The 144179-nt window shown below is 44.7% G+C and overlaps 1 long non-coding RNA gene across 1 annotated transcript; it reads right to left on the reverse strand.

The window, feature by feature from the left end:
* Positions 1 to 34558: 34558 nt before the first annotated feature.
* LOC146866614 (uncharacterized) lies at positions 34559 to 116101 on the reverse strand. The gene is made up of 3 exons (XR_014976821.1): positions 116078 to 116101; positions 40420 to 40480; positions 34559 to 34623 (listed from the first exon to the last, which is right to left on the reverse strand). It is a non-coding gene; the product is annotated as an uncharacterized LOC146866614 (long non-coding RNA).
* Between the last annotated feature and the right edge of the window lie 28078 nt (positions 116102 to 144179).

The following is a 144179-nucleotide window of genomic DNA, read 5'->3' on the forward strand; positions in this document are numbered from 1 at the left end:
AAGACTGATGTTTTCTTTGGGGGGGAGGGAGCATGTCTCCATTGCCAAGGAGCTGCTCAATACCAAATGAACTCTTGCTGTCCAGTGGGTGGATCCATGCTGAGGGATCGCTCCATTGGGAAAGGTAACACTAGAAAGGGGGCATTTCTTTTTTTTTGACGGTATCTCTCCTCACTAATTGGTGCTCAGTGGCAGTGTTATGCCTCCCGAACATTAAACAACCTGAAAGTAGTCAGCTCATAATGGTGCCAACTGCTTTGTTTCAATTGTGTGACGTCAGCCACTTTGTGCTTCGAGACGCACACAAACAAAACAAAAACTGGGGATTCGAGGGAAGCACTTCCCTTGCATCCCAAATTTCATTTTTCAAAAGGAAAAAACGCTTCTGCAGCTTGCATTAGAATGATTTTCTGCTTTAGTGTGGTGGATGACTGAGCAAGCACGAAGCACTTTCCTGCACGCCACACCTTTTTGCCACGCTGCAGCCCAGGGGGACTACATCTACCAGCGGTCCTCGTGCCAAGAGTCGCCCACGTGATCTTTTAGCGCCAGGGGGACGCCTAAAACCGGCCAAGGGTTCCCGGCCAAGGGTTCCCGCTGCTCGGAGCCCGATCAAGCACGAAGCACTTTCCTGCACGCCGCACCTTATTGCCATTACTCAGCACAGAGGGACTACACCTACCAGCGGTCCTCATGCCAGAAGGCACCCACGTGATCTTTTAGCGCCAGGGGACACTTAAAACCGGCTAAGGGCTCCCGCAGTGCCGGACGCGCGTGGGCGTGCCTCGACCGCGCCCAGGCCAAGGGCCTGTCCGAGCTCGAAGGAAGCCGGATGGGCCATATTATTAACATCTTGACTCTGGGACGACTTATCCTCTTTCTTGCTGTGGAAGGTACTGTGTTAATTACTGATATCGTCATTATTACCTGGGACCACTAAAATGAGTAAGCGCAAGTCCAGCGCGGGACTTGGGGTTGTGAGGACACTTGATGCTTTCCTTGTAAGGGCAGAATCAGCACTCACTCATGAGATTGAGCTCACTGAGCGTAGATTATTGCTAGAGCCACAGTCTCTTATTTTCCGTTCAATTAGCAAATCCATACCTGGCCACCAGTAAGAGGAACGTAGGTATTCTTTGGTTTTAGAAATACCAAGATGCCCATCATGGGCCAAAGAAATTAACTAATCTCTAAGAGAGGTAGGAGGAACCAATCTTGCCCCTCTGACAAGAAAGCCATCCTGATCAGCAAGTTGATCCTTAACGTGCCAAAACTTATCCACTTCCTCAACCTTGCTCTTCACATTCCAACCCTCTTTTACACAAACTTTGACTTTTGTTAAAACATCGTCTTCACTAACCACCCTCAACCACCTTTCTTTCTCTATAATTTCCCCTTCAATGAAGCAAACCATTTCTCCATCCTCTTCTTCTAGACCTGAATTGTCACACGCAACCAACCTTGACAATGCATCAGCTACCTTGTTTTGTATGCCTGGAATGTACCTGATGTCAAAATTATAGTCCTGTAAAGCGACTACCCACTTTGTAATTCTACTGGAGATCGCATCTATACCCTTATTTTTGAATATCTCACATAAGGGCTTGTGGTCTGTCCTGACCTCAAAGGTACCACCCCAAAGCAAATTTCGTAGTTTCTTTATAGACCAGTGGACTGCTAGAGCTTCCCTCTCTATGACTGAATACCGCACCTCAGCACCTCTTAAACTCCTTGACAAAAATAAAATCACATTGTCCTCTCCATTATTCTTTTGCATCAATACCGCACCCAAACCTTTTACACTTGCATCCGTCACTAACACCGATTTCTTACCCAGGTCAAAACTGCTGAGTTTGGGCGCTAGATTTAATTCCTTTTTGAGCAAACAAAATACCTTTTCACACTTATCATCCCAAACAAACTCACGTCCTTTATGCAGTAATGTCCTCATTGAGACACAGAGGGAAGCAAAATTCTTTACAAATTTACTATAAAATTCGGCCATGCCTAAAAAACTCAACAGCTCCTCTTTATTGCTTGGGGATGGCATATTTTGAATGGCAATTACCAGACTTTCCTTAGGTGATACACCCCCGTCTCCAATAGTGTGACCTAGATAATCTATCGATCTCCTTTTGAACTTGCACTTTTCTACTTTAACTGTCAATCCCAACTGATCCAATCTCTTCAAAACCTGTAATACTCTCTCATCGTGTTCGTTATCATCTGTACCAAAAACCAAAATATCATCTTGATATACCCTGACACCAGGTTGTCCCTTCAAAACAGATTCCAGTGCCCTCTGAAACACTGAAGCCGCCGAGACCAACCCAAATGGTAGCCTCAAGAAACGAAAAGTCCCAAACGGCGTGATAAACGCCGTCAAATCTTTTGAACCCTCATCCAGTTTGATTTGATGATATGTAGACCTGAGATCTATTGTACTGAAAACTTTCGCCCCTTTTAACAACATCAACATGTCTGCTATCTTAGGTAACGGATATTTGTCGATCACCACACACTTGTTTAGCTCTCTAAGGTCCACACATAAACGAAGAGAGCCATCACCCTTCTTCGCAGCTACGACCGGAGCAAGCCATTGTGTTGCTTCAATTTCTTCAATAATTCCCTCTCCTCTCAATTTTTCCAACTCAGTTTGAACCATTTCCCTGACAGCCACCGGAATACTCCTTACTTTGCAAGATACTGGATTGGCGCCTTCCACAAGCCGAATATGATGTGTGTAACCTTTAAGACAGCCTAAACTACTACTGAAAACTTTGGGAAAGCATTCTGTTAGCATACACGTAAATTGATTTTCAAAACTCGTGTCCACCTTGGCCACAGATGCCGATCTAAAATTTTCTTTTAATAAAATAGGTGGAGACGAATTTGGATCTAGCATGACACCAAGGTCTCTCTGGTGAAACCAGCTTAAAATGCTGTCCCCTTTTTGTGATACATAAACTTTCCCACTGGCAAGTCTATTTTTATATTCAATTAGACCCCAAAAGTACCCACACAACTTGATAGGTTCACCTCCATAGGCAAAGGATCTAATGTCCGGTGAGTAAATTCTGACATTATTTTTGATTTCTTTTACATAAAACTCTTTCGAAATTATGGTGATTTTAGCACCAGAGTCAAAAAGCACTTTTGTAGCCTTGCCCTCAACACATATTTCATCCGTCGGGCAGCTTTTCTTTTCCTCAGTCTGAACTGCTTGAATTTGAATCTGTCCACAGTCGACCTCACTAGAAGAATCACAAGTATCCTCCACATCAAAATATATTTCAGAAACCTTTCCCTTGAAATTTCTCTCTTTACATGCCACTGTAAAATGCCCTTTTCTTTTGCACTTACCACATGTGGCTCTCCAACTGGGGAATTGTTTATCATTCGCTAAATGACCTAGTTTACCACAACGAAAACATGTCGCTTTAGAAGCATCGAACTTTACTCCAGTTCCACTAGAGGTACCTTTATTAAAGTGATCCCCTTTTTCATTGTTAGTTTTAGGATTTGCTTTTATTGCTTGTACCGAATTTGTTTCTTTCTTTTCTCCATCCTTCTTTATTACCTCTACACACTTCAAAGAATGCTCAATCCTTTTTGCAATAATTAAGACATCTTCTAAGTTTGGCTCGTCCTTCTGCCAAAGTTCCTCCCTAACACGTTCAATGTTACAGCCTAACATAAACTGATCTCTAATACGTTCATCTAGTGTAGCACCAAACTTGCACGAAGAAGCTTACTTCCTTAGAGCAGTAATGTAATTTTCTATGCTTTCATCTTCCATTTGTGATCTCCTACCGAAATGATACCTTTCAAGTATCGTACTCACCTTCGGTAGGTAGTGTTTATCAAGCATAGCTATGCATATCTCATACTCATTCAAACTCCTATCCACTAGATCCGGAAGGTGGTCAAATACCTCCTGACCTTCCGACCCCAAACAATGAACAATAATGCAGTCTTTCTTTCGGCACTCAAAGAGGCTCCACACACCCTGGCATATCTTTCAAAGACTTTTCGCCATTTCTGCCATTTAATGGGTGGATCTCCCGGGGTGGACAGGAAGAAAGGGGGTGCTGTTACGTTCTGCATGTTTAAAACTAGCCCTCAGATGTGATAACTTCAAATTATTACCTGAGTCTCACCTTCCCCAAAAAAATTTGAGTCCCTCTACTCTTTCACCCTACTAATTCTATCAATAGAATCCGGGATTAATAAGCAAAACAAATAGCTTTTCATATAGTTCAAACAATATAAACAAATTATGCACAGTAGAACTCTGACAGTCTTAAAGTACCATTTGACCGCTGTAATATAATCTTCACAGTGTGTGTATCACTGAGTTGACACACCTACGAAAGTATCTTCACAGTGTGCGTATCACTGAAGTGACACGCACGCAAAACTGTAGTTGACACACCTACAATAGTATCTTGACAGTGTGCGTATCACTGAAGTGACACGCAAGCAAAACTGTATTAGTTACTTGTCCCTGTTATGTCAGTTACTTCTTGCGGCATGCGAGGGAATGGGCGCGCTGAGCAATCACCGCAGAACAGGCCACTGAATCGAGTTTGGGCAAAAAAAAGAATTATTATTACCTCCAATGCAATCTCCAAGTATGCGAAGGTGATTGGAAGTGATCCGCTACGGACACCCAGTAGCGAGCTTGATTCGCGCTGTTAAGTCGCTTGCCTGAGTGCTCCAGGCAGAAGAGCTCGCACGAAGGCAGTGCGTTCCACCCTTGCGTTCCACGCTGAAGACGGCTCCCTCAGCAGTGCACCAATGCGCGATGACGCTGCTTCACGCGTCCGAGACAGCGCTGACGCTTGATGTCAGAAGCTTCTGCTCCGTAGCTAGGATACGGCGCTGACACACGATGACGCTTGATGACGCTTAGACGGACGTCGCTAGTTCCAGGTGCAGAGCGGTAGCTATGGAAGCAGCTCGAGGAACGCAACGCGGTAAGGAGACTCCGTTTTGAAGTTGTTGAAAAACTTTTAAAAATAAACACGGAAGCGTCACTCTCACGCCAAAACAGGATAAACACGAACCTTTGGCAAAAGTAAAATCCTTGATGGGCGATACAAAAATAATAAAGCCCAACCTTCATTCGTTAGGCACCCATCACGCTTGAAATCCACAATGCAGCAACTACGAAGGTTGTTAACAAGAGCCAAAGAGCCAAAGTTAGTTCGTTTGAACTACAGAATCAAAGTCTGTTTTCTATTGAATAAAATGAGGAACGATGCTTTTCTCACCAAGAATGCAAGTAGTGTTGAGGTCCTTTTTCTCCTTTTAGCTTTTCCTCCTTAAAACGAGCTTGTCAATCCCATCCTTCTGTCGCCAAAATGTAGAATCCAACTCAAAGACGAAGTGTGTTTGTTGAATAAGAGGTTTAATCCAGGATAAAAGACCCCATCCACAAACAGCTTGTACATCGTTCAGGCTCTGGTCTCAACTGACTCTTCCCTGAGCCAAACATTCCAATCACCTAGCAACATCTCAGGCTTCCATGAGATGCTGCTAGATACTACACATCTCCCTTCTTCACAGACAATAAACAACAATGCCTACAACACCAGTAAAAGTTACATCAGACATAGAACCAACAACACATAATAAATAAATTAGCATACACAGTCTTCCAGATGCTTCAGTGCAGAAATCATCCTTGAAGATCTCCGTGCATGTGACAAGGATTCATCTTGTACAATTTTCCCTTGCGATGGAAAAACTGGGTTTCTTGGAACCTCTTTAAGTCCCGCAACAAAGTCCTTTCTCACCACAACCACCCTATTCAAGTTCCACACCCGGTGATCCGCCGTTTTCACCGCATTGTTAAACAACCTAATAACCTGAATAGGTTTTAAGAAAGCTCCTTTACTTTTCCCCATATGGGGATTCTTTATCAGTACCCAATCCCCCACTTTCACTATTGTTGTTCTCACAGACTTTTTCACATCATGCGAACTCTTCCTCTCTTCAATTTTCTTCTTTTCAAACAACCTCCAGTCATCTTTCTCGTTATCCCTAAAACGATTAGGCTGTAGATCATTTACTCAGGCTCTGGTCTCAACTGACTCTTCCCTGAGCCAAACATTCCAATCACCTAGCAACATCTCAGGCTTCCATGAGATGCTGCTAGATACTACACAAGGTTTTGTATAAAAAGAAACTTGCTCGTATGCAATCCTCTCGAATAACCTGTAACATTATAATCAACCTGTTTGTGAGTACTAATTTTGCATTACATTTTACATATTATATCTAGGGGAAGCGTTTCTATGTATTCTACTAACAAGTAACCCGAGTGTCCTTAAAATGACTGTCAAAAACGCGGGAACTCTTCTGCGCATACGTCTACTACATCTACATAGTATGACGTCTCCTGTAGCTTGGTAGGAAATCTTTGCAGCTGCGCAAAAGCTTTTAATATGGCTGCTCGAAAACCTCGCATTAACGCATGTGCTGTGCTGAAACTAACCTATGCAAGTTTTACTAAGCCATTAATGCAAAAGATATATTAAGTAAATGGGGTTAGAGTAGAAGTAAGTGGTATACAGTGTATTCATTTAATTTTGTATTCTAACATGTTCTTTTCTGACTTTATTAATAGCTCGTATTCAGGCCTTGGAGGGTGACCAACGTCCCTGTCCCCTTACAGCAACTACGCATACGTGATACCGCCTTGTTCGGAGACCAATAGAGACATTGAACGGCTGCCAACCCATGTGCCCAGCAAGGACATGGGAAGATCAACTTCTGACCCTACGAGAGGAAGAAGAGGAAACATTGTATTACAGATTTATCGATCCACATATGAAATGCTTGTGGGAATAAATCTTGTAGGTATTAAAATTAAGGGGTGGGGAATTAGACAACTGAACCTGTCCTGAATCCTGGATACTCTGATGTCTAGGTCCTTACACCATTCTAGGTAAATATAGCTCTGTGGGGTTATGCTACGTATTTGCTCTCTATTCTTTCTCTCCTCAGATACTGTCATCACAAGAATTTAATTAATGTGAATTGAATTATAAGCTAACTGTACTACTTTTACCTGATGGAGGATGTTGGAAGGCGGACCCCGAGGAGTCGGCGAGACCACCGAGGGGGGCCCTCCCACGGTACGAAGTAGCCGAGCGCTGCCGAGAAGTCTCCTGAGAGATCCTTCTCCTATCACGTACTAGCCCAGTAACACCACCACACAGGACTCAAGGAGGTTGTCTCAAGACAAGCAATTCTTTATCAGCAATAAAAAGGTTACGAGGTCAATATTTACACGATGGGATCGCGGGATCCACCAAAAGTCTCAGTGTCTCTTTGGAAGGGTAGGGGTAGCGGGACAGTCTTTGGCAGGAGTGCGGTACGAGGGTACCTGGGGCCCAGTTCTTATCCTCAAGCTGGAGGACCTCCGGATCTCGGAGGGGTCGAGCCGCGACGGCGTCAGCAGGGCTCTGGCGTACAGTTTGTGGATAGCCGCGATCCAATCAGCAGGGCTCTCAAGATGGTTTCTGCTCAGCTCGAGCCGCGACGTCGTCAGCAGGGCTCCGAGGGAGGTTTCAGCGAGGTTGGGCCGCGACAGCGTCAGCAGGGCTCCGATGTTCCAGGTGGCTTCAAAGTGTTCACAAGAAGGAGCCGCGACGCAGTCAGCAGGGCTCGTGATGGTTCCGACAAGAGTTCTTCTCCGTAGGGTCAGCCGCGATTCAATCAGCAGGGCTCTCGACTCCGGGATACAACTGCCGATCTGTGGCGGGGTCGCCCCAGATATAGGTCTGGAGCCCTTTGATGTCCGGACCCATGCGCCCGGGGGGGGGGCGGAGAGGCCGGGTGGAGGTGGCCAGACGCCCAGCAGGAGAGGCGCCAGGCCCAAGGGAGTTGCAGGGCGATCACACCTCGAGAGGGGAGGACAGTTGGGGGTCCCATCGATACTGTCCTCCGCCGGGGGCGATGAATGGTTCCTGCGGCACCCCCTGGCCAGTCCGTGGTGCCGGGATGTCGGGGCTTCGCTGGGGTCGAGGCCGGGTTGAGCGGGGTCGCGCTGGCTGGTGCCCAGAGTCACGTGGATGCCAACAAGATGGCGGAGCCACGAGGGGTATGCGACCGCGTGCAGCTCAGGATGAAGGGCCTTGGTGCAGTTCAGACGGGTGGCCCGTGAAGGCCGGGTCGGGGAACGGGCACAATCCGTGGGGTTAAGGACCACGCCACGAGGCCGGGTCCAACAGAGGATTTTGGTGTATCAACTTCTATCTTGATTTGACTCACAAAATGGTCTGTGGTTCTTTGAATAAAAGGTAAATGTAATATTATTATTATTTCCTCCCTATTCTAATCTGCTACTAGATCTTTCGACAACGTACATTTACTTAGGAGACAGGGATGGTAAGAATACTGGTGTAAAGGTTCTCTAAGGTAAATCAAAATTGATGACCAGCGGATATTTGCTAGCTCATGGAGTGTATGTATGAATGCATATGGGGCCAAATGAGAGTTATGTGTATGAATGTGTAGAGTTGGTAAACTCCACTGCATCAGTTTTTCTTGGTAGCAGGGGCATGGTTAGTTAGGCGAGGATTGTATTTGAAATTTTGAATTATTGATTTATGTTTTAACCAAAACCCGTTATGTATTGTTTTATGTTGTCTGGAAATTCCCAGGAATATTGAATAGCGGGTGGTAAATGGAAGCCACACTGCAGTGAGGTTATTGGTCTGGATCAAGAAATTGCTGAAAGTTACGCAGGACTAGAAGCACTAAGTTAGGGAAAGTTTTTCTTGTATGTTAGTGAGAATAATTGGTAGCGAGGAGTTCACTGGTGAAAGTTTGGTATTATATCACCTAGAAAGGGTAATACTGAAGGAGTAGCAGGTTCTCTGATGCTTGTGTGAAGAGTAAGCGGAAAGGTTTTACTCATAGTGTGTGAAGAGTAAGCAGAAGGGTTTTACTTGCAGTTAAAGAAATTCTAATATTCTTTAAATTAGTGGGTCAGACACAATAGCGAATGTTTATACGTTGTTAATTAATGAAGATTGTGTGAATTTTGTGAGAAAATAAGTTTCGCATTACCTTGTAAAGGAGGGGTCAGTTGATGGTGCTGCACTGATGTCACTGAGAGCCACACTGGGATTGGTTGAAACAGCGGGCGTGTAGTGGATGCGAAATTGTAAAGGAGGGGTCAGTAGTAATGAGTAATACTGACGTCACAGAAAAAGCAGAGCAGGCATTGGTTGAGCGAGCAAAAAGAGTAGAAGTTGATTGGTCTTCAGAATAGAAAACGCGCTGGTATTGGAGAATTTTTAGAATTAAAGCAAGCGTCTGATTGGGCGACAAAATAGAAATCCCAAGAATAATAATAGATAGTGGAATTTGCATGTATGATCCAACATTAACAGGGACTCGTCCAGACAGAGGATTTATAGGGTTTGCTTACGTACAGTACCTTAACAAGCATAAGCACGCAATGTACGGAGAAAAATGAAAAATGTCATTTATGCAAAAGGTCAAGAATTATTTTAAAAAGGACAAACCCATTAAGAGTAGAGAAGGGATTCTCATTCCTCCTCCAGAATATGCCTGCATCATACATGATGGTGTAAAGAAGCTATCATGCCTGTGTATGGTTAGAAAATTGGGTGGAATACACAAAAGATGATGGAATATTAGCGTTTCCTGAGTACCGAAGCTTTAATGGAAGAATATTTTACAATTTAAGAACACGGATGAATGAATTAGAACCCAGACCTAGATGGACTCATTATGAGGCTTTAGAAGAATGGGGAATGGAAGCCTTTGAACGTGATAGACCACGAAGTAACAGGACCTTAAGCAAATATTACCCGAAATTTCCCCGAGAGACTAGAGATAGTCAAAGGAAACAGTAGAGACAGGCCATAGTGGCAGAAGGTTTATATCCGGTGTTAACATCAGAAGAGCAGACGGGAGGTAAATGTACGGAGAAAAACAAACATTTAACCATGATAGATAGTGGAGAAGCAGAAGAAGGGTATTTAGAAGACGTATTGATGAAAATTCCTCCACCTTATAATGAAGGATTTTATAGAATTACCCCTTGTGCCCCAATGGTAAGAACACCTTTGGCTCCACAAATAGTAGATGACACTGCCAACAGGGTACCTCAAGAAAAAGAAAGGGAAGCAATAAATAAGAATAAAGATGAACTGATCCAGAAAATTATTCAGATGACTATACATCCTGATGCATTAACCATACCAGTAACCATAGGTCCAGTAGTCCCATTGTATAGTGAAAAGTCAAACTGTTCTAAAGTTCCTGTAATGCCTACCCCAAGCATAGAACCTAGAAAGGAAAAGATGAAAGTAGATGACCAAGCAAGTGACTGTGAATCAGTAATATCATTAATGGATTTGCCCATAAGAGAGCCAATAATGGAAACCCAGAAGATAAATTTGCCCAGTTGTTCGAAGGAAGTTAGACTAGAAACCTCAACAGGAACTAGAAGTGCCACAATAGTAACCCCAGAAGATATAGAGAGATGGTCACAAGAAAGAGAAACCAAAGTCACAGCCAAAAATATTAGACATTTTTAAATTACGAGTAGAATTGGAAGAAATGGTTGCTGGAAATGTGGGTCTAGACAGATTAAACACATACAGTGAGGAAGAGTTACTGTTTATTTGCAGAAGCATTACACAAAACACAAAAACATTACATGAAAAACTGACAAATCTGGCATCTGAAATGGGAATTGACATAGGGAATTTTCTGATAAGGATTTGGAAAACATGAATGTGTCTGGAAGAAAATTACAGATCAGGGAGTTATTATTTCCGTTACAAAAATGGGGAGATCTTGAAAGATGGAAAGTTAGGTGGGCAGAGAAAAAGGAAGAAGCACAGGTAAATCGAACCACATCTGAATATGCCATGAGAGAAACAGAAAAGGCTGAGGGGTTGTATCCGATGAGGGAAGTACCCGGAGGGGGGGACGTACATGTACCATGGACTACACAGGATATTTTGTCATTTGCAAATGATTTCCCAAAATTAAGAGAGAAACCAGTGGAGTGGTACAGACAAGTTGAGAGGTTTGTGAAAGTTTCAAAGGTTTTGTTAAAAGATTTGGATAGCCTGTTTGACATAGTAGTACCTGCGGATTTTTGGACAGAGTGTAAAATTACTATAGATTGTCCTAGTGAGGAATATCCATGAGATTCAAAAACAGGAGTCCCGTCAGAAGATGTAATGAAACAAGATCATCAAGTGACCACTTTTCTTAAGAGTAAAATTCCCCCCGAAAGAAACTGATTGGGTCAAAATAGACAGAACAACCCAAGAAAAGAATGAGTCTGTACATGCCTACTACGAACATCTTTTACAGGTGTTCAAACAGTATAGTGGGTTTGAAAGTTTAGAAAACAAGGACATGACTCATGTTGTGTATTGATTTGTGACAGGGTTAAGATTGGATATATCACAAATGATTAAGCAGCACATGCTGTGTTGGCAATCAAAACCCATTGATGAAATTTAAAAATACGCCAAATATTGTGGGGGATGAAATTGATAACAAAATAAAAAGCCTAAGAAGAAAAAGTAATGTGGGCTCAAGTAAAATTAGCTGAACAGCAAGAGCTTCAATTGAATAAACAGTGAGAAAATCAAGGAAGAGCACAAGGTCAAGGTGACAATAATGGGTCCCCTATATCACGTATTTGGCTTTGCTTAGTTGCTCATTGATGCCGCAGACCATTTAAGTCATATCTTGTTTGCAATAGTGGACGCATTAATGTTAATTATTGTGTACCAACGTGCATTACATGTATGGTTACTCTGAAAGCATGCTTGTAGTTCATATAGTCATGTATGAATTTGAAAAGCTGGTGCTTTGAAAAAAGCAGAATAGCTTCTGGCTTTAACATGAGAATGCTCACGTTATTTCCCCCATCTTATATATTAATAATGAGATTTATTTTCTCAAAATAAATGGTTTAGAGCATACACACCTGTTCACAGCCCACTCAGTGAGAGAGACAGGCTTTACCATTCCACGACACCAATGGGTAGAGTGGCTTCTTGGAGAGCTGTACCAAGGTCATCTTCTCATAGATGTCCTTCCACGGAGACACAATTCAGCCTCATCTGAACAACAGGCCTTAGAATCAAAAAAATAGGTTAAGATTAGGCATGAAAAAGTGTCTCAACTATACTGAAATACTGAACCCTCACAACAACAAACCTTTGTTGTTAACGATTAGGCCTGTGGGTATCCTTAAAAAATGCACCATATAATATGTTGTCTACTTTGATAATGTCTATTTTCAGTGCTTTATTTTTGTAGAGCGTGCACTACCTAATATTCTAGATCTGAGTTCACAGAGTTGTGCCGTGCTCCAAGGAATCGCTCCTTGAACCGGAGCATGGTAAATATTAATGTGATGGCATCCCCATACGCGGTGGGGTATGTCTCCCGGGCACAGAACTGTAGTACTTCTATGAAGTTTCAACAATTTCGTAAAATGTTCAAATGAAACGTGCTACTCATAAGTTGTTTTCTGTTTTCATGCTATATTGTTACATCACAACACGTTGTTTCAAATAGTTGAACTGTAAATTCCCAGATACATCATGGTTGGTTTACATTTTACATGAATCCCAATGCATTTCGGCCTGTTTTGGCCTTCATCTGGGGATTTAAATGTGTCTAATGTTAATTGGAGCAGTGAGACCACTGAGGTGCAAAGCTAAAGTGGAAAATAAAAGGTGAGCGATTTAGTAAAGCCATTCGGCTGCTTTTAACTGATCTCGAGTGCTGATTAATACGCATGTGATGCGTTGTGGTGTGTGCTTACTTAAACTTCAGATATCCTTAAGGTTTATTGTCCCTATTTACTTACAAGGTGCGAGATAGCGGAGTTAAAGTTTCAAGTGCATTCGAAGATTATGCGCCGTGAACTATATCGGTGGCAATTAAAAAACGGTGCAAAGATGTTACACAGTATGCTTATCGGCGATTTTAAATAATCGCAGTGTTACTGCGTTGCGATATTGGTGAAAGGATGTTACACATAGCGTCTGCCGGCAGTTCTAACTCATCACAAAGTAAACTCCTAATTTTTGATCTCATAAGAATTATCACCGTATAACGGGCTCTTACACTTACCGGTAAACCTTAAGTGATGCACTCGTATCCGGCGTTCGTCTTGATGTGTGGGTTCGTGCGTGACTATACGTTAGTAGGATATTTAACGAATCAGTGTTAACCGCGGACTACACATGCGTCAAAATTAGTGAAGATAAAAATAGGACCGAGTGTTCAAACAGACGTGTTGTTAAGCGTGATGTTAATAAAGTTACGTGATATGTAATTTGGGCAAGAACAATGTGAGTGCCTAGCGGTTGAACTGTATACAATGTTGCGTACCCGGTTGTTGTTTTCTTTTAAGGCATGATAAATGAAAAATATATTGAAAATAAATATGAGAAATGACACTAGTGACGATATGTACAATGTTTCACACTCTGTTACAAGATCTCTTAAGGTATAGTAAACAAGAATAAACAATGCTTTAAAATAAATGTAGGTAAAGTCTAAAAGGTGAAAAAAAGACTTGTTCAAAGGTAACATAAATACTCAATTCTGTCATTCATCCCGTTAGGCTTTAAAGAGTTCACATGGTTAATCCAATGGTTCTTGTTGCAGTAGTGTATTGTGGTTGTCTCTTCCTTCGCTCTTCTCTATTACTTCCAATACACAAAACTTCAATTGGCTGATGTTATGGCCTGCTTCAATAAAATGGCTTGCTACTGTGGATTTCATGTGTTTAGTTCTGATGTTGCTTTTATGTTCATTCACTTGTGTCTTTATTTTCCTCTGTTTGTCCAACATAGGATTTTCCGCAAGGACATTTAAGCATATAAATTACATTTGCGGTATCACACGTGGCATTCACTTTTAGTTTGATTATATGTCCCTTCATGGGATGTGTTATATATGGACCTTTTATGATGTTATTTCAATTGTTGCAGTTCCAACATGGGATTGTCCCCTTGTAGGTATGTTGTCTGGTTGATTATGTTGGATTTTTTATTATCTCGCATACGTTTTTGCTTCTGGTGTATGCAAAGATAGGTTCCTGATCAAAAATGTGGTTGAAGTCTTGTTTCAATTTCAGAATTGGCCAATGCTTTCTGATGATTCTTTTATATGAACCACTCATCATAGAGAATTTAGAAACCACCGTGGTTTTCTTGATTAGGTTTGGTTTGAGTCCAGAGTAATTCATCCCTCGTTTTAGTTTTGCATTGGTCCTTAGCTTGCATGAGTGGTTGTTCCGGGTATCCTCGTTTCTTAAATCTGTTCATCATCCTGTTTGTTTGTTCCTCTTCCTTTGCTGGGTTAGAGACTATTCTTTTTACCCTCAACAATTGTGTGTACGGTAAATGGCGTTTGAGTGGTGGTGGATGGAAACTTTCACATGATAAAGTGTTATTCCTGTCCGTCTCTTTCCGATATAGGTTTGTTTCAAAGCCTGTTGGTGTTTTTGTGATCTGTAGATCCAAGTAAGATATGGTGTGTTCCTGTATTTCAAACGTGAATTGGATTCTCGCATCTGTTTGGTTCAGTTGGATTATTTGTTCCACGAGTGCTGCCGCTGTACCTTGCCATATTAGAAAAATATCGTCGATGAATCTTAGATATAGTTTTGTTTGAGACTTCCATGGTTGTGAAGATAATATATTTTGTTCTCCGAACTGATTCATGAAGATATTTGCGTACGAGGGTGCGGCGCAATTGCCCATTGAAGTCCTGGTTTCTTGTTGATACCAGTCATTTTGCCATTTAAAATAGCTGTGTAGTAAGGTGAATTCTAAAAGTTCCATGAGAAGAAATTTAATTTCTTCTTCGTATTCAGTGTGCAACAGAGGCTGCTCAACCACTTCTATTCACAGTTGGCGAGGGATCGACTTATATAGAGATTTTACATCTATTGTACATAATAGTGTTTCTTCATCCATAGTTTTGATGGCGTTGAGCTTGTTTAGATAATCTGTTGTATCTTTTATGTATGTTTTCATCTTCAAACGCAAATATTGATCTAGAAATTTGCCAACCGGTTCATGTAGACTGCCCCGAGTTGACACAATCGGGCGGCATGGAGGTCTTGTGGGATGTTTATGAATTTTTGGCACCATATACAAGGTGGGACTCTTGAGGTTTGTTTGTATTAGGTATCTTTTTGCTTTGTCATTGATGATCCCTTTTTCAAAAGCTTTTTGAACGATGGTGTGAGAAGGTGGCCTGATATATGCTGTCCACTAGTTCTAGTGGGCGCCCTGTATCAGTCCAAACAACCCCTTATGGTGATAAGTTAAAGACAACCTTATGTGAAAGCTATCCTAGTGGTAGCTCTGGAGAGCAGCCTTCAGGCTAAGTCTTGAAGGAATGTAAAGCAGCTGGTTTTAGCAGGCTATAATCTCTTGAATGATCAAATGAAAAGACAACCACACCAGGTATATATTCAAAATATATGTATTTAAGATAATACACACTCCTCTAGTCTCTTTATGAGACTGGAGTTCGAAGTACTTCAGTTACAGGTGTTAAAGCATCAGTAAAATCACAAATACACGTTTGGGCCCTAGGGGCATACCAAACCATATACTAAAAAAGTGGTATAAGTACCACAACTGAAATAGGCAGTGTGCCTATTACCGCTAGAATCGCTGGGACCCCAAGGAACCACCCAAGGTAGTGACACAGGGGACCCACGGGAGCCGAATGCAGTGTGGAAACACAACCGCGGGTTCCTATTGCTTTCTAAGGGGAATGTCGCGGTTGGAATTTTAAAGATTAGGGACACTTCAAATCGAACTAGGACCAAACCCTTTTGGACTTAGACAGTTCTAGGGCTAGCCCCCTCAAGAGTATCAGAGTACTTGAGTTACCTCACCCAGGGAAGCCGGGTGCATAGGCGTCTTTTGGTGTCGGGTCGCGTTGTCGATTCCAATGGAAGCCTGCAAAGAACTGCTGCTGCCGTGAAGAAGAGAAGTGTCCGGAGAGATCCAAGCCTGGATCTAGGATGTAAGGAACCTGAAAGCAGAGGGGACAGAGTCTGGGTCACTTGCCAGTGACCTAGGGCAGGATGGACCAATGCCCACAGATGTCGGGTGCTTCAGGTGAGTTGACTGGTGTCTTGACTCTTCAGCCACGAGGTCCAGGAGGCGTCAACAAAGTCCACGAGCCGGATTCGAGCTGTCCCACGAAGTCTGTTGAGTGCTGCGGTGTCGGCGACCAGAAAGGACCCAACAAGCTTTGGCAACGGCGAGTCTCAGGAAATCAGAGAAAGGACTGCAGTGCAGACCAGCAAGGACTGATGGACTCACCCAGCAAGGGTAAGTAAGAGCAAGTCTGGAGCAACCAGAAAAGCTCAAGTAGAAGTGGAGTTGCCTTCGTGAGGACCTGCTAGCCAACGGGCCAGTGATCGTGAAGGAGCCTCGTGTAGTCGCACTTGGAGCTGGCCCACGGGTCATTCATGGAGTGGAGGCCAACAATCTTCGGTGCAGGAGGTGCTCAAGGCTGGGGCTACTCGGAGCCCAAAGCTTTGCTGTGGACTCAGGGTAGCCTCGGGGAAGTCTGGAAATCCACCTCTGGGGATGCAGAGACTTCGGCGTCCGGCTGGAGTTTCAGTAATGCAGACCGGTCAGTTGCTTCTTTGGTGCCTGCCAAGCAGGGGAGTCACTCCTTGACCCCAAGGGAGATTTCTTCCATCTTCTAGTCGTGATAGAAAGTCAAAGGTCCAAGATATATGTTTCAGAGGTTCGTCCAGGGTAATCTAAAGTCCTAGGGACTGGATTCCTATACTTATACTAAGTTTAGGGGATGGACTAATTCTAAGGCTCCACCTATGGGTGGGCCTGGGGTGGGGGTGGTTACACCCCTTCCCCTTTGTCCAGTTTCATGCCAGAGCAGGGGCTGAGTGCCCCTGCAACCGGTTTGAACTGGGCTATGCACAGGGACACCTTGTGTGCCCCAGGCAGTGTCTCAAAAGCATTCTCTGAATGCACCCACCCTGCCCCAATACACATCTGCCTGTCTGGGGAGGTGGTTACACCTCCCTGTGACAGGAAACCTATTGTCCAGGCCTCCCCTGTCGGAGTTTCCCCCAGCAGCAGGAGGCCAGACCCGTGTCTGTGGCAGTGGCATCCATTTTGTGATGCCAGGGCTTTGGAAAGATTTAACCGGGTTTAGCCAGTGTGAACATATCTCTCCCTCTAGAAGGGTAGAATTCTACCCCCGCTGCCAGAACTGGTGGGGGGGGTAGTATTCCAGAGCGTTTGACACCAAACACAACATGTGTTGATGGAACCATCCCAAAGTTAGCATTTACCGCGAGGTTATAATGCACTTAATAGTATTTGGTATGGCTGTATCACAGCACAGGCATAAGGGAGTATTTCCGAATGCTGCAGAGGGGCTCAGCTCATGCTTTGGCACCCTCTCACATAAAACCAAGCACTCTGCCTTCAGGATTGTCAAGGCCTGCCATAGGAGTGGCTTATAGGTTTATATGTGTCTGTATAATGTAGTGATATAGGTAGCCTATACCACAGTAAGGGGTGCAAGCACACCCTTACCCAGGTTGTAGTAGCATACCTGTGGTGTCATTTTGGAGTGCTTCCCAGGGGTGGCATAATACATGCTGCAGCCCCTGGTAGGCATTTGAGGTACCTATGCCCTAGGTACATAGTATACCATATACTAGGGGCTTATAAGGCACTCCGGAATCCAATTAGATATGTACCTAATGTACATGGAAACCATTTTAGAGAGGAAGCAGCTAGGCTGTGGTCCTGATTAGCAGGGCCACAACCAGACTAAGGTCGAAAAACAGTGAAACACCAGCAAAAAGTGAGGGTACCCATGTGAAGCAGATCCTACTCTCCTACAGATGGTTTGCAAGATATCTTTGAATTGATATGTTGGATTCATTTCCAGTTTCATGCATGCATCTTGATCAAGTAAGTGGGTTTCCACCTGTGCATTCTAGTAACTGGTATTTAAAATAACCAGTGCACCTCCTTTGTCGGCTTTTTGACATGCAATTGTGGTGTTTTCGGCGATTGCCTTTAGTGCTCTGAATTCTTTAGCTGTGAGATTTTTGTATTTGGTTTTTCGCTGAAAGTTTAGTTTGGTTATATCCTGTTTTACTAATAGTTCAACACACAAGATGATGGACGGAATGTTGCACATTGGCAAAACATTCACCCCCAGTCACAGATCTGGGTTTAATCCATCGTTATTTTGCTCACCACGCCTCCCCAGTTCAGACATGGCCATATGCAAATCAGTCTTGACCCTGTGCCTCATGGGAACAGTCCAGCCCGAACTGCCAAGTCTTGTCTTCCCTGGACCGGAATCAAGCATCCTAGGACCGGTTTCGGGGTTTCACCCCTCTTCAGCCAGGATAGCTTGACTCCAGTGGCGTATTGAGCACGGGACTCACGTCTGGGCATACCCTTCCACATAGGGCAAACAGCAAAACACACAAGATGATGGACGGAATGATGCACATTGGCGAAACATTCACCCCCAGTCACAGATCTGGGCTTAATCCATCGTTATTTTGCTCACCACGCCACCCCAGTTCAGACATGGCCATATGCAAATCAGTCTTGACCCTGGGCCTCATGGGAACAGTCCAGCGAGAACTGCCAAGTCATGTCTTCCTTGGACTGGAATCAAGCATCCTAGAAACGGCTGGGTTCAAACTGGAACGGAACAGTGAGCAAAAAAACTATGGATTTAGGCCCAGATCTCTGTACTGGGGTGAATGTATGAAATTGTTCTGCATTCTGTCCATCAACTGTTGTTTTTCATTTGTCACCCCGAGTGAGAAGGGTATGCCCAGACATCGGTCCCTTGCTCTCCATGCCACTGGAATCAAGCTATCCTGGCTGAAGAGGGGGTGAACCCCAAAACCGGTCCTAGGATGCTTGTTTCCAGCCCAGGAAGGACCTGGCTTGGCAGTTCGGGCTGGACTGTTCCCATGGGGCACAGGGTCAAGACTGATTTGCATATGGCTGGGTTCAAACTGGAACGGCATGGTGAGCAAAAAAACGATGGATTTAGGCCCAGATCACTGTACAGGGTTGAATGTATGACATTGTTCTGCATTCTGTCCATCAACTGTTGTTATTACAAATTACTAATAGTTCAAACATATCCAGGCTTTATGGCTTACTGGGGCCATGTATGTACTTCTGAGTTTTAATCCTTTTAAAATGTCCTCTTGCTTGTCAGTGTGTTCAGGGACTACGTTGTCAAAAAAGTGTTGCAATCTCAACTTCCTCATAAGTTTAAAAAAACTAATGTTGAGTTCCAATGCATTGGTGTGGGCAGTTGGTACGAACAATGTTCCTTTTTGTAGGGTTTTTAATTCGAATTCACTAAAATGATAATCTGAGATGTTGATTACTAGGTTGTCTGTTGTGTCCCTTTCTTGCCCTTGTCCTTCTTCGCTGTGATGGTACGTGTCTGCGGTGGTTCTTTGTCTTGGTCCTTTTCTTTTGGCCCGCCTGGGTCGTCCCGGTCGGCAGTGCCTAACTCTAAAAAAGATGCTCCGCTTGTGGTGGGTGCTTTAGATCCGATCACCGATTTTGCGAATTTCGTTGTGTTTCTGGGTTGGTTTGATGAGTCGCTCTCAGATGAAGAGGTATCTGTGTTCTGAGTATAGGGTTTGTTCTGTCTCCGTTTGGCATATATTTCTGCCCACGTGTAGACTTCCCCCATTTTATAATCTATCGTGTCCCTGCAGTATTTCCACATCTTCCTTTCATTTACCTCTTGGGTGTGTTTTAGTAGCTGGTTATTGATATCCCCCAAGGTTTTTGTGAGTTCCTCTGGAGTCATAGTGTTGTCAAGTTTTGATTTTACAGTTGGTAATTCCTTTGCTAATTCTTCAAGTATATTTGAAAGTTCCACGATTATTAATAAGATTAAATCCAATGAACACTTATTCAGTATTGCGTACCATCGGTCCTGAAACTTTTGTACATTTTTGTAACGGAATGGTTTTAAAGTAATTCTCAATCCTCTGGGGATCCTTTGCGCTCTGTGATTTTTTATCATAGTACTGGCGTGTAGTCGTTAGTTGACTTCCTTTTTGGATAAATATAACAACTGTTTAATGTTCTGTTCCTTAGTGCGATTGATTGTAAATTCAGTGGTCTCCTCTAGTATTAGTGCATAAATCTTTATGGCTTCTTCTTCGGCAAAGGCGAAAGTCTCTGCTCATGATTCTGTCAAATTTGATATATCTTCAAACATGATTGTTGATGGTGTGCTACGTGCTGTGTTCAGTATTGAAATAGAATATACTTTATTTTTGAAGAATGTGCATTACCTAATATTCTAGATCTGAGTTCTCCGACTTGTGCCGTGCTCCAAGGAATCGCTCCCTGAACCGGAGCGTGGTAAATATTAATGTGGTGGCATCCCCATACGCGTAACACTGTGATTATTTAAAAATCGCCGATAAACACACTGTGTAACATCTTTGCACCGTTTTTTAATTGCCACCAATATAGTTCACGGCGCATAATCTTCAAATGCACTTGAAACTTTCACTCCGCTATCTCGCACCTTGTAAGTAAATAGGGACAATAAACCTTAAGGATATCTGAAGTTTAAGTAAGCACACACCACAACGCATCACATGCATTTTAATCAGCACTCGAGATCAGTTAAAAGCAGCCGCCCGGCACACGAATAGTTTTACTAAATCACTCGCCTTTTATTTTCCACTTTAGCTTTGCACCTCAGTGGTCTCACTGCTCCAATTAACATTAGACACATTTAAATCCACAGATGAGGGCCAAAACAGGCCGAAATGCATTGGGATTCATGTAAAATGTAAACCAACAATGATGTATCTGGGAATTTACAGTTCAACTATTTGAAAGAAGAAAGTGTTTTGATGTAACAATACAGCATGAAAACAAAAAACAACTTATGAGTTGTACGTTTCATTTGAACATTTTACGAAATTGTTTTAACTTCATAGAAGTACTACAGCCCTGTGCCCGGGAGGCATACCCCACACGTATGGGGATGCCACCACATTAATATTTTCAGTGCTTTCACATTTGCAACAATAATATTGATTCCTACAATTATCTTATTAGCTTTGGTCAGAAATTGGTTTTGGTTGATTGGGGTATGCGTCCTGGTCAAGCAGCAACTACAATTCTAGTCAGGATAAGCGGCAGGCAAACCCTAAATTAACCTGTGCTCATCCTCTGGTAGCTTGGCACAATGCAGTGAGACTTAACTTTAGAGGCTGTTCGTAATTTTAGTGCAACACTTCAAACAGTAAAATCAGTGAAAACACCAGACAAAACAATTCCCCACCAAGTTTGAAAAATAACTGATTTTCACAAACAAGTCCAAAATGATAAAAATACAATTAGTGGAACTGTAAGTGTTGAATTTCAAGGTTTTTAAGTAAAATAGCACCAAGAAAAAAAAGCTCTACTGGGGCTATCTGGTTTCGCTGGACTGGGAAAAAAAGTCATAAGTTCAGGCAACCCCATGGAGTGCGGGCCTGTTATATGAAGCCAGTTAATCCCGCTGAACAGAGTACCTTAAATCCTGGTTGCGGAGCGTTGTGTGGATCCATATTGAAAATGCGTCATGCAGCAGAGGTAATGCATCGGCTCCGAGATGCGACAAGGCTAAGGTGTGAGGTCCTGATATGTGTCGACGTAAAGGATCCTGTCGAAGGAGCTTGGGATGCAAAGTCCGGTGTCAAGGATGTGGAGAACAGCAGAGCCGATGCATCGATTCCAATAAGCAGTGAACCAGCGATGTTTCAGGTTTTAGCATCTTTGTCAAGGCTGTTGTCGACAAGGGATGCAAAGGGCTTGCACCGGATAAAGCACTGCGCAGCAGCCATTCAGAACACAGTGACAAGTCAAGTTTATTTGCATTGTTAACAAAAACCATTCCACTACAGATTTAAAAGAATCATATCTAAAACATTCAATTGCAAAAACAAAAAATTCATTTAAACAAGGAAGCATCCGTTTTTAATATCCCCATGATTTAGGCAACCTTAAAAAGACATTTCTAAGGCACTCATCTAGAATAAAGAACAAAACACATTAAACGTTTTCAGAAAAATTAAATCAATTGCTGAGGGATAACGATGTTTGAACTTATTGTTTATAAAAACGCCCGCAGGCCCTGTTTGCTCTTTGAGCACTTACCCTGAGTTTTACAAGGGCCAAATGTGTCATAATGAGAGCCCCTAGTTTCAAAAGTGAAGTACAAGTTGCTAGTGCAGATGGATACCTCTTAGACCAGGTTGTAAGACGCAAGTATCATGTGCAAAAAATCTCTGTCTAAAGTAACCTGTCCATGCCCCATCGTGTTCCCACATGAAAATGTTGGGTAATTTCAAAGGTCAACCTCTTGACGCGGAATTTTAAAGAGCAAGTATACCCTTAAAGAGGCTGCACGAGCCCCTTATTTCAAAACAGTAAAGTGCAATTTGCTAGTGTAGATTTAAAAAATAATTAAAAAAAAAAATTAGAAAAAAAAAAAAAAAACAGACCAGGTTTTATAGTGCAAGTATCATTTGCAAAAGGCCTCCATTTAAGTTACAATATAACAAAGTAGATTTAAGTTAACCTGTCCTTTCCCTATGGTAGTCACACAGAACGTTTTTGGACTGTTTCAAAAGTCAACCTCTTGTAGCGAGATCGTAAAGAGCTGGTTTACCCCTTAAACCAGGTTGAAAGGTGTGAATATCATGTGCAAAAGAGCTCTGTTAAAGTAACTTATCCTTGGCCCTTCATGATCCTACAAGACGTTTTTGGACAATTTCAAAAGGCACCCTCCTGCAGTGGGATAAAATATACCGGTGACTTACTCAAAAAAGATTCTGGGATGACACTGGTCCAGTTCTTTTAAGAGCAGTTTTAGGCTAGGGGAATTGAGCTGCCACTAAGCGAAGCGATAACTGCTTGCCAAGAGGAATTAATTTGTAACTTTTATGAAGATTGGTTTGACATCCTTTTCCTTTGGGCCAGGGGAGCCGGGCAAAACAGAAGATGTGCACTAGCGTCTCTTTGTTATTTCCACATAAGCAGTAGCGTCGGGTTCGTGACTGTTTTTTCCACAAAGCAATAAGGTCTTTAGCGTCTATGATCCCTAGATGATATAACAGAATTTGCTGTTTAATGGCCAGGAGAAAATGCGCTAAAAGGTACTCCTGTGGTCTCGGGATTTTAGGTCAGTTAGTCACTGGCTAGGCATGTCCTCTTCCTGGGCATTTGTGTCTATTAGCAGAGGCAGGAATCTGGTTGAGGAGTTTGATGCTTGATTAAAGGCTGCTTTTGCTACACTGGTGGCCCAAAGTTCTTGGATACCCAACTCCTTGATGGCCTGGTTAAAGTAATCTCCCCAAGAATCTTTTTGTTTGCTGCGCTGTTCCTCAATTTCAGCATAAGGTATTGAAAGTGCCACTCTCAGAGGCGCGGAGTCTCCAGCACAGTTTGGCAATAGCGCTCTTACTTTGAAATTATTGATTTTTTAAACTAAACTCAAGTCGTACCTGGGCTGGTGAGACACCTTTAGGTATGCAAAACAGTGTTTTATACACTCTTGTTTGGACCTTATTGAGTGTAGATATTTCCTATCAGTGCATGATTTCCGTGCCATAAGCCACAGTTGGCATGAACTGTGCTGACATAACGCTAGTAAATGGCTGAATGGCGGCAGTTTTGTACTTGGGTTAACCTGCTCTTGAGCCTGCTGGCTCTCACCCAGTCATGTATGCTGCCCCAGTTCTCGAACAGACGATGGCCTCCTACTTTGTTGTGATTGTGAGTGGCTGCAGTGGTAGCTGGTGATATTTGAAAGTGGTAAGGCGTAAAATGAACGCTGTACTGCACTTAGGCAAGCCTGAACAAGCTACGTTTACTACCTAAAAAATAGTGGATAAATGGAGCATTTTCAAGCAAATTTGAGGAAGCAGGAAGGTTAATAATGCAATACACCCAGCAATGCCACAGCCACCTCCTTATGACCCCTATCACCCTCCCATCTCTCTCCTTTGCTTCTCTCCACCTCTCTCAAGGTCCGGAAGAGCAGCAGGACTTTAATCAGGTCGTCTGGAATTATGCAACAGGAAGTACCAAATTATGCAGCAGGTTTGACTACATTTTACAGTGTAATGCAGGGTAGTAGGGATATACTTAAAAAGAGATTACACCACTTAAAATAGTGAAGAATAAATGTTAACCCCCGACCTTGTCAGCTCAGGAGAGGGCAATAAAACAGGGATCTGCGCGGGGCCTCTTTCATACTCCCTCCTATAGTTCTTGCTCTAGTTTTCGATCACTTTTTCGTCTCTATTTGGCTTACCTCTTGTCCACTTTTTATTTTCTTTGCATGTGCACGTGGAGGTTCTTTTGGTGCTAGTGAGTTTATGTGTTTTGTTGTGTGTAGTTGGTGAGCGTGACGAGTGCACGCTGTTCTGTGGTGTTTTGCATACAAAAATATATGCCTAAAACTTGCTTCATTATTAACTATTGTTAAAACAATTCATACAATGCATGCTTCTCATCATTTTAAATGTCTTCTTTTAGAAAGATCACGCACTCAGTGCTCACCCAAAACTGCTCATTTAAATTAAATCGGTTAAAAAAATCTCGCAATGTGCACTTTACAAATTACGGCCTCCAAAAGCCCAAATTAATAAATCCAATGTGGACATATATTCAGAAAGTTGAAATACGCTCGAATTCTCTCCATGCCCTAATAGCACATCACGTTAAAAGAAGTACACTGCTGCCTTTCCAAGGTAAATATTCCAGTAATTCCATTTCAGTCACGTAGTGCCAATCTGTCCTTTGCATGTAACTTCAAAGTTAAAGAAAAATAACTAAGTAAGCGGACAAGAATAAGCTGACTTCTATGAAGGGTAAAGGCGCGAAGTCAGGGCCGTCCCGCGGCCGCCAGGCCTACACCAATCATGGACATTCAAAGAAATAAATGAGTAAAAACCATGCACACTGGCCGCCGGCTCTGACTATCCTGGGTTACCCATATACTGCTGCAGAAGCAAGTCATGTCAAGCAAAGACAGATGTGACAGCAGCTGCAAGTTAGTACCGCCAAGCCGAAAGGGCCAACAAATATTAGCTACAGTTTTTTTAAACACTATCCAAAGCAGGCTTAACTAGACATGTTTTTAATAGATTTTAAAGAGTAGCGCTTACTGTGGAAGGGTGCAGCTTTGAAGCGATGAAAATTATAAATACCAATGGAATTCCACTTTAGCGACACTCCGTTTATCCAATTACCATTACAATCCCATTTATCGGCAATCCGTGTATCCAAGCGCCATTATAATCCCACTGTAGCGGCACTCAGTTTATCTAAATGCTACTAAAATCCCGCTTGGAAGGATGCAACGCAATAGGGACACCAAGGCGGATTGGAGACTGTCAGAACTGCATGTTGCACACAGTCTCCACAGCAGGTTAATTTGCCCTTTAATTTATCGCACCAGACCAATGCTGGAGCGATGCTTTGGTGCGCTACCCGTATTGTTATGCATTATACGGGTATAACTCTCAGCGTCAACAGACCACACAAAGACAGAGGGGCTGTCTCGTGCACATTACAGCCTGAAAGGGAAGTTACGACGCTGGACCATATGTGTGGGCCAAATAAACTCTTTTTCCATCTTAAGGTGTCCCAGACCCTCTCATTTCACAGAAAACCCAACTCTCACTCTCCCTCCCAGCTTCTGAACGCGCTCGGCAAACGGCGCCTAAAGGCGATTCTGTACACGCGAGGTGCGCTACAGTATGCAGAATAAACGCTCTTGCACTCGAGTAAGGGAAAGACACCAAACGTCTCTCCCCTATGCATCTGTGGGGTGACAAGGAGGACTGTTTGACAGACGCGGCTCGCGCTCCAATACTCGCGGGGGGTGTTGGGGGTCACGCGCGGTGGAGATTAAACTATAGCAGCATTATTTATTGAGCAATTTAAGCAAACTAAACTTACTGGGCCCGCGCCGCCTCTGCGAGTCCTCTGAGTCCTGGGTGCATTGTGTGACTGAGTGAGACGAGAGTCAGCGACTGACGGCAACGCTCAGTGGGAGAGGGGGGAGAGGTGGGGGCAGGGGGGGAGAGGTGGGGGCAGGGGGGGAGGGGGGGGGCAGGGAGGGGGGGGGGGGCAACGCCCAAGCGCCCTAATGGACGAGGGCTCCACTGTGTTGGCTGGGATTGAAAGAGTGGGCCTAGGATATTTTGCTTCCTGTTGTGAGAGAGAAACAACTTGGGTACTTGATGAACTTAGTGGAGTGTTTAGTCCAATGATCAGAAAGGCTTAATTTTTCACTTCACTGCTCTGTGAACTTGAGGGACTTTGAATGGCTGCTGGCCACTGAGTATTTCCCAGGGCTAAAACAATGGATTTGATTTCTTTGTATCTTCCTTCTACAGCTTTGGACATAACTGCTGATCTATGTTGAGCTGCAAGATACGGTTTTACTTTTCTTGCAGAATTTTCTTTGCTTTTTATTTTTCCTTTTTGTTAGGGCTGATTCTTTTCTCCCCTTTTCCCGATTCTTGGTTACTAGAACTACTGATTCCACCATGGGTGCTCTTACTGCCTTCACCTGCTGCAACTGGCAGTGAGGAACCTTTGTGGCTAATAACCCTTTGCCTCCCGTGGAGCCCGGGACTGATGGCAGCCACCGGCTCCAAGAAGTTCCCTTTTGCGTGAGGGCTATTGGCATCATCTTTTAAAACCCTCACTCTTTCGAGTGGTCTTACTGATGGAGACCTTACGTCCAACAATATTTTGTTGAAAATTGTTGGGATAACCTGGAGTTTGTCCCCTGTGTTTGCACACTGACATGTGATTTGCTGAGTGTAATTGTGCTTTTGAGCGCTCTCTGTATCAGCTTGTTGAGGGCTTGCAGTTTCTTATTATGCCCACTATGTCTACTACCATAATGTTTATGAGATCTACCTGAAGTTCCTGTTTGTCTGTTTGATGACTACTGCTACCAATATTGCATCCATGGTCGATAGGAGAGCCGAGATATCAACGAGAGATGTGTAGTTCCTACAGGGTGGGAAGTCGAAGGGGAATAAAGTATTCCAGGAGAGCCCCCATGTATCAGCTGAGTCCACATAGTGGACTGGTTCAGGAGCACCTTCTGCTGATGATTTTATATTTATACCAAACAACAGACGTCTTACTGCCATAGGAAAAAAGTGGTGGCAGCAACTTGTTGTGACCTTTTAACTGGAGTTAAGGGCTTGAAAGATTAACTTGGCCTTAGTCGGAGTAACTACTGCTGCAGACTGCAAACGGGCTTAAACTGACAGTTCTTGCATCCATTTATTGTTCATCCTCTTTTCCAAAGGGAATGGTATGGCACTAGAGACTTTTTAAATTGCATTGTGGGGACATTGTGCAAAGTTGATGGGGTATCTGTGAGTTCAATCAAAGGTAGGACCTGCTGTTTGGTTTCTTTGAGGTAGCCCTTAGGATTGACTGAAATGGGCCCTAGGCTAAGAGAGGATGGAAAGATTCAGGGATGAGAATGACGCCTGTTTAGCAGTTTTAATGCACATCCATCTGTATAAAGAGGGGGTTTGACGGAGCTGGACTTTAGTCCGAATCATTCACATTTTATGTGAATCCTTCGTTTCTGAGAACAATGTCTCCCTCTGCTTTCCTTACTAGGTTGACTGGCACTTTAGGTATGCTAACCAACACCATGCTCTCTTTCACTGGATTTTTTGAGTTAGAAAGTCTGTTATTTTGTACTGCGGTTTTTCCCTTTTTCGGTCTCGCTGAGCCCAGTGCATGCGCTGGCTCGGAGAGACATTTTGTACGTGAGTTTTCAAAGTGCTGCTGGCTGGCCTAGCGCTTGCGTTCACGCGACCATGCATGCGCGAACCGCTAGCCTTCAGCAGCACTTTGAAAACTCGTGCGTCATCGCGGTCACTTTCAGAGCGATCGCGATGACGCGCGCTTTCAATGCTTGTTTTTCTTTTAGCGCACGTGCGGCCAATGCTTGTTCCTTTTGCAGACAAGCTTGAGTTTCTGTGTGTGTATGCCTGTCACAGCTGGTCCGTGTGTTTGCCAAACTGATGACGTCCTTGGTTTGTTCTGTGTTTGAGGTAGACACGTTCCTTTGTATTTCCCAAAGCTGCTTTTGCCCTGTGTGAAGAAAGTGTTTACCGCTGCTATAGATCCCCCTCCCCTTTCGCTAACATTTTGAATCTTACTCCTTCTCTAAATAGAACCTTGCACGGTTAATTTTTTTTTTTAATGCAGTGTTATATAGCGCGAACTTTACCCAAATGTGTCCGAGCGTTTTACAAAACAACCAGGTAAGTTACATAATATTTTCTCTATGTGAGGTACTCTTGCAGCCCTATTGGCCACGTAGTACCAGCTTTCTGGAAAACCTTTCTTCCATCTAAAATCCGAATACATTGGCTTTGTTAGTGCTTGCTCGTTTTTTTTCCATCTCCAAGCCTAACGGGTGTTGAGAGCAGAGAATGTATTGCCGCCGCCTTTGCCCCTGTTCCTGGGACTAAGCCAGGGAAGCCAGTAGATTGCCGAGTTAGGAAAACAAGGAGCTTTGTCACTAAGATTATTAGTCACGGCTGGTGTGTCCTGTTCATTATTCTGACCGGACATGAGCCACCGGCCTTCATTGTGAACGCTGAGCTGGAAGTGAGCAGCCTGGTTTGCCGTTACAGACATGTTTCCTAGAAATACAAATGATACATTGATTAAAGTTAGTGCTGTTATGCTTAACATTAGTTACACGAGGAGTTACATTTTTACTTTCTGGCGTTGCTGTCGCTGGGATGGCAGGTGCCGTGCTGCTGGAGCCCCAGGGGTGTGGGGTGCCTTCTGCACACCAATCACAGCAGTCGTTGCATATGCAACCCTGGTTCTCCACTGTTTAAAGGAATGGTTCACCGAGCATAAAAGTGTGCAAGCGTGAGCATGCAAATATATATCTGTAATGTTTTCTGGCTCCTGATATAAAAGGGCGTTGGTTATCCGTTTAAGACGATTTTTCTAGTACATTATTGTAACTTTTATTTGCAATATTCACTCAACCTACATTGTTTTTCGTTTCCTGCTATATTAAAGACACCTGTTAGCATAAATCTTATACTTAAAGGTTAAAAGTTTCAAGTGGAGTGCAGCATTTTATACGCATCTCTGTTGCATGTTGAAACGACAGAAAATGTCAGAACTGCCACAAAGTCTGAAAGGGCTAATTTACTCACACAGAGACTCCACTCACTCTCACATACACACTCCCAAATACATTCACTCTCAAATACACTGTCTCTCTCACACACACACTGTCTCTCTCACACACACACACTGTCTCTCTCACACACACACTCTCTCTCACACACACACTGTCTCTCACACACACACACTGTCTCTCACATACACTCACTTTCTCTCACACACTCACTCTGGTGCTGGATGGGTATGATACTCTGATTTCAACTCTTGACCATTTTTATGGAGTTCCTGGTAAACCTGTTTCAAGGTTTAGGAACCTCTGCTCACACCAGGTACTTCGGGTTTCGAAGTGCAGGCTTAATACTCAGAACCATATGTTAGCGATCCAATGTTTAAGTGCGCTTCACAGAGGCTCATAAATGTTCTGGGGTCGGTTGAGGCAAGAGTCATTACTAGATGTTTACTTGTCAGGTATCACCTCGTCAGTTGTTGCAGTATCTCATCCATCAGAAAATGACACTGTTTCTGATAGCTGATGATGCTCAGGAACGATATTTTGGCATGCTTACTTTATTGCTTTTTGTAGGGCGTTAGCATTCATTAGTAGCATTTTACTGTGACTGCGATGTAACATGTATTTTGCATCCACTGCCCCATCCTTTAAAGTGATTGCACTGAGTCACACATAGTGTAGTTAATAGCCACTGCAAAGAAATTGTTCACAAGTTGCTTTACACAAAGTGTTATTTTTAGCTTTTGCCTACACAGAGCTTGCAAAATCTCTTGTGGCAGCAATAACAAAATAAGCATTGGCATAGCCAATAGGTCACGCCTTTGGGACCTTATAAGTGTTTAGTTATCCAGCACAATATCCTTGGTGCAACAACATCAAGTGTTGCATGGCTAAACACTTATAAGGTCCCAAAGGCGAGACCTATTGGCTAGGCCAATGCTTGTTTGGAGTCTGTTTTCAGGGTGAGTAGTCAAAAACTATGACTTCTGAGATCTGGGTATTGCGTTGAATCCTGGTCAGGCATTCTTGTTCTGGTTCTCTTAGGTGCCTTTTTCTTCCCCTGGCCTGGGTCCCCCCTCGTTTTACCTGACCGCATTGATTAGTCACTGGTTTCCTGTTTAGACCCTTATGGGGTGCCCATTCAATATGAGGGCTATTTTGGCCAATCTGACAAATGGCTTAGCTTTAGGTCCAAGTGTTACGACTGGCGGGACGGGGCAACACGGTGGGGGCTGTTTTGCCCTGGGGACACCTTCTTCCCGGGAGTTGCCTGTGGACCCAGGAAGGCCTTACAGAGTGCGGCTTACCCTCAGTGGCACGAGCACCCCAGTGTTTGTCCTTCTGCCCGCCGCCTAGCAGCTCCAGCCTGATCTTCATCTGCTATGGAAGCACGGGGAGCAGGGCTTTTTTGCTGGGATTTTATACTTGTCACACGCTGCCACATGCGGTCTGCCCTCGATTTCCTCAGCAACCCTATTACTGCCTTGTTCTGCTGCTTTGCAGAGGGCGTGGTAGCTATGCTTCAACTCCTGCTTCTGCCCAGCTCTGTTGCTCTACCGATGGTCTGCTGCTTTGTGTAGAGAGGCTGAGGGCTTGAGAGCAGGCTCGGGCTGCTGAAGGCAGAGTAATGCAGTTGCGTCTGTGAAAGTACTTAACAATAAACGAAGGATGTTGTTGGGAGGGCAGTAGATGGAGGCTCTCTAATCACCTCCATCTCCCAACTTGAAGCTACCATTTTAGTTTTAAGCTCCAAGATCTCGACTTTTCCTTACACCTCAATTCCTTGGGAAAACACTCACCCTCCCACGAGATGCACCTCGCCCCCACACCCCATACTAGCTAGGCATAGCCTGTCGTCTGCAAATTCACACAAGCACTCGAACGCCACCCTTCCTCCACTTTCACTTCCCAGTAACCCTGTTATCTACACTATTCCGAACATCTCCTCTGTCAGAACCACTCATCCACCTAAACCCTCCCGAGCGCCCTCTTATAAGTACAATATCCCCATCACCCCTCACAGCCCAAGTGCCCCCGTCACCAAAACAGTCGCGACAGAGCTGCGCTGTATGCTCCACAACTGCAGATCTGCAACAAAACACAAACTTGAAATCTCGGATACCATCAACTTGCACAATATTGACATGCTCTTCCTCACAGAGACCTGGTTCAACAATACCTCTCACTCTATGTTTGATCTCCTTGTACCCACAGGCTATTCTATACTTAGAAATGACAGAATTGACAAAGTTGGGGGAGGTGTTGCAGTCATCTTTAGAAACTCCCTTCAACTTAAGGCTCTTCCTAACAGCTCCTTCCACACTTTTGAATGCCTATCTCTTGAGCTTCAATTGCACCACCGCTCACCTCTCAGATTCCATGTTATCTACCACCCGCCTGGTAGCAGCACTTCGTTTATGGAGGAACTCACGGACTGCATCAGTGACCAATACTCGCAAAGTGACAATCAGATCTTCGTGGGTGACTTCAATGTCCACTGGGGCTCGCCTCAAGACACCTATGCGAATTTGCTGGCCACCTTCCTCTCTGCAAACGATCTTATCCAACACTGCACTGAAACAACACACTCTAAGGGCTCAACCCTGGACCTTGTTATTTCTAAAGCAGGCTTGCTGACCATCGCTACCCCTATTCATGTAGACTGGTCTGACCACCTCCTCATCCCATTCTCTCTTCACCTATCACACTCTATAACGCTTGGCCAGCCTAAGAGGGCTCTTTCCTGGTTCCGTGACACTAAAAATATTGACCTCGGTACCCTCTGTGATTTTGCTTTGCTATCACTTCCAAGGCTAGACCCGGACCTAGATGTTAACAAACTCACCTCCCAATGCCTTACAGTCCTTGCAGTCGAAATCAATAATGTCGCTCCTCTCCAAAGCAAAAAGAAAAGGCCCACTCCCTCAGCACCTTGGTTCACCAAATCCCTCTACGAAGAAAGGAAGTACCTAAGAGTCCTTGAGAAACAATGGAGACAAGTGCCCTCCACCGAAAATTTGGCCACGCTTCGTTCAGCAAGATCCAAGTACCACAAGCACATCTTCCTTGGAAAAGCGTCGCACTTCAAATCCCTCCTTGACTCAGCCAAAAATAGACCTAAAAAACTATTCGACCTCATCAAGAACCCAAACAGCTCTCCCCCAACCTCCAAATTGGAGGATTCCACAAAGAAAGCAGCGGATTTCGCTACATTCTTTGACGAAAAGGTGAAATCACTTGTAGATCAGGTCATTCATCCTACCCCTACAGAGGAGCGTAAATCCCTAACCATTTGGCAAAACTTTGACCCCATCTCTGATGATGCCCTCCTCAAATGCATCCTCGATACAAAGCCCTCTAACCATTCTCTTGATCCCATCCCTAGTGCCATTGCCATTGACTTCTATACCCATTCTCTTTCCTATTGGACCACTCTGGTCAATCTCTCCCTCAGTCAAGGCTCCCTTCCTGTTTCCTTCAAAACTGGGCAGGTCACCCCTCTGCTTAAAAAACCCACCGCTGATGCGAATGACCTCAACAACTACCGTCCCATCACTAACCTACCCTTTCTTGCGAAAATCACAGAAAAATGTGTAGCGAAACAACTCTCTCGCCATATCAAGGACAATGATCTTCTCGACAATTGCCAGTCCGGCTTCATTCAAAACTGCAGCACTAAAACAGCCCTGCTGCTAGTGATTGATGACGCGCTGCGGATACTCGATTCAGGTGAGTCTTGTATTCTAATTCTTCTTGACCTTTCTGCAGCCTTTGACACTGTCAATCACAACACTCTCCTTAACACTCTTCAACAGAGAATGGGCATGGAGGGCACTGTGCTTAAATGGTTTGCTTCCTTCCTCTCTGATAGATCCCAAATGATCAAAATAGCGAACAGTCTTTCATCTCCTTTAGCGGTCGGTCAAGGTGTTCCTCAAGGCTCTATACTTGCACCCACACTGTTCAATCTATATTTAGAACCGTTGGGAAATCTCCTGAGTAAATCCGGGATCCACTATCATCTATATGCGGACGACACTCAAATCTACCTTAAGGTGGCCTCCACTCACGATCTCTCCTTCCTAAGCTCTACTCTCGACTCCATTCAAAACTGGATGTTAACTCATCAACTAGTCCTGAATCCCTCCAAAACTGAATTCCTCCTCCTCTCCTCCTCACTTTCTCCTCCCCCAGTGCAATCATGGATGGATCAGATTAATCTACTGAACAATAAACCCATCATTGTCGAGAGCGCAAAATCCCTTGGTGTCATACTCGACGAAAAACTCAATCTACTCTCCCACATCAATTCCATTGCAAAGTCTGCTCGATACCAACTGCGCCTTCTTTGGGGGATTCGTCGCTTATTCCTGGAGCACGACCTTAAAACCCTGGTCCTATCGCTGGTTCTCTCCCGATTGGACTACTGCAATTCTCTTCTTACTGGCCTCCCCAAATCCCACCTGTCGCCCCTGAAGTCTGTTCTCCATTCAGCAGCTCGTTTCATATATGGGGCCAAAAGAAGCGACCACATCACACCCATTTTATCCACCCTCCGTTGGCTTCCCATAGAGGCAAGATCTATCTACAAGACTGCCTGTATCACCCACAAAGCCTTGCTCTCCTCCTCCCCTCGCTACCTGGCGAATAAACTGAAACTCTCTGGAGGCTCCAGACAATCACATAATGCAGAAAATTTACTGCTTGAACCTCCCACTTTCTAGAAGGAAAGATCGATGGCCCAATCCTTTTCAGGCAACGCGGTGAGAATCTGGAACTCACTTCCGCCTCAGCTCCGGACCACCACCTCTTCCCAGGCCTTCAAAACTGACCTCAAAACTGTCAGGATCCCTAGCTCCAGTCCCAAAAAGGCTCGCAATTGGTTACACACTAGTGATCATTCAGGGTTGAAAATCAGGCATCAGTGGTCGAGTTGTTGGCATGTCCGCAACTCCAAGATGGCCGCTAAGGTGCTGGGGTCTGCGGTCTAGTTGATTACAAAATTCTGGAGCGAGCTGACGTGACGCGCGCACACCTGAAGCATTGCGCACTTCACTGAAGCGTTTCCACAGAGAAGACAGATTTTTGGAGCGTCCGTAGTTTAAAGCGTTATTACCCTTAGTGCTCGAGTTTAAGAGAGTTTATCAAGCGACCTTGCTGCTCTAGTCATAGAACCACTATAGATATCAGAGGTGAGAGAAAGAAGACATTCAGAATTTCCGAGCAGAAATACTTACCGACACCCTGACAGAGCTTCGTTGTTCTTCGCCTTCGAGTCAAGCGGAGAAGCAGCTAAACCTGAAAAAAGGAAGAGGAAGAAAGCTAAGTGAATTACTGAGAGAATTTCAAGAGTAATAAGAGATGTTAAGTAATTGTAAGAATACAATGTCGTTAAGGTAGTTTCTTACCATTGACAGCAGATTTAAAGGTTCAGGAACCAGTAAAGAAATTAAGAGAAGATTAATGTTTTTTGGTTGTGTGAAGTTCTAAGAGATACAACATCAATAAGACATTAAAGACAGTTAAAAAGAAGGATAAAAAATAATACCTGAGGAGAAAAATCCAGAATAGAACTTGCACTGAGAATTCCTGTGGAGAGAAGCCGAACCAAGAAAAATAAAGAGACAAGAAAGAAACAATCTAAAAAGACAATAGATAAAACTATAAGAAAGAAGCAACGACGTGTAAAAGAGAAAAACCCAATTAATTCACACCTGGTAGGTTAAAGAGTAGGAGGGGGACACAATAAGAAACAAGGAATAAATAGGTAATAACCAATAAAATGTTTTACAGATTATGAAGACCAACTCTAACCAGGGAGAGAAGAAAGCAGCATAGAGCCAAGGAGAGGGGCACAGAGTTTAGGATCTTGGGTAGGTAGCATATCAAAGGAAAATGTAGAAGTATGAAGTAGGATAGAGTAGAGGAGGGAAAACATATAATTGTTGTGTGCTTAGTTTTTTCTAGGGAGACTTCAGCTAGCCAGATCAAAGGCGGAAGAAGGTTTCCGGATAGAAAAAATCAGAAGGCCCAGAACCAGTCTCTTCTTATTGTTTATTATTTTATCAACTTTCCCCCTTCCCCCTCACTGATCAGTTAGCGCCAAGTATTCCTTTGGGGCTGAGTGGTTGGTAGTGGGAGTTGGGAAGCAAGCAACTTCTGTTCCTGTGCAAGACTACAGTAACCAGCGAAAAGCTGAAGGTGAGCCCTGACAGAGTGAAGTGCCCACGTCCTAAATCTTGCACCCGAACAGAAAAGAAATGGTTGAAGGAATAAATTTACAGACCTTAGGGTCGGTCCTAGAGGCGATACAAAAGGAATTGGTAGCGGTTAAAGAAGAGAATCAAAGTCTAAGGCAGGAGGTCATAAATTCAAGGAAAGAGACGGCAGAACTAGCACAGAGAGTTAGGCAACCATACACTGCTGGAAGGGAGGGTCCAACCACATCTATGGGAGACACAAATAAGCTAACAACACAGGTAAAACATTCCTTGTCACCAGCAATACCTTTGGCAGCACCCGAGAGATTCAGTGGGGACCCACAAAAGGCGCAGGTGTTTATTACACAATGCTCACTTCATTTCATGTGTCACCCTTCTATCTTTCCTGATGCGCAATCTAAGGTGGCCTTCATTTTGTCATACTTGAGTGGTGATGCTGCGGCATGGTCGATGCCAATAGTCTCACGAGATGATCCATTGTTGCAGAATTTTGACGAGTTCAAAAAAGAATTCCTGAGAATCTTTGACCGAAGGCGGATCTCTCAAGCGGTAGATAATGAACTATTGGAGCTGAAGCAGGGAAATAGAGACTTAGTGGCTTACCTAGCTCAGTTCAACAAGCTTGTAATGGAAACGGACTGGCCGGAAAGCAAGCGGACTGCAGTTTTCTATCGAGGCCTGCGGGATGAACTAAAAGATGGTTTGGCTCAGATACCCAACCGTCCAACTGAAATCTCCGCCCTTATAGATCTGGTTCTAGAGTTGGATTTCAGGCAAGGGGAGCGAAGAGGAGAGAGAAGACGAGAGTATCGAAGTACGGTTCCACGTTTCGACAGAGCAAAGACTGAAGTTGGAAAGAGCACAGAAGGTTTCTCAGGATCAGAACCTATGCAAATAGGAACTATTCGGGGGCCGCTTACTAAAGAAGAGAAAGAGAAAAGGCGAGTCAGCAACTTATGTATGTACTGTGGATCTAGTGGGCATTTTGTGCGAAATTGTCCAAAGAAGCCAAAGGGGTCATTTAAGCCGAAGGAAAACTCGCAGCACCACCTGTAGAAGGAGTTGTGCAGGTGGATGCGAATCAGAAATCAACTCCCCAGGAACATCGGTTGGCGAATACATTACAGTTGTCATCACCGCATTTGATTTTATCCATGACAATATGATTCCGTCAAGAAATAATGCAAGGAGTAGCGGTTATGGTGGACTCAGGAGCCACAGGCAATTTCTGCGAGCTGAAGTTCGCGGCTAAGATTGGACTGCAAGCAATCGCCAAGGCAAAAGGTGAACCAGTTAGAGCAATTGATGGTACCAATCTATCCTCAGGGCCTATAATCAGTCATACTGAATTGGTAGAGTTGATTCAAGAAAATGGGCATAGAGAAGCAATACACTTTAATCTAATCGATGCCCCTCAGTTTCAACTCATATTGGGGCTTCCATGGCTCACAGAGCATAATCCCTCTATAAATTGGAATGACAGGACAATTGAAATGAATTCAGCGTATTGTAAAGAACACTGTTTTGGAACTTTAAAGGAGACGAGTAAACAGAACCTGGCTCACGCCTTATGTTCAGCCGAAGTCTCAGTGTGCGTAATCAATACGCAATCAATACCACCGGAATATCAAGATTTCGAAGATGTTTTCAACGAACAGGAAGCCGAACAACTGCCGCCTCATCGTGTCTACGACTGCAAGATAGACCTAGAGCCAGGGGCAAACTTGCCTTGCAGTCGGGTGTACGCATTAACGGAACAAGAGAATCATCACCTGAGAGAGTATATCGACAAGTACCTAGCAAATGGATTTATACGTCCTTCCCAATCCCCAGTATCTTCACCACTGTTTTTCGTGCCTAAAAAAGAGCAGGGCGAGCTGAGGACGTGTATCGATTATAGAGCCATCAATCGCATAACAAAAAAGAACAGGTATCCTCTTCCACTTATCTCCGTCTTATTGGACCAGATTAAAGGAGCGCGGATATTTACGAAGCTGGATTTAAGGGGAGCTTACCACCTTATTCGAATTAGAGAGGGTGATGAGTGGAAGACGGCTTTCAGGACACGTTTGGGGCTATTTGAGTACCAGGTGATGCCCTATGGTTTGTGTAATGCTCCCGCAGCGTTCCAGCACTTTATAAATGATGTACTCAGTGAATTCATTGATCAATGCGCAATCGTGTATATTGATGACATACTGATCTACTCAGTAGATACGCAGGAGCATCAAACACAAGTTCGAGGAGTCCTACAGAAACTGCGAAAGAACAGATTATTTGTCAAGTTGGAAAAATGTGCCTTTGGAGTTTCGCAGGTGGAATTTCTGGGCTTTGTGATCTCGCCAACAGGAATCCATATGGACAGACGGAAGATTCAGGCTGTACTTGAATGGAAGTCACCCACCAGTGTCAAAGAAGTCCAAGCGTTTATTGGATTTGCAAACTTCTATCGGAGGTTTATTGGAGAATTTTCTCGACGAATCCTACCTCTGACGTGATTACTGAAGAAGGGGATACGATTCGAGTGGTCAGAAGAAGCAGAGCAAGCCTTTAAGGAATTAAAGAGTGAGTTCACCACTGCGCCCATCCTCCTACATGCCGATCCGATGGAGCCCTTTTATGTAGAGACAGATGCCTCTGACTTTGCGGTTGGTGGAGTGCTTTCTCAAAGGAATAAAAAAACTGGCCAATTACACCCGGTGGCCTATCGATCTAGGAAGTTGACGCCAGCCGAAATTAACTATAAGAGTTGTTGGCTATAAAAGACGCTTTCAAGGAGTGGAGACACTACCTAATGGGAGCTCACCATGTAGTAACAGTTTACACGGACCATCGCAATTTGAAATTCCTGAAGTCTGCCAGAACTTTGACACCTCGCCAACTTCGTTGGTCACTTTATTTTGCCGATTATGACTTTGTGATAACTTATCGGCCTGGTACGCAAAATGGGAAGGCGGACGCCTTGTCCAGGATGGGAACTGGAGAAGAAAAGAACCCACTTAGTGCTCAAGCGATCATACCAGATACTAAAATTATTGGCGCCACAGACATACTGAACTTCAAGGAGAGGGTGATCCAAGCTTTGACCCCCGAAGAAATGCTGACTTGGGCGCAGCAAGAGCATGGAAGAGAAGTTCGAGATGAATTACCTTACAAAGAAGGTGCTTTGTATTTGCCAACTATAGCATTGCAGAACCAAGCCTTACAGGAATGTCATGATCATCTGTTGGCAGGGCACAAGGGAGAGTTCAAGACGGCAGATCTAATCAAAAGAAAATATTGGTGGCCACAGATGAATAAGGATATAGAACAATATGTGAAAACCTGTGAGATATGCGCTCAGGGAAAATCAGAACGGCACGCTCCCCAGGGGCTGTTGCAACCTCTGCCCATCCCTCCTCATCCTTGGCACACAATCACCTTAGATTTAATTACAGATTTACCATCATGCCATGGAATAAACACAATTTTGGTAGTAGTAGATGCATACACGAAAATGACACATTTCTTGGCCTTAAAGGGAATTCCTACAGCGAAACAGTTAGCAAGTCATTTTAACACACAGGTTGTAAGGTTGCATGGAATACCCAAGGTCATAATATCAGACCGGGGCACTCAATTTGTCTCACATTTCTGGAGGGCTTTTATGAAAGGGCTAGGAGTAGAAACTCGCTTTTCCACCAGTTTCCATCCGGAGACGGATGGGCAGACGGAACGAGTGAACCAGGAATTGGAGCAATATTTACGATTGTTTTCCTTGAAACAGGATGGAGAATGGCCTGACTACTTGTGGACAGCAGAATTTGCTCACAACAACGCGAAGAATGTGTCCACTGGGTATTCACCGTTCTATTTAAATTACGGAAGACATCCCAATTCCGCAGTACAAGATGTTGAGCTCTCAGTCCCAGCAGTCAAGGACTTGGTAGTTCATTTAAATTCCGTACATGAATTAGCATCAAACAACCTAGAACAGGCTAAGGAAAAGTATAAGAAGTACGCAGACAAGAAAAGAAAGAAACCTCCTCCTTTAGAAATTGGAGACGAAGTCTGGTTGAATACCAAAAATCTAAGACTAAAAGGGAACCGAAAATTTCAGCCCCGATTTATTGGTCCTTACCCCATTGCAGAGCAGATTAATCCGGTGACCTATAAGTTGACTTTGCCCTCCAAATTAAAAATTCACCCAGTGTTTCATGTTTCCCTATTGAAGAAGGTAGTTCCAAATTTGAGAAAAGAGCCGATTCCGCACCCAATTCAGTTAGATACAGGAGTGGAGTTTGAGGTAAAAGAAATTTTAGACTCAAAACTAGTCAGAGGAAGACTGTATTATCTGGTTGATTGGAAAGGCTATGGTCCAGAGGAGCGATCTTGGGAATTAGATTCAGATGTACATGCTCCTAGACTAATAAGACTTTTTTATCAACGCTATCCAACCAAACCCAGGGTGGGAGGACCATCTTTGGTGGGGGGTACTGTCAGGATCCCTAGCTCCAGTCCCAAAAAGGCTCGCAATTGGTTACACACTAGTGATCATTCAGGGTTAAAAACCAGGCATCAGTGGTCGAGTTGTTGGCATGTCCTCAACTCCAAGATGGCCGCTAAGGTGCTGGGGTCTGCGGTCTAGTTGATTACAAAATTCTGGAGCGAGCTGACGTGACGCGCGCACACCTGAAGCATTGCGCACTTCACTGAAGCGTTTCCACAGAGAAGACAGATTTTTGGAGCGTCCGTAGTTTAAAGCGTTATTACCCTTAGTGCTCGAGTTTAAGAGAGTTTATCAAGCGACCTTGCTGCTCTAGTCATAGAACCACTATAGATATCCGAGGTGAGAGAAAGAAGACATTCGGAATTTCCGAGCAGAAATACTTACCGACACCCTGACAGAGCTTCGTTGTTCTTCGCCTTCGAGTCAAGCGGAGAAGCAGCTAAACCTGAAAAAAGGAAGAGGAAGAAAGCTAAGTGAATTACTGAGAGAATTTCAAGAGTAATAAGAGATGTTAAGTAATTGTAAGAATACAATGTCGTTAAGGTAGTTTCTTACCATTGACAGCAGATTTAAAGGTTCAGGAACCAGTAAAGAAATTAAGAGAAGATTAATGTTTTTGGGTTGTGTGAAGTTCTAAGAGATACAACATCAATAAGACATTAAAGACAGTTAAAAAGAAGGATAAAAAATAATACCTGAGGAGAAAAATCCAGAATAGAACTTGCACTGAGAATTCCTGTGGAGAGAAGCCGAACCAAGAAAAATAAAGAGACAAGAAAGAAACAATCTAAAAAGACAATAGATAAAACTATAAGAAAGAAGCAACGACGTGTAAAAGAGAAAAACCCAATTAATCCACACCTGGTAGGTTAAAGAGTAGGAGGGGGACACAATAAGAAACAAGGAATAAATAGGTAATAACCAATAAAATGTTTTACAGATTATGAAGACCAACTCTAACCAGGGAGAGAAGAAAGCAGCATAGAGCCAAGGAGAGGGGCACAGAGTTTAGGATCTTGGGTAGGTAGCATATCAAAGGAAAATGTAGAAGTATGAAGTAGGATAGAGTAGAGGAGGGAAAACATATAATTGTTGTGTGCTTAGTTTTTTCTAGGGAGACTTCAGCTAGCCAGATCAAAGGCGGAAGAAGGTTTCCGGATAGAAAAAATCAGAAGGTCCAGAACCAGTCTCTTCTTATTGTTTATTATTTTATCCACTTTCCCCCTTCCCCCTCACTGATCAGTTAGCGCCAAGTATTCCTTTGGGGCTGAGTGGTTGGTAGTGGGAGTTGGGAAGCAAGCAACTTCTGTTCCTGTGCAAGCCTACAGTAACCAGCGAGAAGCTGAAGGTGAGCCCTGACAAAAGCTCTCCTTCTTCAAAGACACTTCAAAATGTAATTCACGCCCTCTATTTTCTGAAGGAAGTCCTTCCATTATAGGAATTTCTGTTCTCCATGCCTATAGAAGTGCCTTCCCAGTGTGTTTTTGTGTTTTGAGTGTCTGCCACTTAGTGCAGTATTAGACCTCTACTTGTACTTTGTACTGTTTTGTAACATGCACACGTCACCCTTCCTTTTGTAATGTATCGTTTGCTACCTCTTGTATTTTGTTTGCTTTTGATACACGCACAACGGCCACCACTGCCTCATGTAACGTAACTTTTGTTTTAGTGTTTTGAGTGTCTGCCATTTATTGCATTTTTTTTACCTATGTGTACTCTGTATGCTCTTGTAACCTGCACACGTCACTTTTTCCTTTTGTTACGTATCGTTTGCTACCTCTTGTATTTTGTTTGCTCTTGATACTTGCACAATTGTCACTATTGCCTCATGTAACGTAACGTTTGATTGTGTAACATGCTCACTTGTAATTTGTCTCCTAATGTATCATTACTGTTCCTATTGTGAAGCGCTCTGACACCTTCGGGTAAAGTCTGCGCTATATAAAAACTCATTAAATAAATAAAAATAAATAGCATGCATGCCAACCGCTTCCACACCACCGTCAAGGAAACCGCAGCCTAATGCCTGCCCACACACTATTCTCAATGCACCGCAAACCAAAGAGGCTGCAAAGGGTTCTCCTTGCCCAGGACCAGAGGGCTGCTTGCTGCCCACTCTACCTCCTTTTGCTTGGCTGTGAGCACTCGAGGAAAGGGGAGGATGGCGGAGAGCAGCAGTGTTCCATCCCGTGGCGAAACAGGGCACAGAAGCACTGATGAGCACAAATGACGGGGTGGCTCAGGGGTCAGCCCAGGAGCCACCAGCATAAACTACCAACCTGTGCCAGGCTTACAGCAAGTCTCTTAGCACACGCAATGATATATATCCCTCTGTTGTCGGAGAGTTGATCCTGGGCTGACCAGAACGCTGGTGGTGCACAGTGACAGCGCTTCGCCGTACACCATTTTAAATAAAGTTATATGGATTCCTCCACTTCCCAAGGAATCCACTGCACTGCGGTGCAGGTTTGCAATATTTTAATCCACAATGCAGCCAAAAGGCATTACGTCAATGGGTTTCGGCGCCCACACAGACCTTGGTCACACACACACACACACTATATATATATACACATATATATACGCATACATATACACACACATATATATATATATATATATATTTACCATCCCATCATGTTTATAATCTTCAATCTATTCTTTATTTGAGAACGAATCCTTCCGTCAACCAACACTTGTTTTGTCAATGGGTGTGTCACCCTAAGACTTCTACAGGGCTGGAAAATTAGATTAAGGGCTAATTTTACTTGATCGTATATTACAAGTATATTGAAAGTTACATAAACAAGCCCCTGATTCTGACAGATATTACCCTAGGTGTGGCAACCAAACCTTTAAATTAATTTAAGGCTTTAAAAAGGGATATCAACATTGACTTATTTGCATAAACTATTCCCTGTATGCCTATAATTTCCTCTTTCTGTAAACACCCTCCCTAGTTAAAGCTGCAGATGCATTTCGAAACCAACTAAAAAAGGGTTTGAAAACCGTGAACAAACAATAAAAGAAGGGTCATTACTATATGTTCAAAATGTGGGCTCATAACTTGCAATAGCACCACTTTTCACTTATTAACTTACATAAGTAGCGAAAATGGTGTCCTGTGACTGGGTCCCTCTTGTCCATTTTTCTAAAAGCTAAAAAAAACAAGCATCTGCAATGCAATAGGTCTCGCATTTACATGAGTTTAAGCTATTGACATTGTAAATGACAATGCCTTTTATTTTATGCTTTAAAAACCAAAACATAAATAAAAGGCGTGGGGCCCGATTCACAGAATTAACTTAAGACAAAATCCTAAAGTTACTACTTTTGGTATTCACAGAATACACTTACTACTTTTGGTATTCACAGAATGCACTTACTACTTTTGGTATTCACAGAATGGATTTACGATTACTAACTTTACGTCCGCACTCGGGCCGGAATTTCCGGCCCGGAGGCGGAGCTTCCAGCCCGGAGGCGGGGCTTCCGGCCCGGAGGCGGAGCTTCCGGCCCGGAGGCGGAGCTTCTGGCCCGGTGGTGGAGATTTTGGCCATGGCCAAGCCCCGCCTCCGGGCCGGAAGCTCCGCCTCCGGGCCAGAATTTCCGGCCCGAGTGCGGACGTAAAGTTAGTAGTCGTAAATCCATTCTGTGAATACCAAAAGTAGTAAGTGCATTCTGTGAATACCAAAAGTAGTAAGTGCATTCTGTGAATACCAAAAGTAGTAACTTTAGGATTTTGTCTTAAGTTAATTCTGTGAATCGGGCCCGTGATGTTTTAGCATTTTCCTAAAAAGGGCATGATCGGGTTGAAGTCGTAACTCCAAGGGCTGGAGGTTCCACAATCTTGCTGCACGCCTGCCAAAAGAGCGACCACCCCATCTAGCCAATTTGAATCTCAAAGTACAGATTAGGCCTTGATTAGCAGACCGCAAGGCACGGGGCGGGAGATAGGGTTTAAATCTCTCTCTTCCATCATTGGCGCCACCCCCAAAACGGGCCCGGTGAACCAAACAGAGAGCCTTAAACTCAATCCTCTGCTGGACCGGAAGCCAATGCAGGGATTTCCTTCCTTCAGAGGCAGGGCAGCCCCTAGGTAGGTTCAAGATAACACGAACTGAAGCATTCTGTAGGGACTGAATTTTTCCCACCTGAAACTTGTCCATCCCCCAAAACATGGCGTTGCAGTAATCCAGTCTGGGCATAAACAAAGCGGCCATCACAGTTTTCTGGAGCGCCTGAGGAATGTAAGGGAGAATTTTCCGGAGAGCTTTTAGGAGATAAAAACTCGATGACGGTAAACTATTGATCTGGGCAGACATATCCAGTTTATCGTCCAAAATCACACCCAGATTCCTTACCTTCGTGACCGGGAGGGGGCATTGCCCAGCCGCCGCTGGCCACCAAAGGGAGTTCCAGATAGAAGGACCCTTTCCAAACTCCATCACTTCCGTCTTCTCGGTGTTAATTTTTAAAAAGCTCAGGCGCATCCAGTCCATCACGTCAATCAGGCAGGCATGAAACTTGGCCGCTGTTTGGTCGGGGTGATCCACAGTTGATATTACTAACTGCGAATCATCCCCATAGGAGACCAGCGTGAAACCATGCCGTCGTACTAAACTCGCCAGAGGTCGAACATAAATATTAAAAAGGGTCGGGGACAGCGCTGACCCTTGCGAACTCCACACGGGAGAGAAAAATTGGTCGAACGTAACCCGGACCATTGTAGGCTTTGTGTACGATTATCTAGGAAGGACGCCAATAGTGCCCACACACGATCCACAATCCCAACTCCCTTCAGATGCTGGAGCAGTACCTCATGGTTAACGGTATCGAATGCAGCGGACAGGTCCAGGAGGACAAGCACCGCTCGCCCCCCTCCGTCCACTGCATCCCTAATCCCCTCGGCTGTGGTAATAAGAGCCGATTCCGTGGAATGTCTAGGTCGGAAGCCGTGTTGGGACCTATCCAGTATATCATTCCTATCAAGATATTCCATCAGACTCTGATTTATGGCCTTCTCGGCGATTTTAGCCACTAGAGGAAGGCCAGAAATAGGACGGTAACTGGAAAATTCCGCAGGGTCAAGTGAGGAGTTTTTTTAAAAGGGGTTTTACACTCGCCGTTTTCCACCTGCTTGGATAGTGTCCAGCGGCTAGTACTTGGTTGATCAGAGCCGTGAGAATAGGTATTATCTTGTCAGCGGCCTGGAGTAAAATATAAGGCGGACAGGGGTCTGATGCGGCTCCCGATTTTATGGAGCCCAATAGAGTCCCAACCTGATCGCAAGACAAGGGAGGGATAGTTGACAGACTGCAACTGGATATCTCATGAGGGGGAGACATCAGATTACCTCTTCGTAATACACTCCAATAGATTTGCAATTATACTTAAAAAAACTTTTCCCAGCATGCTTTTAAACCCCTACCACATCTAAAAAAAAAAAACCTTCACCATTACATACCGTATTTTCAAACACGTTAATATACCACATGTCTTTACATAACAGTTGCACCCTTCTTACACCCATTTAGTCTTCTATTCTCTATCATACCATATCTAAGAAAATAAACCATTTCTATACACACATATTATATGGCTTTGATACCGCTGCTCAAAAAAGCATACATGCTGTAGCTATAATTATTACATTTACCCACTGTGCTACCGCATTAATCTGACAATGCATACAATTACTTCTATTACATATATCTGTACATATAGAAGCCATTTTTTGTAAACTCTTTCTCAAAATATATTTTTTTGTTAAGAAGCTAAACAAGTATTTGCAATGCAATAGGTCTCGCATTTACACAAGGTTGAGCTATTGGCATTGTAAATGACAATGGGCCCGATTCACAGAACTAACTTAAGACAAAATCCTAAACTTACTACCATTTTGGTATTCACAGAAGGCACTTACTCATTTTGGTATTCACAGAAGGCACTTACTCATTTCGGTATTCACAGAAGTTAGGAGTCCTAACTTTAGGACTCCTAAATGCCTTCTGTGAATACCGAAAGTCTTAAAATTAGGATTTTTCTCAGTTTAGTAGTAGTATAGTTAGGACTCCTAACTTTAGGACTCCTAAATGCCTTCTGTGAATATCGAAATTCTTAAAATTAGGATTTTTCTCAATTTAGTAGTCCTAAGTTTAGGACTCCTAACTTTAGGACTCCTAAATGCCTTCTGTGACTACCGAAAGCCTTAAAATTAGGATTTTTCTCAGTTTAGTAGTAGTATAGTTAGGACTCCTAACTTTAGGACTCCTAAATGCCTTCTGTGAATACCGAAAGTCTTAAAATTAGGATTTTTCTCAATTTAGTAGTCCTAAGTCTAAATTTAGGACTACTAAATTGAGAAAAATCCTAATTTTAAGACTTTCGGTATTCACAGAAGGCATTTAGGAGTCGTAAAGTTAGGTAGGAGTCCTAACTATACTACTACTAAACTGCGAAAAATCCTAATTTTAAGACTTTCGGTATTCACAGAAGGCATTTAGGAGTCCTAAAGTTAGGACTCCTAACTTCTGTGAATACCGAAATGAGTAAGTGCCTTCTGTGAATACCAAAATGAGTAAGTGCCTTCTGTGAATACCAAAATGGTAGTAAGTTTAGGATTTTGTCTTAAGTTAGTTCTGTGAATCGGGCCCGTAGAGCCTAACATCCCGATATATGACTACAATGCAGTAGGACCCGCAGGTTTCATTACATTGTTCAAGTATAAATGTTATGTTTTCTACAATTTGCTTTATGTACTGTATATAGAACAATCATTGCACTAGAATTTTGTATGAATTTGTAAAGTATTGTTAGAAAGAAAAATGTATGTATTCTAATCTAGATATAAAAACGAAAAAACAAAGAAATATGAAATAATTTGGAATTAAACTCTCATCAATGAATAGCTTAAATTGAATATTGACTATCTTTTGAATTGTTTATGCTTTGATTTGCTTGTCGACCCATGAAATTGAGTGGACACGAGAAATATAGTTCATTAGTTGAACAGCAACGTAGGAAAGAGCTTTCACCTATGTTTGGAAATAATTGGTGAATTTATGGTCATAGAGGTAATATTCAATTTCAACAAACACAAGAAAGCGCCTCCAGACTACCCCCGAAACCCCCACCCTTTTACATCTCAACAACCTTTGGCTCTCACTCCTTCTCCATCACATACCCTCCCAATCTTTCAGCCAACGCCACCTAAAACTTTAAGCACAGACTACACAAGCAACACCCTGAAACACTCATAGCTGACCTCTACCATAACTCTCCTAAAGGTAAGACTAAAATGGATCTCATTTTTTACACCACCCACTAGGCCAAATGGAGAAATAACCTAGCAAACCACCTTTGAGTCACTAAAGCCACCAACATCCCTTATGGCCAAATATTGCTAATCTCCAAGTCATCTGCCTTCAAAATCAACCCCACCATAACAGTATACAGAAATAGCAAAGTCATGACCCAAGCCAATGACTTCAACCTTCGCCAATTTAAAGTAGCCTTCCCCTCTAGCCCTTCCAACTATCCAACCACTTCCGAACCCAGTGCCCAGAACCTGACCCAAGAAATAACTCTCTTGAAACCTGCCATAAACGCTTGTACTCCTTAGACCTACAGTCCACCTCTACGCAATATCCCTCTTCTCCCCACCCCATCCCCCTCGACCCCACCTCGAACTGCAAGACAGTGCTTCCTATTTCACCCCCACACCCCACTCAATACACTTACCCTACTCTCCATACCCGTGAAAATCCCAACATTTGCCTAACCATCGCCCAATCCTCGGACAAAAAAAACACCAGTACACTTGAGAAGCACTCTCCCCAATCTCCGCCATCTCCGTCCACCCGAAGACACGAATGTCTCCACTTCCCATAATCCTACCACCCCAACCCTCCTGCCCCAACTAGCACCTTTCAATCTAATCACCCGCCCAACTCCTTCCCTCCCCCTACTCTTAACAGTCAATGGTAGAACTAACCGAACGCCTTACACATATGGAAAAACAACACAAGGCTCTCTTACCAATGAACCATATGCACATCATATCTATAACTGAAAGACTATCCCATCTCCATAGCGAAATCAATATAATCACTCAGGGCATAAACAAAATCCTTCTCAACACCAAAGCCCCCCATTTTCCCCGTTCAACACTCACAACTCCCCTCCCTCATAAACATCAGTGCGGCCAATTCCCAAATGAACAGCTGGTGCTCCATCCCTCTCAACACCCAATATCACAGACCGAAAAGAGAGAAACCTGAGATGTACTTGAGAGAGGCAATGAATCTTGCTAAAACCTATGACCCCAGAACAACCCAAACACACCCCCCCTCCAACATACAGGTAATTACCAGAATTGGCAGAGCCTACAACTAATTTAGGACTACACAACTTCTCTCTGAACGCACAGTCATACCTCAGGCTTCCCCCTCCTCCCAAAACCATTCCATCAGCTGCAAGGTCAACGGTGCACTTGTGAACTGCAGATCTGCAGTAAAGCACGCAACAGAGCTGGCTAATGTCATACTGAATTATGACGTTCATCACCGAAACCTGGTTCAATGAAACATCCTATCCGATCCTTGACCCACTAGTCCCCCCTGGTTTTTCCATCACTAAAAAGGACAGAATAGACCAGCGCGGAAGCAGCATTACGATCATTCATGAGAAGAACATCAAAATAGCTGAAACCAAATATCACTTCTTCTCTACATTCGAATACCTCAACACCAACCTAACACAACAAGACAGCAAAGTAACTAAATGCCATCTCTTCTACCACCCTCCAGGAAATACTCTTGCATTTGGAGAACAAATATCTGACCAACTTTCACATTGTTCCCTATCCAACTCCGACAATATCTTCCTAGGTGACTTCAACCTCCACTGGAATAACAAAAAGGACACTTTAAAATAGTCACTAAATAAACTCCTTCTCACCAATGAGCTCACCTAACACTGCAAGGGACAAACCCACAACATAGCCAAAAACGAAATAATAAGCATCAATAACATTCTCCCAATCGACTGGTCAGACCAACACATCATTCTATTTAACACCAAGCAAAGTGCAGTGCCACCAGTCAAAGTTCAGATTTCCTATCAATGGAGTAGAAACCTCAATCCCATTCCCCTCTCTGACCTCGAAGAAACAATAACATCACTTCTCCCGCCCTCCACTAACAAGACAAACACGGACGAGCTCACTGTATTGTACGATACGACAATGAAAACGGCACTTGACCAACTAGCTCCCATGAAATGCAAAAGGATCAGAGACATCCCATCAAGAGTTTGGTTCAACAAAGACCTCAACTCCGAATGAAGACAAGAACGAGCCGCTGAAAGACTCTGGAGAGCAAACACATCCACAACTAACCTCTTCCAGATCAGAAGAGAATGCAGGAATTACAAAAAACACATCATCAAGAAGAAAGCCACCTTCTTCCGGAGTGCACTAGACTAAGCAAAATAACGCCCCAAAGAACTTTTCAACATCATCCATAAACAGAACTCCAAGCCCACCAAGGAAAATCCCCTGCCTCCAAACTACAGTGTGACAACCTGGCCAAATTCTTCAATGACAAAATCAGCAAAATTCAGCTCGCCCTAAACCACCACCCTCAATCCCAATTCAGCAAGTCATCGCCAATAATGAAACTAAACCCAACCCGAGTTCACTTCATGATCCCCAAAGTCGAGACCCTTCTCCTATCAACCACCAAAAAAAGCCTATACCCAAGACCCTCTTCTTCTCCCAAGAGGTGAAAGGACTTCAAACCTCTCTCAGAAGAGTAAATTTCCAGGGTGATTGCCAACTCCAGTTCCTTCAACCACTATGCAGACCCACTACCTGCTTTCCTAGATAAGAATCTCAGCCTCACCCTAACCCTGCTGTAGATGAAGAACATCAACAGTTCCTAAAACAACAGACTGATGCCCAACTGCCTTAAACAAGGCCAAATCAACCTCTACGAAAAAAAACCTGATGCAGACCCGAACGATATTAAAAACTTTAGGCCCATTACCAACCTTCCTTTCCTAGCTAAGTTTCTCGAGAAATGTGTTCTCTCCCTACTCAACCAACACCTGGAATCAAACAACCTACTTGACTCACACCAGTCTGGTTTTAGGGAGGGATGCTGCGCAGAAAACGCTATACTGAGTATAACTGATGATAGTCACAACTACCTTGACTTAAACAGATACTGAGCTCACCCACAACCCAAGGTGTCCTTCAAGGTTCATTCCTCACCCCCACACTCTTCAACATCTACATGTAACCCCTCACTACCACTCTAAAACAAGCAAATGTCTCCTATCATCTCTATGCTGACGACACCCAGCTTTACCTAAAAATATCCTCCCTTAAAGACATCCTCTGACTCAACTCCACACTTTCAAAAGTAGAAAATTGGCTATCTTTCAACCACCTCAAGCTCAACCAAGAAAAAGACGAAATTCTTGTCTTCTCCAATCATGACCAACCCCTTCAGATCCCAGAATGGATAAACAACCTAGACTCCCTAAACTACAAACTTACCCCAGCAATCTCTGTTAAATCTCCAGGGATCTCTCTAGACACAAGACTAAACATAAGCTCACACATAAGCTCCACTTCAAAGGAGCCTTCAATAGCCTAAAACTCCTCAACAAAATCAAGCCTTTTATACCCCAAATGACCTACAAATTGCAACTTAAGCTCTAGTTCTGCACAGACTTGACTATGGAAACGCCACATTAACTGGGGCAGCTAAAACATACATAGCCCCCATGAGAGCCACCCTAAACGCGGCAGAATGGTCATAGGTTCTAAAAAACACTACCACATCACCCCTGCATTGCAGGACCTAAAATGGCTACCTATTGAAGCATGCTGCTGTTTCAAAACCGCCTGTCTCACCCATAAAGCCCTACACACAAGGAAACCGGATTACCTAGCAGCCAAACTCACTAAAGCAGAGAGAATTGAGAAACCTACAAAGCTCAAACTCGCTCCACCTGATCCCACCAAAAGAAATAAACAAAAAGCCCTCTCCCGCTCTTTCTCAGGCAACGCCTTCAAAATCTGGAACTCTTTCCCTATACATATTAGAACTAACCCCTCCTTCAAGAGACAGCTAAAAGAATTTCTCCTCAAATGTCATCTCTATGCCTCTGGTCAGTAACCACCCAAATTGTCTTTATTTTCTTCTCATAATTATCAAACTGTGCAACTGCCAGAATCTAGGTGTATCATTGTACTTCACTGTTTATGCTTCTTTACATGTACGATGTTGTAAAGCACTCTGATACCCCCCGGGTCATGTAAGCGCTATGTTAAACTCCTACAACAAATATAATAAATGTGTCGAAAGAGCTGCATCATAGCATCCCTTCCAACATGTGCAGGAACATAGTAATGATGTGCCTTAGGAGACATTAAGCTATCCAGTAGTACTGGTATTCCATCTGTGTATACCCATGCCTCATCTTCTTGTCTCTGTGTGCAATCTGCTATTACCCATCCTTGTCTCTCAGTATCTGATACTTCATCTTGCAATGCCTTCACATTCTCCCAAGTTTCTACAGATGACATCAACAGACTACAGTTAGTGACATCAGAGTTCTCTCGAAGGGGTTCTCTATTTAAAGTGCAAAAATTTAGGGTGCAATAGAACACAGTCTTACCTGCAAAGCGGTTGCTGACTGTGACATAGTCATTGCCCTTCCCATGGGCAATGCACTTCACCACAGCAATTTGGACAGGCAGTTGTAATGACAGCAAAAGGTTCCTCATGCTTTCCCCATTTCGAATGGGGGATCCTGACGATGTCATGAACCCATGTTGTGACGACAACTGCCCGAAGTCATGTATGACGCCAAACCATACTGACTGTTAGTGAAGATGGTAACTCTCAGTTTGTCACATAAATTACATGCTTGCGACAGGGCAACCAACTCAGCAACTTGTCCAGAGTATACACCCTGCAACCAAGAAGCTTCAATTATCCTGCAACTGTGCATTGGGCATACACAGCTTTTAGGTTTCCTTCTGTATCGCGGAAACATGATCCATCCACAAACAACAATCAATCAGATTCCGGCACAGGGGTATGAAGGATATCGGGCCTAGGCTTAGTACACAACGTAGTCACATCCAGCAACCATGATCAGCTTCATCTTGTTTCCGGGCAAGCGCATCAATGTCGCTGGATTTAAACTCGTACATCTCACTAGAGTGGCATTTTCCGCTCCCAAAAAAACTTGTTCATACCTTGTAAGGTGGCTATTGGTGAAATGTTGCGTTCGAGTGTGAATAAGCAATATCTCAACAAAATGGGAAACATGCATTTCCAACAGATGTCCCTTTACAATCCTTTCACTCTGTTCCAAACTCACATATATGGCAGTGCAGCAACAGCTTTAAGACATCCAGGCAGTGATCCAGTGATCCTGTCTTGCGACGACTTCCAAGCACCTTTCTCCATGTGATATCCCAAATATAGAATGTATAAGTATGAGTTGGTATTTGCTAGTCAGGTTTCTCCTCCAATTGCTTCATTCAAGCCCACTTTAAATGGTAGAGACCAGCACAGTGTTATTGATTCTGTTCAACTTTATTTCAGTTTCACAAATAGAGCTCATCATTTTGTTAATCATGAATTCTCATTAAGTGACCACTACCCTCCGAGCATCCTTCTTACTCCTAACCTTCTTTTCAATGTCCTATAGCGAAAACAATCGCAGGTTACAGCCATCAACATGGCAGCAAAGACTTTTCTCTTAGCTTAAATGAAGTCATTAGGGCTATTAATGCCAGTAAAGGGGGCAAAGCACCTGGCCCTGAAGGCATCCCGGTAGACTTGTTCAAAGATAACACACTATTATGGAGTCCCTTATTAACTTTGGTGTTAGGCAACTGCTGTGGTATAGTCTCCACCTATAAGAAAGGGGACCGTAATAATTCTGCTTGACTCATTAGTGAAGATAACAAGGAGGGTTATATTAAACAGCCTCCAGGATTATGGAGATACAAACACATTTCTTTCAGATCTACAATATGGTTTTTGCCCTGGAGTGGGGACTATAGAATAGGCATTGAATCTAAATTACTTAGTCAGGAAATATACTAAGATTAAGAAGGAGAATATTTACCTTGTCTTTGCAGATCTTTCATCTGCATTTGATTGCGTTAGCCATCGCAAGTTGTGGAAAATCTTGATTGACATAGGGATGGAGATATCTGTAATCCACTTCCTAAGGGGATTATATTCAGGTAGCAAGGCTAGATTTCACTATGGTTTCAGGGGGGACTACACTAGGTCCTTCCGCATAGAGCGAGAGGTGCGACAGGGCTGCATGCTTGCCCCATTTTATTCTCTCTATATATAAACAGCCTTGGGAATGAATTGGCTAGTAAATCTAAGGATCTTCCACAAATTGGTCATCAACCCATACTGGCCCTCCTCTATGCGGATGATGCTGTTCTTATGGCACAAACTCCATTGGGCCTACAAAAACGCCTCTCAAACTTTTTTGATTATATGCAAGACTTGGGTCTTCCAATCAATCAAAGTAAAACCTATTTTATGAATTGTGGAAGTAGAATAGTAAAATGCCACAATATCAAAATATTTTATGTGAAGATTAGTACTACGATGACCTTTTCTTATCTGGGACTACTGTTTGATTAGGAGAGCACATGGACTCAAATTCAAATTCAAATAATCTTTATTCGGTTATAAAAAATAGCCATAAAAGATACATATTATACAATCGGGCCTTATAAAACACAGTATTCCATACATTAATAAATAATTCATGTTAAAACAAGCAACTTTAAAAGCAGACATTCCATGTCTTCCTTAAGCGGGAGAGCTATACACTTATACTCTACTTCTTTCTTAATTTTAGTTCCTTTGTTACTGCTCATTTTTAGTGCCGTCGACCCCATTACTCCTCTCCCCTAGTTTTCCTCAGCTTGACTGCCAGGCGCAGAAAATGTACCATGCTAAACAGTGTGAAAGAATCAGCAGCGAGCTTAAGAAATAGGAGGGCCACTTTGGCCTGTTCAATATTTGCACGTTTAAGTAATGTTTTTAAAAACAGTGAACGTGGATAAGAATAGTAGGGGCACAATAAAACAAAATGCAGGGTATCTTGCGGAGATCTAAGATCGCAGCCGCAACACCCTTTTGTGCTTATGTCATGCACAAAACCTGCTGGGACGGCCAAAATATGGTGTAGCAAGTCTAATCTAAATCTAGACATTAAGTATCTATCATGTCTATTATACATGTTTGCTAAATAAAATTCCATGCCCGGCTGAGTTTTGAGGAGCTGGTGTGATCTTACTGTACTTTTAGACCCCTCTTTTACTTCTCTAGTCCTAGCCAAGTACTGCCTGCAGGCTTTCTTTATGCTGCCCTTATCTTTATTGGCCAGCGTGCTTGGCTCATTGAAGAAGTTTTCATAACCCAGCCTGGTCAGAACATCCCTTACATATCTTAGCCATGGTATTCTAGTCCACTTATCCCCTTTCATGCAATCCTGTATAATTAATCTACTCAGGGTGGCCTCTGGATTAGTCCATATTTTTACCCAACAGGAAATTGGGTTAGAGGCAACATGATCCATAAGGTAGTCCATACCCAGTTCTTCATGGGCAACATACGAGGAGACGCTTATAGGGACCTGCAGAAGCCTTTTTAGGAATTTATCTTCTTCTTTTTTAATGTTCCCCATATCACGAAAGCCCCAGACCTCGCTTCCATAGAGGATCTTTGAGCAGCAAACAGAACTATATAACTGGGTAATTTCGTGCGGGGACCAGCGACCCAATCTTGTTGCGAAATTCATAATGGATCCCACAGCACTCGGAAATTGACTGCATTTCAGGCTTACTAGGGGTTTGAAACTAAGTTCTTGGTCAAAGACAATCCCCAAGTAATTAAAAGTTTTTACTTTTTTCAATGTATGGTTGTCTATTGAGAAGCTATAGTTCTTAGCCGGTTTTTTGCCTACTTCCATAACATACGACTTGGATAAATTGGGCACTAGATCTAGCTCCGCCATGAACCTGACGAACCCATTAATAAGCAACTGTAGGCTCCTTCCTGTGCGGGCCAAAAGTACCGCATCATCTGCATAAAGGAGGACTGGTATGCTTCTCCTTCCTATACAAGGACAGTCTGCGTCCAGCCCCCCCAGTGCTTTATCTAGCCCATTTACATATAATGTAAATAAAAAAGGGGCCAGGATGCAGCCTTGCCGCACCCCTCCCCGGCAGTGGAACTCCTCAGTCAGGTCGCCCTCATCTGTAAATCTCACCTGTGCCGTAGTTTCAAAGTGGAGTGATTGGAGTATTCGTAGCAAACCCTGATCTATACCCATCTCAGCCAGCATCTCCCACAGCTTCCTTCTGCTAACGCAGTCAAAAGCTGCTGAGTACACAGTGCCTTCCCTGGCCAGAGTGTATTTGGCCACTAGATGGTAGAGGTTAAGGCACTGGTCTGATGTTGAACGCCCACTCCTGAACCCATACTGGAGATCGGTAATGATGTTATGTTCTTTAGACCATTCCAAAAGACGATTAAGAATGACTCTCCCCATGATTTTCGCCATGACATCTATGAGGGATATTGGGCGATAACATTGGGGGTCATTTCTATTCCCCTTTTTGAAAATTGGGACAATAACTGCCGTGGACCATGATCTCGGCATGCCCTCCTGACAGGCAGCATTTAATACCCTAGCCAGTATTGGTGCCCACAATTCCACCTGGCTTTTGAACAGGTCTGGTGGGATCCCATCAGGTCCAGGCGCTTTTCTTAACGTCAGGCCTTCTATACCAAGTTTCACTTCTTCCACCGTAATGGTATACACTCACCCTCGGGTAATTCCAGAGTTTGAGATTGCAGCGTCTCTTGATTACCCCGATTGTATAGTTTAGAGAAGTGTGCTACCCATTCTTCCGGTAGGATATGGGATACTACCTGGGGCTTATTTGCATCTTTGAAACAAGGATCATTTATTGTTTTCCAAAAGCTTGTCATGTCACGATGCTCCGCTGCTTCTTTTAGTGACTCCCAAGCCTGAGATTGAAGGCAATGCTTCCTTCTACTAATTGCCTTTTTATATTGGTTCCTGTATTCCATGATTGTGCCTCTGTCCCTTGGGGCTGTCTTAAGCGCCTGCTTCAGATTCCTATGTTCCTTCGAGCATTCTTTATCGAACCATCTTGGGCAAGGGTCTGTCTGCTTGTTCATCTTACGCCTTAAGAGGCTATCAATCTGTTGGGCAGTGCCCTCAAATGCTGTAATCAAATCGCTCCCCTCAATGTTACTATCTAGGCATTTCCACATATAACTGTCATTCTCTTCCAGGAGCGCTCTATGTAATGCCAATCCGTCAATCTTACACCATTTAATCCTCCTACCCTGGTCCCTTGCCTTGTATTGTCCCCCAAGAAATCTTTTATCTATTTTGGCACACGGATCAAGGGTCTCTATTGTTAATTCCAGAGGATTATGATCGCTAAAAATGCTAGGGACTATCCCAAAGTGACTGACCCTGCCAGCTAAAGCATGTGAAACAAAAATATAGTCGATGATGGAATCGCAACCCCGCCCCTTAAATGATGGCGTCATTGAAACTGATGCACCATTCATGACTAGGTCCATTGTGTGTGTTAATGCAAATTTACCTAAAATCATGCCTAGTGCCATGCCTTCTCTAGAGTGCTCGACATGCCAGCCTTATATGGAAGGACAGGCGTCCCATGAACCTCCTTCCCATTTCAAGTGTGGGCATGGGTGAGTGTTAAAATCCCCCACTAAAATTATCCTGAGGCTGGGATCTCCCGCTTCATTTAGTCCAAAAATTCTCTGCTCTAATTCCGCCAGGTTGGACATTGATTGTCCTGCATTATAAAAATTTATAAAAATAACCTTAAGGCACTTTGCAATGTATCTTATGCCCTGGAGGCATTCAGAATCCCACCCTAGGTCTTGCCAACTCCCTTGCAGCATCAATGCTGCATACAGAATTAGACCTCCCTTGGCTCTACCCATGGGTGATTTACGTGCCGGGGTATAAAACAATTTATAGCCCTCCAGGAACAGTCCACTACAATCCGTTTCCCAAGTTTCCTGTAGGAAAATAATGTTATATCCCTTGATAAAACTTTGCCATTCCTGGTTTGCCACTTTAGATGCAAGCCCCGCAATGTTCCAGGACAGCAACCTTAACTCAGGGGTTATGCGAGCCCTACCATCTGTGTCGTTTCTGGTCATCCTTTGTGTTATATTTATCTCGAGGCTTATTTCTTGCGGGGCTGTATCTCCCACCACCCTAGCCTGTCTGGAAAGTATATCAATGCTAGCATCCTGGTTATTAGGTCCTATTTTACTTATGGTTCCTTGATTTCTTACCGCATCATATACTCTCTCCCCCACTGTATTTCCAACACTCCCCAGTCAGTCCTGTTCGTCCAGGGCGGAATAATCAGTGAGGGCGGCAAATCTATTTGGGGCTAGGTATATATTGTCCCATCTATTTTTCATAGGTAGTCTTGGCCCTTGCCGGGTCTGCCCGGGATCACGAGCACTATCCCTATTGAAATAATGCAAAGGGAGCATCCTTACACACGACCCTCTCTCACTCTCCCCATGCCGATTATCTAGGAGTTCTCTTACTAATCCCGGTGACCTTAAGTTTACAATTATACAGTCGCCGGGGAACTTTTTCTCTCCTCGGCCAATCCATGCTATCCTCCTGGCCATGAGGATGTGGTCATGTTGGAAACAATTAACTGGTATATTATTTTTGATCCAGTGTGCTGCTTTATTTATCAAGGTGCTAGTCGATTCCTCGGCTCCCTTGCTCAATCCCGGGACTCCTACTAGCACCACTGCATATGGGCTGGAGGCTGGGGGTAAATCTAATATAGGAAGCCCTGGGGTGGCCTGCATGCAATCTATGCGGTCTGTCCCGCTATGCTTCGTGTGTTCCCTATGTTTCAGGCCAATAACTCTAGTCTCGAGTTGAGTATCTGAGTGATCCCGGGTTTCCCCATTCCAGTTCTTGTTCCCCATATTACCAATGTTAGCTCCCTGTGATACTTTGCTACACACTGCTTGTTCGCCTCCCCTTTTAATTGGCTCCTTGTTGTTACAATTCAGCACTGTACTACCCTCCTCCCTTTCCTGCCCTGGGTCTCTAGCATGTTGTGGCTGGATTCGGGACGCAAGTTTGTTTATAGTCCCTTCCATATTCGTTATTTTCGCCATTACTGGCTCTAGCAAACGCTGTATGAGCTGTTCCATTTTATTCTCTAGCTCTATTATAATTTGTTGGGTCCCACATGGCCCATTTTCATGACAGCATCTAAGGCACCCTATTTTCTCCAAGTTTTTGATACTGCCTTTAATTGGTTTCGCAGCTCCCTTCCGGCTAGCTGTATTGGAGCGCGTGCAACATTGTAAACCACCCACCGCTGAGGGCCCCATTCCTCTTTTTTGAGTTTTAGTGCGTGTAGTTACATCTTCCCCCAAGATCTGTTCCAGATCAGTCTCAACTTCTACTTGGTGATTGATGGACTCCTCCCTTATGGCTCCCCCATTCGTCGCTCCCTGTGATATAATTAACTGTAGGCCTTCTCTATCCTGTGGGCTAAGTGCGGCGCCTTGGTTGTCATTTAATGGCCCTATCCTGCCTGGACTTGTTATATCACCCTGCGGGTTATGGACTGTAATTAATGGTAAATTGGTAGTATCAGCTTGAGTATACTGCACCAAGATAGACTCATTTGAATCTGCCGGAGCACCAGGCGTTACACAAGATGCTATATTGCCCAACGAGGATCTTTTTGTTGCTAATTGGGGGTCCAGGGACAATCTGCGCTCAGCCAATTGGATTTCATGTATTAATACCGATTCAGCTCTAGTAATGAAGGCATCCAGTGTCCCTTTAACTCCTCCCCTTACCCTCGTTTTAGCCATCTTATTTTTGACCATGATATCACGGTCTTCTGCCTTATATATCTTCTTCAGTCCCCCTAGTCGTGGGGTTAAACTATAAATCAGGCAAATGTTGTGGCTATAGAGCGCTGAAACCTTCTACATTGGTGTCAGCCGTCGGCGTGTAGTCCGGCCGGGTGCTAGATAAACAACAGGCCACTAGATCGATATATACCAGAGTTTCTCCCCAGTCCCAGTGTCCACAGTCAGATGGCAAAATACAAATGTCACAATACACAGGTGGTGCAAAATACCTCTGTAGCAGGCTCAGCCCCCAGTGCTTCCTTCGAGATGTATGGGACGTGGCCCAGCCCGGCCTCCGTCGGCCCCGGACGGCCACAGACGGTCCCGCCCTTGTCCCGGGCTTCTCCCGGCGCTACCCGCGCGCGTCCCGCGCTGCGTGAGCGTTTGATTGGATTTAAGGAGTTCCGGCGCTGGGTGGCGACGTCATCAGCGAGCGCTGTTCGCCGGGAATGCTGGGGAGTGAAGTCCACACGGGCCGTTCCCCTCACGGCGATGAAAAGTCCCGGCAAATGCAGCCCAGCGGCCCCTCTGCGTACCGTTCCCCTCACGCCAGGTAGGTGTCTGTGGCAATTGGGCTCAGCGTTCTGTAAAGCGTCCCGCGCTGCGTGAGCGCTTGATTGGATTTAAGGAGTTCCGGCGCTGGGTGGCGACGTCATCAGCGAGCGCTGTTCGCCGGGAATGCTGGGGAGTCAAGTCCACACGGGCCGTTCCCCTCACGGCGATGAAAAGTCCCGGCAAATGCAGCCCAGCGGCCCCTCTGCGTACCGTTCCCCTCACGCCAGGTAGGTGTCTGTGGCAATTGGGCTCAGCGTTCTGTAAAGCGTCCCGCGCTGCGTGAGCGCTTGATTGGATTTAAGGAGTTCCGGCGCTGGGTGGCGACGTCATCAGCGAGCGCTGTTCGCCGGGAATGCTGGGGAGTGAAGTCCACACGGGCCGTTCCCCTCACGGCGATGAAAAGTCCCGGCAAATGCAGCCCAGCGGCCCCTCTGCGTACCGTTCCCCTCACGGCAGGTAGGTGTCTGTGGCAATTGGGCTCAGCGTTCTGTAAAGCGTCCCGCGCTGCGTGAGCGCTTGATTGGATTTAAGGAGTTCCGGCGCTGGGTGGCGACGTCATCAGCGAGCGCTGTTCGCCGGGAATGCTGGGGAGTGAAGTCCACACGGGCCGTTCCCCTCACTGCGATGAAAAGTCCCGGCAAATGCAGCCCAGCGGCCCCTCTGCGTACCGTTCCCCTCACGGCAGGTAGGTGTCTGTGGCAATTGGGCTGAGCGTTCTGTAAAGCGTCCCGCGCTGCGTGAGCGCTTGATTGGATTTAAGGAGTTCCGGCGCTGGGTGGCGACGTCATCAGCGAGCGCTGTTCGCCGGGAATGCTGGGGAGTGAAGTCCACACGGGCCGTTCCCCTCACGGCGATGAAAAGTCCCGGCAAATGCAGCCCAGCGGCCCCTCTGCGTACCGTTCCCCTCACGGCAGGTAGGTGTCTGTGGCAATTGGGCTCAGCGTTCTGTAAAGCGTCACATGGACTCAATGTATCAAGACCAGGAATCTTTTGTTTAAGAAATCAGATATAGCCCTATACAACTTCACAAGGAAGCTAGGTAAGAACCAACCCCATGAAAAGCTAAAGATTTATAAGGCTAAATGCCTATCTATTGCTACTTATGGGGCAGGTGTATGGGGACATGTTAATTGCAAGGCACTTCAAAAAGTAGAAAATGAGTTTCTGAGGCATCTTCTTGCTGCACATGAAAGTGCTTATTCTTATGTTTGCCATACAGAACTGGGCCTATCATTTCTTGGTGATCTAGTTAAGATGCAGCCAATCTTGTTATGGCACAAGATTTGAACTTCAGAATTTACTGGCCTTAATCTGGCAGTTATTACAGAATGCATCAACCTTAGCTATGCAATGCATTTCCCATGGCTGCTTTATATTAAACAATTCTGTTGTGACTTGGGTCAACCATTGTATTTTGAGCAGCCCGATACTTTGTTAGACATAGGTAGTAATGATCTGAAAATTAAGTGCCTGGGGGTCCTTGAAGAACTCAGGGTAAATACTGAGCTGTTTAAACCCACAGACCTAAAAAATCAGTTTATGCTGATTACGTAAATTATGCAACCTGACCTTAAGTTTATTCCGAACCACAGGAATAGGTTTATACTTAAACGTTTCAGAATGGATATCTTTCACTGTTTAACCAGCTTCCCCGTAATGAATGATTGGTCTAAAAAATTTGATAACTGCCCCTGTGACTGTGTCAAAACAGAGCACTATGCACATAATGCTTTTTTGCAAACTGTATATAGAACAGAGGAAACACTATATTATTCCAGTTCTAAAGTCTTTTCATTTCAAACAATTCTGCCCAGCATATTTGTTTTTGCAAACCTTACCTTCTCTGGATATATGCTGCTATCTGTCAAATTTTATATGGGCAGTGATCTTTGCAAGAAAGAAGTTTTAACTTGTGCATAATTTTGTAGATAATTGTGTTTTTAAATAGCATATTTCTAATTGATCTATGTATGTTTTATACTATTACTGTCTAAATGTCTTTTTATTGTATGTCATGATGTTTTATATAGTCATATTTGATGATGTATGTATTTGTTTTTAACATATATATTTCTAAGCTGTAATGCTTTTTATGCTTTCATGATTTCAATTAAAATCGAAGAAAGCTTACTAATGAATGATATAGAACCAACCTTCCTTTTGCAAATCTGTAATTTTGATGGTGACACTTTGTGCCTACTCTCTGCTAAATGATTGAACAATGTGATGGTATCACATAAGCAAGCCTGCTGTGTACTTGACGCTACTAACAGGTCGTCAATCTACTGAACGACGAAAGAGTGATTAGGTATTACTAATGACTGCAGATTGTTTTTCAACATCTGGTTAAACAAAAAAAAAAGGGGTGTTCCGTATACTCAGCACCATGCCAAGCCACGATTTCTGAAACGGAAAGCATAAAATAAGTGACTGTAATGGGATAGAAAAGGTTTAACACATATCAATGACAGAAACCTATTCAGCTTCACAAGAAATCTGAAAATTAATCACAGCTGGATTTGGCACAATTGGGCAACATGGCATTATCATCTGGTTAATTCAGCGCAGGTTTTGGGCTATCCATTAGTTCCCTTTGGTTTTTTGTATATCCATAATAGGAGAATTGCACGGCCTGCCCATGATTTCTTTAAGAATTCCTTCTCGATCAATGACTCGATTAATGGAGTAATTCCTGCAACCGTTTCTGAGCTCAGATTGTACTGAGGTGTTTGAGGAAATTCAGCTTTTGGCTTCACAGTAATTCATACTGGAGCCACTTCCTTGATCAAGCCAATGTCATTCCCTGTGAAATCCCACACTTCTGAAGACACAGTATCTCTCAATTCGATAGGTAAGTCATCATTGGTTAACATGGGAAATGATCCTTCAACTTCAGATTTATGTTTTGCCAATTTAACAATAATGTCCTCTTCATTTCTATGGAACTCTATTCCATTCAGTGTACAATCGATTGAACAGTTAAGCTTGCCCAACAAGTCTCGTCCCAACAAATTTATGTGGCTTGAGTCAGGCACCATACATTTCTGCAAATCCTCAGAGGACCCAATTTGAACAGGTATGGGTTTAGTTATCGGTTTGGACTTGGATTCTTTTTTCCGAGAGGAGTAGGTTGGGAAACTTTCACTGTTCTCAGAATGGAACAGGTGGCACCAGCGTCGACAACTAATGAGATTGGCGATCCATTTACCTTGCCATCCACATAGGGACTACTCTGGTCTACCTCTAAGGATGCGGCAAGTATGCATTCTGTAAAATCAAGAATATTCACCAAGATGATGAACAAAGATAAGTTTATTCAGGAGAAGGAAATGTCCCATCCATCAGTTTGGTCCAGTCAGGTGCAACTGACATGCTGGCCACACACATACATTCTATTGCTATGGTGCTGCTTAAACAACAACTAGCTCTTAAAGAAACAGCTATGAACATTAAGTAAGAGGTACAATATTACACACCTTCCTCCCATACATTAAAAACAAATACACAAAAAAACGAAATGTTAAAGAAGTTGCATATCTCAATAATTCATATCAAAATCTTTGAATTTAGAGGGTACAAATCTTTTCCTACTATCCCTTAGGAAAAGAGTAGGTGTGGAAAGTGGCACACCTGTGTCCCCCTTGTTTGTGTCATTTTTTCCATCAAAAAGTGCTTTATTTTTCAAAACCACCACCCTATTTAAATTCCATATGCGAGAGTCTTCAGTCTTTATTGCATTTCTTAAGACCTTGATCACTTTGTGGGGTTTTGAAAAACAAACCAGAACTTTTCCTACCCACGGGTGCCCTTATCATAACCATATCTCCTATGTTAACAATAGTTGGTTTAACAGACTTCCTGGAATCAAAATCCTCCTTCCTAGCAATTGTCTTCCTCTCCTCATTTTTCTCCCGCATGTGTTGAAAGGGAACGTCATTTTTTCTTTTTGATTCCGCAACATTTACCCAAAATGGAGCTACAAGGGTGTTTGGTTTCCTATTTTACAATAGAATGAAAGGACTATACCCAGTGGTGGCATGGGGAGTGAACCTATAGGCTTCAATCTTTTTAAACACCTCACTTTTCAAATCTAGACCATTTTGTTTTGACATATTTATGGTTTCCTTAAGTACACGTACAAAACGTTCCACCATGCCATTGCACTCTGGGTGGTAAAGAGCACACAACTTGTGATCAATTGAACAGCGTTGCAGGAAATCCTTCATTTCTCGAGAAACAAATTGGGCACCATTGTCTGTCAAAAGCGAACCAGGTAAACCCTCTCGTGTAAAGACTTCTTTGAGAAATATTATAACTTGCTTTGAGTCAATACTCCTCATGAACTTGATTTCTGGCCATCTTGAAAACATATCAATGAGGACAAATACGAACATCTCAGAACCATTAGACACAACAGGGCCTAGAATGTCAAGAGCAAGCTCCTGCCATGGACCTTTGGGCCGTTCTCTTATTATCATACGTTGAACTCTAGGTTTTAATGATTTTTCACTCAAGATACACTGCAAGCAGTCTCTAACAGTCCTCTCAACCTGAATGTCCAATCCCGGCCACCAGTAATTGAGCCTAAGTCTTTCTTTAGTTTTGGAAATTCCCTGATGGCCCTCATGAGCTAAATTTATCAAGTCCTCACGCAGAACTTTAGGTGGAACTAACCTTGGACCTCTAAATATCAAACTACCACTTAAGTAAATTTCATTCCTCACATTCCAGAAATCATCTACACTCCCACCAGTTTTGCATGACCAACCTTTTTTGATCAAAGAGCGTAACTCCAAAAACTCTACATCTGATTCACATGCCTTTCGCCATTATTCTTCTTTCATCCCATCATGTGCTACATTACATACCCATTCACTCAAGTTTTCCTCCTTTGAGTCTACTTCACCTTCCTCTAGATTAACCAATCTGGACAGCGTATCAGCAATGCAGTTCCGCACCCCAGGCAGATATTCAACTTTGAAATCATAGGCTGAGAGACCTACAATCCATTTGAAAATCCTGCAAGATATAGCATCAAAACCTTTCTTGTTAAACACCTCACATAAGGATTTGTGGTCGCTCCTTACCACAAACTTTGCACCCCAAAGTAAATTTTTGAGCTTCTTGATGGCCCAATGAACTGCCAAAGCCTCCCTCTCAATCACAGAGTACCTCAGTTCGGCACCTTTCAAGCTACGAGAGAGAAACAAAAAAACTTTCACTTCTTCACCTTCCTCTTGCTGCAGAACGGCACCAAGGCCCTTCATGCTTGCGTCTCTGATAAGTACTGACTTTAATGCTGGATCAAAACTCCTAAGTTTAGGTGTCTTCTTTAAACTATTCTTCAAGTTAATGAATTCATCCTCACACAATTCAGACCAATGAAAATCAACTCCTTTGCACAACAATTTTCTAATATTAACTGTTCTCTCAGCATACCCTTCTACAAACTTGCTGTAGTACTCTGTCATGCCCAGAATCTTCATAACTTCTTCTTTATTAGTAGGAGAGGCTAAATTCTGAATAGTTTCGATCAATTCACGCTTAGGTTCAACACCTTTGCCAAAAATGGTGTGACCCAAATAATCAATGGACGATCTTCTAAATTTACATTTCTCTAATTCAACCGTAAGATTGTTCTCACTGAACCTTCTTAAAACTTCTTTCAAAATCTTGTCATGTTCCTCAATGTCATGAGCAAAAATCAGAGCGTCATCTTGATATATCTTAACACCACTTAGATCCCGCAACACCTTTTCTAAAGCCCTCTGAAAAACTGACGCTGCCGAGACTAAACCGAAAGGCAGTCTAAGGAACCTGAACGTGCCAAATGGCGTGATGAATGCAGTTAGATCTCTGGAACTCTCATCTAGCCTTATCTGATGATAGGCCGACTTTAGATCCACTGTAGAGAAAATCTTTGAATCCTTTAGTAACATGAGCATGTTCGAGATTTTCGGGAGGGGATATCTGTCTACAACGACCTGTTTGTTGAGGGAGCGCAAGTCTATGCATAAACAGAGACTACCATCAGATTTCCTGGCTGCGACCACTGGGGCCAACCATTGCATCCCTTCGACCTCATCGATGATGCCTTCGTCTTTCAACTTATCTAATTGACTTTTTATCTCCTTCTGTACTGAGAAAGGTACCCCTCTAACCTCACTAGCAACAGGTTCAGCATTAGGAAGTAATTTAATTTTGTGGGTGTAATCACGTAAGCAACCTAACTTATCTTTAAAAACGTTGGGAAATAAGCTTTTGAGGTGTTCTGTGTAGGAAATATCACTTTCCCTCCCATTAATTTCATTCACATTCACCCTCTCCTTTAGTAAAATGGGGGGATTATTGTTGGGATCTAGTATGACACCTAAATCTCGTTCATGGAACCAGCTTAAGATGCTGTCTCCTCTGTGAGAGACATAAACCTTACCAGAAGCTAATCTTCCTTTATATTCAATCAAACCTTGAAAATACCCAATGAGTTTGATAGGTTCTCCACCATAAGCATAAGGTTTGATATCCGCTTTCAAGATTTTTACTTTACCTTCTAGATAGTGAGTGTAAAAATATCTGGATACAATAGTTATTTTTGCCCCTGAGTCAAATAATACTTGTGTAGACATCCCCTCCACAAGTATATAATCAAATGGCCCATTCTTATCACTGTCAGATACTTGAGATACTATTTGTCCACAGTCAACATCTGAGATCGAATCACTATCTGACATGTTTTGTGGTAACACTGAACTCACTTTTACCTTTTTCTTTTTTGCATGACAGACAGATGTGAAATGCCCAATTTTCTTACAATTACTACAAGTGGCCTTTAATGCAGGGCATTTTTTGTCATTGGCTAGGTGACCAAAATTTCCACAATGGAAACATTTCCCTTGGAAGCTAGACTTTCTACTCATAGTCGAACCACCACTGCTCGATTTGATATTTTTCTTGGAGACCTTACCATTAGAAGAGGTCTTAACCTTATGTACGACATTACTTTTATTTTCTTGTTTAGTGATAATTTCCACGCTCTTTAATGGTGTTCTATCTGCTTAGCTCTATTAATTACTTCATCTATAGTGGGATCATCTTTATGCCAGATATCATCTCTTACTTTCTGTATGTTGCAACCAAGCATAAACTGGTCCCTAATCCTCTCTTCCAGCAATGCATCAAATTTACAAGAAGATGCCAATTTCCTTAGAGACGTGATATAGTTCTCTACGCTTTTACCATCATTTTGGGTTCTACGCCCAAAATGATATCTCTCAAGGATGGTAATCACTTTAGGTAAGTAATGTCTATCCAACTTTAGAATACATATTTCATATTCATTCAGAGTGTGGTCATTTATGTCTGGAAGGTGATCAAACACCTCCTGACCTTTGGAGCCTAAACAGTGCAGCAAAAGTGCAGTTCTTCGTTCTGCACTTAGATTGGTGCCACAGACCTTGGCGTACCTTTCAAACACCTTTTTCCACTTTTGCCACTTTATGGGTGGATCTCCTGGTGAAGAAAGGAAAAATGGTGGTGTGGCATCATTCTGCATTCTTACGAGCTAGACGCTAACAAATGAGCAAATTAGCAATAAACGGCACTCAAAAGTATTTACAACCAAAAGAAAGTTTTGAAACTGTTATGTGTAGTTAAGTATCCCATACACATGTACTACGTAAAATGCAGGAACTTTAACAGTGAATACTAACACTCTGACCTGAAAAGAAATGGAATCATCATTTGTGAACACATCAATAATAAAAAAAAACGTACAGGAAAGTTGCATAACACTCTGAAAATAAGAATAATGTTAGAAATCAACAAAATCTTCGACTGAAAAACCACCTGAAAAAAGAAAATTGTTAACCCCTTCCCCGCTCATGACGGAACCGCTCCGTCATGAGCCACGGTTGCCGTGTGCTCATGACGGAGCGGTTCCGTCATGCCACCACCGTTGGCGGCCGCTCCGCCCACGCGGCGCTGTTTCCTCGCCTGTGCGGGGGGACAACGCAACTGGGCGGAGTCATGACGGAACCGCTCCGTCATGAGCACAGCTCAACCGTGGCTCATGACGGAGTGGCTCCGTCATGAGCACAGCGCCACCGCGCTGCCCCCCGCACCCCCCAGCGCTGCGGCGGAATTCCCGCCGCAGCGAAGGGGTTAAGGAAGATTTGACAGAATTATTTAAAAAGATTAATGTAAAGAGACACTAGGTGGCGCTGAGGAACAACAATACATTAAACGATCCTACGAGTGGTTCTAAGCGCAAAACATTCTTTCAGTCATTGAACCTGTCAAATCCTTAATTTCTTCAAGATGACATGCCTTACTTGAAAAATGTTCTTGGCGCTGTTAAATAAGGTAGAGGCCCCACACCCACGAATAATTTCTAATCCTTGATGTTCGTTCGTTGACAGTCAGTGTGTTTTGACTCTGTTCACTTTTGTAAGGTAAAATAAAAATAAAAATGGCGCTTGCGTGACCTCACGCATGCACACGTAGCCCCATGGAACGAGGAATTCACGGAGGACAAAGTGAAGGATTGTTCTGCTCGATTTTCCCGGCCTTCTTGTGGGGAACAATAATGGAATGTGACTTCAGTCTCTTATCATTCAAGTCTAAGGGTTAGAGTAGTGAATGGAGCCTATTTACTAGGCACTTCGACATGATTCTGTGCTCTTCCCCATAGATCAGGGCTTGCACACATAGCCTAGGGGATAGATTCGTTAGTATTAGGGATAACCTGTCCTGTAGTGAGGGTATTTCACGGAGCTGTGCTGAATTCAGGCCTGGTAGGCCTCAAACGGGAGAGACTCCATCTTTCTTTCTGCTCCGGCAGCTTGGGATGCTTCTAGGTCAAATGTAATGTTTTAGTTATGAGGTGTTGTTCGCTTGGAGAGAACCGGTTCAGGCCGGCCCTTATCGAAGGATTGTATTTTTCTTCATGCCGAAGACACTACATCAGGCCGGCCGGCTGGGAACGTGTCCTTGGTACGGGGAGGTACAAGAATTTGGTGGGCGGCAGGTTACGGGCCGGAATTTTCCATGAGGAAACGCACCTCTATATTAGTGAAAGTCTGAGGCAGTTACATGTTCAGTCCGTAGGCGGCATCTAGCCGTTAGCAGTAAAGCTACTACTTATTCCAGGGAAGACAGACGCCATCTTGAAGGCGGAGAAGAACCGAGAGACAGATGCTCTCCTAGCAGAATAGCCAGAGAGGAGAGAGTAGCCGATAAGGAAGAGGTCCCAGTGACTCGGAGAAGGGTGATTCCAGGCGAGCCGAGGCACAGACGAGAAGGGAACCTAGATGACCACTGAGTGCAGGCTACATACTACTAAGGTGATGTCGACCCTTTCTTATTAGAGTGTACAACTTAATCTTTCACTTTCCTTTGCAGGTTATGTGTTATATTGTAATGTTATGTGATTGCGTATGTAATGAGTAATAAAGTACCCAGTTTGTAGTGAACCAACATGTGCTGCGTGTTCTTGTATGAGAGTGTAGCCTATTCTTCTAGTCAGCTGTGGCTACATGAACAGATGTTAACCCTGATCAGGTAAGTGGTAACTGAATAAGGGAAAGAGGAGCCCCTCGAACCTGAGAACAGGCTATGCTTGAACTGGCAATCCTTGTGTGATCTGATGAATAGTGAGACTGATTCCCTTTTTGTATGTTATGGTGATCATAGGATGAACTGTGGCATGAGACTGCCGTCTAGGTAGAGAGGTCTGGATCCGTGTGGGATCGCGAGGCCGCCACTTGTGATACTGTCGTATGGGCAGAGAGGTCTGCATCCGTATGGGATCGCGAGGCAGCCGATTGTGCTGAGACTGCCGTCTGGGTAGAGAGGTCTGGATCCGTGTGGGATCGCGAGGCCGCCACTTGTGATACTGTCGTATGGGCAGAGAGGTCTGGATCCGTAGGGGATCGCGAGGCCGCCGATTGTGCTGAGACTGCCGTCTGGGTAGAGAGGTCTGGATTCATGTGGGATCGCGAGGCCGCCACTTGTGATACTGTCGTATGGGCAGAGAGGTCTGGATCCGTATGGGATCGCGAGGCCGCCGATTGTGCTGAGACTGCCGTCTGGGTAGAGAGGTCTGGATTCGTATAGGATCACGAGGCCGCCACTTGTGATACTGTCGTATGGGCAGAGAGGTCTGGATCCGTGTGGGATCGCGAGGCCGCCACTTGTGATACTGTCGTATGGGCAGAGAGGTCTGGATCAGTATGGGATCGCGAGGCCGCCGATTGTGCTGAGACTGCCGTCTGGGTAGAGAGGTCTGGATTCGTATAGGATCGCGAGGCCGCCACTTGTGATACTGTCGTATGGGCAGAGAGGTCTGGATCCGTGTGGGATCGCGAGGCCGCCACTTGTGATACTGTCGTATGGGCAGAGAGGTCTGGATCCGTATGGGATCGCGAGGCCGCCGATTGTGCTGAGACTGCCGTCTGGGTAGAGAGGTCTGGATTCGTATGGGATTGCGAGGCCGCCACTTGTGATACTGTCGTATGGGCAGAGAGGTCTGGATCCGTGTGGGATCGCGAGGCCGCCGATTATAAGAGGTCTTGGTATGTATAGTAGGAATCCCCTGTCCTTAGGTGGTAGATATATGTGGTTGCACTATTGTAAATAGGTTCTAGGGAGGGGGTAACGTTCTGGCTGGGTTAGTGAGACTCTGATGAGCGGGTTCTATCTGATCCGAAAACCCAAGCAGAACATTTGGCGTCACGAACCGTTTACGAAACCTGTGTGCGTTGTGGTTGTATCGTGTTTGCTTTCGGCGCGTGCGTGGTTTCGTTTCTATATTATTTGTATATAATTGTGTGTAGTTTTCTTTTCTTTTTCTTCTTTTTCTTTTTCTCTTTTTCTTTCTTTTCCGAGATGTTTTCTAAAAAATCGAAATCTACTTTTAAGTTGCCCGTTGATATTCCCGGCTGGGATTCAACGCCTTATGAAGCCTTAGCCCGTGAGTGGGCTGATTCTACTGGTTTGAGTGAGAATTGGAATTCTTTTTTGGAGCTGGCGGAGCCGGCTAATGTGATTACTTGTTTACAGAAGGCGCCGGTATCTAAGGGTGATGAGCTTCCCGTTTTGGGGCGCAGAGGTTGGATTGTTCTGTCTGCGTACAGGATTCTGCATGAGAGGTTGTTGAAGTTACAGAACTTGCATAAGGATTTGGAAGCGAACTTTGTTGAGATTCAGAATGCTCATACTTTGTTGCGATGTCAAAATAAGTTGCTTGCTGATAAACTTGAGACGTACCAAACTATTGCCGAGAGGGCGGCTGTGCGAATTGCTCGTTATAAATACAAGAATCGGCGTGGTCGGGTTTCGACGCGAAAGGTGCGTCTGGTCGTGGCGAAAGCCGGACTGGATTGGAATCCTGATGAATGGGATGGTAATATCTGGAACTCGAGTGATTCTCCTTCCTCGGGTGAGGAGTCTGCCAAGCGCGAGTCCTCTCGCTCCGGCCGTGATTGTAAGTCTGCTTCTTGCGCCTCTGATGGTGCACCCCGTGATTGCGCTCGTCCTTCGAGCGGGGTCGATGCTTCTTACACTGATTGTTCCTCTACGTGTACTGGTCGAGCTCCTTGTGATGCTCGTCCCGCGGTCTCGGTGCATCCAGTTTTTCGGCGGAAGGTGCAGCAGGCTCCCGGTGCTCCGAATGGTATTGCTTTAGACTCTTTGGAGGATTTTACTCAACAAGAAATTAGTGATATTTTGCAGCGATTTCGGCAGCGAGCTGGTGAGACCTTACTCACATGGATGGTGCGCCTTTATGAACTGGGCGCTGCTGGCATTATGTTGGATGCTGGCGATTGTTTGAAGTTTTGTTCCTTGAGTTCGGATTCTACTGTACAGGATCATTTTCGTAACTTTAATGCTGGTGGTCAAATTTCTTTGCTTCAATTGGCGACTGAGGGTTGTAATCAAAAATATCCTACTGAGTCTGACTGGCCTGTGAATGACAAACCGTGGTATACTTTGCGCGATGCTGCAAAACGTCTCAAAGAGGAGGTGATGAAAACGGCGATTTTTCTGAATACTGCTGACAGGTTGCTTGATGGTTTCTTGACATCTTCTGTGCGGAATCGTATTATTCGTTCTTCCCCTGTTGCTTATAAGCAGGTCATGATTACTTTATTGATTAATCAGACTGGTAACATGTTATCTGTGGTGCTGGAATCGGTACGCCAACTCGGTGAGTTGGGTGAGTGGTTTAAACCTGAACGGCAGTCCCGGCCTGACACTCGTACTCCTGGTGACAATAAACTTACTAGACGTGATATGTTTTTTGGTCTTATGGCCGATGGTGTGCGGAAGGAGGACATTGATGGTGAGACTACTTCTCGTTTGTGGGAAATGTTTCGCAAACGTGGCTTGGATCGAAAGGAGGGTGCCCGGCGTGTTCGGACAACTGAGTGTGATCGTGGTTTTTCTGACGGTAGCGGTGATGACGACCGCCGTGGGCGCTCTGATCGTCGTGATGATCGACGTTATGTACGTGATTTGTCCCCCCGTCGTGAGAGAGACAGGGAGAGAGAGGGGGAAAGAGAGAGGGGGAGAAATGATTATGTTAACAGCAGACGTAGAGATGATAGGGATCAATCCCCTGAGTTGAGAAGGAGAGAGGATCGACACATATTGGCCGATCGAAACCCGCAGTACAATGCAGAGAACAGGAATCCATTTCGTAATGGAGATGGATATGAACAGGAGGTATCGATACCTGGGAAACGTGAGAGTCTTTATCCTGATTTATCCTGGTACACAGAACGCAGTAAAGATGACTAGGAAATAGGTCAAGCTCCAGTACACAGATGGGCTCACAGAGATAATAGACCCTATGTAGATATTGATATTTATTGGAAACATCGTAATATCCAAAGGGCCCGAGCATTGGTAGATACAGGAGCGGAGGCCACTCTTATTCATGGAAAATCAAAGAAGTTTAAAGGTCAGCCTTTTACAATTACCGGATTAGGTGGAAAGGAAACTCCCGCAGTTCAAACTTTACTTGAAATGAGAATAGGTAGAATTCCTAGAAAAGAATACTCTGTATTAGTGGTGCCACTCTTAGAATTCATAATTGGAATTGATATTTTGAAAGGAATGACTTTGCACTTAGATGATGGATGTTACCAATTTGGAACTAAACATTATATATCGTCCAGGCCTGTACGGGTTGGTCGTTTAAGAATGCCCCCCATAAAAGTTCCCCAGGCGACAAAAGTGGTTCGTCAGAAGCAGTATCGTATTCCAGGTGGTCATGAAGAGATTAGTACTACTATTCAGGAGTTGGTGGATGCAGGAGTTATAACACCAGTTACTTCTGCTTGGAATAATCCTGTTTGGCCTGTACGTAAGAGTGATAATTCTTGGCGCATGACTGTTGATTATCGAGAATTGAATAGACACACACCCCCTTTGACTGTTGCAGTACCGGATGTTATTACCCTAATTGAAAGAATCCAAAAACATCCAGGTACATGGTATGCGTCCATTGATATTGCTAATGCTTTCTTTTCGATTCCGATTGCCCCTGAGTGTCAGGAACAATTCAGTTTTACGTGGAACGGGCGTCAGATGACGTTTAGAAGTCTTCCCCAGGGCTATGTGCATAGTCCTACGATATGTCACCGGCTGGTGGCAGAGCATTTGGCTGAGGTACCGGTTCATCCGCGAATTCAGATATGTCACTATATTGATGATATTTTGATCCAAGGTGAAACACAAGAGGAAGTTCAGACCCAATTGGACAGAGTCATTGAGTGCCTGCGTGAGAAAGGTTGGGAAATCAACCCGGATAAATTACAAGGTCCGTCCCAGGCTGTGAAATTTTGGGGTATTAATTGGCATGAGGGGCACCGAGAAGTGATCCCTCAGGTTAAACAGAAAATTCTTGATTTTGCAGTTCCGAGGAACAGGAAAGAAGCCCAAAGCTTCATTGGTTTGTTTGGTTTTTGGCACCAGCATATTCCTCATTTGAGTCAAATATTGGCCCCTTTGTACCGTGTCACTCGTAAAAAGAATGCATTTGAATGGGATAAACCACAGCAAGATGCGTTCAGTCTGGCAAAAGAAGCAATTCAGCATGCTCTGGATTTATGGCCTGTATGTGATGGTGATGTGGATTTGAATGTGTCTGTACAAGGCCTTTATGCGAATTGGAGTTTGTGGCAGAAACAAGGCAAGAGTAGAGTACTGTTAGGTTTCTGGACCAAAAAGTTACCTGATGCTGGTGAGCGTTATACACCTTTTGAGAAACAGTTACTTGCATGTTATTGGGCTCTGGTGGATACCGAGCAATTGACTTTGGGACATGATATAGTTTTGCGACCTGAAATTCCTATCATGCAGTGGGTTATGAGTTCGCCGAAAACTCACCGAATTGGACACGCTCAAGAGGCGAGTGTGATTAAATGGAAATGGTATATACAAGACAGGGCACGTGTGGGACAAAAAGGAGTTGCATCTTTGCATGAGCAGGTGGCACGGGCGCCATCGACTGAGACTGAGAGTGAATGTTCCGTACCTTTAATACAGGAGTCTCCTGTTCAGTGGGGTAGACCTTTTGATGATTTGTCCGCAGAGGACAGAAACCATGTCTGGTTTACGGATGGTTCAGCAAGGTTCATAGGGACGAAACGGCATTGGAAGGCGGTGTCCTATAATCCGATCACACAAAAATTGCTGAGTACAACTGGTGAGGGTAGGAGCAGCCAATTTGCTGAACTCTATGCTGTTTATCAAGTTCTGAAACAAGAGTTACCTGGCACATGTCATATTTTCACCGATTCTTGGTCTACTGCCAATGGACTGGCAGTTTGGTTACCGACTTGGCATTCCCATAGTTGGAAAATCCATTCAAAAGAACTGTGGGGAAAAGAATTATGGCAGGAGATTTGGGAAATGCTCCCACAGAGTACTGTTACAATCTTCCATGTGGATGCTCATACCCCGATAGACTCTCTTGACAAATTCTTTCATAACATTGCAGATGAGAAATCTAAAATTGCTGAGGCAGTGGTGGACAGGCAAGATTCTGATCTTGCGGGATTGGCGAAATGGGCCCACCAGAAAGCAGGACACTTTGGAGAGAAAGCCACTAGCAGGTGGGCTGCTGATCGAGGAATTTATATTCCCCTAGATTTAATCAAAAATGTTATTCTACATTGTCCCATTTGTCAGCATATCAGGCAGCGCAAAGTGCCCCAAATTGTTAAAGGTCATTTACATCGCGGGAAATTGCCCGCTCAAATTTGGCAGATTGATTACATTGGTCCACTTCCTATGAGTAGGAATTGTCAATATGTTTGCACTATTGTTGATACATACAGTGGCCTGTTGGTGGCCCTTCCCTGTAAGCAAGCTACCCAATTGAATACTATTAAAACATTGGAATTGATTATGATGTATTATGGTGTGCCATTCCAAATTCAATCTGATAATGCATCCCATTTTCGTGGAAGATTGGTACAGGAATTCTGTGTGGAAAACAATATTGAATGGGTGTTTCATATACCATATTATCCACAGGCCTCGGGTCTTGTGGAGAGGTTGAATGGCCTGCTAAAAGACCAATTACGTAAATTAACAGATGACAAGTATAAGAATTGGCGAGACTTTTTGCCTCAAGCGCTATTGATTTTGAATAACCGTCCTTTTCTAAATGCTGAATCCCCACTTATGCGTTTGTTTCCTCCGAATGTTGATGCTAAGCCCAATGAAATCAGAGAGACTGTGATGTACTGGGAGATTACTCCCGGAGCTTTGGCTCCATGTAGAGCGACCCCAGGGTCGGCAGGTTTAGACTTGCATGCCATGGATGACACCGTTATAAAAAGTAAGGATCGAGTCATCATTGAAACTGGTGTTGGTGTTCATATACCAACTGGAAATTTCGGATTAATCGCCCCTAGATCGGGGCTGGCTGTAAAAGGCATTCAGGTGCTTGGAGGAATAATTGATAGTGATTATCAGGGAGAGATTAAGGTGCTCCTGCTGAATAGCAGTGAGGTTGACTTACTGATACATCAAACTGACCGAGTGGCTCAATTGCTAATAATGCCTGTTTTCAGTGGTGAGATCACAAAAGGCACTGCCCCAACGTTGCTAACTGTACGAGGCCAGAAAGGTTTTGGCTCCACAGATAATCCTGGGGCCAGAGTTTGGGTGCAGTCGCCTAAGAATCCCCCTGAACAAGCAGAAGTCATTGCAACCGGTCAAGACAACACCATTTTAGTTATGAGACCAGGGAAAGATAGCTGGGAAGCAGTCCCGGCTGACAAATGTTACTTACGAGAATGAATAATGCTTGTATTTGATTCTCTTTCAGATCATTCTTTGGACTGTTGCTGCAGGATGTGTCGGCGTTGGACTCCTTTTGGGCTGGTACGACGAGAGAGGAGGGATCCCATCAACCCGGGCTGAATTGAGAACCCGAGTGTCGCGTTCCGTCGCTGCGTGGGATTCGTCGTCGAACTTTTGGATTACATTGGCCAAACAAGTGACTAAAGCCCCTCATTTCTGTTTGACACCGATGAGATCGGTGACGGATATTCTAGCGACTTGTTTAGTGGCTGTCCCTGCTTCATTGGAGACTTTGACTCATATTTTTAATATATCAAATGCTCGCCCCAATGTTCTTCTGGGCGATTTTGCTGCCCATGAGTATTGCCCCTTGTGTACTCTACTGTCAGACCCGATACCCCCCATCCAGTCCCAAATAGTTACTTATAACATCACACAAGGTGATTTGTGTTTTTTCCTTACTTGTGATCCTAGTGCGATTTCTTAATGTATGCGTTTAAAATTGAAAGGTGCCACTTCATTCACCGCTCATGAACGAACTTTGTGCCTTCAAAGGACACCGAAAACATTTACTTCTGTTCGGAATAACATGATTTGCAAGAGTTTGGTGGTTACCCCCAGTCATTATCGCACGATGTTACTACCTGCCGGATGGCTTTTCTCATGTGGTAATACTTCCTGGCCATATATTCCCGCAAATATTTCTGGAGGCCCTTGTGCCATTACTAGACTGAGCTTATTAATGTTTTCGTCACATCCGAATGCCAACTCTCGTGTGATTCGAGACACAGTGAGGTTACAGGAGGATTGTGACTCATCTTTGCATTTATATTCCAAGTCTGAATACCTTAGCCTGGCTATTTCAATTGTTGGTGTTCCTGCTTTGGCAGTTTATAATGCCAAATCTATTGGGAAAATGGCCTGCTGGATGGTAAAATCCATCAATCATACTTCTACAGTCCTGTCTGACATGCTATTAGACGCCCAGGGTGAACGTAGGGCTATCTTGCAAAATCGAGCGGCCATTGATTATCTTTTGCTTAAACATGGACACGATTGTTCTGATTTTGAGGGTCTTTGTTGTTTTAACTTGTCGGATCATACAAAATCCATTCAAGCTCACATTGATAAACTACATGACTTGACAGAAGAAGTTAGAAAACACATTGACCAGGGCTGGTTTGACTGGCTCTTTAATTGGTTACCTGATTTGCACATGTTACGTCAGATATTAGGAGGTATTCTGATTACTATCGGCATTTTGATTTCTATCTGTTGCTTTATTCAGTGTATTCCTTCACTACTTCAATTCTGCACACCTGGTGCTAGACATAGATCAGTTAGTCTTGTTTCATATTATTCTTCCACAGATATTAGTTCTGTTTAATGAATGTATAATAGACTGAAGTCAAGGGTGAAATGTTCTGCTCGATTTTCCCGGCCTTCTTGTGGGGAACAATAATGGAATGTGACTTCAGTCTCTTATCATTCAAGTCTAAGGGTTAGAGTAGTGAATGGAGCCTATTTACTAGGCACTTCGACATGATTCTGTGCTCTTCCCCATAGATCAGGGCTTGCACACATAGCCTAGGGGATAGATTCGTTAGTATTAGGGATAACCTGTCCTGTAGTGAGGGTATTTCACGGAGCTGTGCTGAATTCAGGCCTGGTAGGCCTCAAACGGGAGAGACTCCATCTTTCTTTCTGCTCCGGCAGCTTGGGATGCTTCTAGGTCAAATGTAATGTTTTAGTTATGAGGTGTTATTCGCTTGGAGAGAACCGGTTCAGGCCGGCCCTTATCGAAGGATTGTATTTTTCTTCATGCCGAAGACACTACATCAGGCCGGCCGGCTGGGAACGTGTCCTTGGTACGGGGAGGTACAAGAATTTGGTGGGCGGCAGGTTACGGGCCGGAATTTTCCATGAGGAAACGCACCTCTATATTAGTGAAAGTCTGAGGCAGTTACATGTTCAGTCCGTAGGCGGCATCTAGCCGTTAGCAGTAAAGCTACTACTTATTCCAGGGAAGACAGACGCCATCTTGAAGGCGGAGAAGAACCGAGAGACAGATGCTCTCCTAGCAGAATAGCCAGAGAGGAGAGAGTAGCCGATAAGGAAGAGGTCCCAGTGACTCGGAGAAGTGTGATACCAGGCGAGCCGAGGCACAGACGAGAAGGGAACCTAGATGACCACTGAGTGCAGGCTACATACTACTAAGGTGATGTCGACCCTTTCTTATTAGAGTGTACAACTTAATCTTTCACTTTCCTTTGCAGGTTATGTGTTATATTGTAATGTTATGTGATTGCGTATGTAATGAGTAATAAAGTACCTAGTTTGTAGTGAACCAACATGTGCTGCGTGTTCTTGTATGAGAGGGTAGCCTATTCTTTTAGTCAGCTGTGGCTACATGAACAGATGTTAACCCTGATCAGGTAAGTGGTAACTGAATAAGGGAAAGAGGAGCCCCTCGAACCTGAGAACAGGCTATGCTTGAACTGGCAATCCTTGTGTGATCTGATGAATAGTGAGACTGATTCCCTTTTTGTATGTTATGGTGATCATAGGATGAACTGTCGCATGAGACTGCCGTCTAGGTAGAGAGGTCTGGATCCGTGTGGGATCGCGAGGCCGCCACTTGTGATACTGTCGTATGGGCAGAGAGGTCTGGATCCGTATGGGATCGCGAGGCCGCCGATTGTGCTGAGACTGCCGTCTGGGTAGAGAGGTCTGGATCCGTGTGGGATCGCGAGGCCGCCACTTGTGATACTGTCGTATGGGCAGAGAGGTCTGGATCCGTAGGGGATCGCGAGGCCGCCGATTGTGCTGAGACTGCCGTCTGGGTAGAGAGGTCTGGATTCGTGTGGGATCGCGAGGCCGCCACTTGTGATACTGTCGTATGGGCAGAGAGGTCTGGATCCGTATGGGATCGCGAGGCCGCCGATTGTGCTGAGACTGCCGTCTGGGTAGAGAGGTCTGGATTCGTATAGGATCGCGAGGCCGCCACTTGTGATACTGTCGTATGGGCAGAGAGGTCTGGATCCGTGTGGGATCGCGAGGCCGCCACTTGTGATACTGTCGTATGGGCAGAGAGGTCTGGATCCGTATGGGATCGCGAGGCCGCCGATTGTGCTGAGACTGCCGTCTGGGTAGAGAGGTCTGGATTCGTATAGGATCGCGAGGCCGCCACTTGTGATACTGTCGTATGGGCAGAGAGGTCTGGATCCGTGTGGGATCGCGAGGCCGCCACTTGTGATACTGTCGTATGGGCAGAGAGGTCTGGATCCGTATGGGATCGCGAGGCCGCCGATTGTGCTGAGACTGCCGTCTGGGTAGAGAGGTCTGGATTCGTATGGGATCGCGAGGCCGCCACTTGTGATACTGTCGTATGGGCAGAGAGGTCTGGATCCGTGTGGGATCGCGAGGCCGCCGATTATAAGAGGTCTTGGTATGTATAGTAGGAATCCCCTGTCCTTAGGTGGTAGATATATGTGGTTGCACTATTGTAAATAGGTTCTAGGGAGGGGGTAATGTTCTGGCTGGGTTAGTGAGACTCTGATGAGCGGGTTCTATCTGATCCGAAAACCCAAGCAGAACATTTGGCGTCACGAACCATTTACGAAACCTGTGTGCGTTGTGGTTGTATCGTGTTTGCTTTCGGCGCGTGCGTGGTTTCGTTTCTATATTATTGGTATATAATTGTGTGTAGTTTTCTTTTCTTTTTCTTCTTTTTCTTTTTCTCTTTTTCTTTCTTTTCCGAGATGTTTTCTAAAAAATCGAAATCTACTTTTAAGTTGCCCGTTGATATTCCCGGCTGGGATTCAACGCCTTATGAAGCCTTAGCCCGTGAGTGGGCTGATTCTACTGGTTTGAGTGAGAATTGGAATTCTTTTTTGGAGCTGGCGGAGCCGGCTAATGTGATTACTTGTTTACAGAAGGCGCCGGTATCTAAGGGTGATGAGCTTCCCGTTTTGGGGCGCAGAGGTTGGATTGTTCTGTCTGCGTACAGGATTCTGCATGAGAGGTTGTTGAAGTTACAGAACTTGCATAAGGATTTGGAAGCGAACTTTGTTGAGATTCAGAATGCTCATACTTTGTTGCGATGTCAAAATAAGTTGCTTGCTGATAAACTTGAGACGTACCAAACTATTGCCGAGAGGGCGGCTGTGCGAATTGCTCGTTATAAATACAAGAATCGGCGTGGTCGGGTTTCGACGCGAAAGGTGCGTCTGGTCGTGGCGAAAGCCGGACTGGATTGGAATCCTGATGAATGGGATGGTAATATCTGGAACTCGAGTGATTCTCCTTCCTCGGGTGAGGAGTCTGCCAAGCGCAAGTCCTCTCGCTCCGGCCGTGATTGTAAGTCTGCTTCTTGCGCCTCTGATGGTGCACCCCGTGATTGCGCTCGTCCTTCGAGCGGGGTCGATGCTTCTTACACTGATTGTTCCTCTACGTGTACTGGTCGAGCTCCTTGTGATGCTCGTCCCGCGGTCTCGGTGCATCCAGTTTTTCGGCGGAAGGTGCAGCAGGCTCCCGGTGCTCCGAATGGTATTGCTTTAGACTCTTTGGAGGATTTTACTCAACAAGAAATTAGTGATATTTTGCAGCGATTTCGGCAGCGAGCTGGTGAGACCTTACTCACATGGATGGTGCGCCTTTATGAACTGGGCGCTGCTGGCATTATGTTGGATGCTGGCGATTGTTTGAAGTTTTGTTCCTTGAGTTCGGATTCTACTGTACAGGATCATTTTCGTAACTTTAATGCTGGTGGTCAAATTTCTTTGCTTCAATTGGCGACTGAGGGTTGTAATCAAAAATATCCTACTGAGTCTGACTGGCCTGTGAATGACAAACCGTGGTATACTTTGCGCGATGCTGCACAACGTCTCAAAGAGGAGGTGATGAAAACGGCGATTTTTCTGAATACTGCTGACAGGTTGCTTGATGGTTTCTTGACATCTTCTGTGCGGAATCGTATTATTCGTTCTTCCCCTGTTGCTTATAAGCAGGTCATGATGACTTTATTGATTAATCAGACTGGTAACATGTTATCTGTGGTGCTGGAATCGGTACGCCAACTCGGTGAGTTGGGTGAGTGGTTTAAACCTGAACGGCAGTCCCGGCCTGACACTCGTACTCCTGGTGACAATAAACTTACTAGACGTGATATGTTTTTTGGTCTTATGGCCGATGGTGTGCGGAAGGAGGACATTGATGGTGAGACTACTTCTCGTTTGTGGGAAATGTTTCGCAAACGTGGCTTGGATCGAAAGGAGGGTGCCCGGCGTGTTCGGACAACTGAGTGTGATCGTGGTTTTTCTGACGGTAGCGGTGATGACGACCGCCGTGGGCGCTCTGATCGTCGTGATGATCGACGTTATGTACGTGATTTGTCCCCCTGTCGTGAGAGAGACAGGGAGAGAGAGGGGGAAAGAGAGAGGGGGAGAAATGATTATGTTAACAGCAGACGTAGAGATGATAGGGATCAATCCCCTGAGTTGAGAAGGAGAGAGGATCGACACATATTGGCCGATCGAAACCCGCAGTACAATGCAGAGAACAGGAATCCATTTCGTAATGGAGATGGATATGAACAGGAGGTATCGATACCTGGGAAACGTGAGAGTCTTTATCCTGATTTATCCTGGTACACAGAACGCAGTAAAGATGACTAGGAAATAGGTCAAGCTCCAGTACACAGATGGGCTCACAGAGATAATAGACCCTATGTAGATATTGATATTTATTGGAAACATCGTAATATCCAAAGGGCCCGAGCATTGGTAGATACAGGAGCGGAGGCCACTCTTATTCATGGAAAATCAAAGAAGTTTAAAGGTCAGCCTTTTACAATTACCGGATTAGGTGGAAAGGAAACTCCCGCAGTTCAAACTTTACTTGAAATGAGAATAGGTAGAATTCCTAGAAAAGAATACTCTGTATTAGTGGTGCCACTCTTAGAATTCATAATTGGAATTGATATTTTGAAAGGAATGACTTTGCACTTAGATGATGGATGTTACCAATTTGGAACTAAACATTATATATCGTCCAGGCCTGTACGGGTTGGTCGTTTAAGAATGCCCCCCATAAAAGTTCCCCAGGCGACAAAAGTGGTTCGTCAGAAGCAGTATCGTATTCCAGGTGGTCATGAAGAGATTAGTACTACTATTCAGGAGTTGGTGGATGCAGGAGTTATAACACCAGTTACTTCTGCTTGGAATAATCCTGTTTGGCCTGTACGTAAGAGTGATAATTCTTGGCGCATGACTGTTGATTATCGAGAATTGAATAGACACACACCCCCTTTGACTGTTGCAGTACCGGATGTTATTACCCTAATTGAAAGAATCCAAAAACATCCAGGTACATGGTATGCGTCCATTGATATTGCTAATGCTTTCTTTTCGATTCCGATTGCCCCTGAGTGTCAGGAACAATTCAGTTTTACGTGGAACGGGCATCAGATGACGTTTAGAAGTCTTCCCCAGGGCTATGTGCATAGTCCTACGATATGTCACCGGCTGGTGGCAGAGCATTTGGCTGAGGTACCGGTTCATCCGCGAATTCAGATATGTCACTATATTGATGATATTTTGATCCAAGGTGAAACACAAGAGGAAGTTCAGACCCAATTGGACAGAGTCATTGAGTGCCTGCGTGAGAAAGGTTGGGAAATCAACCCGGATAAATTACAAGGTCCGTCCCAGGCTGTGAAATTTTTGGGTATTAATTGGCATGAGGGGCACCGAGAAGTGATCCCTCAGGTTAAACAGAAAATTCCTGATTTTGCAGTTCCGAGGAACAGGAAAGAAGCCCAAAGCTTCATTGGTTTGTTTGGTTTTTGGCGCCAGCATATTCCTCATTTGAGTCAAATATTGGCCCCTTTGTACCGTGTCACTCGTAAAAAGAATGCATTTGAATGGGATAAACCACAGCAAGATGCGTTCAGTCTGGCAAAAGAAGCAATTCAGCATGCTCTGGATTTATGGCCTGTATGTGATGGTGATGTGGATTTGAATGTGTCTGCACAAGGCCTTTATGCGAATTGGAGTTTGTGGCAGAAACAAGGCAAGAGTAGAGTACCGTTAGGTTTCTGGACCAAAAAGTTACCTGATGCTGGTGAGCGTTATACACCTTTTGAGAAACAGTTACTTGCATGTTATTGGGCTCTGGTGGATACCGAGCAATTGACTTTGGGACATGATATAGTTTTGCGACCTGAAATTCCTATCATGCAGTGGGTTATGAGTTCGCCGAAAACTCACCGAATTGGACACGCTCAAGAGGCGAGTGTGATTAAATGGAAATGGTATATACAAGACAGGGCACGTGTGGGACAAAAAGGAGTTGCATCTTTGCATGAGCAGGTGGCACGGGCGCCATCGACTGAGACTGAGAGTGAATGTTCCGTACCTTTAGTACAGGAGTCTCCTGTTCAGTGGGGTAGACCTTTTGATGATTTGTCCGCAGAGGACAGAAACCATGTCTGGTTTACGGATGGTTCAGCAAGGTTCATAGGGACGAAACGGCATTGGAAGGCGGTGTCCTATAATCCGATCATACAAAAATTGCTGAGTACAACTGGTGAGGGTAGGAGCAGTCAATTTGCTGAACTCTATGCTGTTTATCAAGTTCTGAAACAAGAGTTACCTGGCACATGTCATATTTTCACCGATTCTTGGTCTACTGCCAATGGACTGGCAGTTTGGTTACCGACTTGGCATTCCCATAGTTGGAAAATCCATTCAAAAGAACTGTGGGGAAAAGAATTATGGCAGGAGATTTGGGAAATGCTCCCACAGAGTACTGTTACAATCTTCCATGTGGATGCTCATACCCCGATAGACTCTCTTGACAAATTCTTTCATAACATTGCAGATGAGAAATCTAAAATTGCTGAGGCAGTGGTGGACAGGCAAGATTCTGATCTTGCGGGATTGGCGAAATGGGCCCACCAGAAAGCAGGACACTTTGGAGAGAAAGCCACTAGCAGGTGGGCTGCTGATCGAGGAATTTATATTCCCCTAGATTTAATCAAAAATGTTATTCTACATTGTCCCATTTGTCAGCATATCAGGCAGCGCAAAGTGCCCCAAATTGTTAAAGGTCATTTACATCGCGGGAAATTGCCCGCTCAAATTTGGCAGATTGATTACATTGGTCCACTTCCTATGAGTAGGAATTGTCAATATGTTTGCACTATTGTTGATACATACAGTGGCCTGTTGGTGGCCCTTCCCTGTAAGCAAGCTACCCAATTGAATACTATTAAAACATTGGAATTGATTATGATGTATTATGGTGTGCCATTCCAAATTCAATCTGATAATGCATCCCATTTTCGTGGAAGATTGGTACAGGAATTCTGTGTGGAAAACAATATTGAATGGGTGTTTCATATACCATATTATCCACAGGCCTCGGGTCTTGTGGAGAGGTTGAATGGCCTGCTAAAAGACCAATTACGTAAATTAACAGATGACAAGTATAAGAATTGGCGAGACTTTTTGCCTCAAGCGCTATTGATTTTGAATAACCGTCCTTTTCTAAATGCTGAATCCCCACTTATGCGTTTGTTTCCTCCGAATGTTGATGCTAAGCCCAATGAAATCAGAGAGACTGTGATGTACTGGGAGATTACTCCCGGAGCTTTGGCTCCATGTAGAGCGACCCCAGGGTCGGCAGGTTTAGACTTGCATGCCATGGATGACACCGTTATAAAAAGTAAGGATCGAGTCATCATTGAAACTGGTGTTGGTGTTCATATACCAACTGGAAATTTCGGATTAATCGCCCCTAGATCGGGGCTGGCTGTAAAAGGCATTCAGGTGCTTGGAGGAATAATTGATAGTGATTATCAGGGAGAGATTAAGGTGCTCCGGCTGAATAGCAGTGAGGTTGACTTACTGATACATCAAACTGACCGAGTGGCTCAATTGCTAATAATGCCTGTTTTCAGTGGTGAGATCACAAAAGGCACTGCCCCAACGTTGCTAACTGTACGAGGCCAGAAAGGTTTTGGCTCCACAGATAATCCTGGGGCCAGAGTTTGGGTGCAGTCGCCTAAGAATCCCCCTGAACAAGCAGAAGTCATTGCAACCGGTCAAGACAACACCATTTTAGTTATGAGACCAGGGAAAGATAGCTGGGAAGCAGTCCCGGCTGACAAATGTTACTTACGAGAATGAATAATGCTTGTATTTGATTCTCTTTCAGATCATTCTTTGGACTGTTGCTGCAGGATGTGTCGGCGTTGGACTCCTTTTGGGCTGGTACGACGAGAGAGGAGGGATCCCATCAACCCGGGCTGAATTGAGAACCCGAGTGTCGCGTTCCGTCGCTGCGTGGGATTCGTCGTCGAACTTTTGGATTACATTGGCCAAACAAGTGACTAAAGCCCCTCATTTCTGCTTGACACCGATGAGATCGGTGACGGATATTCTAGCGACTTGTTTAGTGGCTGTCCCTGCTTCATTGGAGACTTTGACTCATATTTTTAATATATCAAATGCTCGCCCCAATGTTCTTCTGGGCGATTTTGCTGCCCATGAGTATTGCCCCTTGTGTACTGTACTGTCAGACCCGATACCCCCCATCCAGTCCCAAATAGTTACTTATAACATCACACAAGGTGATTTGTGTTTTTTCCTTACTTGTGATCCTAGTGCGATTTCTGAATGTATGCGTTTAAAATTGAAAGGTGCCACTTCATTCACCGCTCATGAACGAACTTTGTGCCTTCAAAGGACACCGAAAACATGTACTTCTGTTCGGAATAACATGACTTGCAAGAGTTTGGTGGTTACCCCCAGTCATTATCGCACGATGTTACTACCTGCCGGATGGCTTTTCTCATGTGGTAATACTTCCTGGCCATATATTCCCGCAAATATTTCTGGAGGCCCTTGTGCCATTACTAGACTGAGCTTATTAATGTTTTCGTCACATCCGAATGCCAACTCTTGTGTGATTCGAGATACAGTGAGGTTACAGGAGGATTGTGACTCATCTTTGCATTTATATTCCAAGTCTGAATACCTTAGCCTGGCAGTTTATAATGCCAAATCTATTGGGAAAATGGCCTGCTGGATGGTAAAATCCATCAATCATACTTCTACAGTCCTGTCTGACATGCTATTAGACGCCCAGGGTGAACGTAGGGCTATCTTGCAAAATCGAGCGGCCATTGATTATCTTTTGCTTAAACATGGACACGATTGTTCTGATTTTGAGGGTCTTTGTTGTTTTAACTTGTTGGATCATACAAAATCCATTCAAGCTCACATTGATAAACTACATGACTTGACAGAAGAAGTTAGAAAACACATTGACCAGGGCTGGTTTGACTGGCTCTTTAATTGGTTACCTGATTTGCACATGTTACGTCAGATATTAGGAGGTATTCTGATTACTATCTGCATTTTGATTTCTATCTGTTGCTTTATTCAGTGTATTCCTTCACTACTTCAATTCTGCACACCTGGTGCTAGACATAGATCAGTTAGTCTTGTTTCATATTATTCTTCCACAGATATTAGTTCTGTTTAATGAATGTATAATAGACTGAAGTCAAGGGTGAAATGTTCTGCTCGATTTTCCCGGCCTTCTTGTGGGGAACAATAATGGAATGTGACTTCAGTCTCTTATCATTCAAGTCTAAGGGTTAGAGTAGTGAATGGAGCCTATTTACTAGGCACTTCGACATGATTCTGTGCTCTTCCCCATAGATCAGGGCTTGCACACATAGCCTAGGGGATAGATTCGTTAGTATTAGGGATAACCTGTCCTGTAGTGAGGGTATTTCACGGAGCTGTGCTGAATTCAGGCCTGGTAGGCCTCAAACGGGAGAGACTCCATCTTTCTTTCTGCTCCGGCAGCTTGGGATGCTTCTAGGTCAAATGTAATGTTTTAGTTATGAGGTGTTATTCGCTTGGAGAGAACCGGTTCAGGCCGGCCCTTATCGAAGGATTGTATTTTTCTTCATGCCGAAGACACTACATCAGGCCGGCCGGCTGGGAACGTGTCCTTGGTACGGGGAGGTACAAGAATTTGGTGGGCGGCAGGTTACGGGCCGGAATTTTCCATGAGGAAACGCACCTCTATATTAGTGAAAGTCTGAGGCAGTTACATGTTCAGTCCGTAGGCGGCATCTAGCCGTTAGCAGTAAAGCTACTACTTATTCCAGGGAAGACAGACGCCATCTTGAAGGCGGAGAAGAACCGAGAGACAGATGCTCTCCTAGCAGAATAGCCAGAGAGGAGAGAGTAGCCGATAAGGAAGAGGTCCCAGTGACTCGGAGAAGGGTGATTCCAGGCGAGCCGAGGCACAGACGAGAAGGGAACCTAGATGACCACTGAGTGCAGGCTACATACTACTAAGGTGATGTCGACCCTTTCTTATTAGAGTGTACAACTTAATCTTTCACTTTCCTTTGCAGGTTATGTGTTATATTGTAATGTTATGTGATTGCGTATGTAATGAGTAATAAAGTACCCAGTTTGTAGTGAACCAACATGTGCTGCGTGTTCTTGTATGAGAGGGTAGCCTATTTTTCTAGTCAGCTGTGGCTACATGAACAGATGTTAACCCTGATCAGGTAAGTGGTAACTGAATAAGGGAAAGAGGAGCCCCTCGAACCTGAGAACAGGCTATGCTTGAACTGGCAATCCTTGTGTGATCTGATGAATAGTGAGACTGATTCCCTTTTTGTATGTTATGGTGATCATAGGATGAACTGTCGCATGAGACTGCTGTCTAGGTAGAGAGGTCTGGATCCGTGTGGGATCGCGAGGCCGCCACTTGTGATACTGTCGTATGGGCAGAGAGGTCTGGATCCGTATGGGATCGCGAGGCCGCCGATTGTGCTGAGACTGCCGTCTGGGTAGAGAGGTCTGGATCCGTGTGGGATCGCGAGGCCGCCACTTGTGATACTGTCGTATGGGCAGAGAGGTCTGGATCCGTAGGGGATCGCGAGGCCGCCGATTGTGCTGAGACTGCCGTCTGGGTAGAGAGGTCTGGATTCGTGTGGGATCGCGAGGCCGCCACTTGTGATACTGTCGTATGGGCAGAGAGGTCTGGATCCGTATGGGAACGCGAGGCCGCCGATTGTGCTGAGACTGCCGTCTGGGTAGAGAGGTCTGGATTCGTATAGGATCGCGAGGCCGCCACTTGTGATACTGTCGTATGGGCAGAGAGGTCTGGATCCGTGTGGGATCGCGAGGCCGCCACTTGTGATACTGTCGTATGGGCAGAGAGGTCTGGATCCGTATGGGATCGCGAGGCCGCCGATTGTGCTGAGACTGCCGTCTGGGTAGAGAGGTCTGGATTCGTATAGGATCGCGAGGCCGCCACTTGTGATACTGTCGTATGGGCAGAGAGGTCTGGATCCGTGTGGGATCGCGAGGCCGCCACTTGTGATACTGTCGTATGGGCAGAGAGGTCTGGATCCGTATGGGATCGCGAGGCCGCCGATTGTGCTGAGACTGCCGTCTGGGTAGAGAGGTCTGGATTCGTATGGGATCGCGAGGCCGCCACTTGTGATACTGTCGTATGGGCAGAGAGGTCTGGATCCGTGTGGGATCGCGAGGCCGTCGATTATAAGAGGTCTTGGTATGTATAGTAGGAATCCCCTGTCCTTAGGTGGTAGATATATGTGGTTGCACTATTGTAAATAGGTTCTAGGGAGGGGGTAACGTTCTGGCTGGGTTAGTGAGACTCTGATGAGCGGGTTCCATCTGATCCGAAAACCCAAGCAGAACATTTGGCGTCACGAACCGTTTAAGAAACCTGTGTGCGTTGTGGTTGTATCGTGTTTGCTTTCGGCGCGTGCGTGGTTTCGTTTCTATATTATTTGTATATAATTGTGTGTAGTTTTCTTTTCTTTTTCTTCTTTTTCTTTTTCTCTTTTTCTTTCTTTTCCGAGATGTTTTCTAAAAAATCGAAATCTACTTTTAAGTTGCCCGTTGATATTCCCGGCTGGGATTCAACGCCTTATGAAGCCTTAGCCCGTGAGTGGGCTGATTCTACTGGTTTGAGTGAGAATTGGAATTCTTTTTTGGAGCTGGCGGAGCCGGCTAATGTGATTACTTGTTTACAGAAGGCGCCGGTATCTAAGGGTGATGAGCTTCCCGTTTTGGGGCGCAGAGGTTGGATTGTTCTGTCTGCGTACAGGATTCTGCATGAGAGGTTGTTGAAGTTACAGAACTTGCATAAGGATTTGGAAGCGAACTTTGTTGAGATTCAGAATGCTCATACTTTGTTGCGATGTCAAAATAAGTTGCTTGCTGATAAACTTGAGACGTACCAAACTATTGCCGAGAGGGCGGCTGTGCGAATTGCTCGTTATAAATACAAGAATCGGCGTGGTCGGGTTTCGACGCGAAAGGTGCGTCTGGTCGTGGCGAAAGCCGGACTGGATTGGAATCCTGATGAATGGGATGGTAATATCTGGAACTCGAGTGATTCTCCTTCCTCGGGTGAGGAGTCTGCCAAGCGCAAGTCCTCTCGCTCCGGCCGTGATTGTAAGTCTGCTTCTTGCGCCTCTGATGGTGCACCCCGTGATTGCGCTCGTCCTTCGAGCGGGGTCGATGCTTCTTACACTGATTGTTCCTCTACGTGTACTGGTCGAGCTCCTTGTGATGCTCGTCCCGCGGTCTCGGTGCATCCAGTTTTTCGGCGGAAGGTGCAGCAGGCTCCCGGTGCTCCGAATGGTATTGCTTTAGACTCTTTGGAGGATTTTACTCAACAAGAAATTAGTGATATTTTGCAGCGATTTCGGCAGCGAGCTGGTGAGACCTTACTCACATGGATGGTGCGCCTTTATGAACTGGGCGCTGCTGGCATTATGTTGGATGCTGGCGATTGTTTGAAGTTTTGTTCCTTGAGTTCGGATTCTACTGTACAGGATCATTTTCGTAACTTTAATGCTGGTGGTCAAATTTCTTTGCTTCAATTGGCGACTGAGGGTTGTAATCAAAAATATCCTACTGAGTCTGACTGGCCTGTGAATGACAAACCGTGGTATACTTTGCGCGATGCTGCACAACGTCTCAAAGAGGAGGTGATGAAAACGGCGATTTTTCTGAATACTGCTGACAGGTTGCTTGATGGTTTCTTGACATCTTCTGTGCGGAATCGTATTATTCGTTCTTCCCCTGTTGCTTATAAGCAGGTCATGATGACTTTATTGATTAATCAGACTGGTAACATGTTATCTGTGGTGCTGGAATCGGTACGCCAACTCGGTGAGTTGGGTGAGTGGTTTAAACCTGAACGGCAGTCCCGGCCTGACACTCGTACTCCTGGTGACAATAAACTTACTAGACGTGAAATGTTTTTTGGTCTTATGGCCGATGGTGTGCGGAAGGAGGACATTGATGGTGAGACTACTTCTCGTTTGTGGGAAATGTTTCGCAAACGTGGCTTGGATCGAAAGGAGGGTGCCCGGCGTGTTCGGACAACTGAGTGTGATCGTGGTTTTTCTGACGGTAGCGGTGATGACGACCGCCGTGGGCGCTCTGATCGTCGTGATGATCGACGTTATGTACGTGATTTGTCCCCCTGTCGTGAGAGAGACAGGGAGAGAGAGGAGGAAAGAGAGAGGGGGAGAAATGATTATGTTAACAGCAGACGTAGAGATGATAGGGATCAATCCCCTGAGTTGAGAAGGAGAGAGGATCGACACATATTGGCCGATCGAAACCCGCAGTACAATGCAGAGAACAGGAATCCATTTCGTAATGGAGATGGATATGAACAGGAGGTATCGATACCTGGGAAACGTGAGAGTCTTTATCCTGATTTATCCTGGTACACAGAACGCAGTAAAGATGACTAGGAAATAGGTCAAGCTCCAGTACACAGATGGGCTCACAGAGATAATAGACCCTATGTAGATATTGATATTTATTGGAAACATCGTAATATCCAAAGGGCCCGAGCATTGGTAGATACAGGAGCGGAGGCCACTCTTATTCATGGAAAATCAAAGAAGTTTAAAGGTCAGCCTTTTACAATTACCGGATTAGGTGGAAAGGAAACTCCCGCAGTTCAAACTTTACTTGAAATGAGAATAGGTAGAATTCCTAGAAAAGAATACTCTGTATTAGTGGTGCCACTCTTAGAATTCATAATTGGAATTGATATTTTGAAAGGAATGACTTTGCACTTAGATGATGGATGTTACCAATTTGGAACTAAACATTATATATCGTCCAGGCCTGTACGGGTTGGTCGTTTAAGAATGCCCCCCATAAAAGTTCCCCAGGCGACAAAAGTGGTTCGTCAGAAGCAGTATCGTATTCCAGGTGGTCATGAAGAGATTAGTACTACTATTCAGGAGTTGGTGGATGCAGGAGTTATAACACCAGTTACTTCTGCTTGGAATAATCCTGTTTGGCCTGTACGTAAGAGTGATAATTCTTGGCGCATGACTGTTGATTATCGAGAATTGAATAGACACACACCCCCTTTGACTGTTGCAGTACCGGATGTTATTACCCTAATTGAAAGAATCCAAAAACATCCAGGTACATGGTATGCGTCCATTGATATTGCTAATGCTTTCTTTTCGATTTCGATTCCGATTGCCCCTGAGTGTCAGGAACAATTCAGTTTTACGTGGAACGGGCGTCAGATGACGTTTAGAAGTCTTCCCCAGGGCTATGTGCATAGTCCTACGATATGTCACCGGCTGGTGGCAGAGCATTTGGCTGAGGTACCGGTTCATCCGCGAATTCAGATATGTCACTATATTGATGATATTTTGATCCAAGGTGAAACACAAGAGGAAGTTCAGACCCAATTGGACAGAGTCATTGAGTGCCTGCGTGAGAAAGGTTGGGAAATCAACCCGGATAAATTACAAGGTCCGTCCCAGGCTGTGAAATTTTTGGGTATTAATTGGCATGAGGGGCACCGAGAAGTGATCCCTCAGGTTAAACAGAAAATTCTTGATTTTGCAGTTCCGAGGAACAGGAAAGAAGCCCAAAGCTTCATTGGTTTGTTTAGTTTTTGGCGCCAGCATATTCCTCATTTGAGTCAAATATTGGCCCCTTTGTACCGAGTCACTCGTAAAAAGAATGCATTTGAATGGGATAAACCACAGCAAGATGCGTTCAGTCTGGCAAAAGAAGCAATTCAGCATGCTCTGGATTTATGGCCTGTATGTGATGGTGATGTGGATTTGAATGTGTCTGTACAAGGCCTTTATGCGAATTGGAGTTTGTGGCAGAAACAAGGCAAGAGTAGAGTACCGTTAGGTTTCTGGACCAAAAAGTTACCTGATGCTGGTGAGCGTTATACACCTTTTGAGAAACAGTTACTTGCATGTTATTGGGCTCTGGTGGATACCGAGCAATTGAGTTTGGGACATGATATAGTTTTGCGACCTGAAATTCCTATCATGCAGTGGGTTATGAGTTCGCCGAAAACTCACCGAATTGGACACGCTCAAGAGGCGAGTGTGATTAAATGGAAATGGTATATACAAGACAGGGCACGTGTGGGACAAAAAGGAGTTGCATCTTTGCATGAGCAGGTGGCACGGGCGCCATCGACTGAGACTGAGAGTGAATGTTCCGTACCTTTAGTACAGGAGTCTCCTGTTCAGTGGGGTAGACCTTTTGATGATTTGTCCGCAGAGGACAGAAACCATGTCTGGTTTACGGATGGTTCAGCAAGGTTCATAGGGACGAAACGGCATTGGAAGGCGGTGTCCTATAATCCGATCACACAAAAATTGCTGAGTACAACTGGTGAGGGTAGGAGCAGTCAATTTGCTGAACTCTATGCTGTTTATCAAGTTCTGAAACAAGAGTTACCTGGCACATGTCATATTTTCACCGATTCTTGGTCTACTGCCAATGGACTGGCAGTTTGGTTACCGACTTGGCATTCCCATAGTTGGAAAATCCATTCAAAAGAACTGTGGGGAAAAGAATTATGGCAGGAGATTTGGGAAATGCTCCCACAGAGTACTGTTACAATCTTCCATGTGGATGCTCATACCCCGATAGACTCTCTTGACAAATTCTTTCATAACATTGCAGATGAGAAATCTAAAATTGCTGAGGCAGTGGTGGACAGGCAAGATTCTGATCTTGCGGGATTGGCGAAATGGGCCCACCAGAAAGCAGGACACTTTGGAGAGAAAGCCACTAGCAGGTGGGCTGCTGATCGAGGAATTTATATTCCCCTAGATTTAATCAAAAATGTTATTCTACATTGTCCCATTTGTCAGCATATCAGGCAGCGCAAAGTGCCCCAAATTGTTAAAGGTCATTTACATCGCGGGAAATTGCCCGCTCAAATTTGGCAGATTGATTACATTGGTCCACTTCCTATGAGTAGGAATTGTCAATATGTTTGCACTATTGTTGATACATACAGTGGCCTGTTGGTGGCCCTTCCCTGTAAGCAAGCTACCCAATTGAATACTATTAAAACATTGGAATTGATTATGATGTATTATGGTGTGCCATTCCAAATTCAATCTGATAATGCATCCCATTTTCGTGGAAGATTGGTACAGGAATTCTGTGTGGAAAACAATATTGAATGGGTGTTTCATATAGCATATTATCCACAGGCCTCGGGTCTTGTGGAGAGGTTGAATGGCCTGCTAAAAGACCAATTACGTAAATTAACAGATGACAAGTATAGGAATTGGCGAGACTTTTTGCCTCAAGCACTATTGATTTTGAATAACCGTCCTTTTCTAAATGCTGAATCCCCACTTATGCGTTTGTTTCCTCCGAATGTTGATGCTAAGCCCAATGAAATCAGAGAGACTGTGATGTACTGGGAGATTACTCCCGGAGCTTTGGCTCCATGTAGAGCGACCCCAGGGTCGGCAGGTTTAGACTTGCATGCCATGGATGACACCGTTATAAAAAGTAAGGATCGAGTCATCATTGAAACTGGTGTTGGTGTTCATATACCAACTGGAAATTTCGGATTAATCGCCCCTAGATCGGGGCTGGCTGTAAAAGGCATTCAGGTGCTTGGAGGAATAATTGATAGTGATTATCAGGGAGAGATTAAGGTGCTCCTGCTGAATAGCAGTGAGGTTGACTTACTGATACATCAAACTGACCGAGTGGCTCAATTGCTAATAATGCCTGTTTTCAGTGGTGAGATCACAAAAGGCACTGCCCCAACGTTGCTAACTGTACGAGGCCAGAAAGGTTTTGGCTCCACAGATAATCCTGGGGCCAGAGTTTGGGTGCAGTCGCCTAAGAATCCCCCTGAACAAGCAGAAGTCATTGCAACCGGTCAAGACAACACCATTTTAGTTATGAGACCAGGGAAAGATAGCTGGGAAGCAGTCCCGGCTGACAAATGTTACTTACGAGAATGAATAATGCTTGTATTTGATTCTCTTTCAGATCATTCTTTGGACTGTTGCTGCAGGATGTGTCGGCGTTGGACTCCTTTTGGGCTGGTACGACGAGAGAGGAGGGATCCCATCAACCCGGGCTGAACTGAGAAACCGAGTGTCGCGTTCCGTCGCTGCGTGGGATTCGTCGTCGAACTTTTGGATTACATTGGCCAAACAAGTGACTAAAGCCCCTCATTTCTGTTTGACACCGATGAGATCGGTGGCGGATATTCTAGCGACTTGTTTAGTGGCTGTCCCTGCTTCATTGGAGACTTTGACTCATATTTTTAATATATCAAATGCTCGCCCCAATGTTCTTCTGGGCGATTTTGCTGCCCATGAGTATTGCCCCTTGTGTACTGTACTGTCAGACCCGATACCCCCCATCCAGTCCCAAATAGTTACTTATAACATCACACAAGGTGATTTGTGTTTTTTCCTTACTTGTGATCCTAGTGCGATTTCTGAATGTATGCGTTTAAAATTGAAAGGTGCCACTTCATTCACCGCTCATGAACGAACTTTGTGCCTTCAAAGGACACCGAAAACATGTACTTCTGTTCGGAATAACATGACTTGCAAGAGTTTGGTGGTTACCCCCAGTCATTATCGCACGATGTTACTACCTGCCGGATGGCTTTTCTCATGTGGTAATACTTCCTGGCCATATATTCCCGCAAATATTTCTGGAGGCCCTTGTGCCATTACTAGACTGAGCTTATTAATGTTTTCGTCACATCCGAATGCCAACTCTCGTGTGATTCGAGATACAGTGAGGTTACAGGAGGATTGTGACTCATCTTTGCATTTATATTCCAAGTCTGAATACCTTAGCCTGGCTATTTCAATTGTTGGTGTTCCTGCTTTGGCAGTTTATAATGCCAAATCTATTGGGAAAATGGCCTGCTGGATGGTAAAATCCATCAATCATACTTCTACAGTCCTGTCTGACATGCTATTAGACGCCCAGGGTGAACGTAGGGCTATCTTGCAAAATCGAGCGGCCATTGATTATCTTTTGCTTAAACATGGACACGATTGTTCTGATTTTGAGGGTCTTTGTTGTTTTAACTTGTCGGATCATACAAAATCCATTCAAGCTCACATTGATAAACTACATGACTTGACAGAAGAAGTTAAAAAACACATTGACCAGGGCTGGTTTGACTGGCTCTTTAATTGGTTACCTGATTTGCACATGTTACGTCAGATATTAGGAGGTATTCTGATTACTATCGGCATTTTGATTTCTATCTGTTGCTTTATTCAGTGTATTCCTTCACTACTTCAATTCTGCACACCTGGTGCTAGACATAGATCAGTTAGTCTTGTTTCATATTATTCTTCCACAGATATTAGTTCTGTTTAATGAATGTATAATAGACTGAAGTCAAGGGTGAAATGTTCTGCTCGATTTTCCTGGCCTTCTTGTGGGGAACAATAATGGAATGTGACTTCAGTCTCTTATCATTCAAGTCTAAGGGTTAGAGTAGTGAATGGAGCCTATTTACTAGGCACTTCGACATGATTCTGTGCTCTTCCCCATAGATCAGGGCTTGCACACATAGCCTAGGGGATAGATTCGTTAGTATTAGGGATACCCTGTCCTGTAGTGAGGGTATTTCACGTAGCTGTGCTGAATTCAGGCCTGGTAGGCCTCAAACGGGAGAGACTCCATCTTTCTTTCTGCTCCGGCAGCTTGGGATGCTTCTAGGTCAAATGTAATGTTTTAGTTATGAGGTGTTATTCGCTTGGAGAGAACCGGTTCAGGCCGGCCCTTATCGAAGGATTGTATTTTTCTTCATGCCGAAGACACTACATCAGGCCGGCCGGCTGGGAACGTGTCCTTGGTACGGGGAGGTACAAGAATTTGGTGGGCGGCAGGTTACGGGCCGGAATTTTCCATGAGGAAACGCACCTCTATATTAGTGAAAGTCTGAGGCAGTTACATGTTCAGTCCGTAGGCGGCATCTAGCCGTTAGCAGTAAAGCTACTACTTATTCCAGGGAAGACAGACGCCATCTTGAAGGCGGAGAAGAACCGAGCGACAGATGCTCTCCTAGCAGAATAGCCAGAGAGGAGAGAGTAGCCGATAAGGAAGAGGTCCCAGTGACTCGGAGAAGGGTGATTCCAGGCGAGCCGAGGCACAGACGAGAAGGGAACCTAGATGACCACTGAGTGCAGGCTACATACTACTAAGGTGATGTCGACCCTTTCTTATTAGAGTGTACAACTTAATCTTTCACTTTCCTTTGCAGGTTATGTGTTATATTGTAATGTTATGTGATTGCGTATGTAATGAGTAATAAAGTACCCAGTTTGTAGTGAACCAACATGTGCTGCGTGTTCTTGTATGAGAGGGTAGCCTATTCTTCTAGTCAGCTGTGGCTACATGAACAGATGTTAACCCTGATCAGGTAAGTGGTAACTGAATAAGGGAAAGAGGAGCCCCTCGAACCTGAGAACAGGCTATGCTTGAACTGGCAATCCTTGTGTGATCTGATGAATAGTGAGACTGATTCCCTTTTTGTATGTTATGGTGATCATAGGATGAACTGTCGCATGAGACTGCCGTCTAGGTAGAGAGGTCTGGATCCGTGTGGGATCGCGAGGCCGCCACTTGTGATACTGTCGTATGGGCAGAGAGGTCTGGATCCGTATGGGATCGCGAGGCCGCCGATTGTGCTGAGACTGCCGTCTGGGTAGAGAGGTCTGGATCCGTGTGGGATCGCGAGGCCGCCACTTGTGATACTGTCGTATGGGCAGAGAGGTCTGGATCCGTAGGGGATCGCGAGGCCGCCGATTGTGCTGAGACTGCCGTCTGGGTAGAGAGGTCTGGATTCGTGTGGGATCGCGAGGCCGCCACTTGTGATACTGTCGTATGGGCAGAGAGGTCTGGATCCGTATGGGATCGCGAGGCCGCCGATTGTGCTGAGACTGCCGTCTGGGTAGAGAGGTCTGGATTCGTATAGGATCGCGAGGCCGCCACTTGTGATACTGTCGTATGGGCAGAGAGGTCTGGATCCGTGTGGGATCGCAAGGCCGCCACTTGTGATACTGTCGTATGGGCAGAGAGGTCTGGATCCGTATGGGATCGCGAGGCCGCCGATTGTGCTGAGACTGCCGTCTGGGTAGAGAGGTCTGGATTCGTATAGGATCGCGAGGCCGCCACTTGTGATACTGTCGTATGGGCAGAGAGGTCTGGATCCGTATGGGATCGCGAGGCCGCCGATTGTGCTGAGACTGCCGTCTGGGTAGAGAGGTCTGGATCCGTGTGGGATCGCGAGGCCGCCACTTGTGATACTCTCGTATGGGCAGAGAGGGCTGGATCCGTAGGGAATCGCGAGGCCGCCGATTGTGCTGAGACTGCCATCTGGGTAGAGAGGTCTGGATTCGTGTGGGATCGCGAGGCCGCCACTTGTGATACTGTCGTATGGGCAGAGAGGTCTGGATCCGTATGGGATCGCGAGGCCGCCGATTGTGCTGAGACTGCCGTCTGGGTAGAGAGGTCTGGATTCGTATAGGATCGCGAGGCCGCCACTTGTGATACTGTCGTATGGGCAGAGAGGTCTGGATCCGTGTGGGATCGCGAGGCCGCCACTTGTGATACTGTTGTATGGGCAGAGAGGTCTGGATCCGTATGGGATCGCGAGGCCGCCGATTGTGCTGAGACTGCCGTCTGGGTAGAGAGGTCTGGATTCGTATAGGATCGCGAGGCCGCCACTTGTGATACTGTCGTATGGGCAGAGAGGTCTGGATCCGTGTGGGATCGCGAGGCCGCCACTTGTGATACTGTCGTATGGGCAGAGAGGTCTGGATCCGTATGGGATCGCGAGGCCGCCGATTGTGCTGAGACTGCCGTCTGGGTAGAGAGGTCTGGATTCGTATGGGATCGCGAGGCCGCCACTTGTGATACTGTCGTATGGGCAGAGAGGTCTGGATCCGTGTGGGATCGCGAGGCCGCCGATTATAAGAGGTCTGGGTATGTATAGTAGGAATCCCCTGTCCTTAGGTGGTAGATATGTGGTTGCACTATTGTAAATAGGTTCTAGGGAGGGGGTAACGTTCTGGCTGGGTTAGTGAGACTCTGATGAGCGGGTTCTATCTGATCCGAAAACCCAAGCAGAACATTTGGCGTCACGAACCGTTTACGAAACCTGTGTGCGTTGTGGTTGTATCGTGTTTGCTTTTGGCGCGTGCGTGGTTTCGTTTCTATATTATTTGTATATAATTGTGTGTAGTTTTCTTTTCTTTTTCTTCTTTTTCTTTTTCTCTTTTTCTTTCTTTTCCGAGATGTTTTCTAAAAAATCGAAATCTACTTTTAAGTTGCCCGTTGATATTCCCGGCTGGGATTCAACGCCTTATGAAGCCTTAGCCCGTGAGTGGGCTGATTCTACTGGTTTGAGTGAGAATTGGAATTCTTTTTTGGAGCTGGCGGAGCCGGCTAATGTGATTACTTGTTTACAGAAGGCGCCGGTATCTAAGGGTGATGAGCTTCCCGTTTTGGGGCGCAGAGGTTGGATTGTTCTGTCTGCGTACAGGATTCTGCATGAGAGGTTGTTGAAGTTACAGAACTTGCATAAGGATTTGGAAGCGAACTTTGTTGAGATTCAGAATGCTCATACTTTGTTGCGATGTCAAAATAAAGTTGCTTGCTGATAAACTTGAGACGTACCAAACTATTGCCGAGAGGGCGGCTGTGCGAATTGCTCGTTATAAATACAAGAATCGGCGTGGTCGGGTTTCGACGCGAAAGGTGCGTCCGGTCGTGGCGAAAGCCGGACTGGATTGGAATCCTGATGAATGGGATGGTAATATCTGGAACTCGAGTGATTCTCCTTCCTCGGGTGAGGAGTCTGCCAAGCGCGAGTCCTCTCGCTCCGGCCGTGATTGTAAGTCTGCTTCTTGCGCCTCTGATGGTGCACCCCGTGATTGCGCTCGTCCTTCGAGCGGGGTCGATGCTTCTTACACTGATTGTTCCTCTACGTGTACTGGTCGAGCTCCTTGTGATGCTCGTCCCGCGGTCTCGGTGCATCCAGTTTTTCGGCGGAAGGTGCAGCAGGCTCCCGGTGCTCCGAATGGTATTGCTTTAGACTCTTTGGAGGATTTTACTCAACAAGAAATTAGTGATATTTTGCAGCGATTTCGGCAGCGAGCTGGTGAGACCTTACTCACATGGATGGTGCGCCTTTATGAACTGGGCGCTGCTGGCATTATGTTGGATGCTGGCGAATGTTTGAAGTTTTGTTCCTTGAGTTCGGATTCTACTGTACAGGATCATTTTCGTAACTTTAATGCTGGTGGTCAAATTTCTTTGCTTCAATTGGCGACTGAGGGTTGTAATCAAAAATATCCTACTGAGTCTGACTGGCCTGTGAATGACAAACCGTGGTATACTTTGCGCGATGCTGCACAACGTCTCAAAGAGGAGGTGATGAAAACGGTGATTTTTCTGAATACTGCTGACAGGTTGCTTGATGGTTTCTTGACATCTTCTGTGCGGAATCGTATTATTCGTTCTTCCCCTGTTGCTTATAAGCAGGTCATGATGACTTTATTGATTAATCAGACTGGTAACATGTTATCTGTAGTGCTGGAATCGGTACGCCAACTCGGTGAGTTGGGTGAGTGGTTTAAACCTGAACGGCAGTCCCGGCCTGACACTCGTACTCCTGGTGACAATAAACTTACTAGACGTGATATGTTTTTTGGTCTTATGGCCGATGGTGTGCGGAAGGAGGACATTGATGGTGAGACTACTTCTCGTTTGTGGGAAATGTTTCGCAAACGTGGCTTGGATCGAAAGGAGGGTGCCCGGCGTGTTCGGACAACTGAGTGTGATCGTGGTTTTTCTGACGGTAGCGGTGATGACGACCGCCGTGGGCGCTCTGATCGTCGTGATGATCGACGTTATGTACGTGATTTGTCCCCCCGTCGTGAGAGAGACAGGGAGAGAGAGGGGGAAAGAGAGAGGGGGAGATATGATTATGTTAACAGCAGACGTAGAGATGATAGGGATCAATCCCCTGAGTTGAGAAGGAGAGAGGATCGACACATATTGGCCGATCGAAACCCGCAGTACAATGCAGAGAACAGGAATCCATTTCGTAATGGAGATGGATATGAACAGGAGGTATCGATACCTGGGAAACGTGAGAGTCTTTATCCTGATTTATCCTGGTACACAGAACGCAGTAAAGATGACTAGGAAATAGGTCAAGCTCCAGTACACAGATGGGCTCACAGAGATAATAGACCCTATGTAGATATTGATATTTATTGGAAACATCGTAATATCCAAAGGGCCCGAGCATTGGTAGATACAGGAGCGGAGGCCACTCTTATTCATGGAAAATCAAAGAAGTTTAAAGGTCAGCCTTTTACAATTACCGGATTAGGTGGAAAGGAAACTCCCGCAGTTCAAACTTTACTTGAAATGAGAATAGGTAGAATTCCTAGAAAAGAATACTCTGTATTAGTGGTGCCACTCTTAGAATTCATAATTGGAATTGATATTTTGAAAGGAATGACTTTGCACTTAGATGATGGATGTTACCAATTTGGAACTAAACATTATATATCGTCCAGGCCTGTACGGGTTGGTCGTTTAAGAATGCCCCCCATAAAAGTTCCCCAGGCGACAAAAGTGGTTCGTCAGAAGCAGTATCGTATTCCAGGTGGTCATGAAGAGATTAGTACTACTATTCTGGAGTTGGTGGATGCAGGAGTTATAACACCAGTTACTTCTGCTTGGAATAATCCTGTTTGGCCTGTACGTAAGAGTGATAATTCTTGGCGCATGACTGTTGATTATCGAGAATTGAATAGACACACACCCCCTTTGACTGTTGCAGTACCGGATGTTATTACCCTAATTGAAAGAATCCAAAAACATCCAGGTACATGGTATGCGTCCATTGATATTGCTAATGCTTTCTTTTCGATTCCGATTGCCCCTGAGTGTCAGGAACAATTCAGTTTTACGTGGAACGGGCGTCAGATGACGTTTAGAAGTCTTCCCCAGGGCTATGTGCATAGTCCTACGATATGTCACCGGCTGGTGGCAGAGCATTTGGCTGAGGTACCGGTTCATCCGCGAATTCAGATATGTCACTATATTGATGATATTTTGATCCAAGGTGAAACACAAGAGGAAGTTCAGACCCAATTGGACAGAGTCATTGAGTGCCTGCGTGAGAAAGGTTGGGAAATCAACCCGGATAAATTACAAGGTCCGTCCCAGGCTGTGAAATTTTTGGGTATTAATTGGCATGAGGGGCACCGAGAAGTGATCCCTCAGGTTAAACAGAAAATTCTTGATTTTGCAGTTCCGAGGAACAGGAAAGGAGCCCAAAGCTTCATTGGTTTGTTTGGTTTTTGGTGCCAGCATATTCCTCATTTGAGTCAAATATTGGCCCCTTTGTACCGTGTCACTCGTAAAAAGAATGCATTTGAATGGGATAAACCACAGCAAGATGCGTTCAGTCTGGCAAAAGAAGCAATTCAGCATGCTCTGGATTTATGGCCTGTATGTGATGGTGATGTGGATTTGAATGTGTCTGTACAAGGCCTTTATGCGAATTGGAGTTTGTGGCAGAAACAAGGCAAGAGTAGAGTACCGTTAGGTTTCTGGACCAAAAAGTTACCTGATGCTGGTGAGCGTTATACACCTTTTGAGAAACAGTTACTTGCATGTTATTGGGCTCTGGTGGATACCGAGCAAGTGAGTTTGGGACATGATATAGTTTTGCGACCTGAAATTCCTATCATGCAGTGGGTTATGAGTTCGCCGAAAACTCACCGAATTGGACACGCTCAAGAGGCGAGTGTGATTAAATGGAAATGGTATATACAAGACAGGGCACGTGTGGGACAAAAAGGAGTTGCATCTTTGCATGAGCAGGTGGCACGGGCGCCATCGACTGAGACTGAGAGTGAATGTTCCGTACCTTTAGTACAGGAGTCTCCTGTTCAGTGGGGTAGACCTTTTGATGATTTGTCCGCAGAGGACAGAAACCATGTCTGGTTTACGGATGGTTCAGCAAGGTTCATAGGGACGAAACGGCATTGGAAGGCGGTGTCCTATAATCCGATCACACAAAAATTGCTGAGTACAACTGGTGAGGGTAGGAGCAGTCAATTTGCTGAACTCTATGCTGTTTATCAAGTTCTGAAACAAGAGTTACCTGGCACATGTCATATTTTCACCGATTCTTGGTCTACTGCCAATGGACTGGCAGTTTGGTTACCGACTTGGCATTCCCATAGTTGGAAAATCCATTCAAAAGAACTGTGGGGAAAAGAATGATGGCAGGAGATTTGGGAAATGCTCCCACAGAGTACTGTTACAATCTTCCATGTGGATGCTCATACCCCAATAGACTCTCTTGACAAATTCTTTCATAACATTGCAGATGAGAAATCTAAAATTGCTGAGGCAGTGGTGGACAGGCAAGATTCTGATCTTGCGGGATTGGCGAAATGGGCCCACCAGAAAGCAGGACACTTTGGAGAGAAAGCCACTAGCAGGTGGGCTGCTGATCGAGGAATTTATATTCCCCTAGATTTAATCAAAAATGTTATTCTACATTGTCCCATTTGTCAGCATATCAGGCAGCGCAAAGTGCCCCAAATTGTTAAAGGTCATTTACATCGCGGGAAATTGCCCGCTCAAATTTGGCAGATTGATTACATTGGTCCACTTCCTATGAGTAGGAATTTTCAATATGTTTGCACTATTGTTGATACATACAGTGGCCTGTTGGTGGCCCTTCCCTGTAAGCAAGCTACCCAATTGAATACTATTAAAACATTGGAATTGATTATGATGTATTATGGTGTGCCATTCCAAATTCAATCTGATAATGCATCCCATTTTCGTGGAAGATTGGTACAGGAATTCTGTGTGGAAAACAATATTGAATGGGTGTTTCATATACCATATTATCCACAGGCCTCGGGTCTTGTGGAGAGGTTGAATGGCCTGCTAAAAGACCAATTACGTAAATTAACAGATGACAAGTATAAGAATTGGCGAGACTTTTTGCCTCAAGCGCTATTGATTTTGAATAACCGTCCTTTTCTAAATGCTGAATCCCCACTTATGCGTTTGTTTCCTCCGAATGTTGATGCTAAGCCCAATGAAATCAGAGAGACTGTGATGTACTGGGAGATTACTCCCGGAGCTTTGGCTCCATGTAGAGCGACCCCAGGGTCGGCAGGTTTAGACTTGCATGCCATGGATGACACCGTTATAAAAAGTAAGGATCGAGTCATCATTGAAACTGGTGTTGGTGTTCATATCCCAACTGGAAATTTCGGATTAATCGCCCCTAGATCGGGGCTGGCTGTAAAAGGCATTCAGGTGCTTGGAGGAATAATTGATAGTGATTATCAGGGAGAGATTAAGGTGCTCCTGCTGAATAGCAGTGAGGTTGACTTACTGATACATCAAACTGACCGAGTGGCTCAATTGCTAATAATGCCTGTTTTCAGTGGTGAGATCACAAAAGGCACTGCCCCAACGTTGCTAACTGTACGAGGCCAGAAAGGTTTTGGCTCCACAGATAATCCTGGGGCCAGAGTTTGGGTGCAGTCGCCTAAGAATCCCCCTGAACAAGCAGAAGTCATTGCAACCGGTCAAGACAACACCATTTTAGTTATGAGACCAGGGAAAGATAGCTGGGAAGCAGTCCCGGCTGACAAATGTTACTTACGAGAATGAATAATGCTTGTATTTGATTCTCTTTCAGATCATTCTTTGGACTGTTGCTGCAGGATGTGTCGGCGTTGGACTCCTTTTGGGCTGGTACGACGAGAGAGGAGGGATCCCATCAACCCGGGCTGAATTGAGAACCCGAGTGTCGCGTTCCGTCGCTGCGTGGGATTCGTCGTCGAACTTTTGGATTACATTGGCCAAACAAGTGACTAAAGCCCCTCATTTCTGTTTGACACCGATGAGATCGGTGACGGATATTCTAGCGACTTGTTTAGTGGCTGTCCCTGCTTCATTGGAGACTTTGACTCATATTTTTAATATATCAAATGCTCGCCCCAATGTTCTTCTGGGCGATTTTGCTGCCCATGAGTATTGCCCCTTGTGTACTGTACTGTCAGACCCGATACCCCCCATCCAGTCCCAAATAGTTACTTATAACATCACACAAGGTGATTTGTGTTTTTTCCTTACTTGTGATCCTAGTGCGATTTCTGAATGTATGCGTTTAAAATTGAAAGGTGCCACTTCATTCACCGCTCATGAACGAACTTTGTGCCTTCAAAGGACACCGAAAACATGTACTTCTGTTCAGAATAACATGACTTGCAAGAGTTTGGTGGTTACCCCCAGTCATTATCGCACGATGTTACTACCTGCCGGATGGCTTTTCTCATGTGGTAATACTTCCTGGCCATATATTCCCGCAAATATTTCTGGAGGCCCTTGTGCCATTACTAGACTGAGCTTATTAATGTTTTCGTCACATCCGAATGCCAACTCTCGTGTGATTCGAGATACAGTGAGGTTACAGGAGGATTGTGACTCATCTTTGCATTTATATTCCAAGTCTGAATACCTTAGCCTGGCTATTTCAATTGTTGGTGTTCCTGCTTTGGCAGTTTATAATGCCAAATCTATTGGGAAAATGGCCTGCTGGATGGTAAAATCCATCAATCATACTTCTACAGTCCTGTCTGACATGCTATTAGACGCCCAGGGTGAACGTAGGGCTATCTTGCAAAATCGAGCGGCCATTGATTATCTTTTGCTTAAACATGGACACGATTGTTCTGATTTTGAGGGTCTTTGTTGTTTTAACTTGTCGGATCATACAAAATCCATTCAAGCTCACATTGATAAACTACATGACTTGACAGAAGAAGTTAGAAAACACATTGACCAGGGCTGGTTTGACTGGCTCTTTAATTGGTTACCTGATTTGCACATGTTACGTCAGATATTAGGAGGTATTCTGATTACTATCGGCATTTTGATTTCTATCTGTTGCTTTATTCAGTGTATTCCTTCACTACTTCAATTCTGCACACCTGGTGCTAGACATAGATCAGTTAGTCTTGTTTCATATTATTCTTCCACAGATATTAGTTCTGTTTAATGAATGTATAATAGACTGAAGTCAAGGGTGAAATGTTCTGCTCGATTTTCCCGGCCTTCTTGTGGGGAACAATAATGGAATGTGACTTCAGTCTCTTATCATTCAAGTCTAAGGGTTAGAGTAGTGAATGGAGCCTATTTACTAGGCACTTCGACATGATTCTGTGCTCTTCCCCATAGATCAGGGCTTGCACGCATAGCCTAGGGGATAGATTTGTTAGTATTAGGGATAACCTGTCCTGTAGTGAGGGTATTTCACGGAGCTGTGCTGAATTCAGGCCTGGTAGGCCTCAAACGGGAGAGACTCCATCTTTCTTTCTGCTCCGGCAGCTTGGGATGCTTCTAGGTCAAATGTAATGTTTTAGTTATGAGGTGTTATTCGCTTGGAGAGAACCGGTTCAGGCCGGCCCTTATCGAAGGATTGTATTTTTCTTCATGCCGAAGACACTACATCAGGCCGGCCGGCTGGGAACGTGTCCTTGGTACGGGGAGGTACAAGAATTTGGTGGGCGGCAGGTTACGGGCCGGAATTTTCCATGAGGAAACGCACCTCTATATTAGTGAAAGTCTGAGGCAGTTACATGTTCAGTCCGTAGGCGGCATCTAGCCGTTAGCAGTAAAGCTACTACTTATTCCAGGGAAGACAGACGCCATCTTGAAGGCGGAGAAGAACCGAGAGACAGATGCTCTTCTAGCAGAATAGCCAGAGAGGAGAGAGTAGCCGATAAGGAAGAGGTCCCAGTGACTCGGAGAAGGGTGATTCCAGGCGAGCCGAGGCACAGACGAGAAGGGAACCTAGATGACCACTGAGTGCAGGCTACATACTACTAAGGTGATGTCGACCCTTTCTTATTAGAGTGTACAACTTAATCTTTCACTTTCCTTTGCAGGTTATGTGTTATATTGTAATGTTATGTGATTGCGTATGTAATGAGTAATAAAGTACCCAGTTTGTAGTGAACCAACATGTGCTGCGTGTTCTTGTATGAGAGGGTAGCCTATTCTTCTAGTCAGCTGTGGCTACATGAACAGATGTTAACCCTGATCAGGTAAGTGGTAACTGAATAAGGGAAAGAGGAGCCCTTCGAACCTGAGAACAGGCTATGCTTGAACTGGCAATCCTTGTGTGATCTGATGAATAGTGAGACTGATTCCCTTTTTGTATGTTATGGTGATCATAGGATGAACTGTCGCATGAGACTGCCGTCTAGGTAGAGAGGTCTGGATCCGTGTGGGATCGCGAGGCCGCCACTTGTGATACTGTCGTATGGGCAGAGAGGTCTGGATCCGTATGGGATCGCGAGGCCGCCGATTGTGCTGAGACTGCCGTCTGGGTAGAGAGGTCTGGATCCGTGTGGGATCGCGAGGCCGCCACTTGTGATACTGTCGTATGGGCAGAGAGGTCTGGATCCGTAGGGGATCGCGAGGCCGCCGATTGTGTTGAGACTGCCGTCTGGGTAGAGAGGTCTGGATTCGTGTGGGATCGCGAGGCCGCCACTTGTGATACTGTCGTATGGGCAGAGAGGTCTGGATCCGTATGGGATCGCGAGGCCGCTGATTGTGCTGAGACTGCCGTCTGGGTAGAGAGGTCTGGATTCGTATAGGATCGCGAGGCCGCCACTTGTGATACTGTCGTATGGGCAGAGAGGTCTGGATCCGTGTGGGATCGCGAGGCCGCCACTTGTGATACTGTTGTATGGGCAGAGAGGTCTGGATCCGTATGGGATCGCGAGGCCGCCGATTGTGCTGAGACTGCCGTCTGGGTAGAGAGGTCTGGATTCGTATAGGATCGCGAGGCCGCCACTTGTGATACTGTCGTATGGGCAGAGAGGTCTGGATCCGTGTGGGATCGCGAGGCCGCCACTTGTGATACTGTCGTATGGGCAGAGAGGTCTGGATCCGTATGGGATCGCGAGGCCGCCGATTGTGCTGAGACTGCCGTCTGGGTAGAGAGGTCTGGATTCGTGTGGGATCGCGAGGCCGCCACTTGTGATACTGTCGTATGGGCAGAGAGGTCTGGATCCGTGTGGGATCGCGAGGCCGCCGATTATAAGAGGTCTTGGTATGTATAGTAGGAATCCCCTGTCCTTAGGTGGTAGATATATGTGGTTGCACTATTGTAAATAGGTTCTAGGGAGGGGGTAACGTTCTGGCTGGGTTAGTGAGACTCTGATGAGCGGGTTCTATCTGATCCGAAAACCCAAGCAGAACAAGGATCTCTGAAGGAGTACGTTCTTCTGCGCTTGCGTGACCTCACACACGCACACGTAACGCAGTCGAACGATGACTTCACGGAAGACAGAGTGAAGGAACTCTGAAGGAGTACGTTCTTCGAGCCACATAGATGGAGTCAAGTCGATGACAACAGCCGCTCGAATGGAATCAGTGGAACTTTGGCGTGAGACAGCAACGGTGAGGTAACATGTTGATTTTCAATAACATCACGAGTTGAATCGCCGTCGACAGTTGGACCATAAGATAACGGCTACAGCGCGCTTTGTTTAATTACGAACTTCAGTTCTTTGCGCGACCTGATGTGCTTTATCCTTTCCAAAATGAGCAATTATATTCAGACGTTTAATGTCATGTCGAACAACAAGAAGCTGCCAGTTGAAACAGTAAATTCTTCGCAATGCGCACTATGTTTATTAATGAACCTTAGCAAAACAGTTCTGAACAGGATCCACACGTCCAATCCTGATGGACTTTAATTTTTTTCTTTTTTTAAACGAGGAGCAATAATTAATAGCACTTCCTCACGCTTGATCTAAGAGTCACATACACAGAATGAACTCCACCTATTACACTAGGAGTGTAAGTAAAAGCGATGTTTAACTTAGGTGCAGGTCTCTCAAGTCACTTATAATCCCTTTCCTTGGAGCTGGCAGTAGGCATACGCTTTGTTAATTTTAAGATCTTCTAACATTTCCTAGAGCGCTGGATGCGTTGTTTAACTGCACATAAGTTCAGACAGAAATGTTAGGTTTTTGAAGTAAACCACTCCACGGAAGAAATGAACAAAAACACAGAGTAGATTAAAGACATAGAGAGGACCAACTTTCTTGAAATGTTGTTGTCACAACAATAATATATGAAGAAAAATATTTTGAAGAGCCAAGTAATTCAGTGGCTAATTGTTTTCTACAAACTCTAACAGAGCCCACATCGAAGCCTCCCAACCCTTAAACGTGAAATTATTGTTTGTCAGAGTGAGGAATGTGGCGATGCTCACAGAGTTGTTAAAAAAATATAGTTACTCACAGTAAATTTCTTTGTAGAACAGAGGTGGAAGCTGCTGATTTTCTGAATGTGAATTGATGTTGAGACAAATCCATGAAAGGGAAGTGCTGGATGCGTAGGCTAGTTTCAGACCATCGTCGCCAGTGTAAAATCAAGAATATTCTCCAAGATGATGAACAAAGATAAGTTTATTCAGGAGAAGGAAATGTCCCATCCATCAGCTTGGTCCTGTCGGGTGCAACTGACTTGCTGGCCACACACATACATTCCATTGCTGTGGTGCTGCTTAAACAACAACTTAGGCTCTTAAAGAAACAGCTATGAACATTAAGTAAGAGGTACAATATTGCACATTCCTCCTCTCCTCTCAAGCACCATCATTGCGAAATGTCTGATTCTGTGTCATCCATCTGAATCCGATATTGCTGAGCTACATTCTGATTTGAATTCCCCTGAACATCTGTGTGAAACCCTTTTTTTTAAATTATATTTCTGAACTTGACCATTCATTTGAGGCATCAGTCCATGAGGCTAGTTTGGATTCCTATTTCACTGCCTATGAGTTTGCTGAATTTGCACAATAGCTCCTCCTTGTGACTGTGCATTCACAAGCTGTTTAACATCCCCATTCATCTGGTTAAGATGATTAAATCGACACTTGCGCTTCCAATGCTCATATTTGCCGCAAACATAACACGGATTAGTCTTTTTCATCATTTCAATACAAACAACTCTACCTCTACCTTGCAGTTGTCCTCTGCTTACTCCTCGTATTGCAGAATTTGACTGAAAATTTCCCTGTACCACATTTGTAAAATCACCACTGTAACCTTTCTTGGCAGCTTTCATTTGAGATATCATGAATTTCTCCTTCAGTCTCTTATACTTAGGCTCAAGTTCATCTCCTTAATATTTGGCATATCTGAGAATTTCTTCTATGGGCTTGCTTTGCCAGCAAATCAAATGCTGCTGTATCATGTTGCTGATTTCAGGTCTAAATCCATTCACAAACCGGTAGACGAAATGTCCCACATCCTTTTCAACACATTCTCCATCCCACTGTATTGTTTAAGCGCTTGCAACAACCTTTCATAGTAGGCATGCATTGTTTCTTTCAACTCCTGGCATTATGGTATTTTTTCATTATCTCAGGTGATGGTGCACCAGTACGCAGATGTCTAGCTGGTGCAGTTTCATGCCAATCTATAGCAATTTTACATTCCGCACACAAATCACTTGGAACAACAGTGTCAAACAGACTATCACAATCCTTCAGCAGAACCTTTGAAATCTTCACAAATCTCTAGACTTGCTTATACCATTCAATTGGATTTTCTCTCAATCTTTGGAAATCATTTGTAAAGGACAGTACATCTGGTCTTGTCCATGGAAATGTACATACCCTCCTCCAGGTACCTCTCTCACATAAAGCATTTTTACACCCTAATCTCCATCAGCTTCAAAAGCTGAAAACCTTGGCATTTGGATTTTCACTGATTCCTTCTTCTTTGCCCATCTTCCTTCCCACTTTTCTAATTTCCTAAGGGTAGTCAACAACTTTTTGATTGTAATCTCATTACCGGAGGTCTCACATTTTCAATGTCTCTGTCACTGAAGCCTAAACTATATGGTTTCTGTAGTATATTTGATTTGTGTATATCCACTCTATATTTTTGTGCCAATTCAGACAGTTTACCATGTGTGTTTCAAGCACGCCTGGTAATGTCTTTCTATATGAACAGTAATTCAGTGTCCTGATAGGTAGCTATTTTAGCGAAGCTTATAGGTCCCAATATCATCTCCTCTAGTTCTAATTTGAGTTTTGCTACTTCTAATACCTTGTCCTTACCAGTTTTAGACACTGTGAAGGTTCCTTTAGTCCCTGCACACCTATTGTATAAGGAGCTAGCTCTTTAATCCAATCATCAAGTTACTTAGGTGTAGGACCTATCTGTTTTTCTGGGGTATTTCCAAGCAAAACTTTGCTTCGTCCTTCTGCACCTGTAACAGAAGTGGACGACAAAAGAGGCACATCAGAGTCTGGCGACCCTAACTGAAGGATTCTTCGTGCTAAGATTTGGGTTCCTTGTTGTGGGGTTTCCAGGCCATTTCCAATTATTGATGAAACAACAGCTTGTTCAGATCTCCCACTAGAAGTAGCCTGTTGTACTGAATTCACATTAGTACCTGCATTAGTTCCACTATGTACAATTGCTGAAGTCGTAATTAATGATTCTTGATTTGTTTGTCCTGATCTTTGGTCTATTGAAGTAGGAACGGAACCACTCATCCCAGTAGGGACAGCCAAAGTATGTAAATATTTATTCTCTATTCCCTGGTTGATATAACAGAACTACTGGACATTCAAAGCATCCGGGGCATTTAGCACAGTCTGATTATGTGTTTCAGATCTTCCTGTAATATAATTTGTGGGCAGTAAAGGATTATGTGGATTCAGACTTGTCGCATTGACAGGCACATTTGGAATTTGCCCACCATAAGTATGGGTGGTAGACGATTTAATAATAATTCATTTTAAAATGTGTGATCAATCTCATTCTCACTATCATCAGTAAGTGTCTGAGAATTATCAATATTTTACTTCTTCTCCTTACACTTTTTTATTTTTCGTTCCCTGTTACTTATACAGGATACATTTGAGTTCCTTCAGCTATATCTGTTCTCCAAGCTTTCTGCTGTGCATCCCATCTAGCCTCTGTGTATCGATTTAAAGTGTCTTTGTACCTTCCCTGAAATGTTTGTTTCTCTTTCTGATGAGCTATGTGTTCCCGTTCACTTGGGGGCTTCAATTTGCATGGGTCTTTGGGGTGGTTTGATCTTATATAAATGTCTTCGTAAATTTTCAAGAATTGGAATGTTAAATGTTCCATACTGTGGAAAAGCTAAAGGTCCATCATTCTCAGTGTATTTCATCCAATTCGCAAGTCATGAACATGTATGACATCCTCTCTCCTGTAGAATACAAAAGGAGGGACAAGAGAGGCCTTTTCCATTCACACAGGAATAGGAGGTCCAGTAGGAACAGGGGCCCCTACTACAATGATTACAAAAGATGTTCCTAAAGTTCCTCAGAAATGGAGTTGAGTCAACACGAAGGTTAATTCCAGTTTAGTACACCATGTGGAAAAGATTGGAAATCCATATGTTGGATTTGAATGCCCTCACACACCCTTGCAGGTGTCATGCTCATCATTTGGGCTGCTCCTCGTCGGGCCGGCGGTGCAATGCCCAACGGGCTCCCTCAAAAGGGGCACTTTAGTGGAGATCTTTTATCCAACTGCCGTATGGTGAAGTGCGGGTGTGGGGCCTGGTTAATGTAGATATATAATAGTGTGATTAAAATAAGGTCAGGAGTGCCTGGTGAAGATTAATTTTATTCGGATGGCCTCCTACCCTAAATTAAAAGCGTGTAGACATGGCACTTATTTGAGTATAATGTCTCATATTGAGGTGTCATGTGGTTATAAGAAGTCGGTCAACATGTTTCTCGCCTTGAGCAAGTATACTCGCGATTCGTCAGGACCTATCGGAAAAACTATCTACATTTGACAAACTAATCAAGTTTGGGTTAGTTACAACCTCAGTGTTATTTTTAAACACAATACCTGTTTTATGTCAGGAGCTACCTGAAAAGAGAAAGAGGTATGGTCAAACATATACATGGGAACATATTGTATGGAGCAGTTGGTGGGCAAACCTTCAGTGTGACTCACACTCTTTAACTTAATTACAAGTGGTGATGTGTCACAAAATCCATCAGAACTTACAAAACAAGGTAGTGGTGGATCCCCACTGTGTGCTAAAGTGTCTACTCACCAGTGTGGAAAGCCTATTTAAAAACAGCAAAAATACATCCATATGTGACTCACCCTATTCAGTCATTGTCCTGGCATCGGTGGACTGTACATGAGTGTGAGTTCCTCAGTGTATAGGACTGAATCAGTGTAGGAGAGTAGGGTCTGCTATCCTATGGTCACCCCAAATTTTTGCTTTTTGCTTCACTGGTTTTTTGACATATTGAGGCTGTGGGCCTGCCAATCAGACCCCCAGCCTGCTGTTCTCTCTACTAAATTAAAACTATGCACCCTAGGTGCATAACCAATTGGAAGTGGATCACCCTGTCAGCCCCTGTACCAGTGTACACTAGGTACCCAGGGCATTGGTGTACCCAAGGCCTGCCAGGGGCTGAAGCATGTATTATGCCACCTCAGGCTTGGCCTAACAATCTGACACAACTGGCTGATCACTCAGCTGGGGTAAGTTGGTGTAATCACCTCTTACTTAGGTGTAGTATACCTATACCTAACCTTAAATGGGACACCTGGTAACCTATAAGTCACTCCTATGGCAGGCCTTAACAATCCTGAAGGCAGAGTGCTTGGTTCCATGTGAGATGGTGCTCTGGCATGAGCTGAGCCTGTCTGCAGTGGCCGGAACAACTTCCTTCTACTGTTTCCAGATATCGTCATACCATATACTCTTAAGTGCATTATGAACCTCGCGGTTAAATGCTATCTTTGGTTTGGCTTTATCAAAACATGTCGAGTAAGGTGTCATACGAATTGGAATACTAACCCCTCGCCAATTCTGGTGACGGGGTTAGCATTCCACCCTTCTAGAGGGACACGACATGTACAGTACCTGAAACCCGGGTAAAATCAGACATAGCCTCAGCTCCACAAAATGGATGCTGCCACCACAGACATAAGTCTGCCCTCCTGCTGCTGGGAGTCCTTCCAGCTTGGGAGGTGTGGAGAAAGGGTTTCCTGCCAGGGGAGGTGTGTGCACCACCCCAGACAGGATTTTGTGTATTGGTCAGGTAGGGCTTGAAAGAAACCAGACATGCCTGTGGCTCACAAGGAGCCTCGGTGCATATGCCAGTTCAAGCCGGTCCTGGGGCACACCAGTCCCGGGCCTGGGGCGAGCTGGACAAAGGATTGGGGGTGTAACCACCCCCCTTCCTGGTCCCACCCATAGGGAGGGACCTAGCAGGTAGTCCGGCCCCTAGAATCCGCTTAAAGGTAGGAGCTGTGTCCTAAGACTTCAGACATCCTGGAATCAACTTAACACTAAGAAGAAGACGGGAACTTCGACGCTCTGCTGCACAGAGGACTGAAGCAAATCTCCCCTGTGGTCAGGGAGTGACCACCTTGCTAACGCAAGCACCATCCAGCGAATCAACGTCTGCTTTGCCGCCGCCTCCCGCCGGAGCCCGAGCCCAGAGACTGACAAGACCTGGACCTCCAGACCTCTCACCGCCCGATCCACAGTCCCTGAAAAGAGGAGACCCGTGGAGGCACCGAGACACGTGGAGCCAGCCCTCTTGGAACGACTACGACAAGCTGACAAGTGCAACAACCGAGGCTCCCTCCAAGTTGTGCTTTGGGATCTGAGAAGCCCAACACCCGAGCAGCATCTGCACCAAAGGTGAGCCCTCCAGCATCTCCACGATCTGCGTGGGGCCCTTCTGCATTTTGCCACTCGACGCGCCTAACCGGTTGCTGGCCCGCTGGCTAGTAGCCATCTTGGCGACGAACTCTATGAAATACACTGCTGGTCTGGTTGCTCCAGACTGGCCCTTGCTCCCCTCCAAAGGAGCAGTCCTTCTGACCTTGCTGGTTAGAACCATCAGCTTATTTCATCTCCTACAACAATTGCTTTTGCCAAGGCTTGTTTGCTTCGATCAAGTCGCCGACACCGCCGACAGCGAGAGCCTGCGTGGAACAGCTCGTGAACCGACTCCTGGACGTCGTCGACCTCCAGGGACCACGTGGCTGCAGAGACAAGCTACACCTTTCTTCCTGTTTGCACCCGACATTGCCTGGTACCCACCTGGTGCCACGCCGGTCACTGGCTAGTGACTGTGAACACTGTCCCCTCTGCTTACAGGTCTTCAACATCTCCGATCCACTCTTGGATCCACTGCATCTCTCCCGGACTGACCGCCTGCAGCATCTTTGTCTTCAGGCTCCACGGAACAGATAGAAGAAACCCGACGCACTTCGAGGTCTATGCACCCGCTTCCTGTGGGTGAGGTAAAGCTGGCACACCTGTGCCCAAGTGTAGTATTACATCTCTAGTGCCTGTGTTCCCAATCTTGAGTTCCTAGTCCATCCGGAAGATCCTCTTTGCAGTAACTTTGTACTTTTTACGCACCCATTGAAACCTATGGGAGCACGCGTGTGACTATTTGCTCTGCACACGCCACCCGTGGACCTCCTGGTCACTAACTGAAGTTAGCTCCTTGTAGGCCCAGCGATTCTAGAGGCCCTAGGCCTTTTCCCTTTTCTGTTCGTGGTACTTATACCACTATTTTAGTATATGGTTCGAGTGGCCACCAGGGCCTATCCATATAAAGTGCAACTTCTGTGTATTCTGTGATAATCTTGTTTGACGATTTGTGCTCCTGTACTCATAAAGAGACTAGGGGTTACTTTGAGAAATAAATACATATATATTTTGAATATATATCTGTGTGGTGTCCTTTCATTGGTATAAAAGGGGGTTGCATTTGGTAAAACAGCTGGCTTAACACGCTTCACGAGTTTAGCCTCAAAGACTGCTTAGCCTACGCTACCACTAGGGCAGCTAGTCCGAAAAGGTTGACTTACAACCACACCATAAGGGTTGCTTGGCATGGTACAAGGTGATCACTTTAACTAGTGAGCATCATATACCAGGCCAACTTCTCACAATCAGACAAAGTTAGCATCAATTGTGTTATCACATCTGGTCATTTATGCAACACAATTGAAAGTTAAGAAAACGAAAAATGGTCTCTAAGATGAAAAATCTAAAACTCATCGACATAGATACCCCTCCCCTCGCTGTCTAGTGGGGTAGGAGGCAGCAATAAGAATGATTATAAATCATGAACTATTGCATTGCACTGTGACAATAAAATCGACAATAATTTGGGATATCTTATGGTTGCTTAGCATCAACCAGGTATAAGAAATGTGCATTTATGTGCTATGGAAGCATGTATCATGTTGTCCACACATAAAAGGTAGAGTCTCTAAATTACGTGAATGTAGTAGGGTATCTATCTAGATACAAGATTATTTATCCCCTTCGATCTAGTATTCGATCGCCAGTGCATATTATATATTCCTTATACTCAACATGAGTTGTTCGTTTTTCAGCGTGTGACTGTTGCATCACGGGCGAGGCTACAGGTGATTCCCACTTGCTATGTTGTCAAGCGATTTATTAAAAATAATGACATTTATTGCATAGCGTCCCTCTCAATAGTAATACTGGCTGCTAAGTGGCTCAAACTATCTTCAAACACGTTAAAATCTTGTGTTGGTCGTGTATAGCACGGGTTATAAAAGGAGTTGATTACATTAGTTGTTCGGTACTCACATTTCTCCTCCTCACGTAGTTCGCTATGACCTACCCATTCCACCGAGTCTGGCGTAGGACTTATGCGAGTGATCGTGTCACGTGACTAGGGGCGGAGTTACGATGGCTGCACCAATTGACAAAGGGGAGTTTATATGGCAGACATTTTGGATCAGGGTTGATAGTGCCTCATTCCATAAGAATATTGAGAGGAATGGCATAAAACTTCTAAAACAAAAACAAAAAACACCGCAATGTGACCAATGAATATATACCTCATGTCAGTAGCGTGGTGCGCTGTATTCAGAAGAATACATGACTGTAAAATGTGTTCTCATACCCATTGTTTGTACATCGATGTTTGGCAGACATATTGGAGTGGGGTATCCATTATGTTATATTACAAGATTACCAGAAATTGATCCATACTTGTATACCGATGTCATGTTGGAATTATTTGAGGGGTGACTAGGGATGGGGTTTGTTTGAGGATTTAATGGCTGTACCCATTGTCAAAAGAGAGCTTGTGTAGCAGTCACTTAGAAAGAGGGTTCAATGTGCGAGATTTCATAAACATATTTGGAGGAATATTATGACGCTTATAGAACAAAGCGCTACAGTGGGAACGAGGACTATGCAGCCCATGTCAGTAGCATAGTGTGAGATATTCTCAAGAATACCTGTCCGTGGGGAATGTTCTCAAGCACTTTGTTTATATGTCGATGGTAAGCTGACATATTGAAGTGGGGTATATAATATGTTATAGCACGGGATGCACGGGAATTAATAAATGCTTATAGACCATCTAATGCAGAAATCCCACCATATCGATACAAGTTAATTTCAGTTGTTCTGACAATAGATTTTGAATGGTAAGATGTCATAACCACAATACCGTGCAGGGTGTAGAAAGAATCAATCATGTCTATTTGCAGGAGATTGGAAAAGCATGACCAATTCAATGCAGTGTGATCAAAATCAAATGGTGTTCATCACAGGACAGATTAAACCTTGATTACACCCCAGGGAATATCGTCGTTAAGACCATTGATATCAGTTGATAAGCGATATATCCACCGCTGTTCTTTCGCAAAAAGACTCTGTTTAGTTGTATTGGGATTTGCTTCCAGGATTAACCATTTAACTGAGTCTGGTGAGTGTTTGCGTTCAAGAAAATGGCTGCTTATTTTGGTGTTATTCTTGAGGCAACGGAAATTACTGCGATGTTCCATAATGCGTAATTTAATAGGGCGGGTTGTCATCCCTATATAATAAAGGATGCAGGGGCAAATTAAGAGATAAATGCAATTCGCAGAATTGCAGTTAGTATGTGCTCTCATTTCCCAAATAAAGGTATTGTTAAGAGTTATGGTCTTGTGTGTAGATGTAAAGGCGCATACACTGCATCCTCCACATAAGTAGTGTCCTTGAACCATTGGAAGTTGCCACAGTGTTTGCTGTGAAGATTTTGCTTTGGGTTTGGGTCTGGTTTTAATGAGCATATCCTTGATATTTCTAGAGCGTCTGTATGCAAACCGGGGTGGTTCAATGTTCATAGAACCTGTATTGAGTATGTCCCAGTGTTTTTTCAACACTTTGGTCAGCTGATTGGATGCTGGGGTAAACGTAGTAATGCAAGTCAGTGCCTCTAGATTGTTTTTGATTTTGTGTTACAACAGGCCCTCTCTGTGATTGTTCCGTGCCCGTTTTTTTGAAAGTGTAATGCTCCTCTGAGGGTATTCTCTTTCAGTCAAGTTTTGTTCAAGAATGGCCGCTTCACTTTTATATTCGTCCAGTGTACTACAGTTCCTCCTCACTCGCAAAAATTGTCCAAAAGGCAGGTTTTCCTTGAGGGATTTTGGATGGTGACTGTTGAAGTGAAGTAAACTGTTGCGGTTAGTAGCTTTCCTAAACATAGTGGTAGTAAGAACTCCCTGAGTGATTTTGATAGTCAGATCCAGGAACGCTATCTGGGAGGGGGACGCCGTAATGGTGGAATTAAGGTAGGTATTAAGATGGTTAATCCATCCGAAGAAATCACCATAACTGTTGTGGTCTCCTGTCCAGAAAATCAGAATATCGTCAATGAAACGTTTCCATAGAAGGATATGATTGCGATAGGGGTTAGTTTAATTGAAGATGTGTGTTTCCTCAAATGCTGCCATATAGAGGCAGGCCCCACTAGGAGCGAAGGTACTCCCCATGGAAGTACCTTGCGTCTGATGGTATAGTTGACCCTTGAATTCGAAAAAATTCTCAGTTAATGCCAGTGTGGCACATTCCATGATGAATGAGGGTGGGGTAGGTGATCCCTCAAGGGATGTGTTCAATACTTCCTCAATCACATCTAGAGTGGCCCCCTGTGGGATGTTAGTGTAGAGGGCTACAACATCTAGAGTGATGAGGAAGTTGATTGTGTTGGTGTTCTGAAACTGATCCAGTAGACGTAGTACATCCGTGGTGTCTTGGATATATGACGGTATCAGTTTTACTAGGAGTTGGAGGAAATGATCACAAAATTGTGATAAAGGTTCTAGAATCGAATCAATCCCTGAAACTATCGGGCGCCCAGGTGTTGGTATGGTATCCTTGTGGATCTTTGGTAAGATATAAAAGTAGGGGGTCCTGGGTTCTTTCTTCATAAGAAAGCAGGCCTCCTTCTTACTTAACCAACCTTGACTTTCTGCTGAGTCGACCAGACGTGTGATAGTTTTCTTGAGACGTTCAGTTGGATTCTGAGATAAGGGTGTGTAGTACTTCCTATCCCTCAACTGTCTTAGGCACTCCATATCGTAGTCTGTGGTTGCCATTATGACGGTGGCACCGCCTTTATCGGCCTGTTTGATGGTAAGGGTTGTATCATTGGCAAGTGTATCAATTGCCTGCATCTCTTGTTTAGTGATGTTGTTGAAATGCTTATTTATTTATTTATTTATTTATTTATTTATTTATTTATTTATTGTGTCATGGCTTTCACATCTTTAAGAACTGCTTGTTCGTAAGTCAAAACCTCATTAGGAATCATCCCACTCTGGGGTGTAAAGGAGGAAGGGTTGTGTAAACCTGAATCTTCATCAGGAGTGTATTCCTTCCCCTCAAAGAAAAATTTGAGGCGGATTTTACGAAAAAATTGGTGCAATTCACAAGTTTGTGGGAAAAGGTCGACTTGGGGGGTAGGAACAAATCCTAGTCCTTTCTGGAGGATATCATTCTCTGTCTTGGTTAATTGTCTGGGTGACAAAGGACCTATCGGAAAAACTATCTACATTTGACAGTTCTGATGGATTTTGTGACACATCACCACTTGTAATTAAGTTAAAGAGTGTGAGTCACACTGAAGGTTTGCCCACCAACTGCTCCATACAATATGTCCCCATGTAAATGTTTGACCATACCTCTTTCTCTTTTCAGGTAGCTCCTGACATAAAACAGGTATTGTGTTTAAACATAACACTGAGGTTGTAACTAACCCAAACTTGATTAGTTTGTCAAATGTAGATAGTTTTTCCGATAGGTCCTGACGAATCGCGAGTATATTTGCTCAAGGCGAGAAACATGTTGACCGACTTCTTATAACCACATGACACCTCAATATGAGACATTATACTCAAATAAGTGCCATGTCTACACGCTTTTAATATAGGGTAGGAGGCCATCCGAATAAAATTAATCTTCACCAGGCACTCCTGACCTTATTTTAATCACACTATTATATATCTACATTAACCAGGCCCCACACCCGCACTTCACCATACGGCAGTTGGATAAAAGATCTCCGCTAAAGTGCCCCTTTTGAGGGAGCCCGTTGGGCATTGCACCACCGGCCCGACGAGGACCAGCACAAATGATGAAGCATGACACCTGCAAGGGTGTGTGACGGTCTTCAAATCCAACATATGGATTTCCAATCTTTTCCACATGGTGTACTAAACTGGAATTAACCTTCGTGTTGACTCAACTCCATTTCTGAGGAACTATAGGAACATCTTTTGTAATCATTGTACTAGGGGCCCCTGTTCCTACTGGACCTCCCATTCCTGTGTGAATGGAAAAGGCCTCTCTTGTCCCTCCTTTTGTGTTCTAGTTCTTGCACGGCTTAACCCCATGGGACATTCCATTGGTGGGTGAGAGCAGTTCTATCCCCCGAATACCTTTTTCAACATACCACTGTATTGGAGTGGCCACCGCTCTACTGAGCACTGATTTTACCACCACCGACTTAACCCCGGCCAAATACCTATGGAAGGCCAGGGCTTAAGTTATGGTGAGGACCATGCAGCTGAAATACTCCGGACCCCCTCTATTTTGGGCCTCGATAATGAGGTCGCGACTGGCAGCCAATCAGGAGATTGGCAATCACTATCAGATTTGAGGAGAGAATGGGTAAGGATTACCCTACATGGTGCACTTATGATGGAATATTTTAGGGCAAATATTTCACCTAATGGCCTTATTGTAAAAAACTTCCCCAGGATATTTTGGGAAGATGGCCAATTCAAAATCGAATGGTCTCAAATATCCTGGAAATGCACCAGAGATCTCCTCATTCTAATCGTAAACACGGCTAAAAGGCTGGCGGACGAACTACTTGTTCGAATACAAGCCGCCGAGAACACCTTAAAACATAACAACTCATGCCCCACCTTTAAAACCAAACTGATGGAGCTCAACAATGAGATTGCTGAACATAAAGAGTATCTCATGAAACAGAAAGTGGCCAAGCTACAAAAGGATATAAAACGGTTTGATAAGAAGAAGGTATACCCTTACCTTAAAGCTGATTATGTCCCGGCAAACACTAATTACTCATCTGATACCAGCTCAAACTCTTCTAAGAGGAGTTCATCGAATAATAGCGACTCTAGTTCAGAAAATATGGGACCCAATCAATATAGAGGTAAGAGAGGGAGGCAGGGATATAACACCTACCCACCACCACTCTACCAGGGATCCCCCCCCTTTCTGGCAATACTCAATGTTCCCTCAAGGTCCTCCACAGTTCGGCCCTCAGTATCCACCACAGTTCGCACCCCATGGCATGCGCCAGCCTTTTTTAGGCAGAGGTTGGGGCAAAGGGCGAGGACGAAAAAGAGGTACCCAACAGGAAACAAACCTAGTAGTAAATTTGTCACCCAGACAATTAACCAAGACAGAGAATGATATCCTCCAGAAAGGACTAGGATTTGATCCTACCCCCCAAGTCGATCCCTAATGAGGTTTTGACTTACGAACAAGCAGTTCTTAAAGATGTGAAAGCCATGACAAAAAAATAAATAAATAAATAAGCATTTCAACAACATCACTAAACAAGAGATGCAGGCAATTGATACACTTGCCAATTGTAGGAGAGTAGGATCTGCACTTGTGTTGCCCCCACTTTTTTTCTGATGTATACACTGGTTTCTGGCTATAGTCTGGCTGGGTCCCTGCTAATCAGGGCCCCAGTCTAACTGATCTCTCTAAACAACTTGGTGTGCATATTAGATGCACTAGTGATTGGATACTGTGGTACCTTATCAGCCCCTAGTATATGGTACCTTAGGTACCTAGGGCATTGGTACTTCACAGGCCTACCAGGGGCTGCAGCATGTATTATGCCACCCCTGGGAAGCACTCACAATCTGACACCACAGGCCTGCTACTGCAGCCTGTGTGAGGTAGTGTTAGCACTCCTCACTGAGGTATAGGTTCCTATATCTCACCATACACACACATATAAACCTATCAGTCACCCCTATGGTAGGCCCTATCAATCCCAAGGGCAGGGTGCTTGGTTTACTATGTGAGGGGGTGCTCCTGCCTGAGCGGGGCCACTCTGCAGCTGGCAGAGTCTATTCTCTGCTGCTGTTTGTGGATGCGGTTAAACCATATACTCTTAAGTGCATTATAACCTCGCGGTAAATGCTAACTTTGGAATGACTGCATCAAAACATGTCGTGTTTGGTGTCAAACAACTTGGAATCCTACCCCCACACCAGTAACTGGTGTGGGAGTAGGATCCCACCCTTCTAGAGGGGACGACATGTACACCCTGTACAAAACGACAGAAATCTTCTAAGGCCCTGGCATCACAAAATGGATGCCACCAGCACAGACACCGGGCTGCCCTCCTGCTGCTGACCGAAACTTGCAGTGGAGGGAGCTCAACAAAGGGTTTCCTGTCACAGGGAGGTGTCACCACCTCCCAGACAGGATTTAGTGTATTGGAGCTGGGTGGGTGCACTCTTAGAGTGCTTTGAAGTCCTGCACTGGGGGAGCAGTAGGCTCCTCTGTGCATATGCCAGCTCAAACCGGTTCAGGGGCTGCCTGCCCCTGTCCTGGCACGAAACTGGACAAAGGGAAGTGGGTGTAACCACCCACTACCCTGGCCCTCCTAGAGGAGTGGCCATAGAGCTAGTCCCTCCCATCTTATCAGTATAAGATAACACACATTGCCAATGCAACTTAGATTACACCTGGACGACGCTCAAGAAGAAGAATCCTGGCCCTTCAACTTTCTACTACCTTTAGAAGACCGAAGGATCTCCCTTGGAGTCAAGGAGTGACTCCCCTGCTAGGCAGGCACCACAAGGACTGAACAACGGTTGCAAACTTTACCACACCCGCCGGAGCCCGAAGTCCCTGCGTCCCCTGAAGCTGATTTCCTGACCTCTTGTTGGCCATTTTGAGTCCCCAGCGAAGCTGTGGCGTCTGGACCCCACGAGTGACGAGGAACAGCAATACCAGGGAACCGTGCACTGATTTCGAGTGCAAGCCCTGAACGACGAACTACAAACTTGTGCTTTGGACCACTTACTGTCCAAGTCCCTAGCAGGTCTGAAACCAAAGAACAGCGGCCTACCTTGTCCCGAGTGACCGTGGGCTGTTGCTGAAGTTTTCCGGCAAAGGCGTCTTTGCAGTTGCTTGCCCGTTGGCTAGCTGCCCTCCAGAAGACTTCCACATCGACTTCAAGGGCTTGCCTGGTTGCTCTGGGTCTGCCCTCACTTACCCTTGCTGGGTAAGACCCTCGGACCTTGCTGGTCTGACCCATTGACATTCTTCCATCCACACGAGACTTGCAGTTGCCAAGGTTTGTTGACTCCGATTCGAGTGCCAACACCGCCAACAGCTACAGACGTTGTGGGACCTCCGGAATCCAGCTGCTGGTCTTCATCGACCCCTCCTGGACCTCGGGAGCGAAGAGACAAAACGACATCAGCGACGTGAAGAGACGCGACAGCTGTGGTCATCTATCCTGAAGGCCACCGGTCACTGGCAAGTGACTCTGAACTCTGTCCCCTCAATTTCTAGGTCACCTACAACTTCAATCCATCGTTGGATTTCCACGGACACTTCACCCGACGACACAAGCAGCAAGAACACCTCGATTCCCATTGAAAGCAGCATCGCGACCCGACACCAAAGGACACCTCTGCACCCGGCTTCCCTGGGTGAGGTAACTCTGGCATTACGGTGCCCAAGTGCGCATTGGCTATCGAAGTACTTACCCTGTAAGTTGTTTGCTTGTTGTCCATTCCGAAGTGCCCTAGAACTGTAAAATACAAACCGCGACATTTGCCATTGAAACGCATTGAAACCCGCGTGTGTGGTTAGACACTGCACGCGTCCTCTGTGGGCTGATTACTTACCTGTAAATACTTCAGTAGTGAAGCCCCAGCGATTCCCAAGGCCCTAGGCCTCTTACTTTTGCAAGTCGAGTTTGTTATACCACTATTTTAGTATATGGTCTGGTACACCCCTAGGGCTACAGCCATATTTGTGCTTAATTTATTGAGAGCTGTTGATCTTATTAATGTTTACCTGGCTCTAATCTCATAAAGAGATTAGTAGAGTATATTTATAAATAAATACATCTATATTTGATATATAAACCTGTGTGGTGTCTTTTCATTTGGTAATTCAAGAGATTATAAGGTAAAACAAGCTGCTTTACATTCCTCAGAGACTTAGCCTGAAGGCTGCTCTCCACAGCTACCACTAGGATAGCTTTCTTTAAAAGGTTGTCTTTAAACCTATCTACCAAGAGTCAAATTGGACTGGTGCAAGGTGGCCACTATAACTAGTGACCAGCATATGCCAGGCCAACTTCTCACACCAATGATACAACCATTACGATCAAACAGGCCGTTAAAGGCGGTGCCACCGTCATAATGGCAACCACAGACTACGATATGGAGTGCCTAAGACAGTTGAGGGATAGGAAGTACTACACACCCGTATCTCAGAATCCAACTGAACGTCTAAAGAAAACTATCACAGGTCTGGTAGACTCAGCAGAAAGTCAAGGTTGGTTAAGTAAGAAGGAGGCCTGCTTTCTTAGAAAGAAAGAACCCAGGACCCCCTACTTTTATATCTTACCAAAGATCCACAAGGATACCATACCAACACCTGGGCGCCCGATAGTTTCAGGGATTGATTCGATTCTAGAACCTTTATCACAATTTTGTGATCATTTCCTCCAACCCCTAGTAAAACTGATACCATCATATATCCAAGACACCACGGATGTACTACGTCTACTGGATCAGTTTCAGAACACCAACACAATCAACTTCCTAATCACTCTAGATGTTGTAGCCCTCTACACTAACATCCCACAGGGGGCCACTCTAGATGTGATTGAGGAAGTATTGAACACATCCCTTGAGGGTTCACCTACCCCACCCTCATTCATCATGGAATGTGCCACACTGGCATTAACGGAGAATTGTTTCGAATTCAAGGGTCAACTATACTATCAGAAGCAAGGTACTTCCATGGGGAGTACCTTCGCTCCTAGTGTGGCCTGCCTCTATATGGCAGCATTTGAGGAAACACACATTTTCAATGAAACTAACCCCTATCGCAATCATATCCTTCTATGGAAACGTTTCATTGACGATATTCTGATTTTCTGGACAGGAGACCACAACAGTTATGGTGATTTCTTCAGATGGATTAACCATCTTAATCCCTACCTTAATTTCACCATTACGGCGTCCCCCTCCCAGATAGCATTCCTGGATCTGACTATCAAAATCACTCAGGGAGTTCTTACTACCACTATGTTTAGGAAAGCTACTGACCGCAACAGTTTACTTCACTTCAACAGTCACCATCCAAAATCCCTCAAGGAAAACCTGCCTTTTAGACAATTTTTGCGAGTGAGGAGGAACTGTAGTACGCTGGACGAATATAAAAGTGAAGCGGCCATTCTTGAACAAAACTTGACTGAAAGAGAATACCCTCAGAGGAGCATTACACTTTCAAAAAAACGGGCACGAACAATCACAGAGACGGCCTCTTGGAACACAAAATCAAAAACAATCTAGAGGCACTGACTTGCATTACCACGTTTACCCCAGCATCCAATCAGCTGACCAAAGTGTTGAAAAAACACTGGCACATACTCAATACAGGTTCTATGAATATTGAACCTCCTTGGTTTGCATACAGACGCTCTAGAAATTTCAAGGATATGCTCATTAAAACCAGACCCAAACCCAAAGCAAAATCTTCACAGCAAACACTGTGGCAACTTCCAATGGTTCAAGAACACTACCCATGTGGAGGATGCAGTGTATGAGCCTTTACATCTACACACAAGACCATAACTCTTAACAATACCTTTATTTGGGAAATGAGAGCACATACTAACTGCAATACTGCGAATTGCATTTATCTCTTAATTTGCCCCTGCAACCTTTATTATATAGGGATGACAACCCGCCCTATTAAACTACGCATTACGGAACATCGCAGTAATTTCCGTTGCCTCAAGAATAGCACCAAAATAAGCACCCATTTTCTTGAACGCAAACACTCACCAGACTCAGTTAAATGGTTAATCCTGGAAGCAAATCCCAATACAACTAAACAGAGTCTTTTTGCGAAAGAACAGCGGTGGATATATCGCTTATCAACTGATATCAATGGTCTTAACGACAATATTCCCTGGGGTGTAATCAAGGTTTAATCTGTCCTGTGATGTACACCATTTGATTTTGATCACACTGCATTGAATTGGTCATGCTTTTCCAATCTCCTGTAAATAGACATGATTGATTCTTTCTACACCCTGCACGGTATTGTGGTTATGACATCTTACCATCCAAAATCTATTGTCAGAACAACTGAAATTAACTTGTATCGATATGGTGGGATTTCTGCATTAGGTGGTCTATAAGCATTTATTAATTCCCGTGCATCCCGTGCTATAACATATTATATACCCCACTTCAATATGTCAGCTTAACATCGACATATAAACAAAGTGCTTGAGAACATTCCCCACGGACAGGTATTCTTGAGAATATCTCACACTATGCTACTGACATGAGCTGCATAGTCCTCGTTCCCACTGTAGCGCTTTGTTCTATAAGCGTCATAATATTCCTCCAAATATGTTTATGAAATCTCGCACATTGAACCCTCTTTCTAAGTGACTGCTACACAAGCTCTCTTTTGACAATGGGTACAGCCATTAAATCCTCAAACAAACCCCATCCCTTGTCACCCCTCAAATAATTCCAACATGACATCGGTATACAAGTATGGATCAATTTCTGGTAATCTTGTAATATAACATAATGGATACCCCACTCCAATATGTCTGCCAAACATCGATGTACAAACAATGGGTATGAGAACACATTTTACGGTCATGTATTCTTCTGAATACAGCGCACCACGCAACTGACATGAGCTATATATTCATTGGTCACATTGCGGCGTTTTTTGTTTTTGTTTTTGTTTTAGAAGTTTTATGCCATTCCTCTCCATATTCTTATGGAATAAGGCACTATCAACCCTGATCCAAAATGTCTGCCATATAAACTCCCCTTTGTCAATTGGTGCAGCCATCGTAACTCCGCCCCTAGTCACGTGACACGATCACTCGCATAAGTCCTACGCCACTGTCCACCACGCCACCTCCCGGACTCGGTGGAATGTGTAGGTCATAGCGAACTACGTGAGGAGGAGAAATGTGAGTACCGAACAACTAATGTAATCAACTCCTTTTATAACCCGTGCTATACACGACCAACACAAGATTTTAACGTGTTTGAAGATAGTTTGAGCCACTTAGCAGCCAGTATTACCGTTGAGAGGGACGCTATGCAATAAATGTCATTATTTTTAATAAATCGCTCGACAACATAGCAAGTGGGAATCACCTGTAGCCTCGCCTGTGATGCAACAGTCACACGCTGAAAAACGAACAACTCATGTTGAGTATAAAGAATATATAATATGCACTGGCGATCGAATACTAGATCGAAGGGGATAAATAATCTCGTATCTAGATAGATACCCTACTACATTCACGTAATTTAGAGATTCTACCTTTTCTGTGTGGACGACATGATACATGCTTCCATAGCACATAAATGTACATTCCTAATACCTGGTTGATGCTAAGCAACCATAAGATATCGCAAATTATTGTCGATTTTATTGTCACAGTGCAATGCAATAGTTCATGATTTATAATCATTCTTATTGCTGCCTCATACCCCACTAGACAGCGAGGGGAGGGGTATCTATGTCGATGAGTTTTAGATTTTTCATCTTAGAGACCATTTTTAGTTTTCTTAACTTTTAATTGTGTTGCATAAATGACCAGATGTGATAACACAATTGATGCTAACTTTGTCTGATTCAGTCCTATACACTGAGGAACTCACACTCATTTTTTAAAAAATATCTTTATTGCATTTTTATCTTTCCTGTTACATAGGTACTAAGGATCAGCACATATTCCATTTATAACAACATCCTTGATATTATGTCGCAGTTACATCAATCCAATTATTTCAATCACAGAATTATGACATAGTGCATATTAACTTCGCAGGGATTGTCGTGCGTTTGTAAAGTATCATAGGCAGTATCTGCCCCCCCTGTCCCGCCGTCTCATCATTAAGTAGCTGGACATATCAGTCAAATGCGCCCCTTCCGTATTGCAATCTATAGTACTTTAGCTTGTCTGCCTCAGCTCCAACAGTGAAATCTTCACACAGTTATTTCTGAACAGGAAAGTGTGTGAGTACTGCGACCTGTTTACCAGTTGCGTACATTTCGTTTCTTCTTGTCTGTCTTTTCTGCTATTTTTCGTCTCTTATATGTTTTCCCCTGTTCCCTGTTTTTCTTTCTCTTTCTCTTTCCTTCCTCTCTTATATCTACTAACGTTAAACCACAACCAGTGGGAACTCACCAAAATCGAAAAGAAAAAAAAAGACATCAATTATCAATTGGAATATGTAGCCAGTGTGTATAATGCCATCCGAGGTCAGTCACGCCTATGTTTGTATAACCGTAGTGAATGCGAGTTGCCGTATCTGTCCTGTGTATTGGTGTATGGACACTAGTGTATCTTATTGCAGGAGTCGTGTTCTTTAACTGTGTATAAGGAATGCTAGGTCATTATCCACTGAGGAATTTACACTTATGTACAGTCCACCGAGTACTGTTGATGCCAGGACAATGACTGAATAGGGTGAGTCACATATGGATGTATTTCTGCTGTTTTTAAATAGGCTTTCCACACTGGTGAGTAGACACTTTAGCTCACAGTGGGGATCCACCACTACCTTGTTTTGTAAGTTCTGATGGATTTTGTGACACATCACCACTTGTAATTAAGTTAAAGAGTGTGAGTCACACTGAAGGTTTGCCCACCAACTGCTCCATACAATATGTCCCCATGTATATGTTTGACCATACCTCTTTCTCTTATAACACTGAGGTTGTAACTAACCCAAACTTGATTAGTTTGTCAAATGTAGATAGTTTTTTCGATAGGTCCTGACGAATCGCGAGTATATTTGCTCAAGGCGAGAAACATGTTGACCGACTTCTTATAACCACATGACACCTCAATATGAGACATTATACTCAAATAAGTGCCATGTCTACACGCTTTTAATTTAGGGTAGGAGGCCATCCGAATAAAATTAATCTTCACCAGGCACTCCTGACCTTATTTTAATCACACTATTATATATCTACATTAACCAGGCCCCACACCCGCACTTCACCATACGGCAGTTGGATAAAAGATCTCCGCTAAAGTGCCCCTTTTGAGGGAGCCCGTTGGGCATTGCACCGCCGGCCCGACGAGGAGCAGCCCAAATGATGAAGCATGACACCTGCAAGGGTGTGTGAGGGCATTCAAATCCAACATATGGATTTCCAATCTTTTCCACATGGTGTACTAAACTGGAATTAACCTTCGTGTTGACTCAACTCCATTTCTGAGGAACTATAGGAACATCTTTTGTAATCATCCTCTCTCCTGTGTCATGTATTAAGATGGCATACCCTCAGGTGGTATCGGTACCCCTTCTCTAGTGGGTACGGTCACATCTCTCTGAATCGAGCTCTGTAGTGTTATTAAAATCTTCATTTTTGCCAACAGTTAATATTGTCTTTTACAAATGATTCAGTGCGAAAATTCCAATATTCACTTCAATCAACCAATACCAGCGCAACACCTCTTTGATGTTGTCAACCTATCCCAGTGTGGCGGTAAACCAATCAACCAATACCAGTGAAGTACCTCTGTGATGTCACCTCACTCCTTGCAGCAACTACCCCTCCTTCCTAATTCTCACAAGTGCATTTTCTTCTAGCAAGCATTCACAAAAATGCAAGCATTACACAACCCCTGTCTGCCGCACTAAAAGAAAGTATAGATTTCCCTCACTCAGCAGAATCATCAGTACTCTAATGGATCAACTCTAGCATTCAATCTAAGTGAAATCGTTACCTGTGAGATCTCACCTTAATCATTACAACTGTTCCCAGCACACTGAGAACATCTGCAATGATCGTAATTTCTCAAGCTCACAATAGAAAGTTCCCTTCACTTAGCGGTACTGCTAATGACGTCTCATGCGCAGTACCTTCAAAAACCACAGCTACAGTCTTACTCAGTGGTTCAAAATGGGGCACAAAATCGTCCTGGAGGTTGTGTTGGGTCGCATCCACAATCCGCAACTGATCCACATTGCTTTGCTCAGCGGGAGCCTGTGCAATGCATCGGTTTGAAGTCACGTTGGAGACGCTAATGGAAGTGGAAATGACTTGCAACGCACCCCGAGAAGCGTGCGCTAGATGGCATCTAAGTAAAAGGATGGAGGAGGCTAAACTTCTTGGAACAAGGAAGCAGGAAGTGGATGCCTGAAGGTCGTGTCGGATTAAAAAATGCTCGTTATTTAAGTAGCGGACGCTGCTCCATATTGAACCACCATACCGTGAGTAACCCTGTCATCAGCAACCCGACACCTAATTAGGTTTCTCACACCAGTGTCCCGATTGACACCATCAGTGTTATTATGTTTTTTCCTTATAAGAGTTGTGGAATCTGAAATAAATGCAAGAAATGAATCCGCACAAACAGTTCTCAGTCAAGGGTGAAACAAGAGCGTTTATTGGTAAAACCAACAACAGGATAACGTGCAGCACGGGGGTACCAGCCTAGATACTGAGTGCCCACTGAGGTGATGTGCTTGACAGGTTTTATAGGCCCAAACCACAAAGGATGTAGCATCATACTATACGTTGCACAAATTAAGCATAGTTCGCCTGACCAATTAGCGAGGTCCTAAATGGTTGCATACCATTTAAGGACCGAGAAGTACTGTTGCTGGCTGCGTGACCCAAATCTGCTTCTGGGACTTTCCACTATAATGCAAGATATCAGTCTGGTGCTTTTCCAGTTAATGATTGCAACAGAAATAGAGATGTCCAAAGACATGATTGAGAAATGTGATATGCGAGTGTACGTGCTGAAGCGAGCATCTTGTCCTGCCACGTATTTGTTTATGAGCAAGCCTTGCGTTACTGAAGCTATTTCTTTGTAGCAGAATAATGCTAGTGCGCAGAGTTTGCCATGCTAACTTAACAGGGCCTACAAATTTGCTGCATTTGGTATCACCACAGAACGTGGCTTCTACATTGCCCCATCTGATACCAAATCACCATCCCCTATGCTATTACCCCCAGCTCCTCTCCTTCTTCATCTGCCCCTGTGTCATACTTTGAGTCGGGTCTATGTTGTGCACGCCACTTGCTGTGGTGTCCACGATGCGCAAAACGGGACACCAAGGCAGTGCAGCATGTTGGGCAAACGTGGCACATTACACACAGGGTAATTAGTGCTGCTATTATAACTATGCCTACTTCCAGTATCCATGAGCCCCAGCCTGCGAGCCACACCATCACCTTTTCCCACATGCTCCTGGTGTGTATGCCGTGTGCCTCATCTCTAATGTCTATGATGTGGTGTATAGCATCATCAATATTGTGGCTGTTGTCAGGTATATATGAACAGCATTTTTGTTGGAGGACGTGGCAGACGCCACCCTCTTTTGCCAGAATGATGTCTAATGCAACTCTATTCTGCATCACTACGGCCCTCATGGCTGTGAGTTCTTCCGTAATGTTTCCCATTCCTACAGCCGTGCTTTCAGCTAAATCCTCAATCATGCGTGCTAGCTGATGTATTCTTTCAGTGGTGTAGATAAGCCCTGCCGGGGGAACCAGTGCCCCTACGGCTGTCATTACGTGGTCCAACCATTCTGGTGTTCTTCTGACCCTCTTGGGCAATGCACCTTGGAGTGCGATCTGGCCTATGTCGGAGAAATGGGTCATCTTTGGTATGATGGAGGCGAGATAGCAGCTACCGTACCATCCTGGTGGTAGATAGAAGTAAGCCCACTGGCCACACACGAAGAACAACCCTTTGTACCCCACTAAACCTGGTGATAAACCCTCTTTCTTATTCCTTATTCTTGACAGCCGTGTTGTGTGCGTGCAGTTACTCCTGCCCACAAATATTTGTCCCGCCGCCTCCTCTTCTGTGCCCATTGCTTCTATTCCCTTAATTTTGTTTATCCTATCTTCGCAGTCTAGCAGACCCTTGCTCCCTTGTGCCATTTCTACTATCGTGCATCCGAATGCGATGCAGTCTTGCCATGCGTCTTTCTGCAGTAGTGTTTGTATTGTGCAGCTCTTTCCCTCCGGGGGCAATTTGGGTCGTCTTGTTATCTGCATTACTTTGTTGTTTAGAATACATGAAGGGGCATGTCGTAGCTGTTCTATCTGGAACCGTGGTACCTTCATTTTTCCCTCCTTCATGACCCCCAGGTTGTTCCACCCTATCCTTCTCTTCCACCCTTCCGTTTTTTCAACCTCCACTATTGTTGCTAAAATTTCTGTGTCCCTTGTGGTGTGTGTTATCTTCATGCAGGGCCCTTTCTTTCCCTCAGGTGCTTTCCTACCCTGCTTTGTTGTCTTTCTGCTGTCTGGTGGTGGGGCAACTGACACTGACATATTGTGTTGTTTGAGGAGCAGATCTCTCATTAGAATACACCCCACATATTTGGAAACTGGTAACACATTGTAGCTCATCCCGCTTTCTGTGTTAGTTGGTAAGTGCGTACAGACGTAACATCCTGATATATTCATTATGTGTACGTACATTTTCACCATTTCCACATATTGGTTTCCATTGTACTCATCCCACAGTACCCCGTCCCCTTCATCTTTATTGCCACCCTTGCCGAGAATCATGTCATTTTCAAACTCAAATAGTTCGACATCCTTAGTCACATTGTTGCCCCCCTCCTCTCCTTGCCTGCCGTTAAGGAACGGTATTTCAAGTTCATTTGCAAATATTATTATTAATGCAGTCACTATTATTGCGGGTACTGGTGTTAATACCGCTACTAGCACTGAAAGCCATATCCTTTCGTTTTTCTTTCTTTTCTGCATTGCTGCTCTGTCTCCCATCAGTTCAGATACAGTCTTTGGTGATGCTCAATCCGATGTTTCTGATTTCCTCAGTTATGCAGTCCAAGATATCAAGGCGTGTGTTGGCAATGTCTTGCGTTGTGGCTTGTAGCCCAAAGGTGGGGAATGAAATGTCCTGCAGAATCAGATCCCTCAGCCCACTCAACAGGGGAGGGTTTGGCACAGTTAGTTCTAGCACACCAACGCCTAGTCCAGGACACAACAACCCGATGTGAATTGTTAATCGTGACTCTTCAACTCCCACTTGTACAGACCGAAGCCGTCCCGACCTGTTTGTTGTCATTGATCGCGGCTTGCGTCTGTTGTAGGCCTCTGCATACAGTTCAGTTCTGGAGCACCACCTTTAATTCTAACTAGCGGGCGCTGCACCTCCTAAGTTTTCATTGGTGCAGGCACCAGTCAACTATTCGAAGAAAACGTTGATGCCTTGATGTGGTACTGTCAGAGGTTACTAGCACATGACAGTAGGCACTCCCTTGAAATACAGCTTCTTTCTGGTGTCTTCTGTTGTCCGTCGGAGGCCTGGCCTGCCCCGAGCAGGTGTCTGCCTCTTATCTTCCGTTGTCTCTGTCTTTCGTCGTTGATCGGAGGTTGTACCTGCGAGGTGCCTCAGATGCCGCAGGTGGTGCGGGTGGCGCTTGTTTCTCGTTGTCTGGTCCGTCCGCCTTCTTGGTGTGGGAGCTGTGGATCCAAGACGTCAGGCCTTTGCACTTCACTGCTGTTGCTGTGTTGAGGATGACCTGGTGTGGCCCTTTCCACCTTGGCTGGAGGCAGTGCCGTCGGGTATGGGCCTTTATCCAGATCCAGTCGCCAGGCTGCAGGTCATGCGGCGGTGGTGTTATTGCCTCTGGAAGAGCCTGCAGTACCTGACGGTGAAGATAACGTAAAGTCTCAGTTAGTTTCTTGCAATAACATAAAAGTAAATCATCTGTGACTGCTAGTGGGGCTGTTGACATATGGCCTGCAATGTTCATGGGACGGCCAAACAGTATCTCATGGGGGCTGAGCTTCGTTACTCTATCTGGTGTGCTTCTCATTGCCAGCAGAGCTAGTGGTAGTGCATCTACCCATGAAAGTTCAGTTGATGCACATATTTTCCCAATTTTATTTTTCAACACCCCATTCTTCCTTTCCACTGCGCCCGCAGCAGGGGGGTGATAGGCGCAGTGTAATTTTTGTTTTACCCCAAGTCCTTTGCATATTCCCCCTATGACATGGGAGATGAATGCTGGCCCATTGTCGGAGCTCAAAAGGGCAGGTATTCCAAAGCGTGGGATCAGTTCTTGGAGGAGGCATTTAGCAACCGTATGTGCATCACAGTTCTTTGTCGGGTATGCTTCTGTCCATTTACTGAACATGCATACGATCACTAACACGTATTTGTACTTGTGGGTGGGGGGCATTTCAATGAAGTCCATTTGGAGGCTTTCAAATGGTCCGTGGGGAGGGGGGAAATGACCAGGTGCAATTTGCGTGCCCTTCCCAGTATTGTACTGTGCGCAAACAGTGCACTGTCTGCAAAGTCTCTCTGCTGTCTGGCGGAATTTGCAGTTGTACCAACATTGGGCAAATAGTCTGATCATGCCGTCCCTGCCAATGTGTGTGGGACCGTGAAAGAGGCGTGCCATGGAGGGGAGCATTGATGAAGGTAGGCATATTTTCCCATTGGGCCCTGTCCACAGTCCCTCGCTGTTTTGCACACACCCACCCTTCGCCCACTCATCTTTTTCTTCTTTCCCTACTCTGCTCTGAATATGTATGGGGTCAAAGTGTAAAGTATCATTTGTGGCATCTGTGTTGTTGCTTGGGCTTGTCATTTGTAGCATAGCTAGTTGACAGCCGGTCAGTGCTATTCTCCGTGCTTCCCCATCAATGAATGCGTTCCCTTTCGACACATAGTCTTTTGCTGAAGTATGTGCTGCGCATTTTATTACAGCCACCTTTGAAGGTAGTAGCAGGGAATGGAGGAGGTCGCTTATCAATTGTGCATGTTGTATTTGCTGGCCTGCTGATGTGAGGAATCCCCTCATTGACCAGAGCTGGCCAAAGTCATGGACCACCCCGAAGGCATATTGGCTGTCGGTGTATATGTTTGCTCTTGTTCCCTTGGCCAATGTGCATGCCCTCGTGAGTGCCACGAGTTCGGCTGCTTGTGCGCTTTTAGCTTTTACTAGCCTACCACCCTCCAGCAGTTTATGGGCTGTGCCAACGGCATAGGAGGCCTGCAAAATTCCCTGACCGTCCCTGAGACATGACCCATCTACAAACAGGTCCCTTTGTGCATCGGGAAGTGGCGTGTCCCGTAGGTCTGGGCGTACCTTGGTATGTCTATCAATTGCTAAGGTGCAATCATGAAAGGCATCATCTGATTGTAGGTCGTCCAGCTCATGCTCTGTTGGCAAAAGGCATGCTGGATTCAAAGTGGTACATCTCCTGATCATTATGTGTGGTGCTAATAGAATTAGTTCATACCTAGTGAGACGTGCATTTGTTAGGTGCTGGGTCTTTCTGGACGTCAGTAGTGTGTCTACTGCATGGGGAACGTGCAACATCATGGTGTGTGCCAGCACTATGTTCTCTGACTGTTCTACTGCTAGTGCTGCTGCCGCCACCGCTCGGAGGCAAGGCGGGAGGGCAGAAGCCACGGGGTCTAATGTGGCTGAGTAGTATGCCACTGGGCGGTAATAAGATCCATGCTTCTGACTCAGTACTCCCAGTGAGCATCCACCCTTTTCGTGACAGAACAGGTGGAAGTCTTTGCTGTAGTCTGGGAGCCCTAACGCTGGTGCCCCACTCAGTTCGCTCTTTAGCTTGTTAAATGCTGTCTCACAATCCGGGGGCCAAGGTACTGTGTCTGGGACCTCTTTGTGTGTCAGTGCTTGCAATGGTTTCGCGATGAGGGAGAAATTTGGGATCCAGTGGCGGCAATATCCCGCCACTCCCAAAAATGCCCTGACATCTTTTTGTGTACGTGGTCGGGGGAAATGAGTAATAGCTGAGATCCTGTCCGGTAATAGTTTCCTCGTCCCTTCCGATAGTTCATGGCCTAGATACCTCACAGCGGTGAGGCAGAACTGTAATTTCTTTGGGGAGACCTTGTATCCTTTCGTCGCTAGATGGCGTAGGACGGCGATGGTGTCCTGTATGCAAGCCTCTTTTGAAGGGGAGGCCAGTAGCAAGTCATCTATGTACTGGACAAGAGTTGAGCCGCCTCCTAGCACTAGGGTGTCTAGATCTGTCTTCAGGGCATTTGTGAAGATAGAGGGGGATTCTGTAAAACCTTGTGGAAGACGAGACCATGTGTATCGTTTTGACCTATAACAGAACGAGAAATATGGCTGGCTGTTAGGGTGCAGTGGAATGGTGAAGAAGGCTGAACTCAAATCCAGTACTGTGAAGTGTGTTGCTGTCACTGGGATATTAGACAATATCGTTGCTGGGTTTGGAACCACTGGGAAAGAGGGAACCACTATCTTGTTCAATTCTCTCAAATCTTGTGTAAAACGGTATACAGAGGCTCCACCTGGGCCCTTGGATGCTTTCTTTACAGGGAGTATGGGCGTGTTGCACGGGCTAGAGCGTATTTCTCTAATTATTCCCTGCCTTAGGAGGTCCTTGAGCACTGGTGCTATGCCCTCCTCCCCTTCCTTTGATATTTTGTACTGTGGTACTCTCGGGAGGGGTGCTCCAGGCTTCAAGGTGACCTGCACTGGGGGGTAATTTAGCACTTGCCCCACGTCATTTGCGCTGGTGGCCCAAACCTGGGGTGGCACACTGTCCCGCAATTCTGATGGGATGACGAAGTCAGTGCAGGTCATGAAGGCCTGCAACATTAGGCCGTGTGGTCTACTCTCCAGGAATACCCCCGTTGGTGAGCAGTGTATGGTGCATTGCATTTTACAAAGTAAATCCCTCCCCAGTAAGTTTACTGGGCAGAATCTGCTGAGGATGGACTGGTGGTTGACAGTTATTGTGCCCACCAGTAGCTGTAATGGTTGTGTGAGGACTTCATCTATTGGTTGTCCTGACATTCCGACTGCAGTAATCTTTGTTCCCGAAAGTGGTGCCTCCGGCATCACTGATGCCATTAGCATTGATCTTTGCGCTCCTGTATCTATCAAGAAGGTCACAGTCTTGCCCTGGACCGTCCCTTGTATGTATGGACCTGATTGGTCCACTGCTATTACTGGAGCAATTATGCAGTCTTTCACTTTCGGGCACCCCTAAAATAAATTCTGTGGTGGCGGTGGGAAAGAATTGTCTTGCTGTCCCCACCCATCCCTCCCGGCCCAGTCCTGTGGTGGTGGGGGCGTATCTATCGACTGGTATCCCTGTTGTTCATTGTTCCTATAGTCTGTGTGCGGGGCATTGTGCTGGTATTGTTGTTCATTTTGTCTCCTATTCTGCCTTGGCCGTTCTTCTTGGTATTTCTTTTTTAGTAGGGGGCAATCTGCTTTCCAGTGGCTCGGGTCCTTGCAGTTGAAGCAAGCTGTACCTGGGGGTGGTAGGGAGGTGGATCTGTTATTCTGTTGCCTACCTATGCCCCTACCCCTACCCTTGCCCCTCTCTCTTCCTGGCCTGTTTGAGTAGAATCTTTCCTGCGCCACCATTAGTCTTACTTTTTCCTTTTTTATCTTTTCTGCCTCCATGGACTGTTCGTTTAACTGGTAGTCAGAGCAGTATCGTGCTGCTGCTAGCACCTTTTCTACCGTCTCTTGCTGCCAGCAAACAAAAGAAGTTTGTAGGTGTGTTTTAATGGGTGGCCTCAGACCTTGGACAAAAGTGGTGACGAAAGCTGGCATTGCTTCCCCCATTGGGTTTTTCAACCCACTATTCTGCTGATAGACCTGTAGCAAGCGGTCATAATACGCGTTCACACTCTCATCCTTGTCTTGCTTGGTGTGTGTGATCTTGTTCCAGTCCACCTTGTCTTCTGGTATTTTGTCTTGTAAATATTTTACTACTTCTTTATACTTGTCATTTACTTCACCTCCTGGTGCCCCTCCCTTCCCTCTTGCTGGTTCCCCCGTGGGCCAGTCCACATGCTTTTTACAGTCCTCCCACAGGTCCTTCGGAACTATTATATTGAACAGGACATCAAAATCTCGCCATAAGAGTCCTCCCAAGCCCGCCATCCTATCTAGTTCGGTGTACCATTTCCTTGGTTCGTCTCTAAGCTTCGGGAAGTCCTTGGTAAAACACATAATATCTTGTCTGGACCAGGGGACATGGACATACGCTAATTCGTCCTGTGAGCCACCGGGTATTTCCCTGAGGGGCATCACCAGTGTGTGTGTAGCAGCTGTGGATTGCGCTGGGGTCTCTATCTGAGGGGAGAGGGACTGTGCTACTTCTAACACGGCAAACGTCTGTATCAGCTGTTTCCACTGTTGCAGCTTGTGCACTGCATACTGTAGTTTGTCTTTCAGTTCGTCCTCTGTATATGTCTGCAAGTCTGAGTCCGTGAAACCGAACTGTGCCGTGTCCCACTCATATTGTGGAGGTAGTTGGGGGACTATTCCTGTAGTACCTGTGTATGCTGCCTTTCCCTTCTGTATGTATAGGTTGTGAACGTGTGCGCCTTTGTCCAGTAATTGAGCGCGCGCTAGTGACAGTACTTCTGTTAGATATTGTCTGTTATACTGTGGTATGAGGGCAGCTACCGTTAATTTGTCCTCCACCATTTTCTGTAATAAGTCCTGACATTTCTTTGTGTCTGATTTCAGTACTCTTCTATGTGTTTGTGGTGAGTGTATGTCTCCTAGACTGTGACGTCTGCCCGAGGGTACGGCCTGCTGTGCCTGTGAAGGGCCTTCGGCCGCCTGTTCGAGCAATTTTATGTCATGCTTTGTTTGTAATATGTAGGTGCACAGGTCCCACACCAGGGCCTGCCACCGGGGTAGGGGTCTAGCGTAGTCTCCTGATTCGTCGTCAAATTGTTGCTGCCATTTATGGTCTATCAGTTTCGGTTGTGTTATGCCTTCCCTTGTACATTGAGACAGCAACTGTTTTTTCTGTTTACTGTATTTTCTGGCTGCGAGAACTGCTTCCGTCCTCATCAGCTGCAAAACCGCAATGTTTTGGACGGCGTCCAAGTGTATTTTGGTAACTTCCTCATTGATAAGCTTATGCGTTAAGTCTATGGCGCCTGCCTGCTGCTCCTTTGATAGCTCAGGAGGTTCGTCTGTGGGAGCTGAGTGTGATGCTGACGTTGGTCGCATCCGCCCCAACAATAAGTCTTCTAGTATTGTGTCTTCTTCCCCCTGATCTTCTTTTGCTGTTTTATTATCCGTTGCTAATGGTATACATGGGTATACCCCTACCACATCTAATTGTGTTTTTCTCCAATCCTCTTTTATTTTAGTTTTACTGATCTCATTGAGCACCCTGTTTTTCACTTCCACTAGTTCTTTGTGGACCTTTGACTTTACGTCGTTAGTTGCGCGCCTATCGCGCAATACGATGTCCCAGCTATGATAGCACTCCCATTCAACTGGGCGTATCTTCTTTCCTTTTAGTTTTAGCATCTGTCTCAAATATAACAGTTTTTTTATGTCATATGTTCCGTGGCGTGGGAATTGTAAGTCTTGTCTCCTAGCCGTCAGGTCATGCCATTTGTGTACGTATAATATAGAGTGAAGTCCTTGGCTTAGGGCCACATGGTACGCCGGAGAATCTTTCGGGGGTGCTGGCTGGGCGGTATCCAGTTTACTTTTTCCTAGTGATGTCCCCATGGTGCAAGGTCAGTGTGGAATGCGTCAAGTGTAGACGTTAAACAGGGACAAAGCAGACACACCAGACAGGTGGGTGGGGGCTTCGCGCCGGACACAGAACAAGTACCCCCAAAATTTTATTAACGCACATAAACATACACTGTACAGCCACTCTCCAGCTGGTGAGATAGCAAGGGAGCCATTCGTCAGGCAGCCGGACAGAACATTCACTTCCAGTTCACCCAAGCCGTCACGAGTAAGGAAGAAAAATAGTTCTGGGTGCTTATTACTGGCGTCCCATGAACGAAGGGGAAGGTGACAGAAAGTGTTGAGGAAGAAAGTTCTGGGTGCTTGTTACTGGCGTCCCATGAACGAAGGGGAAGGTGACAGAAAATGTTGAGGAAGAAAGTTCTGGGTGCTTGTTACTGGCGTCCCATGAACGAAGGGGAAGGTGACAGAAAAGGTTGAGGAAGAAAGATAGTAATTCCGCCTCCTTGCAATCTTCCGTTATCCCATAAGCTGGCGGAAGGGGCGGCTAGGCGGAATTGGAGTCCTTCAGGCAATGTGCTAGATAGTGCAAGTGGTGAACTCTACATGCAACGCAGGCAAATATAAAAACAAACGCGCCGCGCTGTGGAAGATGTGGTGTGCTGAGTATATGTGTACGTAGTTTACATTAAGCCCAGAGGAGTAATTTGGTGTTCTATGTTATATGTTGGGCGTTGGCGTACCGGACTGATGATATGGGGCAGTCAGAAATATTAGCAGCATCAAGGTGTCAGTTATGTCAGCGTCGTTATACCCAAAGGAGGAATTATCTCTGACAGGGACCAGCGGTGGTCTCGAACCCTAAAGAGAGCGTTATAATATATATGACAGATCTATGTAATCTACAGCAGCCTGCAAATTGACCTAAAACAACCCATGGGGCAGCACCCACAAATATAAACAACATCAAAAGATATTAAGGACAACAAACAGGTCATGCGATACTCCCCCCCCTCTGTGCCTAGGGAATCCCGTAGGCACAGCTGGAGACCGCCTCAGGTGTCCAGAAAGGGGCAGCACCGCACTGGGTACCCGGGTCCAGGGGTGCTGGGGCTGGTCAATGGGACTTATACCGGAGTACCGGGACCTTGGGAACGGGCGCCAGAGAGAGAGACCGTTGCAACCACAAGAGGGGCAGTACCTGGACCGCAGCCTCCACGATATCGTACCTGTACCAACAGGAAGCGCGCTGTCAGGGGCGCAAAACCGCCATCACCTGAACCTGGGGAGCCAACTGTCACAACTCTAAAACGAGGGACTACCTGCTACCACCCAAAACCTGGGGAGCTTAACTGCTACAACTCTAAAACGAGGAGCTACCCGCTACCACCCATACTGGAGTATGTAACTCCCAAAGAAGACTTACCGGCGTCTGTTGAGTCTGGCAAAGCGTACCGACCTCTGTTGCAGTCAAAGGAAAAAATCCTTGGTCGTCCACCACCCCCATCGGCCGAAGACTCTCTGCCAGCAAGACAGGGGATGCAGTAGGTCGCCCTCCGTGATGCACCGTAAGGCAGGAGCTGCTGGGCACCGGGGAGTCACCGCGGGCTGGGAACTTGCAGAAGGGCGCTGTCACCGGCCAGGTGGGGAGGGTGTCCGGACCAGAAACTGTGTCAGAGGGCAAAGATGCACATGTAAAGTATTCTGGCAGAGGGCAGCAGCAGTGTCAGAGATCAAAACCATGCCCGGCATGAGAAGAGGGAGAGAGAGAGAGACTATCAATTTGTAATAACGGTGAGCAAAACACTAAACAGGAGCGCAGTCCTCACGTGAATGGTGACAAACTGAAACATAAATCACGAGGGCCACAAAAAGAACACAGAAGAAGGTAATAAGTATAGGCGCAATGATGGCCATTTGCGTGTCCGACCAGTCAGTAACACAGGCCCGATAGATGCCGCCAGGGCATAAGCAAACAACCCTTGACATGAGAACAAGACAGGGAAAGAAGAGAGAGCAGAGGAGGGCAGAGGCAAGGCGAAGTCAACTTACTGGCAGGCAGGCCCCCAGCGTTCCAAGGGAGGCGGAGGAGAGAGGAAGACAAAGTAAAAAGGTCCTTGAACCTCAGGTCTCCGAACCCTGAAGGAAGCTGGAGTCCAGGCCACCAGTCAGCGAAATCGTCAATGTTCTGGAAGCTGCATTCTCCACCAAATGTGGAATCTAAAATAAATTCAAGAAATGAATCCGCACAAACAGTTCTCAGTCAAGGGTGAAACAAGAGCGTTTATTGGTAAAACCAACAACAGGATAACGTGCAGCACGGGGGTACCAGTCTAGATACTGAGTGCCCACTGAGGTGACGTGCTTGACAGGTTTTATAGGCCCAAACCACAAAGGATGTAGCATCATACTATACGTTGCACAAATTAAGCATAGTTCGCCTGACCAATTAGCGAGGTCCTAAATGGTTGCATACCATTTAAGGACCGAGAAGTACTGTTGCTGGCTGCGTGACCCAAATCTGCTTCTGGGACTTTCCACTATAATGCAAGATATCAGTCTGGTGCTTTTCCAGTTAATGATTGCAACAGAAATAGAGATGTCCAAAGACATGATTGAGAAATGTGATATGCGAGTGTACGTGCTGAAGCGAGCATCTTGTCCTGCCACGTATTTGTTTATGAGCAAGCCTTGCGTTACTGAAGCTATTTCTTTGTAGCAGAATAATGCTAGTGCGCAGAGTTTGCCATGCTAACTTAACAGGGCCTACAAATTTGCTGCATTTGGTATCACCACAGAACGTGGCTTCTACAGAGTGAGTTTCACCTTCATAGGCTGCATAAGCAGTGCACCGCTTGGGCCTAATTGCACATGCCTTGGTGCACTTTTGTTCCTGGAACCCGCATTGGATTCGGGAGTTTCCATTCGGAACGCTCCTTGTGTACTTTTTGTACCCCTAGGCTATTTATGCCCACCGTAGCCCACAAAACTTGAAGCATTAAGAGTACATTGTTTGTTGGTGTTCTCTTTTTTAGCGTGTAATTTCAAATATCATAGGTAATAACAAACTTTTTACACCTCAGAGTTTCCTTGGGTACCAAACTGGCTCTTTTCACCCAGTGTTGTTCACTTGATTAACAGACGCTTACCGGATTCTTTATAGTGTAGTTTACAATATACCACCTGGGCTTTGGTTGTCTCCACAACATTTCATCTATGCATGCTTTCATTTATTTCTTTGCCCACTATCAACTTCAGCCACCGCATCACCAATTTACATGAAATTATTCTTAACATATTGTAATGAAGTGTCACGCTGGGTTATTCTTTGAACAGAGAGTTTAATCAAGTAATACATCCATCTAAGAAGGGGCTCTGGAGTAACTGACCACACGAGAATCTTGGTACATGAATATAGAACGCTAGCTCCATGAGCTCACTACATTCCATGTTAGAAGCTTAATAAACACACATTACCACACATCCCCCTTTTTTTAAATGAAGATGACAGGCAAATTTAAGAAACAATAAAACAAAAACACAATACTATACATTCCTAAAAACATACATGTCCAATATAACAGTGCATATAAAACAATAAGAGCATCCTCCTTGAAACCAAAGAATACATAACAAAGAATGGAATGAACTCAAATTAAAGCAAATCAAATAAGAATACACCAACCATCATTCCTTTCTCTTTTAAAAAAAAAAAAAAAATATCGAGAAACAAAATCATTAAATCTCGTGGGTCTCCGGTGAACGCGATCACTCCTACGTGGAATATAATCACCTCTCGAAAAGTTTGCAACTGTCTTTGGGGCAGAACCATTACATGGAATTAAAGCTACGCGAGAGATACCCCACCAGTTACCATCAGAGAGTTTCACAGCATTCTTCCTCACCTCACAAACCTGAACAGGATCTTTAAACTTGGAAAAACCTTTCCCAACCAAGATGGGATTACTGACACAGACCCAATACCCTACTTTTAGTCTGCAAGGTTTCACCGAAAATTTTTTTTTATTTTCTAATTTTTTAGAATTGAAAATATTGGAACGATATTCAGCAGACTCACACCAAGTGCTAGCATTCCCTGGTTTGGGTAACACCTTAAGAATCCAAGATGGACACAACTCAGTAGCAGCTTCTCTGCCCCTCATGAGTTCAAAAGGAGACCTGCCAGTGACGGAGTGTGGAGTAGTACGGTGAGACCAAACCAGCTCATGAATTGAATGAGCCACATCCATATTGCTCTTGATAGAAGCTTGAATGCATTCAACTAGTACTTTGTTGAAACGCTCAACTTTCCCATTACTCTGGGGATGATAAAGAGGTGTTCTTAAATGTTTAATCTAACAATTCTCTAAAAAGGAAGACATTTCAGATGAAACAAATTGAACTCTATTATCAGTCAAAAGTTCTACTGGAAAGCCCTCTCTAGAAAACACTTTCAAAAAACACTCAAGCACTTTTCTCGTGGTTGGTTCCGACACAGGTTCCACCTCAACCCACCTGGAAAGATGATCTACCATCACAATGAAATATCTCAAATTGTGAGGTAAAACTTGGTATGGTCCTAAGAAATCAACACTGACACGTTGCCACGCCCTTTTTGGACACAG

This window comes from Triturus cristatus, chromosome 2_1 (genome assembly GCF_964204655.1).
Source record: "Triturus cristatus chromosome 2_1, aTriCri1.1, whole genome shotgun sequence".
Classification (NCBI taxonomy): domain Eukaryota; kingdom Metazoa; phylum Chordata; class Amphibia; order Caudata; family Salamandridae; genus Triturus; species Triturus cristatus.